This window comes from Sander lucioperca, chromosome 9 (genome assembly GCF_008315115.2).
Source record: "Sander lucioperca isolate FBNREF2018 chromosome 9, SLUC_FBN_1.2, whole genome shotgun sequence".
NCBI classification, from domain to species: Eukaryota; Metazoa; Chordata; class Actinopteri; order Perciformes; family Percidae; genus Sander; species Sander lucioperca.
Window position 1 is genome coordinate 23,758,170 of NC_050181.1, and position 144,179 is coordinate 23,902,348.

The 144,179-nt window shown below is 40.7% G+C and overlaps 1 protein-coding gene and 1 long non-coding RNA gene across 2 annotated transcripts; one reads left to right on the plus strand and one right to left on the minus strand.

Moving 5' to 3' along the window:
- Positions 1–4,654: 4,654 nt before the first annotated feature.
- LOC116043989 (cadherin-12-like) lies at positions 4,655–81,590 on the minus strand. Its single transcript, XM_036005475.1, has 13 exons — positions 81,407–81,590; positions 64,043–64,739; positions 57,336–57,460; positions 56,148–56,317; positions 51,577–51,696; positions 44,954–45,121; positions 43,935–44,122; positions 30,735–30,988; positions 28,607–28,743; positions 24,354–24,475; positions 23,473–23,587; positions 21,912–22,163; positions 4,655–5,578 (listed from the first exon to the last, which is right to left on the minus strand). Exons 2-13 carry the CDS (start codon positions 64,346–64,348, stop codon positions 4,968–4,970), a joined length of 2,568 nt encoding a protein of 855 aa, XP_035861368.1. The 5' UTR covers positions 64,349–64,739; positions 81,407–81,590; the 3' UTR covers positions 4,655–4,967.
- On the plus strand, positions 20,613–41,068 carry LOC118495920. Its single transcript, XR_004898375.1, has 3 exons — positions 20,613–20,624; positions 31,883–31,891; positions 40,919–41,068. It is a non-coding gene; the product is annotated as an uncharacterized LOC118495920 (long non-coding RNA).
- Positions 81,591–144,179: the final 62,589 nt, after the last annotated feature.

Here is a 144,179-nt window from a genome sequence, read left to right on the forward strand (position 1 = left end):
CAAGACGCGACACAGGAGACACAGAGACTACAAAATAAAACGAACTGAAGCATGAAAACATACACAAGAATGGTACTGGGAAAAACAAAACAGAATACTGCAAAACAGGGAACAAATGACAGGAAAACATAATGGTCTTAAAAAGGTCTTAAAAAGTCTTAAATTTGACTTTGATGAAACCTGTAGTAATCTTGGTGCTTATGGCGTGGACTTAACGCAAGACCATAAATTCGGCTTAACTCATTTGTCCTGCATTGTGTGTAGATTCAGTGGCAGTAATTAGGTGCGACTCCTCAGAGAGGGCTTCTGTGAAGTCTGCTGTCTGTTCAGTGCTGCTTGTATTTTGGAAGACTTGCTTTTAATGAAAAGCTGAGGCTATTTTTGTGTATCGGGAACCTCAGCATCTTCTCCCTTAATGAAAGACACTGTTCAATAAGCAGAATACCAAATGCTTGGGATTTTTTTTTTAGATATTTATTTTAGAAACAGAGAAATCAACATTTCTCAGCTCAGTTATATCTCAGATGCTTTGTCAGTAAACCCCGATACATCCCCCCATGCATTGACAACAGAGGTTTTGCTTTGTCCCCCGCCTTTTCATCAAAGTGCCTCATCTACTCCTCCGTTTATAAATAGATGTTCCATTTTTAATATGAATCAAAAGGAATTTCCCATCCCATATACGAGTTGTTTCCCTATACTGGCATGTTCTGATTGGAACGATCGTACCATGACTGTCGGTAGCCGAGTGTTGTCCATTGTCACAGCTGAGATCAAGTCTTGATAAAGTGAAGGTCATCCCCACTGTCTGAGGCTATCTGTTACGCCGAAGCAATCAACAAAATCTATTTTCCATCACAGCAGCCGCAAAGGAGAAGATGAATTTGATGCACGTGGACAGGTATTGATTTGCCAATTTCCAAAGGACAAACCAAATGGTCTCCCAACTGTTTAACTGTTTCTATTTGCCTCAGAGAATGTCTGGTTCTTGTTGGGAGTTTCATAAATTTTTTAAGCACAAATTAATTCTCCTGACAGGTTTTTCCCCACAGTTTTGAGATAGATGACAGCATCTAAATACTGTAAGCTGGTGTATAAGTGCAAGAAAGTAGAGGACATGTTTTTTTCTAGAATTACAAAAAATCATTTAGAGTAAACTTTATCTTTCAACCTGGCTCCTATTTTTCCATGTTTTAGTGTCTAACTAGTCTATATCTACGACGTTCCACTTCAGGGATTGCTCCGTTGTTACCGGAAATTCCGCCAGATGTCCCTCATTTTGGCCGGATGTCTGTTACCTTACACTTTCTCTTGATGGCATTTCTAAATTTTCTAAATAATTAACTGCTCCTCAGATGTGGCTCACCTGTTGGGGTAATGTTAATGTAATGTGGTATTCATAGTGTTATAACTTACCTGGGATAGACAGATTGCCATAGATGTCAGACTTATGTTAATTTCTTGACGTGATCCATGCACAGATCTTCTCTTAATCTTTTTTTCATTCATGTCCAGCGACCTGAAGTTCCTATGACTTTATTAATGGTTTATTTTGCCTTCATTGACATCCCCCTGGCCCTGCCACCTCTCCAATAATGTATGTATGTATAGGTCCTGTTTGGGCATGTGTGTGCATTTCTGGCCTGTGTGTAATCTGCAATACCAACAGAGTGACAAAATGTGTCAATAAATCAATCATCGTCTTCTTCTTCTGCAAACATAACACAGAACATTATCACCTTATAAAGCTGTTATGGTTGACATGTTAGCCAATAGTTACCTATTGACACATCCAGCTGACACAAAGCAACGTTAGCATTCATTTATCATGTCATGTTTATGTCCAACTGTTGAATGTAAGTCCAATACTCACTCTCCTTTTAGCTCTGCTTTTGGTCTCCACCATCTCCTGAGAAAAAGTATCTGGCTCATTAGCTGCTAATGCTTCACTATGTTCACACTTATAATCAGATCACTAAAAACAGCTGCTGAACGAAATTGCAGACAATAAATCTAAAACTGGTGTTAGTTCCGTGCTTTCACATTATGCCTTGGCTACACTGCACACGTAACGTATGCGGACTGTTCGCGGTGTGGAAGTGCCGCAGAATGTATCTTTTAACTGGCTACACCTGCTGCGCACACACCGCATAGGATTGTGTGAGTTACAGGCGAGACAGTGAGCTTTTGCTTTGAGATTGTTGTTGTTTCTTCAGTTTCTGGAGCCAGCACAGCGCTGTGAAATGTAAATCTACTGTAAGCTGCTATCAAAGGACGCAGGTGACAGGAAACAAGAATTAAAAACAGCAACTCTCAAATCGAAACTGGTAATAAGCTCACTGACAATCATTATGTAATTTCCTGTATATCAGTAGTTTAATTTAAGAGAAATATAGACATTTAATGAGCCATTTCTGTGTAAACGGGCCACACACACCTAGCGTAAAAAATATAAATAGAAAACTGTCCTATTTTTACGCTTGTAGAGCGTATCTACGCAGAGCATACGCACCACTTACTCGTGCCCCGTGTAGCCAGTTTCATTGATTAAAGTGGAAACATAGTGTTGGAATATTCGCTCCGAATACTTTACGTGTTCACATAGCACTTTACAAAAGTTAATATATGTCTGGCATGTATGTATGTCTTTTGTTTGCTTTTCTAATCATAAAGCCCCTGGTTTGGAAGTTGAACAGAGTGAATCTAAATTAATAAAAAACAGGTCTTTTTTCAACTCTGATCCGATCCAGACCAAAGAAAAATCCAGACATGAGTACAGCCTTAGACCGTGTAAAAGCTGGTGTAGAGAGGCTGAATATGTTCTTTTTATCAATACATGGCACGTGGACAGTAATGATGTTGATAACTCCTACAAGACACATGGGTTTTCTGAAAAGGCTAAGTCTGAGATTTATTGTTATCCTACACTTGGCTCAGCATCATGACTAATGTGCACAAACAGGAACAATTAGCGCACAGCCCACACTTCAGTGTCAACATGTGCCGTATGACTGAGCAAGAATTCTTTGCTTGTGTCCTCCTACCAAACTGAATTCATTTCCCATACTGATGACTCAAAGTTTATCAAATGAAGTCAAGTCCATCTGTTTTTATTTCTATTCTAGTTATTCTGTTTTGTCTAGCTTTATCTGGTGGTAGCCATTTTGAAAATATTTCAAAGCAACTGCAGAGCAAATAAAGTGTAAAAACAATGGATTACAGAAAAGGAGTGCCATAGTTTTCAGTGTATAAAAAAACCTGATATCAAATCGCATGCAAGAAAATGTATCTAAATAAAAAAAAAGCAATGTGAGCTAAATCAGAGTTCCCACTCTTTTTAAGAAATCATTTGTCAGTACCATGCTAGGAAATGTTCCAGAAGTTATAAACCAGACAACGAAACTATTGCTGCAAATTGAGAACAGGTCTGCTCCACGCCGCCATCTTGACGTGCACTGTTTTTTTTACCAGGCTGTTCTCATAAACCATTCGTTTGTATAGCTACGAAAAGTAATACATTGTAATTTGTATGTATTCCACATTATTTTTTGCCATATGCAACACAATGACTGCTGCTGTATAAGAACACTGAGGACAGCCTAGGGAAGAGGTCGGAATGGATGGGTGGGTTATAAAACACTGCGCTTTTAAGCCATGGAGCGACATTCGTTACCTGGGGAAAACAAAAGACTTTCAACCAGGAAACGCGTGTTCATTCCTGGGGAGTGTTTTAATCCAAACCACGATCTTTTTCCTCAAATTAACTAGTCGCTTTGGTGCCTAAACTTAACTGTTGTTGCAGCATGACGCTAACTTTTTGCCGGCTAAACTCAACTGCCACGGCCCCTGAAAGGTCCGTCATCTGGTGAGGCCTGTACCTGGCTCACAGTCACCTTTTGTCGGCTAGGCGCTGATACGATGGAGCTCTGTGGCCAGCGGCACATGACTTGTTCATACATTTTTGTATTAAATTATATTATGAACCCGTTCATGATAATGCATTGCTTTTTCACCGGTCAACCTAGCGCGAGCTGCGGTGGTGGGCGGGGCGAGGCCAAAATCCAGAATTTCTGAATGAGGAAGAAAGAGTAGATGTGCTTCCAGCCCCTATTTCAGACTTTTCTTTTACTTTTTATCATAGAACATCATTTTACATGATTTAAGATGTGTCTGGAGTAGGACTTTATCATTCTCACAATCAGTTGGTAGGACATTTGGTTCAACCGCAACTAGCAAACCGCCCCATACAACTCCTTTGGTTGTGTATTTTTAAACACCTTTAATGCCTGCTGCTCACAATGACAATGCTATCATGCTGATGTTTACCATGGTCACCACCTTAGTTTAGCGTATTAGCAAGCTAACATTTGCTAATAAACACTAAACACAAAGTACAGGGGATCACCAAAAGTATTGCAATTCCTCCTGTTGGGGACATGAATTTCTGTACCAAATTTAATAGCAGTAGCTGTTGAGACATTTCACTCTGAAACAAAAATGGCAACCTCATGGAGGCGCTAGAGGAAACGTCACAGGAAGTGATCACAAGTCAGTACGAGTCCTCCTCTGGGAACCAACTGACCGGCATTACAAAGAGAAAAGCATTTGATTTTCCGATTTAATCCCTATTAAGAAATGTTTTGATGAGACTAAAGGTTCTGATGTTGGAAATCACATCAGATGGAGATATTTTTTATTAAGTAACATAAATTAAAATACATGTAAACACATAATACCTCAGGCACTTTGAGGAGCTATCAAGTTGACCTTTGCCATGCACCTGTAGCTAGATTCTCTGCTCTCTCGCTAACCGGTCCACAACTCTACTTCACATGGACAGCTTTCTAAAAAAAACAATCCTTACATCATTCTAGCCAGTGCCTGTCACAGTAAAAAAAAACATGTCTAAAAAAGAAAGCCAATTCCGAGATGGCCTCCCAAAAGTCTCTCCGCTGTCCAGTTTCCTCTCAGCTCTCCTCAGTCAGAGTAGGCGGCTGTCTGTCCAGGATGCTAGCCAGTGTTTTGAACGGTTGTCCCCAGTCGCCGAGGGAGCTAAAATCCTCTGAATGGTCAATTACCCATGACTCTATGGAGCTGAGCGAGCCAGCCATCGAGCCTTCGCCCTCGTAGGCGTAGGTCGCCAGCGAATCGTAGGGTGGGGCAGCGTAACCCTGCTGACTCTCCTCCAGCCGATGCGCGATGAACTCCCTGATCAGTTTGGCGTCGCCATCAGTCACTTTGCCACGGGAAGGGGGCGGGGCCTTGTCGTTCGCGGCAGCGATGACACTGGCTGTTTGCCGATGGATGTCGGGTGACCTGACGTCGTCGCAGCGGCTGCTGAGATGCAGCAGAATCCCGTCTCCGTAGCCATTTTTTTCCTTCTTGGAGGTGCTGCTATGAGTGCTCGTGCGCTGGGAGTGCGTGTTGCGCAAAGTGCCCATGTCGAAGGCCCGAGTGTCCGCCTCGCCGCCGCCCTCATCGTCATAGTGAATGACATTATCGCGGATGTCCTCTTTTGATGTCATCAGAGTCTCTTTCTCTTTGTGGCGCCTCTGGCCCATGTATAATGCTGCCATGACTGCAAGACACAGACAGAATCAATTATGGGTTAGTCAGGTCCCCCTGGATGTTGATTAAAACCTGAAAGTGTACCGTTTTTAATCTTTCAAATGATTTGACCCAATCGACCCAAGAGTTCATCGACCCTTCTGGCATTCGCCAGAACAGCCAGATTGCCAGTCCGTCTATGACACATAAAATTCAACAAGTGTTGAACCCTTTAACTTTGTTAAAAGTTGTAATTGTAATTGCAATAAAAGAATCTATAAAAAGCATTCATTAGTGCAGCTTTAAATGGTAAGGAAACATGTTTCACCACAAATGAAAAGAACATGGATTGTAACTCCAGATCAATAGTGAGGTTAGTGAGGTCTAAAGCCATTGATATCCTGGCATACACTTATCTCTTGGATCAATTTAGTTCTTAAGTTATTGTATAAGGACACATTGGAGGGAGAAGGGTAAGCTTCTGAGATCTGGGGATTCATTTCTGATATAAGAACCTGCTGTGTGTTCAAATGATATTGACCCCATCTTTTTTATTACAAAAAATATTTGCTTGAATGGTCACTTACTCTAGCTGGAATGCTAATACTGCCCCTTTATTTTAAACCCTGGAGTTATTAAACATATTTGACTGACAAACTTCAGACAGGTACATTTGTGTTTCAATTTTTCATAATTTCTTTGTAACTAGGTCTCAGATTCATTGTTACCACACCAGATCGGTTGATCTTCTATATAGTCAGTTCTACAGAACTAATCTTGGCCACGTTTCAATCAGGTAAAGAGGCCCAGCTTTATGGAAAAAAAGCTTCATGGTTGTTTCTGCTTCCCTTCACAGTCACTCCTCATTTATGATTATATAAAAAAATAATCTTAAAATACTTCTAGTACAGCAGTATGTAAATTTAATTATGATACAATGTGTAGGCTAAACACAGTATACATATGTTTCTGTAACATTTGTTTTTCTTTTCTTCCTTGTTCTCTCTGTAGTACCCCTTTTCTGAAATGTTTATTCTTTTCTTTCCTTTAAATGTTCATTTGCAAATTGGTGTCAAGCATGTAGGCTACAGACTTTGAAAAGACTACAGTCTGACACCATCTCACATCTAAAGACAATCATCTCACATCTAACGTCAAAGACTGCCATAGTATGTGAAGACTGGAGACCTTGCAGGGTCACACATTGCTAGGCTACAACCAGATTTGTTTTGAAAAATTTAACCAAGCTAGCTAACTACCGCTAGCGTTGGATGGTAACTTAAGGGAAAGTTTGCAGATTTTCTGTTCTGCAGTACATGCAGATGAATGGCAGCAGTACCCGGAGGTCCACGTTTATCCGTCGGTAAAACTCCCGTTGGATGACTTGCTTCAGAAGTGTTGAAGATTGGCAACTTTCCCTCTTTAGCATTTAGCTTAGCGCAGCGCCATAGCAACTATGAACAACACTGGCCCTAGCCGGTTGCTGCTTCCTGTTTGGTGCTGGAGGGAGCGCACCCATTGGTTGTTGAAATTGTTAACATGATTTAACTTCACTACCAAGACTTAAAACTTACGATAATATCAAACACGTTAGATTTTGTCGAAACATCAAGACGGGAAAAAGACTGACTCGGACTGATTTTCATGACCACCTTACACCAAACGATTGAGATGACGGGAGCGCGCCCAACTCTCAGGATTTCATGCCAATATTAGAAATTTGTCTGCAACAGTGAAATCACTTGAAAAGTCGATTGGTGTCAGGTTGGCATTAGTTTCCTCATGTTTGCGACTGGATTTAATGCCCGTTTGTCTCCTGCACTTCTGGATCTCAGCCTGTCTGCTACCTCGGCCAATCTCCCCGCCTTGCGATCTGCATTCCACCTGCTGTCCCCGGCCATCTTTATTCATCTCATCTCCTCTCCTCCAATTACAATAAATCTTTTAAATATCATCTAGAGTCTCTGTTCTAAACAGAGACTCTAAACCTGACATAATCAGTTTCATGTTAGAGGGGAGGCTAGTTACTTGTCCTTGCTGCCACTTTTGATTCCTACTGGTTGGTTGGAGCGCCTGCACAGTGAGGGATAGAACCATATTATAGTACTGGTACTATTATTGTTCTCTGCCCTATGTTAGTATGTCAGTCATGTTGAGATAATCAAAGTAAAAAGGATAACTTGTTATAGTATGTTATCTTGCTACCGGAACTACATAGGTTGCAGTATAGTTCTAGTTCCGTTTTGTACATATTGCTGTTGTTGTGATTGCTCAGCTCTGGTGTGGATTCAAAAAGTTTGTCTGCATCGGGGTTAGAGCATTCTCCAGACAAATATTGCCATCCTCCACAGTAAAGGAAGATAAAACGTTATACTCTTGTCCCGAGTAATCCTTCCTCCTGCACATAAACATCTGAATATCCCTCTTTAGCTGAAGCTAACAGTACAGTATAACATGACTAATTGTGCTTTGGTTTGCACAGCTTTTTGTTTCCCTCACAGGACAACACAGACCAGTTTCTGTATGTTATGACTAGGGCTGTTTTTCAAGGCAGCCATTAAAGAAAAGGCCCAAACAGATTAGTGAGAACAGAATGCTACTTTAGAGTCTGTTAAGTCCGTCAGCTGCAGAGTACAAAGCAAGACTGTGCTGTGGATTTGTTTCTAAACTTGAAAAACATCAATGTCCATAAAGCCTGTACTGCATCAATTTAAAGTAATGTATTACAAAATAATAGACACCTCAGTAAATTGCAATTCAATTTAACAACACCCCAAACTACAGCCTCCAAAATGACCATTCAGTAAAATCAACACCTTTCTAAAACAGTTTCAACAAACACTTAACATAATAACCTTAATAAAGGTCAAATGTATTGCAGGATGTTGTATTAGGCTGCATTAGTTTTAGCTAGGCGTACCTAATAACTGGCAACTGAGTTTAAATGGGGGCAAGACAGATATTACAATGTATTATAAATTGTACATATATATATATATATATATATATATATATATATATATTGGATGGGCAACTCTCCTGGTCAACAAGTTCTCCAAACCATACGACGATATAGGTTGTGTTCCTCCCCTCAAATACAACCACAGGAGCATTTCATAAATTAGCGCCCTTAGCAGTGGCAGGAAATACAACCCTTAGGAGCATTTCCCTTCCTTACAGTATATCTAAACCGGTCACAGTTTGTTTAGTTTTAGCCAACCAAACTGCTACAATCAGTACATTTGTTATATTACTTCACTTACGCACGTGATGAAGAAGGCGACTTTGTTCTGTTTGTTACACAAAGTTAACCCCGTTCTCCTGGGTGAAAGTCCTTTGTTTGTTTGCCGCTCTTATACTTAAAGGGTAACTACCGTTTTTTTCAACCTGGACCCTGTTTTCCTATGTTTTTGTGTCTAAGTGACTGATGGGAATAACAATCTTTGACATTGTTCCAGTATTAAGCAAGATCGCTGCAGTCGGCAGCGGCGAAACAAGCTACAATGTAAGTTAATAATGCAATTGTCCAGCTTGTATTTTCCTTCACAAAAGTTCTTGTTTTGCCACTGACAGGCTCAGATTAATATTCTAAGTGTCTGACAACATTATGGAAAGGATTTCTAAGGAGGTTAACCTTTCTGTTGCAGAGTAAGATCCTTTTTTTAAACATAAAAGCAACCCGCGAAATCGCGTTCGCTAAACCCACCAGACTAAATAAACAGTAATTTTAGCATCGTGAAATACGCTTCATTCAAAGTCAACAGAACCAAAATAAAACTATGAAAAACAGTTTGGGGTCGTCTTTCCACTTTTCCAACCATCACAGCTCTAGTTTTGGTTGAAATAAACACATAGTTTACCGATTTACATGAGAACATTTGTTGGCTCTATACACGCTAAAAGTATTGCTTTTTTAAATGGAGTCTGGTGGGTTTAGCGCTAGCGACTTCAGAGCTGTTTCTGGTTAAACAGAAAGGTCTCAAAGAGGTTTTAAAGCTCTATCTCTGAAGGGATCCTTTTCATTATGTTGTCAGACACTTAATATTAATCGGAGCCTGTCAGCAGCAAAACGAGCACTTTTGTGAAGGTAAATACAAGCTGGACAATTGCCCTATTAACTGATATTGTAGCTTGTTTCGCCGCTGCCGACTGCAGCGATCTCGCTTAATACTGGACCAATGTCAAAGATTGTTGTTCTCATCAGTCACTTAGACACAAAAACATAAGAAAATAGGGTCCAGGTTGAAAAAAACGGTAGTTACCCTTTCATGTCTTTCTCTCATCATTATCATTACAGCCACTACAGGGAGCGCTGCCTAACAATAAAACATTGATATGGGTCATAATTGCTTATTGTACAAATTACTTATGAAGTCCTTTTTCTGGGAGAGTACAGTGTTCTCCTGGTTGAATCCTCAGTACAAAAAATGCTACTGCAAGGCTTGATGTACAATTAATCTTAAAATTATGCTCTGTGGTGTGCTAACAGCACGGTGAAGCTGTAGATTATGCTTTTCAGAGAATAATAATAGAATAACATCTGCATCCTAAAATGAATTGCCTTTCAGATTCTGTTCAGTCAAATTTGGATTATTTCAGCAACTACGGTATGGCGATGTCTTTTGTTCCCTTATTCAACAACGAAGCGTTTTGAATTTACTACAGCTCTGATTCAAACATGATTTGTCCGAATACAAGTTAAAACTAGAAGGGCAGAGCTCCACCAAGGCCAAATGCCTCTGTCAATGTGAACGAAAGTGAAAAAAATTATTTGTGTATCCGCTCTGTGAATTAGAGCCGCATGACGCTGAAAGCAACACATTGACTTTACCATATTTTAACAGCTTGTGGTATTTCTATGCAAATAAAAACGTAAACGTAAAATGTTACGATCACATAATTTCTACACATACAGGCTTTTAGAAGGTATGGTGTGCTTAAAATATTGTGTGGCTCTCTGCTCCTTCCTCTGTCCTGGTTATTTTCTTCACTTTTAATTTACTCATTCACTCATTCTCTTCTCTTCCACTTTTGATAACAGGCAACTTTATTTGTCCACTGTGTGTCCTGTCTACTGCTGTATAATCAATAGGCGCAGGAAAACAAAGGCAGCTGCTTTAACCAGGCAGTCAATAAAGATTAAAGTGCCCTGCGAGGCCTCCTCTTCCTGGCTAATGCCACCACTGCTGCTGCTAGCTGCAATACACTAAGGTCATATTAGATAGCTCAGCACACAGAAACCGCTGTCTTCTAAAAGATACAGATACTTGACTGAGTTTGAGATGTTATAATGCTGTGGTTGTGTTATGTGAAATGTCTCTCTGTTGTATATTAAAAATCCAGCACAAATTGCACTTTTTCTTTTTAATTATTATTTTTTTTTAAGATTATTTTTTTGGGCTTTTCCGCCTCTAATCGACAGGACAGTTAGGTGAGAAAGGGGAGAGAGAGGGGGAAGACATGCAGGAAATCGTCACAGGTCGGACCCAAACCCTAGGCCACTGCGTCGAGGCATAAACCTCGAAGTATATGTGCGCCTGCTCTACCCACTGAGCCAACCCGGCCACAAGTTGCGCATTTTTCAAATTATCATAATTTCAGTTGGTCACAGGTTGTTGTTTTTCTTAGCCATGCATACTTTATGTCCTCTTCCTGTCATTACAAACACAGCCAGCAGTGGTTTCTACAAAGAATGTTCTGTAAGCGTTTTTGGGTGCAGAAGTTCAACACTTACACTTAGTACACAAAACTAATGTACGTAATGTACGTAACTGTACACAGAGATCTTTGACTTTTGGTTTAATTCTGCTTCACGCTGTAGTTGTTTTGTACCAAACATCAACCGACCATCTTTCCTGATGCTCCAGTATTTAGATTGGTCAGTATATGATAGCACTGTTGAACCCAGATTAAAAGTAACTGCACTTCTGTCAGTAATGTACTATTCGTGTTCTATCCTGGTTTACTACTGTAGCCTCCAGCACCGTTCACACACAATATGATAACTGTAGATGTTTTTCATGCTCTTCAAGTAAGATTATGTCATCTGCATTCTGACTGGTAATTCTAAATAATGTATGAAAGTCTTTCTGCTGTGGACTGACTATTAAAGGTCCCATATTATGCTCATTTTCAGGTTCACACATGTATTTTGGGTTTCCACTAAAAATGTTCACATGCATTAATGTTCAACACATTCTTGTTCTCATACTGTCTGTCTGACTATACCTGTAGCACCCTCAGATTGAAACGCTCCGCTTTAGCTTCTGTCTCTTTAAGCCTCGCTCCCGAAAAAGCCCAGTCTGCTCTGATTGGTCAGTTGTGTGGGGTCTTCCGAATCTGCACTCTTAGAGTCTCTGCACAGTCATTGCAGCCGGGGAATGGATGTAACGGCACTGTAGCTGCACTTTCTACCTATATATAGTATAGTTGTGACATCACAACCATAAAGTCCTGACAGCTTGTTTAAAGGCACAGTTACTGAATTCGGGCTGTGTGCATTTCTCTGTGGATTGAGCGTTTTGGTACTTTCACAGTATTTATATAGCACTTTAAACTGCTTTAAAATCAAACAAGACAAGCCAAGAAATCTCACTTTTTACAATATGGGACCTTTATTTATTTTGGCTTCCATCTTAAGAAAGGACTGCTTATTGGACTGAAGTCAGAGGGCTAATAATCAAAGATCTAATCCATATGGTCTTTCCCTCCCATTTGCTGATGAAAGTCCTCACTGGAAGCCTTGCGGGCAGATGTGCTATGTCATCCTTATATAAAAACTGCTCTCCTCCACAGAAAACCAATCATCTGATCTGTGAAGCAGATCAGTGCACAGAAAAAAAGAAACTTAACAACATCCCCTTGGGGTATGTGCTATAGAAACTAAACAAGGTCATAGTGTAGACTAGGAGCTGGGTTAATGGAGGCTGCTGCTATGTACTTGAGTATATTGATGTTTCAGCGTGTTCAGCTCTTTGGGAGACCTAATAGAAAACCATCTTGTGTTGGCATCAGGGCTTTTTGTGAACTGCTTGCTGCTGGATGAACGAAAAGCGTACAGTATGGTACACCTGAGGATTGTAAAAAGAAATAAACATGGTTCCTGAGAAATAATAACAGTTGGTCAAAAGGGGAATTCAGATGAGAAGACACACAGTACGTATTCTGTCTGTGATAAACCCATCCACTGAAAGCCATGCGCTGTTTATTAGATTCCTTTGTGATTCAGGTCAAAGTCAATATTGTGTTTGTTGGAGCGTGTAACTAAATAGTTTTACAATTATAGAGAAATAAACAGTGCTGTACATTTAAAAGGTCAGAATAATGTAAAATCACATTTGTTTCTGTTTCAGCAGCAGTACTGTATCTTGCTGCAGGTTGGAGAATAACGCTGTGTTAGCAGTAGAGGAGGATTTATTTAGTGTATGGGAAGAGGAGTAGGAGGTGGGGTTGAATAATGTAGCAGGAAGCTACTTTCTAACATTACAGACAGATAAACCTTCTGAGCCAAACCCAAATGAGAAATAAGGCACTGTAAAACAGAACTGATCTAGCCACCAGCAGCTCACCATGAATGAAACCAGGGCTGCAATTAACAATTTTGTAATTATCGTTAAATCGGTAGATTATTTTTTACGATCAATTAGTGATTAGCTGTTAAGTCTATAAAATATCAGAATTTAATGAAAAATGCCTGTCAAAATCTCCCAAAGTGATGTGTTCAAATGCCTTGTTTCGTTCGACACAGTCTAAAACCAACAGAATTAAGACATATATATGCAGACCATTTACCATGGAGACCTGCTACAAGCTGACAGGCTGACAGGGAGTATAGGTAATACTCATTTACAATAACTCCTAGGACTGGCGCACCACAAGGATGCTGTCTGAGCCCCCTACTGTACAGTATATAAACAGTGCATAAAATCACACCGGTTTAAGCTCGTACACTGGACCGCCAAAACCGGGAATTGACCCAACTCTACTGAGGCGCCTCAAGACGAAAAAGCTCGAACTTACTCCTTACAAAATAATTAGAATAATATAAATAATAATATAATAATGAATATCCTTATTTTAGTCACTTAGTTTAATCTCTGAAATAGTATTGGCTTGTAATTGGAGCTTTGAATTTGAGTTGTTTAGTCATGTTACCTTCAGCTAATACAGACCTCCAACATTCAACTTTGCCTCTTCTTTGTTGATCTGGAAAAGGTCATGTATGCATCCGTTCTTTACGCTTGGCTTATCAGAACTCCAACAGCTGTCGCCCAGAGAACTGCAGCCCTTCTTTACCAAGACTAGGTGACAGAAACAGAGTTACCTATATTTGCCTCTTTTTAACTTTAGGATTGGTTTTAAGGTCATGCTAATAACCCTTGAGGGTTCAGCAAAGTCTGGCCCCAAAGTTTGGAAACCCCTTGAGCCTTTATACGTAAGCCTGAAAGTAGCCTCGGATTCTTAGAGATCACCTCTCTGGCTGTGTCACAATCCTGATAGAATATCAAAAGGTGAGTTAATCAGCTTTTACACTCGGAACTGCTGTGCTTTAACTCTCTGCTTCAGGAGTCTTTTTAAATCCTTGCTTAAAACATTCTTTTCAGTTCTTTTTATGTCATTTTTGTCCAAATTTTATATATTTTAGTGTGTTTAGTGCTGTGGCTTTTTTTTATAGTGTATATGTTTTCTTCTGTATCTCTGTTTCTTTATTCTTGACTTTACTTAGTTGTGCACAAGAAGCACCAGCGCTTCATAAATCCTAGTGCCAACACAGTAGTTTATTAATAGATTAATAATTGACAGAAAGTAAATTGACAAAAAGTTTGATAAATGATCAATCCTTTTATGGTCATTTTTTGGGCAAAAATGTCAAACTGTGTTAAGTTGCCAGCCTCCCAAATGGGATGAGGATTTGCTGCTTTTAACTGTTAGTTACACAAATCAAGACGTTTTAAGGCATTAGTGTGGGCTCTGTGGGAATTGTGATGGTCATTCTTTACTATTTTCTTATATTTTGTTGACTTAATGAATCAATCACTCAGAAAATACACTCAAGAAATATTGAGTCTGGTCTTGATGGCCTTCTATGTCTGGATTTTTTAAATGTTTTTTTTCTTTTGGTCTGGTTCTCCCCGATCCACCCACTTGTGTTTTTGCCCTGAAGGTAAAAAGCTAACAGGAAGTTGATAAAACAGAATAGGAGATGCCATTCCCTAGGGAAGACACAAAGCTTTTTAAAATCTCTCCCGTTGTTCTGTTATGTACCAGCACTGGCATTCCCATTGTACCTTTTCCAGAGAACGTTCTCTGGCAAAATAAACTATATTTAGATGTGCCATTTTAGGCACAAATGTTAAGATAGTAATACTTCAGTTATTAACACCATGCCAGGATTTCTTCTACCCTGCCTTCAAGACCCTTCTTCCTCTACAGCAAAGTGTCTCATTGCTATCCTGATGTACAGTAAATATATGAGGAAATTCTCATATGCATGAGAAAAGACAGAGAAAAGAGGTGGAGAGGAGAGAAAGAAGGAAAGAAAAGAGGTGGATGTTATGTATTAGCAGCTATTAGCCCATCCTCCCTTCTTCTTTATGTCCTCTTTTAGCTATCCTCTCTCTCTCTCTACAGAGGACACCAATAAAGAAGGCACACTGTCCTCGGTCCACATACACACACACACACACACACACACACACACACACACACACACACACACACACACACACACACACACACACACGCACCCACACGTTGTGAGAGCAGGATAAAGAACTGCTTTCACACTGCTTCATCTGTGTAAGACACACATATACGAGAAGCATGCACACACAAATTAAGACACCCAATGAGAGCTGTGTACATGTGGCCTTCTGTGTTTTCACTGTGGTTAAACAGGTAGTTATGTAACTACAATTCTCTGTAACAGAGGCAGCAATTACATGATATGATAAAAGGGAAAAAGAAGGAAATGAAAGATCCGCCTCCCAGAGTGTACTTCAACACCTTCCTGTGATAATTAGAGGTTTGTGATGGGTTATTGGCGCCCTCTAGTGTTACATCACATGCATTAATTGACTGGCCAAATGACTCCTCATCAGCTGCAAGCCAGAAACATTTCAAGTTAAAGCAGAAACTACAGAAATAATGTAAGGGTTATCACACTTAAAAGTATAATCTGGATAAAGGAAATGTTTTTATTTCCAGGTCACCAAGTTGTGACAGAAATGTGTAATGTTAAGGTGCAGTTAGTCATCCCGAAATTCCCTCATAAAAAAAATCACTGTAAAACCTATTAACAATGCACTAATGCAATAATGAGTTGGGAACACTTCAGGCTAAGTAACACATTTCACAGGGTTTTTTTGTGATTGTTGCGGGCAAAAATCCTTGATTATGCGGCACATTTTCTTAAAATATGCGATGGAATATGTGGGATATTTATGCAATTTTATGCGATGAAATTGCGGGAACTTGCAAAAATTGCGGGAACTTGCAAAAACTGTGGTTTCATCATGGCTTCATCGTGGGGTTTGCAGCTTTTCGATGATGTTCACGTCGCATAATTACGTCACTTCATAACATTCCCATGGCAACAGGGGAGAATGGCTGCTCTTGTGTGAAGTAAACGCAACATTTTTCAACTTTCTGCTAAGATATATATGTGACCTTTTTTGCAACGAAAATGCGGGGATTATGAAATCATGCAAGCCCCACATATTTTGCGTGGAAATCGGCAATTTATGCGCCGAATGTGCGGCGTATTTGAAAAAATGCGGCCCCTGCATAAATATGCGGACTTTGGCTGATTATGCACTGAATTATGCGATCGCATAATCGCGTTTTTCTCGAGGGACGGTTTTTCTCAACTGCTTAAAAATGGCTCGCCCACATTGCTGTAGGTTCTGCCTGGGCAAGCACAGCCCGCCCAGTGGGTTGTTTGAATTTGGTTGACCAATCAGAGCAGACTGGGTTTTTCAGGAAGACAGGCCAAGAACTCTGACAGAGTGTTTTAGGCAGAGGCACTGCAGCAACGAGCAGTATGAGAAACATAATATGTTTTTGAACATCAAAGCATAAACCTATTCTAGTAGACCCCAAGAGTCCAAATATGACGCCGAAAAGGTGTATAATAAGTGCTCTTTAAAGTGCTTACAGGCAGCTTTAATTTAAAGGTGCAAAACTGTTGTGGGAATTTAAAGCTATAGTGAGTAGTTTCTGTCGCCCCCATGAGGAATTCTAAGTAATGATAACACCACTGTTGTTGCATCCACATGACACAATCGTGCATGCGCCCCCCCACTCCTCCTCCACACAGTTGCTAGTAGCCAAGGAGGACACGGAGGATTAAAAAAACATGATGGACTCTTCAGTAGAGGTAATTATCTTCACTCGAGCTTCTTCGAGCAAAGTCGCCAGACGACAACAATACACAGCCATGCTGAGAAATCCAGAGAGTTGTGTGGAGCTGATAGTCTTAATTAGCTTTGTATCAACTCATTTGGCGATGGCTTTAATGTAACGGACGTTCATTGATATAAAAAAGAGGCAGAAGCCAACAGCAGGGAGGAAAAGTGAGGATTAAGTGGCACAAGAGTGGACAAAAACAGCTCTGTGTTTGACAATGACACAGATATGGTACTGGAAACAACTCTTGCTGGCTTGTAAAAGAGAAGTACGAGACAATCGTGTACAACTTGGGGCTTCAAAAAGTTGAGGCCTATATGAAAAAGGTGAAACATATTGTCCCTCATTTATCAACCGAACGTAGAAACCAGCGCAGATATGAATGCAGAAATCATCTTACGACAGGCTCCCCGTGTGATTCATTAAACGTTTGTATCACACCAATCAGAGCGTAAGAATGGTACATTGATAAATGCAGCGGCTGGAAACGATCGTAATTTAAATATCACGCCCCAATATATTCTCGGTTTTGAGGCCTCGCCCCTACAATTTACGACATGGCGAGACGTAATCCGGCTGAGAAGCGGCACTTTTCAGAGGTGGAGATTGAAACCCTGATATCTCAGGTTCATTTGCTCCGACGTGTGTACTATTTGGCAGCCTGAAAACTGGTATTAAAGGCTGTAGAAAGAATGCGGAATGGAAAGAGATCACTGATGCAGTCAACAGCGCTGCCGTAGTAAATCGGACTCCAGCTGAAGTTTATTTAATGTATACATCCTTGACATATGTATGCTATAGTCCTAATAGTAATACACATGCTTATATTGCAATCTCTTAGGCCTACACCTACCTATATTTAAATAAACACACAGTAGCGGAGTTTATGCAGTGTCTTTTATTTTACTCGTGTTTTTTTCATGAGTCAGAATCAGGCAACAGCTGTGAGGGAGAGCGCGCGTCCTCCGCCCCCCGTGCTGGACCACCACCACGACTAGAGGTTAGATTCCCTGCCCGAGCCCGAGCCCGAACTAGACCCAACCCGACCCACGGGCTGACATTTCCCGCCACTATCGTTGGGCCAGGCTGGGCCGGTGCCTTGATAAAGCATTTGTGTTTTTTTAAACATTATTTTATTAGCCTAATTGGGTGGGGGAAAGCTAAACCATAATCATGCGCAGCGTCTCCTCCACTCGCACGCATCACTCGCACCGGGCCTGCTGTGCTGTATGGTGTAGCTTAAGTGCAACATGGGGCTTGAAGATAAAAACAGGAGAATTAGCCTACCTTTGAACAAGTTTGGAGGAAAGTCAGAGGTATGTAACCATTTTAAACAAGTTGTGGGCAGTGACAACATATGTGTTGGCTTTGTCGAGTGCATTAAGTGCAGCACGCTGCTCTCCTATGACAGCAAAAAAACGGGGACGATGAACAGACAAATGAAGCAGGCTTGCCATGGCAAAGAAGATGATAGTCATCCTTGTCCATCCAATGTCCTCTTTTGTTACTTCTCCAAGCATACCCCTTCTAAACAGATTTCTGCAGTTCAAACAACTCGGAATTGAAGTTGACAACGTCAGTTATAAAGCCCACGTATTAAAAAAAATGTCGGGTTTAAATCGGGCTCGGGCTCATAATTACAGTTAATGTGTCGGGCCGGGCCGGGCTCGGACACAACGTGCACGGGCTCGGGTAGGGTCGGGCTTGATTTTTTGGGCCCGATCTAAGCTCTAACCCCGACCCTGTCTCCTGACAGCAGAGGGGCTGGAAAAACAAGCCGAAATAACTCGGTCAGTGGCAGAAATAAATCGTTCACTTGTGGCCATTAACAAAACTTTAAAAGAGAAACGAAAACCTGAAGAATAAATAAAAATGTTGTGCATCGTCATTTTTCCTGTATTGAATATCATTGCCCAACATAACACTATATCTTTTAATAGTGAGGAATAATATCCTGTCTCCTTGATATAGCCCCAGTTGGGGCTGTGCTGGACACTGCTCTCTGGGCATCGGGTCATCTGGCTCCATCACTACATTTATGGCACCCTGTTTTCCTGCACGATGTTGTGCAGAACCTCACAGGCTAAAACTATGTTGCAGACTTTTTCTGCCGTGTATGGGTGATATCACTGATGCAAGACAGAGCCATCTGCCTTTAATCAATCCGATGGAGCGCTCCACCGTGGCCTGTGCGCGTCCGTGTGCACTGTTACCGGCGCATAGAGGTCCTCTATAAGAGCCAGATCTGCCATTGCTGATAAATGATCAACTGATGACTTCTCCTTCTCCTGTTAAACTGATCATATGCTGCACCGCAAGTCCACACTGTCTCGAAAACTTGCGTACATGAGTTCAGACCAGACGTGAGATTTTATCGCAGCCTACGCTCACGTTGAAATTGAAAAATGCCTTGCTTTGCGTAGGAATCGGCATATGCCCGTCCTACGCCTGTTTTAGGTCGTATGCATGTTTCATAAATGAGGGCCATTCTGAAGGAACCAAGTTGACTGGAGAGGGAGATAGCAGCAGTATGGGTAGACCTGAGAATGTAAAAGAAAGAAGAGAGAACAAAGTTGCAAGCGTTGGGAGAAAGACTACTTCATGTGAGCACTGACAGGTGGAAGGTTTAGATAGAGGCGTGTTAGGGTCCTGACAGGAATACAACATCAGAGCTGGAGGAGGAAGCCAAGAAGATTAGGCCAAAACAGAAGGTACAACATTCATCCACTTTGTCAGAAGCAAGAGTGTGGCTGGTACCAACGATAGCGGCCTGCTGGGAGCAGCAACAGACTTGGGGGCTCAGAGCTGACCTCACAGGACACTTCATTTTACCTCAGAGGGATTACCGATACATCTCTCAAGCCAGATTTACTAATCTGGTCTGAAAGCACAAGGAATGTCATGTTGGAGATGACGGCCCCTTGGGAAGAGAGGATAGAGGAAGCTTTTGAGTGAAATACCAGACACTGGTGAAGGAACATATTGATAATGAATGAAATGTTAAGTGTGGAAGTTGAAGTTGAAGTTGGAAGTTTGCAAAGAGGTTTGCCAGGCCAGTCACTGAATCAGTGCACTTTCTGTGCACTTTCGGAGAGTGTAGTGAAAACTGCCAAAACGGGTATAGCTTACGTTTTTCTCCTTTGAGGTGCTTTTTCTCTGACCTTGTTTTGGGGAAATACAGACATATTCAATAGAAAGTCCTGTGCCCTTTATATAACCGTAATCATGTATTATTATGTAAAACATTCACACGAACAGATAACGTAGCGTTCTGCCAACCAAGCTAGCGAGCTACCGCTAGTAGCTGGTAAATTAGGGGAAAGTTTGCCCATTTTCTGTTCTGCCGTACATGCAGATGAATGGCGCCAGTAGTCGGAGGTCTGCGCTTACCCGCCAGTAAATCTCCACTGGATGACTCGCTTCAGAAGGGTTGATAATCAGCAACTTTCCCTCTTTAGCATTTAGCTTAGCTCAGCGCCATTGCAACCACGAACAACACCCTCATTAATAACAACATCCTCCATAGATCTGACCTCTCTTCAAAAATCGTCAAGTCTGATTTAAAAAAACAAACGAGATGGCGACGACCAAATTGCCAAACACAAGGCTTCTAAACGGCAGTCTACAAACCAATGGGTGACATCACTGATGCTACGTCCATTATTTGTACAGTTTATGGTGCATACACAGTGCTTAGTTTTAGGTGCGTGGCACTCAGCAAAAACAACGAAAATATTTGTCACAGTGAATAAGGGGTGGGAAAAAATTAATTTATTATTGTGACTTTATTTGTGACTTTTTTATACTATTTTTGATTTATTTATTTTTTTAGCAATGATTCACGTAAATACTTTCTTTTTATACGTTACCGCCGATGGCGACTACATTATATCTGTTTCCAGCAAAACCGACCGAAAGCAGAAAATACGTGTTAAATAAATGTCAGACTGACGCATTCTTCTTGGAAAACAATTTTAGTTTTTGTTAAAGGACAAGTAAATCGCAATACTCAATGTCGCAATAAAAATCGTGATAAAAAATCAAATCGGCACCCATGTATCATGAAAGAATCAAATGAGGACTAAAAGCATATTGTCCCAGCCCTACAGTGAATAGACCTAACAGAAATGCTAATACATCTTAACACCATGTGAGACTGAATCTGGGGCAGCCTTAAATGGTCAACTGTATGATATAATGGGCTGGTTTTAGTCCTATGAACAGTGTTTTGGTGTTTCATCTTCAGTGTTGGGACTAACGCGTTACAAAAGTAACGCAGTTGCAGTAATGTATTCCTTTTTGGCATGGTTTTATTTCAGTTAGCCTAATAGCTGGTTTGATTTGCATTGAGAGATGATTTTATGGAAAGTACCCCATGCCAATCGCTAGGTATGGTGAAGGGTAGGTGATGATGTGGGGCTATTTTAATTCCAAAGGCCAAGGGAACTTTATCAGGATGCATAGTATCCTGGATCCATGAAATAACTGGCCTTTAAAAATAAAAATCTGCCTGCCTCTATGGAAATTTAACATAGGGGTGTACTTACTTATGCCCCCTCTATTTTAAGAAAGAACATTTATTTATTTATGATACATTATTCATTCACAAAGAAAATTGGTGCCCTTAAAGATTGGATTTGTCCTCATTTTTTTAATTAAGGCATTAAGATCAATTTCAAAAGATGATTTTTTCATTCCTCTTTTTAGTCAACTTTAGCATGGGTGTCCTAATTTTTTCACATGACTGTACTTCCGCATTTATTTTAGTAAAAGTAACTCAAAAGTAAGGCTAAAGTAGTGGAAAGCATTACAATTCAGAGGCAGTAATATTGTAGTATGACTAATTACCCTAAAATGACAGTAACTAGTAATCTATAATGTATTACATTTTGGAAGTAACTTGCCCAACATCATGTTCATCTTATCGTTATGTTGTGACATAAGAAGGATTAGCTTACCAATCAGCAGAGCTACACATAGCAGAATAGCCATCAGAGCTCCAGTGCTGAGGCCGACGGGAAGGAAGATGGCCTCGGCCGAGCAGGTCAGCAGCGAGCCTCCAGCCTCGCAGGAACACACTCGGATGGTGAGGGTGGCTGTGCTGCTCTGGGCAGGGTAACCACTGTCTTCAACCACGACAGGAAGAACATAGACTTCCTGCAGCTGCCGCTGGAAGCCTGTGCGTCGAGTCACAATGCCAGCGGTGTTGTCTGGAAACCAACAGAGGGTGACGTTACAACAATGACATGTCCCAGATAGTAATTATTTTCACTGTCACACCAACCTCTGAGAAATCTCAATCAAACCTTGAAAGAGTATACCAAGAATTCAAACGCATGTGTGTTTAAGTTTATTTTGAATGTGTTAAAAAATCATAAATAAATAAAATAAAAAGATAAATAAGAACATGTATATGTACCAAATGCTCTGCAAACATATATTTCAAAATTATTGTAAATTATTCTAATAAGGATTTCAATGTTCAAAAAGGAGTAGGAAGAAGTAAAAAAACAAAATCTAGTCCTACCCCCCTTTTTCTACTTTTCTACTTTAGACAATTTAATGATTCACTTATGTATATATGTATACATACACATACATGCATATATACATACTTACAGGCACAGGCACATGAAGCTGAATGCATGCAGCATAAGGTTGGCTGAAGTGTTGGCCTTTCCACTTTTAACATTACTTTCAATGTACAACAAATTAAAGCAGTGGTTTCCAAACTGGGGTGCCCGCAATTATAACAGGAGGGGCAGGGCGAGGCTAAATATATCAGTTAGGTAAGTATCGGTTCAGGCACAGTTTGGCTCCCTTTTAAATGTATCACCTCATCACCGGTATGGAAAAAAACAAAACTATCCCCAACCCTATCTGTTACATAAAAGAACTTTGTTCATGGCAGTCATCATGTGGCACACTTTTTGTTCTCCTGGCTGTATGATGCCAAGAACATGGTGTTTAAAAAGATGATTCTATCTTCCAAACTACACTGTGTGTGTGTGTGTGTGTGTGTGTGTGTGTGTGTGTGTGTGTGTGTGTGTCAGAAAAGATCCATTTCCCCCCCACTGGACCGAGATGTAGCCTGACAAGGTAGAGAGGCGCCTTGTTCCTGTCTCTCTCTCTCTCACACACACACACACACACACACACACACACACACACACACACACACACACACACACACACACACACACACGCTCCAGTTCCCCTTGGTGGCTGAAGGCCAGTGTGTCAGACTCTATCAGACGTGATGCTGCTGTATACGTACAAACATACAAAAATATAACAATGCTTGTTGGTGAGGTGTTGCAGCTGAAAACAGGAAAATGTCAGATGAGGATTTGTAAAAGCTGACCATCCCAGAGCAACATTCAGAGGCAAGAGAGACAGACACATTCAGTGAGAGTGGGAATGGGTAGAGGACAAAATGAATAGAAGCAAGGGATTTCTGTTTTCACAAAACAGTTTGTGACCCACTTCTTCTTTCCTTATAATCCCCCTCTTACTTACTTCCAAAATCTCGAACAGTGAAGTTTCTGTTGCGAAGCTCTCTGGGGGACTTGAAGAAGAACCTCTGGCCGACAGGAGGAAGGTCCTTGTCCACAGCGCTGACCGTCTGGATCACCTGGTCAGGGAGCGAACACACTCGGCTTAGCACACTGAATCAGAGAGCCCACGCAGAACTTATGAATTAAATATTGCTGGTTCAAGTCTCTTGGCTGGCAGGAAAATATTATTTCTCCCCTCCCTCAAATCCAGTAGAGCATGTTGTTACGTTTTATTAGGCACAATTTACCAATTTACAATTTACCCCCCCCCCGCCCCAAATAATCAAAACTGTCCAGTGCAAACCCCCCCCCCCCCAAAAAAAAAAAAATATTATAATTCCTTTACATAAATAAAGACATTTGCACCACAGCTTGATGCAGAAAAAGCATAACTTGTGCAGAAACATTCACCAGAATGTAGGAAATTAAGTGTTTGATAGGCTCAAAATTTCAATATTGCTCAAAAGTGGAGAGCTCAACCCCCCCAGTGTTGAACCCAAAGTTATGCCCTTGCAGTTTTTTGTATCTGATTAAGGATATAGCGCTGTGGAGAAAGGTCTGGCAAAAGACTAAGGATATTTAAAGACTTTGAATTGATCATAGGAGAGTGTTGACTATAACATGAGGTAACTCAGATCTCAAAATAATACATCTCTGTTACCCAGAGAAGCCACTTAATACCAATAATAAACCAATAATAATATTGTCGTAATATAGTGTCTATATCTGTCTTTGTGCTACATTTGCTTGTATGAAAAGTGTCTGATTGATTGATTGATTGGTTAGTGTTTCTCCTTTTCATAACATACAATCAGCAGATCGTTTCATGCAGATAGAGTTTACCTGTCCCACTCTGGAGTTTTCACAGACAAAGGTATCTGAAGGAACCGCCAGCTCAGGAGGGAACTCATTTACATCCAGGACGGTGACTGTCACGGACACTTTGGCAGACAGCAGAGGTTTGTCTGTAAGGGGCAACATGGAGTCAAGTTATGACAATACACTCAGTGACACAGCAACACCTCAGCAGAAATTACGGCTACAGTGTGTACCTTATGAGAAACCAAGGTATCTCAGTATCATATCAGTCATACTAAAAAATTCAAAGCTAAGTTATGTATTGAGCTTTGAACAGTTAAAAACAGAGCTAATATGCTTCATCCTCAGGAGTTTGTGTGTGTGTGTGTGTGTGTGTGTGTGTGAATAATAATGGATAAAGCTTCCGGGTATCTAACTCCACTGGCTCCAAAAAGAAGTCTGTTTCTACAGATGTATATTAGAAAATGACCCAGACTTCTCACTTGATTTATTTTCATATTGAGTTCATGGTCTCAATCGCTAGTTTCAAGTCTTTTTCAATACAGCATGATGTTCATTTAGTAAATTATGGCCCAATTTATTTTAAAATAGACGATAAAGTGATGCTTTAGGGACGTGGCTATACGCTGCCCTCTCAATCATGACAGAGGCTTAGCAATGCTAACAATGAATGAACTTGTTTTTGAGCATTGTCTGTCTTTTCATCTTAAACTTAACCATCTCCCTGTGTGTTTTCACTTCATCAAAGTTAATTGGAACTTTTTGGCCGCCTACAAATGTATTTTTCAGCATTCTGCACCAAGCTAGCTAGCTACCACTAGCATTAGCTGGTAATTTAAGGGATTTGCACACTGCCAAAAGCCCTCGCCACACCATGCAAAACATTTGTACCTGCCTCAGTGTGTTTCACTCCTCTTAATCTGTGGGAATACAACCCATATTCAGCATCTGACACATTACTCTTCTTCAAGTAGTCGTTAAATTTAATTAAATTGAATTATTCTTCCATCCACTACAACCAGAGAAGCAGTTCATTTGTGCTGCAATGAAAATAATACAAGGTTATAAGAAGACCTGAAAGTCCGAACCAAGTCCTGTTTTTGTACATTGTATAGCCTAGACCTACTCTATCTGTAAAGTAGCTTGAGATAACTCTTCTTATGATTTGATGCTATAAATAAAATTGAATTGAATTGAATGAATGAATAAATGACCCATGGGCACATTGAATGCTTCAGCTGTATGTTTGTGCACGTCGTGTTGACTGAATAACCTTGACTGACTGCATGTTGTGGCCTGGTTTTCTCTCCATGTACTGCTTCTTTGTCACTTGTGTGACTTTTTCTTTCACATCACCACATCAAATACTCCTATATTACACAAGACATTTAGAATGCATGGAGTTGATCACCACCGAGCACATTCATTCTTGGGAACTCTGTCTTTCAAACAAGATAGTGGCATCTAGACTGATTTTAGCAACCTGGGGGAATTTTTGATTCTCTGATTAAAAGACATACTGTACATAAGAGTGGGTCTCTGGAATTAAACTTGAATGTTGTTAATACATTTTCTGAAAATATAATGAAATACTTTTACAAAAAAATCTTTACTCAAGGTCAACTTACTAGCTTTTCTGGACCTTCCAAAAGCATGTCATGGCATACAAGAGAGTATTATATTTTCAATGGAATTCCATTGCTAGGCAACAGCCTGGAACTTTGTTAACTTCTTGTCATATGATATCATTCACATAGACTGCAACAGGAAATCAATTTGGGGCTATTTCAAATGTGTATGTTTACAACAAGTCTTAGATAATTGAAGAAATATATTTAATTTTCCTAAGTTTTTTTTAGACATTGAGACCCAACTGAGCAAAAAATTAAATTAGTAGCTTACTGAACAAAATCTAAGAATTTATTTAGTGCTGGTTCCAGTTGTATCCAAATTATGTTTCAAAAGCATTTACATCACATTATCTTAGATGCCATCTTATTCAGCCAAACCCAAAATGCTGCGGCTGTGTTCTGGCCCATTGATGTTATTTGAAACATCGGTTTTGGCCACTAGATGGAGCCAGATACTAATCAGATGTTTACATGATCCAGCTGTGTTTAAACAACTTGTCAGTTACCCTTCTCCAATTACTCCGGATCATCTTACCATTAAACTCACACAATCTCTTGAGTCGGAGGATTTAAAATGATGCTCTATGAATGAAAAAGATTGGCAGATTTGTGACTTGCTGGCCTTTTGTCTCCTCAAGGAGCTTCCAGGAGGAAATCATATGGTGCGCACTGTCTGGATGAGTTAAGCTGCTTGCCCAAATATACTAAATTTTGTTTCCACTACAGACCCTACAGCTGCACTCCAACCAAACGTGCAGCGGACTGGAGGAGAGAGAGCAAACTGCAAACTAAAGTTAGATCATAGGACATTCAACGGAGGAGCACCTTCTCTAAGAGGCTCTGACGGCTTCGATGTCGCATGGACCGCTACAAAAAATCATTCCTGCCACATTCCATAAAACTGTACAACATCTCAGCTGTGTGTGAGATAACTCTCTCTCATCTTCGGATTGCTGCTTTTCAATTTTATTGATTGAAGGTCAGTGGCTGATAGAATAGTTTAATACTTGTGCTTGGCTGGAAAAGCCACTATGTGGGGATAGTGCGCTGAGTGTGGGAGAACAACAGTACACATGCCCAAAGCTTTTGGCAATAAAGAGAAGCAAGGGCACAAATTTGATGCAAAGAGGGGCTGGTCTGTTGGCCCAGTGCAATGTGATTGGCTATTTGCCAAGCAGTAAACATCTAAACCTGTAGTAGAGGAAATGATCAGGAAAACTGTGAAGTTTACATGATTTCTTGTTAGATGGCCTGAATTCATATAGTGCTTCTATCCAAAGAACTTTACAATTACACATTCACACAAACTTACACACCTATGGCAGAAAGCAAGGAACTGAACTGGCCTAACCATTGGGATCTACCAGCACGCTACTATCATTGTCAGACCATTAACTTGTTTCCAGTCTGACTTTTTATAAATATAGAGTAATAATTATAACCTTTCATATTAAGCTCAGTTCTCTTGCTTTGGTGCACAGAGTAGATATTAACATTTTCAGAACCCATGGGGATTTCACATTTTTTTAAGAGATCAGGCTGGTGCAAACAGCTGCTCTTACACCTTCTAATTTTGGAGGTGAAATTCTGTGGAGCTTCACACGTGGTTTGTCAATGCTAACTCTCATTTCACTCCATGAAAATAACTATGTACAAAGACAAATATTGAATTGCAATACATTGAATAGCTATTGCAACAACAACAAAAATCACAATGTGATATCACAAACACATTTGGCCCTATTTTAATGATCTAAGCGTACGGCGTGAAGTGCCTGGCGCAGGTGCATTTAGGGCGTGTATGAATCCACTTTTGCTAGTTTAACGGTGGAAAAAAAGGGTCCGTGCGCCAGGCGCATGGTTCAAGAGGGTGGTACTTATTAATCATAGGTGTGTTTTGGGCGTGCAATAAACCAATCACAGTGTCATCTCCCATTCCCTTTAAAAGCCAGGCACATTTGTATCTTGGCGCATTGCTGTTATGATGGAGGATTTGCTAAGCAGGAAGGAGAGATTTTCAGGAGAAGAAACTGATCTGCTCATGCATGCATGAAAGCGCGCAAGCAGATCATATAATATACTATTTCACATTGTAAAATATTTATTTTTAATCTTTTGCATGTTTTGGGCTGCTGCGCGTCTGTGTGTGTGTAACAGGCATAGTGGGCGCACCATGTGCACGAGCCTAGGCACATTTTACTAATGCGCTGTTAAAATAACAATGAAATGCTGCGTTATTGACTGTAGACCAGGTTTTTGTTGGTCAATGGCGCGATCACTTTCCGCTGCCTCATGATAGCAATTCGCCAAGAATTTCATTTTTCATTTCATTTATTTATTTGACAGGGACAATGCAAACAGACATAGTGACAAAAACAAAGCTTGTCACTAAAGTGCTGCATAAAAGGTTTATAGCAAATGCTAATTTTCAACTCCAGTCCCTGGTAATGTAACTGAACACACCTGGGCGCGCTGGTGCATTTGCTATTTCAACGACGTGGGCGCTGGATGGCCTTAAACTAGCAAAGACACTTGCGTTGGGCTTTGTGCTGCGCTGCGCCGGGTGCAAGATAGGGCCCATTGTTTTCTCTTGATGATCAGCTCTGGGCTCTACGCTTTGTTTCAGATGCAGGGTGTAATACTTACTGACTTTGGTTGCCACTACAGTGATATTGTGCTGAACAGCTGTCTCTCTGTCCAGGTATTCATGAGTGGAAATGGTTCCTTCAACAGTGTCAATGTCAAAACAGCTGTCAGACTCTGGTTGCCATTCCAAGGAATACCTGCAGCGACAAGAGCAGTCCACATGAGAGGGAAACCAGTTACAGTGATGGGCTGGGTGCTCCGTCATCAAAGGGCTCAGATTTGAGAAATGCTTTGCACTCCCACAGTGGGAAGTAGTGAGGAAAACTTTAGCCACAGGAGAACTCATTAAAAAACAGCAAAGTGCTAGTTTTGCTGTTTTAAAGCACCAAATTAGCATATCACTTTGGTATTTTGCGGTTCAGTTTGGGACTCCCATAACTATGACCCACACAAGAAGAGCTGTATTGTTTTCAAACCAAGACTCACATAACATTGCTAAAGCTTCAATGCACCAATGGTGTACATTAATGTTTCTGCCAACGGTTACAGGCCACCGACAAGTTCTAATACAATCAAAGAATTGATTGTTTGTCAGTGCCTTCCAAAATACCAATATGACCAAAAAACATTCATATGGATGTTTTCTGATAGGCCACCTCTACGGTCTTCTAAAAAATGATGTCCTCATACAGCTAATTAACTACAGCAAATACACTGTAAAAGACATATAATGCTACCTGGATTATGTTGTGTTGCTAATCAAAATATTTGTCAAGTCCCAAAATGATGATACTGAAAATTGTTCATTGACAACATATTTCTATTTTTTTTTGTCCTGCAATATCCAATCTTACAATACCTAAACTAAAATTAACACAGGATTGAAAGTAACTTCTGGTTGAGATAAGATAAAGATCTTGTTTTTTTGTTAAATACTGAAAAAGTCAAAAGCGAAACACGTCCTGCCTTGTCTTCCAGGTCACTTTTGAGTTTTTCAGTATATAAAGGTCCAATATGTAATATATTTACTGTAATTAATCCCAAAATGACCCCAATGCATCATCAGATATTAAGGAAACATGCTAAGTTGAAATACTATCTTTTCTGACAACAATGCTAATGCCAGTATTTTCTCCTTTTGAAATTTCCGTTCTGTGACGGAATTTCTGTTTGTGTTTTGGCCTGTGTGTTGATATCAACTACCCAGTTTGACAGCCAGGCCGGGTTGCCAGATATACCTGTAAAAACGTAAACTCAGCGGGCTACAGCTGTAACGTTAGTACAGCCATGAAAGCAGCAAACAAATGAACAGGATCAACGGAGATAGATTCTATCCATCCTAAAGAAAAAACGGCATGTTTCTAACAGTTGCGTTACCAGAGACGTAACAAACCCCGGGTAAATATTGGAGATGTATTTGAAAGATGGAGACAGCTTAGAGTCCAAAGGGACGCTGAGTTGGCTAATTTCCTCCTGAACAGGTAAGCATTAGCATCTAACGTTAGCTACTCCACTGTGCTGTGGAGTAATGTCCTATGTGAGACAAGCGTCTAGCAACATTGTTGTGGATGCTGCGGTTTCAGCCTGGCAACCTCCGTGAACTTCAAGTCTGGGGAGGAGGGGGCGGGGGAAACGACTCTCTTCAGTATTTTGAATTTGTACTGTTGTAACTATTTTATACACTAGATGTCAGTATTACATATTGCACCTTAAATGAACAATTTGCTGACATGTTGAGTATCAACATTTTGGGACTTGCAAAATACATTAAATAACAACAACAGTATTTTTATTAGAATACAGCACAGGAAATGTGCTTATAAATATAGTAAATATTGGATAGAAAAACACAATGCAATTCTGCTAAATAAAACATCACATTCATTATTAATTTCACTTGTTTTCATTTTAAACAAATTGTATATCCGAATACAATACCAACCGGACTATCAGTTAAAACGGACCAAACTGCTCAGCTGTGAACGTAACCTTAGTCTGATCTTGGGAAGTGCTGGTGCAGCTGGCTCCAGGACTGGAAATTAAATAATACTAAAATGGTAATACTAAATCTAAATCATACATCTCACTGAAACAATGTTCATGCCCCCTTGTGTACTTAGACAGTGGCTATGTGCGGTACAGGGTGCTGTAAAAATTGTTCCCATTGACTAATGCATTATACTGTTACCTGACAGCACTGCTGCTGGCATCCAGGTCCTGAGCCGTCACGGAGCCGATGATGGTTCCTGGGGGAGTGTCCTCGTACACGTCCATGGTGTAGGATGCCTTGGTGAAGACAGGAGGCTCATCCGTGTCCAGGACATTTACCTTGACTGTCGCTGAGTCCTTGAAGGGCCCCAGGTGGAGGAAACGGGGGTCCAGGTGTGCGTTGGACGCCTCCACCTTGAAGGTGTATGACTTCTTGGTCTCATAGTCAAGAGTCTGCAGAAACACAAGAAGAAAGTAATGGAGAGTAGCCTGACGTCGTCATACTCTTCTAGTCAGAATATGAGTCTGATACCGCTCCATTGGGCTGTGATTATTTTCAAGTTTCAACCGAACCAGGAAAGAAAATGCCTCTGCACTCAATTGGATAGACCTACAACCAATCACAGCAACGGAGACAGACGTCACAGAAACTACAAGTCAAAGGCAGGCTTCGACAGCACTAAGGCAGAGGCGGAAGTTTCTGTGTCGTGCGGACGGGTGTGGCGATGTGTATACATACGTGATCGCGGTTCTCTGTTCCTCTTTTAAAATTGCGTTATCGATATCTTCTATAACAGACGCGATGGAAGCCATTTTTGTTGTAAACAAATTCAACCCAAGCGCTCTTTGGTGACGTGGTTGATTATGTTACTGTTGCTCATCTGTCCATCATCGTATAAAGCCCGCCCTGACAATTTGATTGGTCCGAACAGCTCTGGTTTGAGCATAGTTGCTCCACAACGGATCGAGCCCAGACCGAACTTCCCGACCTCAAATGATGTGGGCGGGGCTAAGTTCAGCTGGCATCCAGGCTAAATGAAGAGACATGGAGGGATGAAAACCATAGACAGTATATAAAATGAACCAACAGATCACGTTGCTCTGGACGGAGACCAGTGAAGGATACTAGAAGCACTTTTCCGGTGAGCGCTGAGCGTTACTGAGCAGCCTCCAACTGAGAGAGACGACGTAAATGTGACGTGAGCAACCTGTCTGAAAGTTGGAAGTCTTCTGGTAGCTGTGCCAAGAGAAATCTCAATCATTCCCAATCTTGCAGAGACGGAGAGCGTAGGTATATGTCAGGAGATAACATAGGCACGGGCTAATTATTACTAACTAAAATGCTAGTTAACATTAGTAATTAAACTTAAACAGCTAATGTAAGTCAAAACTGCCTGCGAGCTTCTCCTGTACTATACCTTAATTCCTCTACTGTAAGTCGCGTGGTTATGACACAATCGTTAGCCTATTTTTATAAAAACGTCTGCTACAGAGCCATAACGTGAGATACAAGGTAATGGAGCCTTTTATACATTGTCGTGTTGCTTTAGAAATAAACAAACGCTTCAGATGTAAAGTTATTCACTGTCAAAGTGACGTCAAATTGAATGGCAGTCAATGGAATGCTAACGTCGGGTGATCGCTTTGTAGCATCAAAATGGCGCCATAGGAGGTTCGAGCTCTGAAGCGAAGCTTACCCCCTTGATGAAAACTATAAGAGAACGGCGCTGCACAAATAGCATGAGAAAATGATCTTGTAGTTATCAGATTCAGATGTCGTAATTTAAAAGGTATCCTTATTGTTTCAGCGAATGAAATGTGCTTCCATATGTAACACACCAGTTAAAGATAACTAAAGTTAACTATCTGTAATGAAATAAATGAAAAAAGGATGCCAAACAGTTTGAAACCATACCAAAAAGAAAACTCTTGTGGTCACCAACAGCGAAGAAGACACACTGCACAATCACACACAGAGTTCAATATTTTACTTGCTGCATTTCAAACATGATGCCAGGATAACCTAGTCTTATTGTTACATAGCAAACATGCATCTTGATAAATGAATTCCTCACAGTAGAGACTTCAAAGGGAAGCATATTTGGTTATTGATGTCCAATCAAGTCTGAAGAATGCACCATTGATTGATTTGGACACAGAGGAGGTGGATTTCCATTCCTTTGCATGGTTATGCAGAGGAATTCTGTGAATGCACTGGAGAAAGATGCAGGAGACTTTGAGTCACTTTGATATGGAAATGTAGCCGCAAACTGTACCGAGACACAGTCACATACATATCAAACTCTGTCTCAAGACGCTGAATCCAATTCACATTCCTGAGATTTGACTGTCGCTCTGTATACAGTATATCAGAAATAAGACCGCGTGGATGTTTCGGCTTCCCTGAAGCTTCTACCTTCCATTGTATCACAAGGAATACAAACCGGAAAGGTTTGGAAAGCTGAGCGAAAAGGAATCATTACCCGCATAATCTCCAGCCCACACAAGCACACGTATGGCTCGGCCTTTCATCCACTTCCGAGTCACCTTGTGGGAAAGACACATATTGTCGTTTCCCACAAACACCCCTCTGTCAAGCAGCTGTATTGAGAGATAATGTAATGCCTGTGCATTCAAGCCAACACACGTGTGGAATAAATGGATCTTAGAGCAGAAAGTATCATTATATTGTATAGTAACAAGATCATTCATTTTATTTTATTAGGTTTTTGAATACCTTGAGGGAGTAATTTAAAGTGACTATATGTAACTTTTTAGTGTTTCTGATACTCATTTTTCATATAATGATCTTAAATGACCTGTAACAGCAAATGAGACAAACAGTGAGAAGAACCCTATTTTTACGTAGTTTTTCTTAGTGCCGTTGCTCGGGTCAGGACTCATTCTGATGGGCCACAGATTTTGGCTGAACACCGGAAAAGCCTGTGTTAGCGTATCCAGCCAGGAAGGTAGCAGGAGATGTATTTATATAGGCCTAATTGTATTTTAATGTTATTTTAAAAGTTATCTGCTGTAGCTTTAGCTGATACTGGGGCAGGGCCATCACAGAAAAGATGGAAATTAAACGAAGAAAAACTAAAAGGGAATGTGAAAGACGACAACTTTGGTCAGGCTTTCAACAGATGGAAACAACTAGGGAATTGTAAATGATTCAAAAACGTCCCTGAATTGACCCTCAGGTATGTAATATGTCTATTTCATTCATAAAATAACTTTAGATTGCGCGATGTGGTTGTACATCAGTAGCCGACATTAAATTACGTCCCCCTTCCATTTATTGAGGACATTTTATTCCTTTTAGTCCGTGTTTGTGTTGGCCTACTATTTTCTTTTCTCTTGTCCCCCTGTAACGTTACTTGTGTAAAGTGTCTGTGGGTTTCATGAAATGTGCTATATGAATCAAAGTTATTATTACGTTGGTTGCTACAACAATCTCTTAAAGTAGTCATATTATGCTTTTTGGCTGTTTCCCTTTCCTTTATTGTGGTATATATCTTTTTGTGCATGTAATAGGTTTACAAAGTGAAAAAACCAAAGTCCACCCCAAAGGGACTTACCATCTCCAACAGAAAACACTGTTCACAAACTGCTCCAAACAGCTCTATTGTAGTCCAGCCTTTACTTCAGAGACGAACGTGTTCACTTTGTAATGCTCACACGTTATAATGCTCACCTAGCTGCTAGCATGGCACGCCCTCATACTCTGCTCTGACTGGCTAGTAGTCGTTACCTAGATATTGTCAGGACATGCCCTCATACTCTGCTTCTGACTGGCTAGTAGTCCTTACCTAGCTACTGTGCAAGTGCGACTCCCAACAAAGATGGAACAGAAGTGAGATGTCTCACTCTGTAGCTAAAACAGAGAGCTCAACACACAGGGTGAAAAGAGGAGCTGCAGCAATGTGCAGTACAACAAAAATATGGTGTTTTTGGAAAATTAAACCATGTAAAACTATTCTGATATAACCTCTAAATACAATTATGAACCTGAAAATGAGCATAATATGAGCACTTTAATGCTTTGGCTTGTAACACAGTTACAGTGATACCCGGTTTATCTCACGATGCATCCAAAGTAGGCTAAGTTACCGTATGCAACACTTCAAATGCAACGATCCGGTAACGCCACCTTAGTAATAGACTGTGGGTAATAAAGCACCGTAAAGAGAAGACCTGTACGACAGCAGGTGTGGTATAAACACTACCGCTTTGTCCAGAGCGGCCGCTAGAATCAACACAAACTCTTTAAATACACATAAAATTTGAAAAAAGGGCGAGTCCATTATTTTTTATTTTTAAGGTTTTTATATCATTCTTGCTTTCATGTGTCACATTTCATTTCATTGTCTTTTTTTAAATGCCCTTCATGTTTTTTTTTATTTTATTGCAAATATTTATATTTATATGCTTATGTTGTCCTTGCTCTACTTTGTTTTGTGTCTTTTGTCCTCTTGTTTTAATTTACCCAATTTTTTTCTTGCTAATGTTTGGCCCCACCATTTAGCTCTCTTGACCTCTATTGACTCTGGGTACCTTGCTTTTGCCTTGCTTTGTCTGTTTGTATTATTATTATTATTATTATTATTATTATTATTATTATTATTATTATTATGTAGTTTTTTTTCTGTAGTGTTCCTTATGTATTCAAATCCAAACATTCACATTTTGGTCGAAGTACGTATGTTTAAGCACCAAAATGCTGTTTTTCCAAGCCCTTCTTGAAACTTTTCCCATGTGACCTTAACCTAGGTTTCTGTATGATGACGTTGCTTCACAACATCAGTACCATACAGCGCAGTTTAGTACAGTACTCTCTTCAAATCCATCAGACTCCATTGACAAAAACAGTCATTTCACCTCGCAGAACACATGAGAACTCGCAGAACTCGCAGAACTCGCTGGTTTAGCGTTACCACCATAGATATAGTTCTATATCTATGGTTACCACTGCCTCACGTGGCGTCCAAAGCAGTAACATTGCTTAGCTTTTGTGCCACCTCTGCATATTACAATAAGATAATCCAAGCCAAACATTATGCCCACTACCTTTTTTGTGCTCTTTTATTTTTTGTTTTGGTTGTTTGTTTGGCTTTTAGTCTAGTTTCCCCTTTTGTCTTGTACAGTGTCGTATGTGTCTTCATTTTGATCACTCTTTAGTTATTTTCATCTTGCAGGAATGAGATAGTTGATTAAAATGTAGAGTTGTGTTTAGCAGTTTGGCATTTCTGAGCACATAAAGCCAGCAGCGACATGCAGTGCAATTTACAGACCCTTCACCTGTCTCTCATTAATAATCTTTCATTTTGTTCATTGTGTTTATCCCTCTGAACTCATTACTCTAAGCAAATCCTCTTAGACTGGCGACGTCTACAGGAAGACAGACAGAAAGGACAGGACACTGTCTGACCCTGTCTGAACCGCTGCCGTCCACACACGCACACGCACACACACACACACACACACACACACACACACACACACACACACACACACACACACACACACACACACCAAGGACTGTGCCTGTAACTAGTGCTTTTTATTTATTGATTTATTTTTAAAGTTGTACTTACACAAGCATCACTTCTGGCACAGCTTTTATTTATTAATTAGTTATATTTTAACTACATATAGTTAAGTAGCTGCGCTACAGAGGAAAGTGTCTCCTGCCTGACCTGAACTTGTAGACTAGTAAAAACCTCTCCTGGATCAATAGAATTCACTCTGCGTTTGACTCGGCTGACACATGGACTTGTAGGGTTAAGTGAGGGGAAGGGAAAGGGAAGAGAGGGCTGATTGGCAATGAGGGAGCCTGGGAGGATTAACTGATTGGCATCTTTCCCCAGACAGCAGAGAGGAACAGGAGCCTGGAGAGAGGAGAGTAGTTGTAGTGTAGTGAGTGTCCGATAGAGCGGCAATATGCTACTACACTATACAACTGTTGACATGTCACATGGACCATTTTGACATGGACAATGCACAGCTCCTTAGCAGTACCAGAGTTAGCTATAAGCAAATTTCCATCCGTAGTAAAGTGAGAGTAAGAGTGAGAGAGTAAGGCTTCATGGAGGATTAACTAAGTCAAAGAGGCTTTAAAGGTATAATTTGCAGTGCTTTCCTCAAAAACAATGTAAAGACTAATACAAAAGTAATCCATCTCAATTATCACTTATGACCCACTAGAAGTGTGTGGTTGTGTCTGTATCTGCAGAGACCCTGCCCTCTGCCCTGGGTGTTCTTGTTTCTTCTTACTTTGCTGTGTGCGGGACGTTTCTGGGTGTGGTCAAAGAGCCTTTGGGCCCCACGTGGGTGTGTAACCCCCAGCCAATAACAGCCTGCAGGGTGTGCAGCCCATTGTCATTTGCCAACCGCCATTTTGCCCCTCAGTGTCTCGTATTGACACATCATTAGCTGTGCTGGCTATCCTAACAATGAGTAAGGAAAGTGGTCAGAGAAGAAAAGTGCAAAGCTAGACATTTAAAATAAAACTCACCCTAGCATTACTTTTTATTAATAGATTTGCTGTGGCTGTCGTCTGGCTCTGAACACCTGAGGTGGCTTTATGGATGCTGGCTACTGTCCCTCACTGCAGTTATGTTCTAAAGCACAAATAAACACCCACACACCTCCGCGGAAAGTTGCCATATTGCTGGATTTGGAGTGAATGCAGAGCTTTATCCTGTCTAATTCTGTGTGTGTCTGTCAGTTAGACCTGAGCGTCGATATGAGACCCTAATATATACTGTAAAAAGAGCTTGATGGAGTTTTAAGCCCCCAACATCGACTTCAAGGCAGCCCTGCGACCGTTGACTTCAAGGCACCTAACCCTAACCTTAACCCTAACCCTAACCAGTGCCTAATCCTAGTGCCTTCCAGGCAGCGCTGCCTGGAAGACGACGTTGGGGGCTTAAAACACGAAACACCGTAAAAAAACTACTACTGTTGGAGGCCTTTCACTATTTTCCACTGTAGCTACAGTTCAGTGATTTGCATGATCCACTAATTTAGATGTGATGATGGGCTCTTTACAACATGTTGGAAAGCAATAGTAAAGGCTGTATTTTGTGGGGAATATGACTTTCAGAATTATGAAAAAGAAATGTGGGAGATGTTTGGTGGTTCTTAAAATCCCATTGACAGGACTACTGCTGTAAACAGATAACAAAAAATCTGACAGGCTGCTTCAGTCATATCAGAGACATCAGAAGACTTTGCTGCATAAATAGGCCTGAACATCAGTCCAACGTTTGGCCACACTCTTTTATCACAGTCTGATGTATCCTAAATATATTCCAAAATGCTATCATCCTGTCACTCACTTCCGGAATTTGGGAGACTTGTTAAACAAACATGTGATTAAAAAGGTCAGACAGATAATTTCACTCTGCAGCAGGGGCGGAGCGAAGGGGTGGCTTCTGGGGCCCCATCCCCGAATGTTTTCTCAAAAGACCAGAATCTTTTTAGGGATTTAAAATAACTTCAACTTTTCCTGATTTCCCCTCAGTCCCTCTGATGTTGTTTACGTCAAATTCTCTACCCTACGTACTGTACATTATTAAATAGTAACATCATATCTCTAGGTGGCAGGAGTGAACATAAGTTATCCTCAGCATTTGTTGTGTTCTGGTTTCAGAATGATGTAGAGATCAATAGATACCAAACTGGACGTAGGCTATACCGGATGATTCTTTCCTTGTCAACTATCATGTTATTCCCAAATGATATACAGATGTTTAGGCATTCTTATATCAAATTTCTTGAAAAATAGTGCATATAGTTGCCGTAAATGGAACATGCTCCCGGACCCCCTGTAGATTGGGCTGCGCCCCAAATGTTTACAACATCTGGCTCTGCCCCTGCTCTGCAGCCTAAGGGCCCAATTTTAACGAACTAAGCGCACAGCGTGAAGCGCCTGGCACAGGTGCGTTTAGGGCGTATACAAATCCACTTTTGGTAGTTTAACGGTGGAAAAAAGGGTCCGTGTGCCAGGGGCATGGTTCAAAAGGGTTGTACTTAATTAATCATAGGTGTGTTTTGGGCGTAACATGCAATAAACCAATCAGTTTGTGTCATCTCCCATTCCCTTTAAAAGCCAGGCGCGTTTGGACCTTGGCACATTGCTATTATGATGGTAGATTTGCTGAGCAGGAAGGAGAGATTTTCAGGAGAAGAAACTGATCTGCTCGTGCGTGAAGTGAATGCACCGAGCAGATCATATCTTAATACTATTTCACATAGTAATATTTTTATTTGTAATCTTTTGCATGTTTGTGTGCTGCTGCGTGTCCCTGTGTGTGTAACAGGCATAGTGTGCGTGCGCTGTGCACGAGTCTAGCCGCATTTTACCAATGCGCTGTTAAAATAACAATGAAATGCTGCGCTGTTGACTTTAGACCAGGATTTTGTTGGTCAATGGCACGATCACTTTCCGCTGCCTCAAGATAGCAATACGCCAAGAATGCACCTGAACACACCTCCCTGTAAGACCCGCATGCCCATGGGCGCACAGATGGGCACAGGTGCATTTGCTATTTAAACGACGTAGGTGCTGGACGGGAAGTTGACAACTGCGTCGGTCTTAAACTAGCAAAGACACTTTGCTAGTTTCGCTTTGCGCCACGCTGCGCAGAGTGCAAGATAGGGCCCTCTCAGTCTGTGCTGTTCTGTGCCGTTTTATACTTTAATGATTCAGAAGTTATCTTAAATGAGGGACAATTATGATTAAAACTAAAGGAGGACTCATCTAAACATGTAAGATTCACAAAACAAGGTTTACGTTTATTCCCAAGTCAAACTTTCAGCCTGTAAATCACAAACGTGGCACGTCTACCTGAGCAGTCCACCCACTCACTAAATCTCTTTCAACAGTGGCGGAACCTTTTCCTTTTGAACAATGACAAGTTCCTTAGGTGTTCAGTGCACATGAAAAAGTGTCATGTCCTCAGTTTGTAACCCTGTTGCGTGTCATTTCCCTTTTCTATAATAAAGCACACTGGGGGACAATGCATCAGGTATCTCGTCAGAGCTCTGGGTCTACCTGTATGCTCTGGCTCATTTGTGTCTTTTGCCATTGAAATGTCATTTGTTTATACCTCTTAAACAATACTTTAAATACTGACATACACAAACACTAAGACTTCCACCCAGAGCAGGTAGAAACACACCCGGGGCATGTTGTATGGAATCATAAAATATTACCATGGAATCTTCATAAAATATTACCATGGAATCTTCATAACCTTCATGACCGATTGCCGACCCTCGTTAACCGATCACTAACCGTTAACCCTTGTGTTGTCTTCCCATCAACCATCAGCTCTTGGCGCTTTTTCCGATGTTTTTTTTAACGCTTTTTTTTTTTTTTTTAAATTCATGGCCAGTAAACCTAATTATACAAAAAAAATGTAATAAAAAAAAAAATAATAATTAGCGCTTTTGTCGATATTTTTTTAGTTTCTTCCGAGGTTTTTGTCACTTTTTTAAACAACATTTTTCACGTGTTTTTAATAGTTAAGATCAGAGGATGTGGATGGATAATTACAGACATATCAAAGTTTAGTCAGGATACTGTCTTGAAACCATTTAAACAACATTTTTAAATGCCATACAATTGAATAAAACAACCAAAATTCTATGAAAGTAATCATTCATTTTATCTGAAGAACATTGTATGGCATCCATGTTATTTTTAGGCAATTAGGTTGAAAGAAACCCAAGTTCCTGATATATTGACCCGAGGAAAACACAAGGGTTAAAAGACAAGCTGGCAATTTCACCAGTTCACCTTTCCGAGAGGCTCAGACATACTTTTCGTGTTCCGTGGACAGCTGCGGACTTGTACCGGTCGCACAACCACGATGTTGCGGGCATTGTCGTGGACTCAAGCAGCCACTTTCCTAGAAACGATTGCATTTCCACGCAACCAACACAAGTCCACAGCAGTCCACGGAGCCTGAGCCCATCTCCACTGCATCCACCTGCGCGGTTATCAGCTGTGTGTCTGCCTGGCATACTTTGTGTGTAGGACTGGCAATTTAACCCGCCAGCCCTCATTGATATAGTGGCATGTGTCACCCTTTCAGCAGAGAGCCACGAACGAAATGTAGCAGTTAGAGCAGTTAAAACTAGCAGAAGAGCTATAGCCTATTTTTATTTTTGTTTTAATGATATTGTTTTTAACTGTTTAACTGAGTATTAATCGGTCAAAATTCTAATTGGTAGTTAACGGTTAAACAGTTAATCATTAACACAAGCTGTTGTTGTAGCAATATTGAGTCAATATATGAACATTCCTGTCCATATACTGTACTATTTTCTAGATATTTTTGTAATTGTAATTTTAATTTATTTATTTAAACAGAGACAGAAGGCAGAAAAACATTAATAGATGTCTTGTGCCAGATTGTAGCAAATTGCTAATTTCCGCCCGTAGTCCCTGGGCAGGTAAATGGCACATTAAAATACAGACAAAGTATTTACAGTACAACATATAAAATACAGATACATAAAGTCATAAAAATCTACAGACATTATTGTCCCTCTACCCCACCCCAAAAACACACAGTAATGTAGCACATCAATTTTCTGGTGGGAGCAAGTCTGCTCAGTTAACAACCAATGCTTTGCTAAGCGTGAAAATGAGTGCAAGTTAGTGCATGAAATTAGCTCTGTAGGAAGAGTATTCCACTGATTTATAGCCACATAGGAGAATGATGTCCTCCCAAATGCAGTTTTGCGTTGTGGAAGACTACATTCACCCCTTGTGGCTGATCTAGTTACCCATAAAAGGATACTTGAAGGACCAAGGGTAAAGTATGCTTTTTCTTTGACAGTACAGATGTGTCCCATTTTTCACAATAATCCCATCCTACCTGTTTACCCTTGCTCATCCCTGTCAGTGATGCTATCCTGCATCCAGAGAAACACTATCTTATCCAATTTCAAGGACTGCCTTTAAACATTGCCTCTCAGTTTGCACATGCACACGCTACATGATACTGAATGCAGAGGAGGCACCAGCTAACAGCTATTGAGCCAAAACCAAAGTCTGAACTGACTGTTTTAATACACTGCTACTATACTTGTCTAAAAGGCAACATGTATTATTAATAGATTTATGACTTCCCTCATATCAAAAAACGAGAAACGAAAAAGAGACGCAGCTGGCAAGTTATGGTGCTCAGAAAGTAGCTGTCGTGTCTGTACTGATTTAGAGGACAGTCTGAAATAAAAGCCTCCGCAGCCCTCTGATGTTAAACTGCCTGATGTGATGTGACGTGTGCGCTGTGTGTGTTCCAGTGTGTGTGTGTGTATGTGAGTGTGGAGGTGGTATCCCTTTAGACAGAGCATTTAACCATGATGAAGTCTTCCCAGGTCCCCAGATGACTCCTTTTGGAAGAGCTCTACTCTGAGATCTGATTTCCTGTTAAACCTTTATGAGGACTTAAAACCAGTTAAACTAGATGCTGTGGTCCTCCAGGAGCAAGTGGCATATGTTTAAGTTTATTCTTGTCCCCCCCTTCTGTTTTGTTCCTTTTACTTCCCTCTAGTCCTTCCCTTCTTTCTTTTCTCTTCCCCTTTCTTCAAATATCTACCACAGATCTTAAATCATCAGGGGAATCCAATGGCTGACGCTGCAAAATAAAATCCGTTTGGTGTGCATGAGAGCGTGTGTTTGCATGCGTGAGTGAGTGTATCAAGCATTATCTGGCCTAATAGCTCGGTTCGATGGAAGGTTAAGAGGAAGAATGATTGGGATCACAGCCAGATCAGCACATTCCTCCCACTCTTAGATCACTAACACAATGCTGGGGTTTGCAAAATTAGGCCTTTAGTTCTAATTTATTCAGGTTTTTCTTTTTCTTTTTTTTTTATCATGGAATACTATAGCCAGATTTACATGTATCTGATTTGAAATAATTGCATTTTTTCCACAGAAACCTATTTCTCAGTCCGAATGGCCCTTTAAACCATGGCTCCGCAATGAGAAGTAAGCTAATATCCAGAATAATAGGTTGTCTTTATGCTTCAACACTGTCTACACAGTATACCTTATGCACATTCGACTTAGAAACAACCTCTAAATGGCCCAGCATACAAAAATCTGATACAGTATATGAGAAAATATGGAAACTCCATATATAGTGTATGGAAGTAGCTGCGCAGTGAGATATCTCTCTTTCCTTCTTATCTGTGTTTAGAGTTGCACATGTGTGGTACGGATCCGGCAGGATGTACAAATTGGGTGGCAACACCGCCAATGATCTTTTACGTGTTGTACGTTTTCTCATGTGACACAGTTCTGACCACGTTTCGGTGTTAGGGTTAGGGTTAGGGTTGGAAAATCGACTTAAATATCTAATCAAAAACATAAATAAATTATACAATAATCAGATATAGACCTACTTAGGTGTTTAATGATATGATATGTGATATCTGTAACATTATGATCCAACTGTTTGTTGAACTGTTTATCGACCGACTGACTGGGGGAGTGGGTGTGGTCCTGCTTGGGTCAAAGGGCATAAAAGCAGGAAATGGAAGAAGAAGAAGGTCCCGGTGTGGACTGTCATGGCAGATGCCACTGGCAACACTCTGTTTTCCTGAATTGATTAACGGTTTTCTTTTGCTCCACATATGTTAAGTTTGATCGACGTGTTTCAATGGAAACTAAATGAACTCTTATCAAGTGACAGGACAGAAGAAGAGCGAGCCGATTCAGTTGAGAGGAGCAGCAGCAGCGGCGGAGCTAGCCGGGCCCGGCCGAAAACAACAACAGGTACGCACACTCACATGTCCCCGTCGGCGGTCAATCATTTAGTTTATGAAAATAATGTACGATGTTATCAATCTCTTGGGGGTAATATCCTAGACAACAGGAGCAAACAATCACAGGCTTGGTTCATAGCATCACATATCAAACGTCAATCTAATTACCACAAGTTTGCACATAATGGTGATATTGGTCCCATCTAGAGCGTAATTTCCACTGAGGACAGGGGGGACATGCCCCCCCCCCACTTTTTAAAATGCAGTTTGTGTCCCCCCTACTTTCAAATTCGTTACAAGTCTCAGTGATCAGCCCCTATTTTAAACAATGAAGAAAGTAAGACATATTTTTCTTATATATTGTTAAGAACTATTCTTTCTGGAAGAATGTATTATCATACTTTGTATCACAATAGTTCCTAAATGTATGTAGTAAAGCAGGAAATGGGATTCAAATTAAAAAACATTTTTGGCAAAGGACCCCGGCCCAGACACACACACACACACACTTTTCAAACTAAAGTTACACCCTTGCAGTCCCAATATGGTCCCAGATATTATTTGAGACCTGTATATCAGATAATGAGCAGCTGATGATGAGTGAATGTACCTTTTTCAGGACTACAACTCCCTCTTGACTTTGGCCATTAGAGATGATGTCAAACATGTTGCCCTCATCTCCTGGAACAATGGCATAATCCACCTGTGCATTGCTGCCAGCATCCAGATCGTGAGCTCGAATCCGGCCTACTGCTGAGCCAACTGCCGCCGACTCTGGCACCCGCAGATGGTAAATACCTGAGAGAATGACAGAGAGCGAAAAAGCAATTAAGTGCAATTTAAGAAATAGATGTAGAGACTGATTTCATTCATTCATCTTAAAGCTTTAGCGCATAACTTTTTGATATTAATGTCCGTTACATTCAAGCCATTGCCAAATGAGCTCCACACAACTCTCTCTATATTTCTCAATATGACTATGTTCAGAAGATTGTGGCATCCGGTGACTTTCGCAAGCAGAAATTTAAGCAAAGATAATTACCTCTTCTGAAGAGTCCATCATGTTTTTTTAATCTTCTGTGTCCTACTAGCTACTAGCAACTGTGTGAAGGAGGGATGGGGGCAGTACGCGGTCACGGAAGGCTTGTATCATGTGGACGAGCTGACTTAGAATTCCTCATGGGGGGAGACAGAAACTATGCACTATAGCTTTAAAGGGATTGTTCGGAGTAATTTCACCCTAGGGTCCTTTGCACCATGACCTCAAGCCAAACACCCCCCCAGAAGCTTTTTTCCCTTGGTCTAACATTGGTCGAGTTAGCGCTATCAGCCGAATGGCTTAGTGCAGGCACTAATGGAGCCAAAGGTGTATCTCATGAATTACCCCACTAATAATGCCCGGAATGGTACCAAACTTCTGCAGTAGTACAAATATGTTATGTACTCATAAAACGAGGCATTGGAAAGTTTGTAAGTACACCAGGAGTTTATTTAAATAACACTTGCCTGATGGCTTCTACTCTCTGCTGCTACCGCTACCGCTGCGTCAACATCACTTTAATAGACAAACCAACCAACCAACCAACCAACCAATCAACCAATCATACATGATTATTGAGATGTTCTTACTCTTTGCGAAGCGCGGTGGGTTGTCGTTGACGTCGCTGAGGCTTATGTTGACGTTAGTGGTGGAGGCTAGCCCCCCCAGCTGACCGCCCATGTCCTTGGCCTGGAGAAGAACCTGGTATTCCCCTTTGACCTCACGGTCCATGTTGGCTAGAGCTGTCCGGATCACTCCTGGAGAAGAATAGGGGTTTGAGAAGGGGTTGTTTTGTCTGTGCCCTTCTCAGTGATTTCAAGTAGGCGGGACTCGGTTGGGAAAAGATACATGTCATGTATTTCTGTGCACCAGCCTAAGCAGGGCCACTAACATCAACCGTGACCCGACCCACCCTGCCCACCACCTTTTAGTTTAGCTTATTGATTTACACATATACAATTACTTCAGATTAAAATACACATCATCAATAAAAGATGTGATGGAGAGATGCAAAACAAATAAAACTCAGAGGGGCTTAATCTGGGCACTCTCCAATGCATACTTCAATTAAAATAGAAAGTAACTAAAATACTGAAAAGAAAAGAAGGCTCTAACCATCTTGTAGGAGATTCAGGACCATACAAGCCCAGACTACTAGACTGAAGAACAGTTTCTTCCCCCTAGCAGTAAAACTGTTAAATGGTTCCTAGTCTCATAGGCAGTGGTGTCCTAGAGGTAAAAGAAGCAAGCTTGTGACAGGGAGGTCCTTGGTTCAATCTCCAGACTGATAAAATCTGGGTGGGGAAAGTGAAAGAGCAGTGCTTGTCCCTCCCTCATTACCACCACTGAGGTGCCCTTGAACAAGGCCCTTAACCCCAACCGCTCCAGTGGAGCTGCTCAGTGGCCAGCAGATCAGACTGTGGTTGTACCGGGCAGCTTCCAGGTATGAATGTGTAACTGCGTGAATGTGACAGGTCGTCGTTGCAAATGAGAATTTGTTCTCAATCGACTTACCTGGATAAATAAAGGTTGAAAATAAATATCCCAAATTATCAGACCAATGTTTACACCTAAAAACTTTAAAGTTATTTATTTATCTATTTATTATCGACGCTGCTAACTAATCAGGAATGTGCAATACCTTATCTGTTATCTATTATCTGTAATGTGCATTATCTACTGCTGGGACTTTTTCACTTCTTATTCAACTTCCTTTTCTTTTTCTTTTTTACATGTTTAGTGTTTTTGTTGTGATGTTTTTTTTTTCATCACGATACTGTCGGACAGTGACAATAAAGTATCAGGACAATAAAAGTAAAGTCAGGATTTACCAACATTTGAATCACATCTGATGACAGTTGTGGGGTTGTTGTGCCAGGCCACTCTCAATGAAATCTGATCAAACCACACCCTCACAGTCCTCATGAGTTTTGACTGTGAAATGCATAATAAATAAATACCTAAGGATGTTTCTTTCCCCTCTATTTGTTGCACATTTCATAACGACCACACTGAAAGTTAAGTATTGACATTCTGTTGAAAATATCACAGATTCATGCCCCCCAGGTATTGATCCTAATGGCACTTTACAAGTGAATGAATCTGAAAATGTTTTCTGCAGGATAACATGTAGTACTAGTACTATTCCAGTTATAATCAACAATAGACCATACAAAGTGTTGAATCCCCTAAGTAATAAGAAGTTAACTGCAAACATAGTCAATTTAGCATCCAGTTCACGTCAGCCACAACCTGCCCCAAAAAACGAGACAGTGTCTGTAACTCGACTCAGATCAGTTAAATCACAGGTAACCAAAAGAGGGGCAATACTTAACAACCTAATTGGAATTACAACTACCACTGCAATGATAGAACAGGATAGGAAAATTAGATGCGGTCTACTAAATATCAGATCTCTGTCTTCTAAAGCAATACTAGTAAACAAATTGATATCCGATAATCAAATTGATCTATTCTGTCTAACTGAAACATGGCTGGGCCATGAAGAGTATGTCAGTCTAAATGAAGCCACTCCTCCCACTCATATTAATACTCAAATTTCTAGAGGCTCAGGCCGAGGAGGGGGAGTTGCAGCCATATTTGACTCAAACCTGTTAATTAATCCTAAACCTAAACTAAATTATAACTCTTTTGAAAATCTCGTTCTTAATCTTCAGCATCCAACATGGAAAACAGTACAGCCTATTATATTTGTTGTTGTCTACCGAGCACCAGGTCCATATTGTGAATTTTTATCGGAATTCTCAGAATTTTTATCATGTGTAGTCCTAAAATCAGACAAAGTACTTATTGTAGGTGATTTTAATATCCATGTGGACGTTGACAGCAATAGCCTTAGTACTGCTTTCAACTCACTACTAGATTCAATTGGTTTCAGTCAGAGTGTGCACGAGGCCACGCACTGTTTTAACCACACCCTTGACCTTGTGCTGGCATATGGCATCAAAATTGAAGACGTAATAGTATTCCTGCAAAATCCTTTATTATCAGACCACTTCTTAATAACTTTCAAATTCTTACTACCCAATTATACGAAATTAGATAAAAGCTTCTACGCTAGAAGCCTATCTGACAGTGCTATAGCTAAATTCAAGGAAGATATTCCAACAGCACTAAACTCATTACCGTGCCGTAATATAACAGAGGATCTTTATGTAAACTTTAGTCCCTCTCAAATTGATAATTTCGTAGACGGTGCTACGGCCTGCCTACGGACTAATTTAGACTCTGTTGCTCCCCTTAAAAAGAAGACGATGAAGCAAAGGAAACTAGCACCTTGGTATAACTCCCAAACTCGTAAATTAAAGCAAATCTCGCGCAAACTTGAAAGTAAATGGCGTTCCACCAAACTGGAAGAATCTCGTTTAGACTGGCAAGACAGTCTGAAAACCTATAGGAAGACCCTAAGAAAGGCCAGATCAGACTATTACTCATCACTAATAGAAGAAAATAAGAACAACCCAAGGTTTCTTTTCAGCACTGTAGCCAGGCTGACAGATAGCCACAGCTCTATTGAGCCATCTATCCCTATAGCACTGAGTAGTGATGACTTCATGACTTGCTAGATATGATAAATATGTCTTTATTGACAGGTTATGTACCGCAGTCATTTAAAGTAGCTGTGATAAAACCTCTACTGAAAAAACCCACCCTCGATCCTGAGGTCTTAGCCAAGTATAGACCTATATCTAACCTTCCCTTTCTCTCCAAGATCCTTGAGAAAGTAGTCGCTAATCAGTTATGTGATTTTCTACATAGCAATAGTTTATTTAAGGACTTTCAGTCAGGATTTAGAAAGCATCATAGCACAGAGACGGCACTGGTGAAAATTACTAACGACCTTCTAACTGCATCAGACAAAGGACTTGTCTCCGTACTTGTCTTATTAGATCTTAGTGCTGCATTCGATACTATTGACCATACCATCCTCTTACAGAGACTGGAACATTTAGTTGGCATTAAAGGAATCGCACTAAACTGGTTTAAGTCCTACTTCTCTGATCAATCGCAATTTGTTAATGTTAACAATAAACCCTCCAATTACGCTAAAATTAACCATGGCGTTCCTCAAGGCTCAGTGCTTGGACCAATTCTATTCTCCTTATATATGCTTCCTCTAAGCAATATTATTAGGAAACACTCAATTAACTTTCACTGTTATGCGGATGACACCCAATTATATCTGTCAATCAAGCCAGACGAAACCAGCCAGCTAGCTAAACTTCAAGCTTGCATTAAAGATATAAAATCATGGATGGCCTACAATTTCCTGATGTTAAACTCAAACAAAACCGAAGTTATTGTGCTGGGCCCGAAACACCTACGAACCTCATTAGCCGAAGATATAATTACTCTGGATGGCATTGCCCTGGCCTCCAGTACTACTGTCAGAAATCTAGGAGTTATTTTTGATCAGGATCTATCCTTTAACGCCGATCTAAAACAAACCTCTAGAACAGCCTTTTTTCACCTTCGTAACATTGCTAAAATTAGGAACATCCTATCTCAAAACGATGCAGAAAAACTAGTCCATGCATTCGTTACTTCCAGGCTGGACTACTGTAATTCCTTATTATCAGGATGCTCAAATAAGTCCCTTAAGACTCTCCAGCTGATCCAGAATGCTGCAGCGCGTGTTCTGACAAGAACTAAGAAAAGAGATCATATTTCTCCTATATTAGCTTCTCTCCATTGGCTTCCTGTAAAATCCAGGATTGAATTTAAAATCCTTCTTCTGACCTATAAAGCTCTAAATGGTCAAGCTCCTTCATATCTTGAGGACCTCTTAGTACCTTATTGTCCCACTAGAGCACTACGCTCCCAGAATGCAGAGTTACTTGTGGTTCCTAGAGTCTCTAAAAGTAGAATGGGAGGCAGAGCCTTCAGCTATCAGGCTCCTCTCCTGTGGAACCAGCTCCCAATCTGGGTTCGGGGGGCAGACACCGTCGCTACATTTAAGACTAAACTGAAAACTCTCCTCTTTGATAAAGCTTATAGTTAGGGAGTGAGGAGTTGCAGTGAACGCCTAGACCGGCGGGGCAAGGTGCATAGCTGCAGACACAGCACCCCTGCTTTTCTCTGCTTCTCTTTACAGTCATCAGATTTACCTATCGTATAATCAATAATATAGTGCCTCTCCTAGTTATGCTGTTATAATTCTAGACTGCCGAGGAAGTTCCTTCTTATGACACGCTCTTTTCTTTTGTTTCATTTTATGCACATCCTGTCTCAGAAGTGCTTGTTACTCACCTAGCTCTGGGGAGTTTACTCCCCGGAGTCCTTATGTTTCTTCTTCGCCCAGAACATCGCCTCGGATTAGGGTGACACCAAGACCTGGGTCTTGGGTGCAGCTGTGGCTATGGACCTGCTACACCCTGCTACGCTCTGCGATTCCCTGCAATGCCCGGCTATGTCCTGCTGAGTCCACCGCGTCCACCCATGCTCTACTGTGCCATGCTACATCCTGTACTGTCATATTCCCAACCGTCAGACACCGCCCACCAAGAGTCTGGGTCTGCCGAGGTTTCTTCCTAAAAGGGAGTTTTTCCTCGCCACTGTCGCAATAGCCACTGCTAATGCTTGCTCTTGGGGGAACTATTGGAATTGTTGGGGCTTTATAGAGTGTGGTCTAGACCTACTCTATCTGTAAAGTGTCTCGAGATAACTCTTGTTATGATTTGATACTATAAATAAAATTGAATTGAATTGAATTGAATTGAATTTAGTATATGCCAAATTAATGACATAGAGAAATGATTAAAAATGTAATTGAAGACAAAGACACCGTTCATACGTTACTAATCAAGCACTTCTCGCTTATAATAAATGTGTTGTGAAGGCAGTGGTAGGCCTTTACCGTAAAACCACTGCAGGAAGTGGTGGTAACGCTACTAAGGTTAGCTAACAAACACTTGACTCTTCAATCTATAAGGTTTGAAAAAATAAATAATAATAATTAAGCAATAAGGGACCATTGGTACCCCCTGGTACTTTCGTGCTCGGGCCCTAATGATTAGACATTTCTTTACACTTTTTGACAGTTGTATAATACTGGTTTATGGTAAATGTGCATCAATGATCTGTGATTCTCAGACTCCAAAATTAGATGAAGAAATTTAAGACCTATATCACAACATAAAAAAAAAAATCACTTTTTGCATGAGAGCCCATTGCATGTACAATCAACATTCCCAGTTGAATTGCTTTCTTTAGAGAACTAGAAGAATTGCTAGAACACAATAATTCAGCGAATTTAGGACATTTTAAGGCCTAAAATTTTGATTTTGAAATGTACAAATGTTTATTTAGTCTTGCATTGCCCTACCTACCTCCACAGCGCTGCGGAGGAAGGTCTGGCTAGTCCACACAGCATTCCGGGATGGTTTATTGCCATTTCTAAAAACCATCTGCGAAATAGCCTCGGGAAGGAACTTGTTTTGGTGGAACATGTGTACGTTCAAAAGTTGTTTTAGTCGTGCAACAGAAAACTCAGATTGGACAGATAGTCTAGCTAGCTGTCTGGATTTACCCTGCAGAGATTTCAGGAGCAGTTAACCATAGTCCTCAGAAATCCACTGGAGTTTAGAACGGCAACACAAAGAAAGTGGAATGTAACGGATATCCGGCTGAAATGAGGGACATCCGTCGGAATTTCCGTCGGAACCTGAACAATCCTGGAAGTGGAACGTCGTTCATATAGACTAGACTTTTTTAGACTTCTTAAGACCTTGCGGAAACCCTGATGGTTTCCAACATTCTGCTGCCGTTTTCACCAGCTAAACCACCTTTGTTTCATACCTTGATCTTTGATGTGGTCTATACTTCTAAAGAGGCAGGTTGGTGACGCGTGCTACTCCTCAGGGGGAAAATGAAACATGACTCTCCATGTTCAGAGGCATAACCGCTCGGTTGAGATGTCCTTTAAAGGACTGAAAACCTTTGAGTCCCTTTTTAGTGCTGGTTTTAGCATTCAGGTGCAGGCCTGAGGAGAAACTCACTCTGAGAACCCTGTTGCTGTGTGTCATGACCGGTTGAATTTCATGTTTTTCTAGACAGCTGGCACTGTGAGCTGTAGGGTTCACGCAAAAGTCACAGAACTGTTATACAACTGGGGATGAATATGAATAACTCATGGTCTGGAAGATGTAATGGAAGAGGGCATTACATTACGTAAATGTTGCGATCCTCTCACCTGTCTTGGGGTCCACGGAGAAGTATGGCTGGCCGTGTAGGATGCTGTAGACGATGCGTGCGCTGTTGCCATATGTGGGGTCATCTGCATCTGTGGCGGTCACCTGTGTGACGTAGGTTCCTACACACACACAAACACACACACACATACACAAGTTGATTGATTGATTGAAAGTGTTTATTTTGAATATGTAAAGAACAAAAACAGCAGACAAGAAATAAAAAACAAACGAATGAATTTAAACAAATAACAAGACAATAAATAAATACTAATAATCAAATACTGGCGCTTGTTGAGTGGCTCTCAGCATCGGATACTGATGCAAAAACCACCCTTTAGCATCTGTATGGAATGCACCCATGGATGTATTATAAGACCGGACTCAACCGGGGAAAGCAGCAGCTTGACCGCGGCGCAGTAAGATGCAGAGTATTAAGAGCGACAACGGTAGCGAGTAGTATGAAAGAAAACCGAAAATCCATGTAAGGAGGTAGGTTGGGATGGTGGATGGGTCAAACAACCCAGGAGACCGGGGTTCGTGTCCCGTTCTTGTCCCGCGTGTCACTGAAACGTACATTTTGTATCCCCACCCACCATCTTTTTCTAAACCTAACTGTCTCGTTCTTGTGCTACATGTCAGTTAAACGTACATTTTTTAAATGGCGCCAAATTGGTCCTGACCTAGAGCGTCGAAAAGCAACGCTAAAGGAGATTTTTTCACGTCAGTAACAAACGCCAAAGGTACCTGACCAAGCGTCGCTATTTGACGCACTGGGAGTGAGAATGTGTTGCATACACACAGCTGAATCCACAACTCCAACTCCAACACAATTGACTACATCTTTACGGTAATTATCGTAGCCTACGAAAGCATTGTTTTAACTGCAAATGTGGTTACTGTGTGGCTCATTGCATATGGTATCGTGCACTATTGTGCACAAAACACAGCAGACTGATAGACTTTGTGTTGCATAAACTGATGACGTTTTCACCAGGGTTATATCTCAGTGAAACTGGCTTTAAGATATGTGTTACATGGTATTTTAGGCGTCAGCATGGTTTAATGCCATCACAGTGAGCTTTAGAGAAAATTTGATTATCTTCCATATGTGTTGCAGATCAGACAATGCCAGGATGAACGAACAATACAGTCAATATCAAATTTGGACTCTTAAAATGATGAATCTCACTCTCTGAACGTGTAAGTATCTACGGAGGACACATTTACGACACACAGATTACACGTGAAAAATTCAGTTTAAACTTATAATTCTGATTTTAAAGTCAGAATTCTGAGAAAAAAGTCTGAATTCTGACTTCAAACTTGATTGCAGAACTCAAATACATTTTTCCCATGTTGCAGTAATCCTCTTCTGTAAGTACCCAACTTTTGTTTGCCACAGAGCATATTTTTGATTATATTTTTGATGATTATTTTTGCTTATGATTATACCATTATGTAACTAATAGTAACTAGTTAGTTTATCAGCAAGTTCAGTAGTCATCTCCACATGACGGGTAAACGTTTTAGAAAAAGTACCAGCCCTTGACACAAACAAAATGAGTGAACCTGTGTAGTTTGAGGCTCATATTCAAAGCATATCAAAAACTCTCTTTGAGAAGTCAGAAAACAGTGCAAACAGGAGCTTTTCTATTCTTAGAAGTTGACTTCTCATAGATAGGATTATGTTTTATGTTTTTATCACATGGACACGTGTGCTGTTTCCTACCATAGCTAATCCGCTATACAGTTTGCTGCTGTATTTCACTGCAACCGAGACATACTGGGGTCACACTTGTGTTCTATTAGAGCACTTTGGACCTCAGCTGAAGCATTAACAGCTTAAAGCCTAAAGACCTTGACTGTTAAATTACCTCTTAGTAAAGGCATTTAACAGACAGATGGGCCACTAAGTCTGGCTTAGCATGTGTGTGTGTGTGTGTGTGTGTGTTGTGAGCAGCAGATACAACTTGATAAATTCAAGCTGAACCCAGAACTGAGCCGAACCAAAAGCCTTGGAAAATAAAATTCTGTATATGAATTTCAGTTGTTTAGTTTAGTCCAACAAACCATAAGCACATGACAAATCATTTCAGCTCCTTTCACTTTTACATTACATTAAATTTAGCTGATGCTTTTATCCAAAGCGAATTCCAATAAGTGCATTTAACCATGCAGGTACAAACTCAGAACAGCAAGAAATGTACATGTAAGAGCCATTTTTTAATATCATTTTATATCTTCTTAGCCAAGGTGCAGTCGGAAGAGATGTGTTTTTAGCCTGCAGCGGAAAATGTATAGACTTTCAGCTTTTAAAAAATCACTATGAAGACAACATTTATTTACAAATACACAATGATATAATTTAAAGCTTCTAAAATGAATAATGTCTGGTTTCCAAATTGTGTGCAGTTTGACATTTGTTTTTTTTATGATCACTGTTTTCTTCCCCCTAGTGTTGATACCTAAGGATGATGATGTCATCTCCTCCTCACATATATGGCAAATAAATCAATTCTGTTATTAGTTTATAAAGGTTACAAAGGGTTAAAATGCTTAAAATTAGTTATACGTTTGATCATGCCCGTCAATGAATTAGGTATTATAAGCAATGATTTAAGCCCCAGTCAAATGTTCTGTGGCTTGTGACTCCCGACCTCCTTCTGGATTACCTTTAAGTTTAATGAAAATGCTCAGTTTTAGTTTAGTTTTTATTAGTTGTAGTGTTAGTTTTAGAAAAAAAAAAACTAAATATCCAATAGACTAAAGAAGACATACATGAACAGGTGTTTTGAACTTTAGTTCGAGTAAAGTGCCGAACTTTTTGAAGTCAATCGACTCACACAGTTGTGTAGACATCCCAGTATCAATTCACATATTAACCCACGTTTCTAACCTGCAGTTATCGGGTCGCCGGTGAAAGCCCTCCTATAGTGTTCTCTGTCCTGCTGTTGTCTCTGTCATGCTGCCTGGCCCTGTATCCATACATCCATGCCCTGTATCCATACATCCATGCCCTGTATCCATACATCCATGCCCTGTATCCATACATCCATGCCCTGTATCCATACATCCATGCCCTGTATCCATACATCCATGCCCTGTACTGGGGTTAGCTTCTGTTTTGGGGAAAGGGGGCTTTGTGTTCTCCTTTACCTTGTAAGCTAGGTTAGCCTCCTAGCTTGTGTGCGCTTCTCAAATGTACTTTCAAATTAGTGGGATTTTTCCCTTTAATAAATTGTCCACATATTTTACCACCTTCCACTGCAAGGCACGCTTTTATCTGACACAGTCATAATCAAATAGATCGGAATTTCTGGGTTCCCAGTCGGAAACTATATATGTCTATGGCATAGACTGTATAAAACAGGTCTATGGTCGGAAATGTCAACTCTGAAAGATATCATGTTATTTGCTCAAGACATTGACAAAGACGAAAACTAAGGACATTTACTCGATAATTTTATTTTATTTTAGTTAGTTTTGCAGACAGACATTACAGTTTTAGTTATCGTTTTTTTTGTAATGCCTCGTTTTTATATTTATTTCAGTTTACGACGATGTTTTTTCCCACCTAGTTTTTGTTATTTTGTTCGTTTTCATTAACGATTATAACCTTCGTGCCTGTCCAGACTACAAAGCAACCCTGGAGTTTTCAAACCAAAAATGGAGGCAGCAGTGTTTTCAAATATCTCTGTTTTAATGGCTCGGAAATGCCGGCGTAGTGTGAACATAAGGAGTAAACAAAAGATATTCATTTTCAAACCAAACCATAGCAGTGTAGATGTAGCCTTTTGCCTCCCACACACTAGAAGTCTTTCAACCGACTTTTAAAAGACTAAAGTCTGATGTCTCACATCTAAAGACAATTATCTCATATCTAACGTTAAAGACTTTCATAATGTGTAAGGACTGGAGAGCTTGCAGGGTCACACATTGCCAGACTATAACTAGATTTGTTTTAAAAAACGTAATCAAGCTAGCTAGCAACCGCTAGCATTAGTTGGTAATTTAAGGGAAAGTTTGCAGATTTTCTGTTCTGCCGTACATGCAGATGAATGGCGGCAGTACTCAGAGGTCCATGTTTATCCGGCGGTAAAACTCCCATTGGATGATGCGCTTCAGAGGGGTTGAAAATCAGCAACTTTCCGTCTTTAGCGTTTAGCTTAGCGGCATGTCTCATATAGCCTTTTCACTTACAATTTGGTCCACATAAAGCGCTAAAAAGTCAGCAAAAAGATTCCATAGCCATGATGCAATATTCAAAAAAATCAAGCAAAACAATGCATTCTAATTACATTTTTAAAGTAGGCTACCACACAAATTCTGCTTGTAGTGTTGTGTAATTGCAGTTTTAAAACAGTTTCCCGTCATTTTGGTTTGGCGCACCACTAGGCGGTTAAAATTTATCGTGAACCTGAATTGATATGCGGGCTGGATAAAAATTTGCGAGGGGCTGGATTTGGCCAGCGAGCCTTCAGTTTGAAACGTGGTATAGAAGATAAAGTTATATATATTGAGAGAGGCTTCATGTAAGCTTAGTCCTCGTCTCAACCTCTGGCAGTCCTACCTGTTGGAGACATTTCGGGGACACTGGCGCTGTACGGACCATCGGGGAATCGTGGTTCATTGTCGTTGATGTCCTGCACCTTGATGATGAACTCAGACTGGGGCTCCAGAGGCACGCCTGTGTGGATGTCAACAGCCTGGGCCTTCAGCGTGTAGTAGGACTTTTCCTCCCTGTAAAATATCCCAGATTACATATTCTCATATGTGCACGGATGCTAATAATATGTCTAATCAACAGAGACTACATGATGATTATGAAGTGAGGCTTAAGATATATGTTAGATGGTACTTAGGTGCCCACATGGTTTTGGTGTCAGCTTGTGCAAATGCCCACACTGTGGGTTTCACAGATATTCTTTTTATTTTCCATGTGTTCAGATCAGACAATATAATACTTTTTTCTAACCATAGTGTGACTGTGATCTATCCATAAATCATAACCAGTTTTTTTTTTCATCTAAATTTAACTAATCTTTACCAATAGAGGTTTCAGGACAGAAAAAAAGGTTTTGGAACAATAATAAAAGTCCTTTTGGAAGATACTGACAGAACTGTCTCCCCCCGCCTCTACTACTCATTTGTGACATCTTGTCACCTGCCCTCACCTGTTTCCCATTAGCTCACTGTTGTAGCCTATTAGTTTGTCATTCTGTAAAACATACAGTAGCTGCCTCACATGCGGGATGTGTGGCTACTCCAACCTGGCAACATGGACGCCAGAAAGAAAAAAAAAAATGGTTCGGCCAGGCACACACGCTGTTGACACCCCGGAATAATAGCCAAAGTGGTTTCATCCAACCTAGTACAGAATTTTTCATCTTTGAACAGTTATGTCAGCGACAATCGCAACAATCAAACTGTATGCCTTTACATTACAATACATAAAGTAATCTACCAGGAAAGTGTGCTTGCTCATATTTGATTGATTTTTTACAAATAGGCCGATTTATTTTTGCTATAATATGCTGAAATCCTATTATAGTATATTTTCAGACATTTAAATTTAAAAAAAAAAAAAAACATAACATAATTTGGCAGCCCCCATGAACTAACGATGAGGACCCCCTAGGGGGTCATGGACCCCCTCTTGAATATCTCTGGTGTATTAGATGCAAGTTGTTGTTTTTTTATTTGAAGCTCAGCATTGCACCTTATTACTGTATTGTTATAATTATTGATGAGTACTGACCTGTCAAGCCCCACCAGTGCATGTATATCGCCTGTGATGTGATCGATGGTAAATATGGAGCCGGCTCCTTCTCCTGACAGAGTGTACTTGACTGCACTGTCTCCATGGTCCATGTCTGTGTGGAGCTGCAGGCGGAGAGGCACACAACATTCAATCATGCAGCTCCTGAACGTTCCAACACCAGCAGCAATCAGTTACAATACAACTTGATTTCTATGTCATTAGCAACAATGTGTAAACTACTGTGTAAATCAGAACATGTGCCGTTTACTAAAAGCTTTCATCAGCTAAAAATGAATTACCTGTGCCGTCCTTTTCAGCGTTTGTTGTTGATAATAAAGCTTCTTAAAGCATCGCAGAGGCCGAAAATGAATAAACACGTGTCCAAAACACAGCAAAGCATTGCAAAGGAGATTTTATATGGCGATAATATAAACAAAGATGAATGAGAGATCTGTGCAAGAAAAGAGGAGTACAGTATGTAGAGCTCTTTTGCTATTGATGTCTTAATCAACACATTCTCGCTCCCATCGCGTCCAAAAGTGACGCTTGGTCAGGTGCCTTTGGCCTTTGTTATGGACGCAAAAAGTCTTGTTTAGCGTCATATTTAGACACGCTTGGTCGGGACTCTTGGCGTCACTATTTGACGCTCTCAGGAGTCGCGTCTAGCCCTTTGGCGTGATGTGTACAGTAGACAGGCTTGATCGGGACAAATGGCGCCACTAGTTGACACTCTGGGTTGGGACGTACGTTTCACTGACATGCATCACAAGAACGGGGCTGTTGGTATAGGAAAATATCGTGGGTGGGGGTTACAAAATGTACGTTTCAGTGATATGACACGCGGGACAAGAACGGGACACAAACTCCAGTCTCCTGGGTGAAAGTCCTGTGTTGTTTGACCCACCCAACCAACCTCCTTAAGCGGCTTTTCGGTCTTTCATACGACGCGCTACCGTTGTCGCTCTTAATACTATGTCATGCTACAGCTCCGTGGTCGAGCTACTGCTATGCCCGGTGCGTTCTATACAGAAGCTAAAGGGTGAATTTTAAGTCGGTATTCGAAGCTGAGAGCTACAGACCAAGCGTCAGTATTATATAAGAGTTGGGAGTGAGCACGGGTTGTCTTACTCAACATGTGAATTCAAATTTGATGACAGTTGTGGATGCTTATGTTGTCAGCACTGTTAATCTGATCAAATCTGATCAAACCACATGCACACAGTCCTGGCGTAGCAGATTAGATGAGTTTTCTGACTGTTGAACTCTTGTGAAATAATACCTAAGTCGGTTGTCTACTATTGTCAAAATAATGGACGTGTTTCAAAGTGTGATCTAGCAACAGCGTTTTGGATTGACGACCAAAGATTTCAGTGCAAGGTTTTTCTACTTTCATCTGGTACAGACCAAGGCCCCGTTTCCCAAAATAACCTTGATCCAAAATCATCAAAAAAAATCACACACACACACACACACACACACACACACACACACACACACACACACACACTCACTCACACACATAAATAAATTATAACCAACTTCACACAGGTCTCAAACCAGTATCATCCTTGCAACAATTTACATCACTTAATCTCAATCTTTAATCACTCTGCTATATTTGTTATATGATGATATATTACAGTTAGTCAGATTTGAAGCTTGTGTGGAAATAAAATGTTTAATTTTGCTGAAAATAGGACATTCATTTGTCTCTAGATCCATTAGCTACCCAGGTTTAGATTGATGCATCCCTTTTGTTTCCTGATTCCTGATTGGGTTGTGTGTTCTGAATGCAAATATTGCAAACTTGGCTTTAGGACTCATGCCTGCGTCTGATGAATGCCGATGACCTCACAATATGCTCTGGAGTGGTCGTTTTGTTAAGCAGTCATGACCGACAAACACAGATGGAAGCGCCACTGCAAAGGTCGGGCAGACATGTGTAATGAGGTGATATATATCTAAGAGCTGCACACGCATCCTGCTGGGAGACAAACAAACATCAGAGGTCTACACAGTGACTGCAGCAATACAACCAACTCTACAGTGTTATGATATGAAGTCATGGTGTAACCTGGATTTATTGTGACTTAATTTTCCAATGCATTTCTGTTTTATGCTATGTCTTCACACATATTGTCCATTAAACATAATTTTAAATATATAAAGAGAGTGGGGGAGACAATCAACATACAGTTTCTGTATGCATGTGTTAGGGTTAGTGCATACTATGGGATGTATACTGTAATAAGACCTGGATACAGAGTTTGAGGCAGAGCCCAGTTCATTGCTTTATGGGTTGCTGAGTGCTGCACAAATCCAAAAAAGTTCAACTTCCGGGGTGTGAAATTACCCGGATGATCGGTGCTGCTTCCGCACTATGCGGCCTAGAGCAGGTGCAATACAGACCTCCGCAACCCGAGCCGGCTACTTTTGGTTTTGCACTCCGCTTACTTAAATGGGGATTAAATGATTTAATCGTGCATCTTTCCTAAACTTTCCAAATGTTATTGGACCAAATGGATTATGTTCTGGTAGTGACGTGAGTCATTTTGCGGGGTTGTGATGCTCAAAAAAATGTATCCACTGATTTACAGACGTTTCTTTTGCCATGTAAGCCTATGAGGAAACGTCTTTTTGGCCCATGGCATCATGTGACGGACACAGAAGTTGTAATTCCACTGTTTGGCTGGTATGTCATATTGGCTTCAAAGGTCCTATCTGCACAAATATTAAGAAGGTTGCTAGTCCAGGTCAGACCTCAGTTCATTCTATATTTAGTTGCTAGTTAACTGTAGATTTCACTCACGCACATCCCAGCATGCAACGAGTACGTCTTATAGTTGGGTCGGATCGGGGTCAGATCACGTTCTCACCACAAACGAAGTGCTCCAGAACTCACTTGGGAAGGACTTCCTTTAAAGGGTCTTGGTGCAGTTATGTGGTCCACACCCACAAGTACCATCAGTTTTCAGATCTGCCCAAACGAATTGTAGCAAGGGGCAAGGGGTTTTAATCATACCAACTAAACATTTCGGTCACCTCCCCCTGACTTTTGGAGTCACCAGCATGTGGGGTTGACTAGTGTAGCTTTACCAACTTTACAGACTTCACTATCTGAAAATAGTCAGAACAGTCATATTGATGAGTGATGTGATGAAAAGCCACAAACACCACAACACAGACACTCACAAGTTTCCTTGCAACCTTTCTCAGAAGTGCAGAAATAAAGCCTTATATTTTCACAACATTGACTTGACAGGGTGAGAAATACACACACACACACACACACACACACACACACACACACACACACACACACACACACAGTTTGTGGCACTATCTTTGTGGGGACCCATCATTGACATAATGCATTCCCTAGCCCCTTACCCTAACCCCTACCCTTTAACCTTGTGGGGTCCAGCATTTTGGCTCCACAAAAGTTGTCGGGACCCCACAAGTATACTGGACTCCCAGTTTTTGGACCCCACGAATATAGTTAAACAAGCCCCCCCCCCCACACACACATACACACACACACACACACACACACACACACACATACACTGTCCTGCTGGGCTTGCATTCTGAAAAACACAACCTTATTTGTCACAGACCAGTGAGGTGAGAAATCCAGGGAGCATTTACCTCAACCTTTTCTCAGGATATGTATTCCAGCTGTGTGTGTGTGTGTGTGTGTGTGTGCGTGCGCAGCAACCTCCTGACAAACTTTAAACACGCAAGACTTTATATAACTTCCTCATCTGCTGTCTTAGCCAGACATGTGGCCTGTCGACATTCTGTGCTTGATGCTGTTCAGTGTATTCTTCTAAACCTGCCTGCCTGCCTCTACAGATCCAACCAGCGGTTTTAGCACTTAAAGCTCTGACTCAAACTCAAAGTGGCATAAGGTCATCTGATTCCCTCTTCCACCCTCCTTCCACGCAGCCCTGCCTCCTGTGGTGATAATCAATCCTGCTATTAGCACCAACAGCAGAGATTAATCAGGGACCCGGGTGGAGCCCAGCTTACTCAGTCTGACAGCCTCTTCAGGCCTTGCACGTGTTCTCCTCCCTGTTTTTAGTTGGAACAACAGAGAACTATAGAGCTGAGAGACGTCTGCTTGTAAAAGTACTCTCTCCATTCCCAACTAACTACTATTGTATCCTTAAGCAAAAGTGCAAATAGTGCTAAACTCTTGCACACTTTTTTTTAACAATGTTACAAATAAGCCACAAGTAATGTTGACATGTTTTGACACAGATCCGGGTTATTTGGTTGGTCTCTACCCCTCTCTCACACATACTCTGACTGCCAGCTGGAGGTCTCAGGCCCCCTGCAGAGAAAAAGCGGCTGCCAGTCGGGGTAGGCAGGCTAGTTGAGAGTCTGCCAACCTGATCACATCTACAGTACCATCCTGAGCTCCTCTTAATACTTTTGCCGAATGTCATTGTAGTTGGTTTGGGAAAGTGCTTCTCACCACTCACGCCTCTCCGGTTAGAAATGACAGAGCTGAGAAAGTTCTATACCTAACGCTGTACTGATACTGTATATATATATATATATATATATATATATATATATATATATATATATATATATATATAATTTATTTATTTATTTATTTTTCTAAGTGGGTTTCTGCCACGCTGTACTGATATATATATATTTTTTTTTTTTCTAAGTGGGTTTCTGCCAAAAGCTGGAAAAGTATTTGATTTCATATACATTAGTTACCCGAAGCCAACTCTAGCTATCTAATGCTGTACACGACTGGGTTTCTGGCAAATTATTCAATTACTAAACAATGTTTACAATTATTTCAAATTTTTCAATTCAGTACTTTTGAGTATAATAGATTGAGTCTATTTCCAGCTACAGTATATTGTCCTAGTATTCATGACCATGTATTAAGAGCAAAGCCATTATTTTCAAAGAAAAGTGTGTCAGCACTCTACTGAGCAGGGTTTGGACTTTTCTCTCCTTTTTCATTTTTCACTCAACTACTTCTGACATCATTCAGGATGCAGCTTTGCAGGATGTGTAATACGTTACATGTGCTTCATGCTGCACTACTACAAACTAAGCACACTTGCCTGTTTAGTGTTTGAAGACAGGTGAGCTCCATGAGCTGTGGGAGCTGCGTTTTGCACGAAGCAAGAAGCAACATAGCTTGATTGACAAGTCACTAAGCTTTGATATCTTTGGATAATAAAAAGCTGAGCCAATGGGCTCTAAAACTGGGGTCTACATGCTCAGGCAGAAAGTACTTCAATTTCTAATATATAGAGGCTGGAGGGTGTCATTAGAATATTATTATTATTATTATTATATTCTGTTTTGTCCTGTCTGATGTAAAGCTGTCCGGCCAATGTGCCACACAAAAAATAGAGGTTGAGCCAACAGAGCAGTTATTTGGATCTTATCCATTAGTTGAACCAATGATGTGTGTTATTGGTATCCCTATGCATCTGGTGGCTTTGTCGATATTATTGAAGAGCCCGGCTGGATGTACGGTTGTAAGTTGTCTAAAGCTTGCCCTGAGTAAGTCCTTTGGGTCATTATTTTATCTCCTACACTTTCTTACCTTACTTCCTCCATTTGGATGCTGTCTTTAATTACCGAGCAGTGAGGCTATTGATCTTCACAGAGGAGACTCAGACAACAAAGACAAGGAAAAGGCTTCAGTGTAGATGCTGCTTGTGACCAAGAGGTTACACAATAACTTAAATGGGCAAAGATCATAGGGTGCATGGAACTATTTGCAGCATGAATTGGTAGGCATTCTCTAATTAGTCTAAATGTACGTAAGTTTGCTTTTGCAACCTTGCTCACCATTTTAACATGCTTTTCAAATTTTAAATGGCAATCTAATATAAGGCCGAGATATTGAGGACTGAGCCCTGGAAGAAAAGCAAACTGACAGATTTCTTAACATTGAGTGTAAGACATGAGTTTTCAAACCATGCTGCTATGGACTGTGAATGACCTAACAGCTGTGTGGAATTCTACCAGATACATATTTAACTGTATCATCTGCATTCATCTGAAAACCTACTCCAAGACATCATTGTAGTAGGTCATTTATATATTAACTAAAAAGAAGTGGACCAAGAACAGAACCCTGTGGGCCTCCTGTTTTAGTCTTTAAACAAGATCATTTTTAATTATTAATAATAACACTTTGTTCACGGTTGGAAAGGTAAGATTTAAAGTCGTGATGTCCAAATGAAGATTCATCAACCATTGGTTGTATTTGTTGAATCCAATAGATGGCACTATTGGTTTAAAGAAAAAGGTCTCAAGTAATAGCAATTCAGTGAGCTTTAAACCCAGTTACCCCCACAGTTTCTGTGTAATAAACATTGTTTCTACATACTTCCTTAACTGGTAAGCAATCCAAACAATCAATGTTAAAATCCCCAAAACCTAAAACTTAAGATTCATGGGAGGATGTTTTTGTTGTTCTCTAAATTTCACAAAGAAATCACAATCACAAGGATTATATAAAGTACATTGGAGGGGATAGAAAAACCTTAAGACGGAGATACTCAATATGCGCATAATAATCCAACACAAGTTCTGGACATTTAATTTAATTTAAATGAGTCATTGAGTTTTAAAGTTGCACTTAAATGGAAGCTGGTAGAAAAACTAACAAATTTAAAAACTTTAAACCTCAGATGTTAACAATATTTACTTACTTTTCCAACATACTGTGGTTCAGATCCCATGTACTCCTCCAGGACAAAGAACTGGTTCCACACCCATCCTCTTTTAATACGCTGGACCCTCGTTCTCCCATGTCTCCTTAGCCTTGTCCTGCCCTCTAAGGATGTCCATTCCCCGAAAGATGCTCTTACAGTCTTACCTCCAGTCCCTCCCCTGGCTGACATCACTCCAGCCTTAGTTCTGCTCGGGAGCAGAGACTGCAGGGGGATTTGGGTGCTGTAGTCCAACAGGAAACAGGAGCCCACCAGAAACATGATGACATATTCCCTTGTGATCATCAGGGAGTGTCGCTGCTAAAAAAGCTAGTGAAAAGTTACAAAAGCTGGCTATTTCCAGGTTGGAAATGGACATGCATCCAAAACTGGATTTGTCCTGAAGGTAAGCATCGGACAAAGTGTTTAAATTCCAATATAATCCAAGATGATGAGAGGAATCTATTAATGTGCTATCCTTGCTGAAGTGTTAGAGTTACTGAAGATCATAATGTTGGAAAAGCATTCTGTGAAAACTTTGGTTTGATGTTGACTGAGGTTACGTCAAAGGGCTTGTGTTCAGAGTAAAACCTCTTTGGTCTGTTTTTGTGATATCCAGGTGATGTTGGAGTTTGACTGCAGAGGAACCAAGATGGCCCGCTTGTCTTCTCTTCACTTCAGTCCTCAGCTTAAACCCCTGAAGGAAAAGATGAAGATAACAATGTTGAGCATAAAAGTTCATTCTTGACTTTTGGAAACAGTAGAAACCCTATCTATATGCAATATACTACCACCTGTTATCACATGAACAAAGTTTCATACTTACGTCCCATGACAGGTGAGCAATTCTTTATCACAAAAAATATCAGTTTGACTTCATTATATGTAATTTGACAACAGCGTGAAGCTTTGCTTGCAATTAGGACCTCTTTCCTTTTTGTTGACATTTTGATGCACTAGGCTAGACATCCCCATGGCACATTGTCCTAGTTTTAAGTTTAAGATATGCTACAGAACCTGACTTTCATTTATGAATGTCCAATAACATTTAGTGATCCAATATTCACTTCAAATATATGTATGAATATTTGTTAATTTGACTGCTGAATAGCTTTGCATTAAAAATTAAGTAAAAATCCTGCTGGTTCCCAATAATATTTTGTATAGTGTGGGTTGTGGGTCACCGGTAAAATGTAACTGAAATAGTTGCAAAAGATCTTTTTTTAAAACCCTAAGCAGATCTGCTTACATCTCTCACTAAGATCCTGATTATTACACATAAGGCACTACATGACCTATCCCCCAGTCACATTTCTTATGTTCTTGTCCCTCATTGTACTTCTCGACCACTGTAATCATCAAATCTCAGCGTGTTAGCCCCCGCTCCAACAGCAGAACAAAAGGTGACCGTGCATTTGCTGTTTTAGCCCCAACCATCTGGAATCATTTTCCCCAATCTATCAGATTTGCAAAATCTTTGGACTGTTTTAAGCGGCTTTTAAAACCCATCTTTAGAGGCAAGCCTTTTGTAGATCTCCATCGCTGTCTTGTGTTCTGGGTTGTTTTAATTTGGTCTGTCTCTCATTGTGCTGTTTTTATTCTAATATATTTAAGCTTTATACTGTGTGTGTGTGTGTGTGTGTGTGTGTGTGTGTGTGTGTGCGTGCGTGCGTGCGTGCGTGCGTGTGTGTAAAGCATTTTGTAACTGTGTTTTAAAATGTGCTATATAAATAAAGCTTTACTTACTTAATGCTAACTGTCATATAGTTAACTGTAGCTGCTGTCCACTGTCACTGTATTTTTCGGCTGAATAAAATTAATCTTAACATTCTTAGATTGGTCCTTGTCTCAATCCTGTGATGTTGGAGCCCCAGCATGATGACAACAATGTCATCACAATTTCTCCAATGTGTGCCAAAGCTTGATTTGGTACAATTAACATGTAAATCAGTACTTTACTCTCATAATAGTTGGAAACAAGCACATGCTTCATGAAAGACGACTTGAACAAGTCAAGAACACTTGACGCAACACCTACCCTTTCACATTGTAATTTATGCAAGACATCTGAAAGGTGATGTGTTTACTTGTGTATTACTGCTATCATTGGTGCAGTCACCAGCACATAAGGCCACGGACTACATCAGATCACAGGGCTCTAATTAGAAAAAGGCTTTAGCGTGCAAGGCTGGCAGCCTGTGTGAATTAGTCTGACAGCTGATGCATGGTACTTGCACGTGCAGAGGTTGATGAAGAGGGTTTGCTTACGCAGGGCACTTAAAATCAGATGAGATAAAGTATACTGGTTCTGTCCCCTTGGGAAAACCTTTTTTGAGCTGAGCTTCGCTGCACTACAGAATATTAATCCCCAGACATTTGAGCAGCATCCTTGCGATCATTCATATATTAAAATACATAACCTCTAACCCTAACCCCTAACCCAATGTTCATAAATTAAAAAAACTAAACCCAATACACCAATAAATCAATACACAAATGATAACACCAGTAAAATCTAAATATTGCACGCAAGTATTACACATTGCACCAGAATATTGTACCTTCAATAGTAAACTGACAAGTAGAGTATTGGACATGCCGATGTAAACCCTATTATAAAGGGCTCTGTGATCATGTAAAGTAACCTACGTAGGCCAAACTAGCTATTACAGTTCCTCTTTGCAATGTACCCACAGATAAACAGACAACTATCACTGGATTACTTTGATACTGAAGAAAACGTGATAATCCTGACACAAGTTAAGAAGTTATAAGGAGCGTCTTTATTTTTATCCACGTTTATTTAGGATGGACATCGAAGATAATGATATCTTTCGGAAAGTGTTAAGTCACACTGAATCTACAAACGTGTGCCATGTCTGTGTTTTTGAAATTGGATTTTGAAAATATTTAACTGTATTAGGCCTCACATTCAAACTCCACTCTTTCATCCGCTGTTTCTTCTCCACACTACTGGGAAGAACTGCCCCTCATGTTTACCACAAAATAGAATAATACTGACATGCTATCATTCACCTAATAAGGGCAGAATGATTCCTCTCACATGTCAACCTACTCTGAACTCTATACTTAGTTTTTTATACAGTGTGTACGTGATTCTCCTGAAGCCATATTTAACAAATATCTCAGAATAACTCCTAGACATCGTGCAGTGTGAGTCCATGTAGATTACGCTTTTAGGCCTTGGCCACAAAAACATATTCAGGCAATGCTTTTTGTTTTCATGGTCAGCGCATACCTGTGTTTTGTGTTTGTTGACGAGTTGACCCTGAAGTCAAGGATTCTGCATCCGTAACCAATTACATGTGTTGTGTCGACACTGTGGTATTGATTTATTCGCAAATTACTTCTTTCCTTCCCACTACAGTCAAGCACACAGTGATGGAACAGTCCCCCAAGAGTTTGTATCTGAAAAGCTTGTCCAAATAAACTCCTGTGTCTGGACTGAAACCCAACTGATACATCTGTCTATCCGTAGCATTTTCAAATTAGTTCGTTAGGACAGTTGAAACAAGTTACCATGTGTAGCCTGTGGCCTTTCCGTAATGATTTCAAGAATTCAAGGAATTTGTCATTTGTAATAAAATGCATATATATATATATATATATATATATATATATATATATATATATATATATATATATATATATCTATAAAGTGCATAGCCTGGGAACCAGACGAATGTGTGAGCTCATGTTTTATTTGCTCTGGCAGATACGTCCGGTCCCCCTCCCGCTCCCCCTCCCGCTCCCCCTCCCGCTCCCCGATCCTGGTCGGGCCAATCACAACCGTTTCTTATATTGGGCAGGTTTCAGATCATGACTAGTCTTGCATTGCCAGACCTTCCTCAACAGCGCTGCAAAGGAAGGTCTGGCTAGTACACACAGCATTCCGGGATGGGAGAAAAACATTGGCATTTATTTAAACCAAACCGAGAAACAGTGCATCTGCAAAATAGCCTCGAGAAGGAACTTGTTTTGATGGAATGTGTACGTTCATAAAGATGTTTTAGTCGTGCAACAGAAACCTCAGACTGGACAGATAGTCTAGCCAGCTGTCTGGATTTACCCTGCAGAGATCTGAGGAGCAGTTAACCATAGTCCTCATAAATCCACCGGAGTTTAGAATTCAAACACAAAGAAAGTAGAAGGTGACGGACAGACGGCCGAAAATGAGGGACATCCAGCGGAATTTGAATTTGACTTGACAAAGGAAAATCAGGTGTTTGGTGTTTTAAGCCCCCAACGTCGTCTTCCAGGCAGCGTTGCATGGAAGGCACTGGGGTTAGGCAATGGTTAGGGTTAAGGTTAGGTGCCTTGAAGTCGACGGTCGCAGCGCTGCCTTGAAGTTGTCGTTGGGGGCTTAAAACACCATCGAGCGGAAAATCAAATATGAAAACAGAAAAACAGTTAGAGAGCTGCCATGAAGAATAATGCAATGTTTTCCGAAAATCCACATTCCTCTTCAGGTCATGAAAAAAATGTCTGTGCTCTGCTGCCCCTTACACCATCACACATGACCAGGCAACCATGGATCAGTGCTCCCTGAAACAAGAGAAGTTAAAAATGCCTCTCGGGAATGGCTTCTGTGTGAGTGAGTGTGTGTGTGTGTGTGTGTGTGTGTGTGTGTGTGTGTGTGTGTGTGTGTGTTCTCCAGAGAGCCTTTAGCCCAGTCAGGCACATAACCTTACAGAGTATTAAAACCATTGTTAAAGGAAAATGCATGTGGAGTAGTACTACAGAGTGGATAACCTACTTGCAGACCTCTATGCCCTACAACTTTTCTTTACTACTAGTAGCACTAGTGGTGGCTAGTACACCACGATTATGGCTGTCACAGCAAATATTTTGTATTATGACATACTCAAAATATAAAGTGTATCTTGTATATTCTCACAGAAGATCTGTATTGATATGGTAAGTTGTAGCATCCTAACATGTAAAAAGTGTGTTGATAAGTTCAAATGTGCTGTGTTTTGCTTGTTTTGACTGATGCCTCCATGTCATTGACTGGCACCACCAATGCCTATGTTGCTATTATATGTGCCCCAGTGTGTGCTATATTGACTGAGAAAGCAAGTATTCCTGCTCGCGGAGCAGTGGCAGCTGTGCCTACATGTACCAGGATGCATTGCGCACGCGAAGCCACTTCACTTATCTCTCTTAGCTTTTTTAGTAAACAAAATGAACTCACAAAATGTCAAGACGGAAAATATTTTTAAACCTAAACAGAAAAATACGACTCTACACCTTCTGAATTCAAGTTTGTCTCATTTACCGAACCAAGACGAGATTAATATCCTGTTAACTCATAACTTAATTCAAACGGGACAAAAACTAAATTAACTCACCAAATCCGCCTTCGTTAGTCTTTCCACTGTTCCAACAATCACAAACTGTGGTTTGGTTCGAAATAAATCATTAATTCAAGAAACAACCGTTATATGTTCACGTCAAGGCCACCAGACTCCATTGACAAAAACAGTAATTTTACTAGCTATTCTCATTTAAGTGACAAGCTGCTCCTCTCAGTTTTGCTAAATACCATCTAAGTCCCCCTTAAGGCTAACTCGAGTTGGGCTGACCTTAAGGTGGACCAGTTATTCTCATTTTAGAGACAAGCTGCTCAACTGAACTTAGTGTGAGCTGTTCTGAAAACCAGATAAAAGTAATTTTGTATTGCTTAAAGTTGTTAGACCAGACATTTGTAGCAATTGACCCAAAGCAAAGTGTGTTGCTGTTTCCTGAAGCAAACAGTAATTTATTTGAACATGTAAAAAAAAAAATATATATATATATATTTAAAAAAAAAAAATTAAAATGACAGATAAATAAGGACATGTACTTCTCAGCACAATCTACCAAAATTATTATAAGTAACCCTCACTCATTATATTGTATATACAAGAAACAAGAATCTTTTCATTCCTTTTTGTACGAAATAAAAGATAGTAGCATCGATAAGAGAATCGATAAGTATCTGTATTGACAAGCAGTATCGTTATCAATTAAATCCTATCGATACCTATCCCTATTTGTATACCACTTTTTAAAACGCTTTTAACATAAGGATTACACAATGCACAGTTTAGCCTGGCTTCTGACCACATTCCTAACTGGCAGTGATGTTTCTATAATGTAAATGAAATTAAAAGACCACGTAAATACTGCAAATGACCTCAATACCTCACGCAAACGTGAAGCACTTGATCAGTCAGTCAGAAGCTGATGAAGATACTGCAGAGCAGCCTGATGGACACTTTGGACACTTTGTCCGCTGAAGGGTGCTGATGGAGCGTGCATGTACGTGAGAAATGCCACTTGGAATAAGCGGCTTGGAACATTTTACGGTAAAACCTCTCAGCCAAATGGACAGGTGTCTCCTGTAATAATCCACGCACCACTTAACACTAACTAGCTAATTAATGACCCTGTCAATCACACATCAGAGGCGACAGCCGGGGAAGAGCAGAGCAGTATTTTGGAAACTTTCCCTTATACTGAGTGTTTAAACCAGGAAACTATGATGAAACAGTTGACCATGACATCTCTCAGAAATAGTGGCATTTCCACCAACATAAACACAAAATAAACACAGTTCTTTACCAGTACTTTAAATGACAACATAAAATGAGCTGATATCAAATAGAAAATACTTTACCAAGGTTTATAACTGTATTCAATAATTTGCAATGGAAAGGTACAAACAGCCGTAGCTTTCTATTTATTGTATAACTTTCTATTTTGTTTCAAATTCCCAATTGTGAGTTTACTATAGTGTTAATGTAGTAAAACGTTATCTGACCATGCTATAGATACACTGTAAGAAAGAAATCCATAGAAAAACGGATAATATCCTGGCAGAAAATTACCAGTACCTTTTCTGTTAGGGCCCTGACACACCAACCAGACGAGCCGACCGTCGTCAGAAAAGCCAGTCGGACTGATCAGTCGGGTCCCGAGGTCCAAAAAATGCCTCAGAACACACTGAGGCGAAGCCGACTTGAGCGTACGCTCTGCGCATGCGCGAAACGTAATACGTCTCCATAGCAGCAGGCGGCGCTGCTCTGTATTGTTTCCATTAGCAGTCTGATTATTTACCAGAAAATGAAGACCGGCAGCTGATTGGACGAACGCGTCACGTGGTTCTTTTTTCCTCCGGAAATTCACAGCCAGACTGTCATGGCGGCTTGTTCAGAATACGATCTCATATTGTACTAAAATAGTTCACCGAAACGTGTTTCTGAAAACATTTTAAGCGAGAAATAGGCCGTGCAGTTGCTGAATCTGTCTTCATTTCAGATTGACAAAGGTCAGTTTAAAAGATTTTGAGAGGCTCATCCGCTCCCCATTTCCGGGTGAGTCCCGACTGCCCTGTCTCCGAATGAACATGTTGGGTCGGCCCAAATGAATGCCGACGGCTCCTCGGACGGCCGACGGCACGGGACACACAGAACAGACTCGAGTCACGGACCTCGCCAGACGGCCCGACGCCCAATTATCGGGCTGGTGTGTCTTCTCTCTTAAAGGTGCTGTAGGTAGGATTGTGAAGATCCAGGACTTAGCCAAGGAATTTGAACATCGACAACTTCTCAGTCCCTCCCCCCTTTCTGCTAGAGGCCAAATGGTCTCCTAAGCCCCTCCCCCCACAAGGGAGAATTAATGTGTGTGCATGAGCAGTGATTGACACACAGTTAGACACCCCCCCTGGCCCTGATTGGTGCATCTGAACAGGGAGCGGTGGATTTTTGCAAATCGCACTCCAGGCTGTAGGTGGTGCCAGAGGAAGGCAGGTAATTTTTTAATTACCTGCTTCATGTAGTTCTACTGGGCCATAGGGTCAGTTTCAGCAAATATGACAGAAAGTTAGTTTTATAAGTCTTACCTACTGCATCTTTAAGTTTACGGACACTTCTGTTAATCCAAATACAGGAAATTCTCTAAATTTAAAGTAAATCCAAAAAATCTAAATACGGAAAAACACCTGTGAAAAATCATTACAGAAAATTCCTTCATATTAACACAGTATATTAGCCAATATTTCTACGAACCTTTCTGACAGTGTAGGACCAGCGATTTACAAGGTCTGGAAACACTCTCATGAAACGATTAAAACTTTAAAAAGGCAACTAAAAACATTGCCTGTTTTACATTTTTTTTTAAATTCTGTATTAACGTACATACATATTACATTTTATTTATTTTATTGTAACACATTGCAAATCCCTGTATGTGCCAGCAGACATGAGTGAGTGAGTGTGTGTGTGTGTGTGTGTGTGTGTGTGTGTGTGTGTGTGTGTGTGTGTGTGTGTATTGTGTACCGTGCGCGTGTAGTGTCGTAGTAGCAGGGGTATCGAGGCCCATTTCCACTGCACTGATATTTAAAGACCCAGACAGCGTCACAGTGATTCAGGCTCAGCATCCACAGAGGCAAATTAAAACTTTTAACTAAGACTGTGTGTGTGTGTGTGTGTGTGTGTGTGTGTGTGTGTGTGTGTGCGTGCGTGTGTGAGAAAAGACATACTGTGCAGTCTTCCCAGAATTTGCAGATGATTTTTGTTCGATTTTCATTCTGTTCTATATTTAGATTCTGCCCACATTTCAGCGCAACATCACATATTGTACGTTCCTACAACAGTGTTTTCCAGCAAAAATAGATTTCATCACTTATAGGTTAGTAATGGCTGTTCCTATGTCTAGATTTAGATTTAGATGATGCATGGTAATTTTCCAAAACACACTCTTTTCTTCAGATTTTATTCATTTACTTTTTACAGAACTTAACTTTCGGTAGCTGTACTGCATTTCCTTAATCCATTATTTTGGGCTTCAATAAGAAACATGGCTACAAAGCCCTATCTAAGGGTTGCTGATACAAGGAGGTAAAAGGTTGTATCAGATCAGATCTTTATAAGAATGGTATCCTACATATGCCAGCAATCACATATGGTCCAGTTCAAACATTTATTGATGAGATAGATCAGTAAACGCATCGACTTCCATGACATTAAAGTGCTCATATTATGCTTTTTGGCTTTTTCCCTTACCTTTATTGTGTTATAAAAAAGCCCAAAGTCCACCCCAAAGGGACTTACCATCTCCAACAGTTCACAAACTGCTCCAAACCGCTCTATTGTAGTCCAGTCACTTCCGTGACGAACGTGCATCACTTTGTAACACACGTTATAATGCTTGCCTAGCTGCTAGCGTGGCACACCCTCATACTCTGCTTCTGACTGGCTAGTAGTCCTTACCTAGGTACTGTCAGGGCACACCCTCATACTCTGCTTCTGACTGGCTAGTAGTCCTTACCTAGGTACTGTCAGGGCATGCCCTCATACTCTGCTTCTGACTGGCTAGTAGTCCTTACCTAGCTACTGCGCATGTGCGACTCCCAACAAAGATGGAACAGCAGTGAGAGGTCTCACTCTGTAGCTAAAACAGAGAGCTCAACACACAGGGTGAAAAGAGGAGCTGCAGCAATGTGTAGTACAACAAAAATATGGTGTTTTTTTTAAATTAAACCATGTAAACCTATTCTGATATAACCTCTAAATACAATTATGAACCTGAAGATGAGCATAATATGAGCACTTTAAAGCTTCTCTGTGTGAGCTCGTTGCAGTGAAGCTTTGGGGACTTTGGATAAGGATTGTTGTTTTTTCTACAATCACCACAAATCAGGGCAGCTTGAGTGAGGTTTATGTCTAGAAAGCAGCAGTACAATGGGAAGCCCAACTCTACGAGTCTGAAGTGCCAACAGGGAGAAGTGATGGATGGGAAGAGCCAAGGCGTAGACTGAGACACCATTGCAGGAATCTGTGCCACTGTACTTCCAGTGCTGCTAACACACTGTCACTCAGAGTGGAGATTACTCGCTAACTCCTAGGCTCGTGAAATATGTGATCAGTAGAGGGTCTTTTTTTGTTTGTTGAAGAAATCAAATGACTTATTCATGCATACCATAACATTAGAGAGACCTTATAAAGTATCACTGTCTTACAATTAACTGATCATTACTCAAAGCTGAGCAAATGTCATTGTTTGCAAAATAATTCATCCAAAGGCCAAAAAAACTAATTTAAACAGGGTGTAGTTGAAGTTTACTGAGTTAAAACGGATTGTAGTTGACAGTGATTGTGTCCAAAGACAGGTTAGTCATTGTCATAAAGCGCATTGTGTGTGTGTGTGTGTGTGTGTGTGTGTGTGTGTGTGTGTGTGTGTGTGAGTGAGTGAGACTGGGGACAGGTGTCTAATTGGGCATCAAAAAGCCATTGTGTTTTCACTGCCATTGCATTCAACACAAGTAAACTGCTCTACACTAGCATTACGGACTACAAAAAGAAATCGGTAAAAGTGTTTATAAAATAAAATGACATAAGCCAGCGTGTGCTTTGACATTTTCATACTCACTACTCTCTATCAGGGACTGATGAAAGCTTCTGCATTTCTACCTTTCAACACCAAGTGTCGGTTGTCTTTTTTTGTTTCGTTTGTTTTTCTACAGACGACCACAGAATGCTCCTCAATATGAATGTGACATTTTCAGCACTTGAAACTACAAACATAAAATGAATCCTCATGGCACCTCTGCTGACGGAACTGATGTGATCCCTGAAGGCACAGGGATGCTGATTCTCTACATGATTTTGATGTTCATGTAAAATATTGGAGCCAATATTTATAAGGTGCATACATTGACCATGCCTATGCCTAATGTAAATATGATGAAATGGGAAAAAAACAACTTTGCATAACAGCCATCCAGGTACTTCAATTGGGTGAAGATATAATGGAAAGTAGCCTGCATAGATCCACATCTTAGACAGTGTATCAGGTGCATGGCAGCGACAACGATCAAAGAAAACAAAAACTCCAGCACTCACAGATAAGTAATATTCTTATTAATGTGGGCAAAAGAACAAACGTGCTTTAGCTAGCCATCAGCGTAATCAAAACCAGCAGACAAGGCAATGAATATACACAGGTGAGGTTCAAACATCAATCAGCATGGAGGATACATAATTGAAATAACAGGATCCATACGTGGATGTACCGCCCAGAAATAGCCTCTCCTACTAAAGGAGGAGTAGGGTTGGGTATCCTTTGGGTTTTTTTTCCGATAGCGGTGGAAAAACAATACTTTAAAATCGGTGCCGGCGCCTAAACGTGCCTGAACCGATACTTAAAAAAAAGGCTAGTCTGGTTTTCTGTACAACAACCGTAGCAACACACAGAGCTGACAGTGAGCCGTAAACAGGCAAGAGGTCAAAAACAGGCAAGGGGGCGTAGACTGTCGCAAACTTCGGTGAAAACCCTGATTAAGATGCATATTTCGAATGCGCTGTATATATGTTTAAAGAATGATTTTAAAACCTGAATAATACCGGCAAAATGCTATATTAACAAAAAAGGCCTTATTCAGAATATTCAAACGTAATATGCTGATTGAATATTGTCAAATTGGGAATACTAGTGGAATATTAGTGTGCATGTACACTGTTCATATGGGCACCTGACGCTGTAAACCTTCTTTTAATATACCAATACATAACATTGTCATACATTGTCAATCCATGTCAGTCATGTGCAATAGCCCTGCTGGAGAAACTTGTTGAAGCTATATGTGTTCATTCTGTGTTCAACTGGAAAATTCAATTTTGATACATTACATTGATATTATAATTTCATTAATATTTAATAATGACAATAAAACAACTAGGCAAAAGGAGAGAGAGAGAGAGAGAGCAGAGCATGTAGAGGGAAGGACGGGGGGGTTCGAAAGGGAGACGGCGGGGAAAACAGGTGCAAATCCCAGAACCCAGAAGTCATCAATCTTCCACTGAGGTGGAACAAGGCGAGCTGCCCCAGTTGGAGCTCCACAGAAACTCTCCACGTTGCCAATTTAATTTTTTATTACTCTCGTTGATTTCCATTTATCACCGGCATTTCCTTCACCATGGCAAGAGAAATTTGACAGGAAACGTAGATGGAATTTTGTTTTATTTTATTTAGTTATTCATGGTCTGCTTTTTTTCCCACATTCATTGAGTGGCTCATCACATTTGGAAAGGCCAAAACACCTCTTGTATACATACTTTAGTATGTTTTTTCGACTCTTTGGTATGACCCTCGGTTTATTTCAATAAAGAATCTCTTCAGAACCAATTGAAGTTCATCTGAGGCAGTTTATATTAACTTTTAATGTCCTCATGAACCATTTGCACATTTGAAAAGTAATGCACTTATTTATTATTATTCGTATGTATTCCACATATTTTTTGCTTTATGCACCACATTGAGTACTGCAGTATAAGACCACTCTGGTCCGTGTAGGGAGGTGGTCGGGGTGGATGGATGGGTCATAAAATACAAGGCTTTTAAAGGTGCAGTAGGTACACCTTATAAAACTAACTTTCTGTCATATATGCTGAAACTGACCCTGGGCCCTATTTTAACGATCTGAAATGCAAGTATCAAACGCCAAACGCAAGCAGCTTTGTGGGCAGATCTCGGGCGCTGTTGCTATTATACCAGCGGGAAAAATGACTCTTGCGCCCAATGCAAATCTAAAATGGTTTGGTCTGAAGTAGCTACATTACTCATAGGTGTGGTTTGGGCGTAACGTGCAATAAACCAATCAGAGCGCTATCTCACATTCCCTTTAAAAGGGCGTGCTTGTTCCATGGCGGATTGCTATTATAATGGTGGATTTGCTAGGTGCACGCTCTCAATACATCTATGGGCGCACGCCAGGAGCGGTTCACAGCCAAGGAAACCTGTATAACTGCGTGTCAATCACTGCTCATGCGCACACATTCGTTCTCCCTTGTAGGAGGGATGGGCTTAGGAGACCGTTTTGGGCTTTAGCGGAAAGGGGGAAGGGACTGAGAAATTGTTGATGTTCAAATTTTTTGGCTAAGTCCTGGATCTTCGCAATCCTACCTTCTGCAACTTTAAGCAGGGGAGCAGAGTTTGTGTACCGGGAAAAACACAACGTTTTTCACCCAGGAAATGGGTGTTCGTCCCTGGAAGTACTACTTTAGGGGAACGTGTGTTTTAATTAACCTAAACCACAATCTTTTTCCTAATCTTCTAGTCGGTCGCCTTTTGTCGGCTTAACTGCAAATGCCTCTGAAACAACCGGCACCTCATGGTGCTCTCTACCAAGCTCACAGAAACCTTTCTTTATGTTCTAGTAGAAACACAAAATACAATACAAATATAAAAATAAAATACAAAACCTGATACCATGATTTTTACATTGTTGTATTTGTACTTTTTCTGTATTGGTACTTTTACTGTACTTTATCTGAATATTTCTACCACCGCTGCGGACATGGAATCTGCTGCTACCACGTGACACAGTCAGTGACCCTAATCAGACCCTTAATCAGTTTTTTTACGATGTGGTCCAGAATTGTCAAAGTAAGGACTTTACTGGTTATTTCACATGAAACATTTCTGTATTTTGTGCTTAAGTTGTGTTTGTTTGTGCTTGGCTTTAACTTTCAATAATGTGTGTGTTATAATTAGAAGTGTGCTCTCTGTGCTGTCTTGTTTTCTGGAGTCATGGCTGGAGCCCGATTCAACCAGCAGAGCTTCAGAAGATACATATAAGATTTGACTGTGTGTCCTCTGACAGAGGAACAACATTAATTCCATTATGAATGACCACATCTGTGTTCCTCTGTTGCTGCGGGCAAACACTACTGAATTAGCAGCAACATCACTGCTGTTTACATCTGCCTGGTCCATTGGGGCCATGAAGTCAGCAGTGACCAGGATCTTTACATGAAAAGTGTATAATGTAGATGTCAAAATAAACAGTGTATTGCACTTTCTTACTATGTACGTTATGGAAGAAGTGTCATATTTCCTCCCACTGTCTCATTTTTTTTCAGTGGAAAGGTCATTAGCACCATTCAGCTTATGTTTACACCTTCATATGATTGAGTAATTTGTTTTAGCACAAATCTTATTCCATATACGTGATAATGAGCATGGAAATAGGGTAAAACTGCAGGGAGTTAGACATTTTCAGAGCAGTTTTGAGCCACAGATGAGAGGTTTCTGGTCATTGCACCATGAATTTCTCACCAGGATCCACACAACCCTGAGGTTGCAGTTGCAGCAATCTTGAAGCACAGAGTAAAACCAGGGCTCCTATCTTTCGTCTTCACCTTTTTAATGTGATTCATCCATTGCAGGCTTCTAAATGTGACTCCTAACTACAATAGCTTAAATTATTATTTTGTTTGCATTTGTGCACGTGCTGCAGCCACCACCCTTAAAACACTGGATGCCATTCACCACTGTAACAATTGATTCGTTACTCAAGACAGCTATCGTGCTCCCAAAAATCACTCCTGATTGGTTGGCAGTGATTTTTCTTGTTTAAAAGTAGTGGCTTCAGCCAATACTGAGTCTGAAAGACTGGGAAATTCAAGCCAGGCCAGACATTCTCTGGACAGGCGTGGTGCTATTCATATGCTTATTAGAGCCATTAGCACCTCCGCGGGAGCTCTCCACATACGTCGTGGTTTGTTTCCGACAATATGTGGCACAGACGAACGCGACGTTCACAGCCTGTAAATTGTCGTTAACTGCCGAAAATTAGGGAGATTTACTGGTGTTTACGGGGACGAAAATCCCACTTTTCATGCGAAGCGAGCGTGTGTCAGCTCAAAGTTAAGTGCCTTTGTGACCTTGGTAATAGTAGTTTGACGATTTACCAGCTTTTTACATTTCTTCCAATCATTTTTTTTAAACTAACATGTACAAGAAGTCCTACAAGTGCAAGGGACTAAAGCATTACAGCTATTTAGCTCATATGTCAACAGATCTACCTCCATCACAACTGAGCAAACTCCATTTTGCTGGAGTTGGAATTGCTTTGTGGAGAGTGGAGGCTGTTACAGCATTGGGCTGATATAATGCCCATGGTTTTGAAATAACATGGTCAACAATCACTAATGGCTGTAATGTTTGGGGCACTCATACTGTACATAGTGATAGAAAGTAGTATGCATTTGGTATTCCATTTTAGAACACCATCATCTATACTAGAGGTGTAGAAATTAATCAAATAATCGATGCATCGAATCGTGGACATGGACGATGCTGCATCGATAATCGGCTGGGCCGTAATCAATTATTTCTGTTTACAATTTAATGTATGCCTAACAACCTTTCTGTTTACATATTCTGTTATGTTTTGCACATTCAGGAAGTGCCATGTGCTCAGTGCTGTAGTTTTATGTATCCAATTTATTTAGTATTAGAGCACTGCAGAATGTTTTGTTTTTGAAGCTTGAAAAGCCTTGAATTAAATATCCTATATGGCTTTAATAGAAAAATGTATTTGACGCATCATGATGCATTGTGATGCATCGAGATATCGAATTGAATCGAAGACATGATAATCTTAATCGAATCAAAACGGGAGATCAGTGAAGATTTATACCGCTAATCTATACTGGGACCAGAATCTTCAATTCTAACAGGTTCTAATCTAATGTAGGAGGTTAGTTTGAGGTAAATCCTCAGATACTAAAATCCTCTACCTAAGGCTAAGACCCATGTGCTATTGGAAATCAGGGCAGAGCCACTTGATATATTCTACACCATACAGGGAGACGGAGTTTATATCTATCTATCTAAGAGGAAAATCATTTATGCATCTTTTCCATGTAACACCACTCTCCAGTTCTGTTATTTTATTCAGCACAAGTAGACTGTTCAGGCAAGACGCTTTTCTTCAGTGTGCAACAGTCAACCCTGTTTGTCACAAGTGTACGCAGGGCTGTCGTACTTGAGTCCGGACTCGAGTCTGAGTCCGGACTCAAGTACTACAGTACTAGAGCCCTGCGAGACGCTTTTCTGTTGTCTCGGACTCGTCTCTGACTCGTTGGTATTTGGACTCTGACTTGTCTCGGACTCGCCAAATATTGTAGTTGGTCTCGACCGAGTCCAGCACTACATGCTTTTATTCTGAAGTAACTTCCTCCTTCAAAACAAAACCATTGATGAAGCGCGCTGTTCAGAAACAGGTGTTAGTTCAATACAGGTGACTTTGACACCCGTTCCTGTACGATACTTTTTTCGATACCAATTTTATAAAATCCATTTGAACCAAAAAAAGAGATAACAACATTACACTACTACTACATGAGCCCTGTCTCTGTGCGTAACGTAGATGTTGTCCTGCCTCTACAATGTGTAACCCTAACCTTAACCCTCCAAACCTGCCTCCAACTCATTCACTGTGTCCCTTGTTGTATCATCCAATTTATACTTCTCCCCATCCTTTTCATTGAGCCATATCCATAACGACAGACTCCACTCCTCTACATTAACATCCAAAACAGATCACAGGAATATTTTCCTCTTCTCAGACACAATGTGAATGTTACAATGACTCTAAAAGTTACAATGTTTCTGTGAGGAGAATACAATTCCTCATTTGAAAAAGGTGAGATGCAACCATTAGAGTAACATAATGTACACAAATAATTACATAATCAGGTATCAATATATTGATGATAACATTGCAATCAGATAAGCTTCACCCTTCATTTTTCCAGAGTACGATGACTACAGATAAAGTAATAATGTAAATTAAAAAAGAAAAGGGTTATTCCATTCTTGTAAAGAAATTTGTATTATATCACTGGGAAATGTAAATGATGCATTTAAAAAAATATATGCTAAAATGTAAATGACCTACTGTACAAGCTTAGATATGTATCCGGAATTTTGTGAGTGCTACATTTCCCCCTCACAGCTCACAGTCAAGTAGTAAAAAAAACAACAGTCAATTTCAAGCAATTGTTGTTTTAAGGGGCCAATATAACTTACTATGTAAATGTATCTTTCATGTGTTCAACCAATATACCACACTAAATTCCTAACTTCTCCTGTCCACTAACCCTATTAACAAGCCCTGCTGCCAGCTAAACGAATGCTGAACTTCCTGAAGCTTCAAGCTTCACATCACAAAATCATGAACTGATCAAAGGGCTTAAACCACAGACATGGTCCTGCTTAGGGATGCACAACATGTCCTGATTGCAGCTCCTCTTCTTTAGCTGTCACTTCTTTAATTGATTTAAGAGAGCCTACAGAGGCTCCCCAACCCCCACTGGCTTACTGTCCCACCTCTCCCGTTAAATACTTTAGAAATAACCTTGATACTTGGCAACATATGAAATTATAAACCATTATTAAGAGATGGGCAAGTACCTCAGAGACTTCATTTGAAAACTCGAGTGTAGAGTCGGTGCTCTTGTGTTCATTTTCTGATCAACAAGCGGTGTTAGGAGTGAAAAGCAGAGCAGTTACCTCACACAAGCCTCTCAGTGTCCCTCCGAGCTGCTGCTGAGTAGACTAAGTCCACATATTTCCTGTAACTCTCCGTGGCGATTTCTCTCTCCATTAGTTCACCCTGTTGAACTAAAAGCACGCTCCATCTGCCCTTTTCCCTCTCTTCGACTATCTTCTCTGTGTCTCCTCTCAGCTCGCTTTATCTTTCTCCCTCTAAGTCCCTCCCTCTCTCATCCTCTTGCTCTCTCTCATACATCTCTTGACCCCCCCCCCCCTCTCTCTCTCTCTCTCTCTCTCTCTCTCTCTCTCTCTCTCATAGTACTTTCATCCAATCCTCTCACCATTCTCTCTACTTGTCATTCACTCTCTAGGTTCGTCTCTAAATAAAAATTTGCTTAATTGGGAGAACTTTAATTAAGTACTGTGTTGCCAAATCAGGTTGAATGCAATATACAATGATTTAGAATGTTTAAGGAAGTCAGAATCAGATTCAGAAAAGGATTTATTGCCAAGTAACAATTACAAGGAATTTGCCCTGGTGGATGGTGCATACATAGACATATGAAAAGGAAATAAATAATAAATGCATAAGAAACAATTACATAAACAAAAATGTACAGTATACCTGCTTAACAATAATAAAATAAGGCTGTATGATTCAGTGCATGATGAGCAAAGATGATGAAGCATGTGCAAAAGTTGTTTATCTGTGTTTTAAGCCCCCAACGTCTCCTTCCAGGCACTGATGCCTGGAAGGCACTAGGATTAGGCAATGGTTAAGGTTAGGGTTAGGTGCCTTGAAGTCAACGGTCGCAGCGCTGCCTTGAAGTCGATTAGGCAATGGTTATGGTTATGGTTATGGTTAGGGTTAGGTGCTTTGAAGTCAACGGTCGCAGCGCTGCCTGGAAGGAGACGTTGGGGGGCTTAGAACACCATCGAGTGCAAAAGTTCAGTATATATAGTATGTGCAATGGACAGGTTATAGTCCAGGATGTTCGTTGTATTATGTATAATGTGTAGTGTCTAGGGATGGGTGGGGATAATGTCATCAGAATGGGATGAACTGAAAAAACCTCCCATTATTCCAATTTAAGAGTGCCCATGCATTACTAGAAGATATTTACCCCTACAGCTAGCCTTGTAGCCACACCATTTAATAGCATGAAAGAGCTACTTTTGGTGCTGTTCTTTAACAAGAGAAACCAGATACAAACAGTGTGTAGGGCATTTTAGCTCAATTGATTTAATTAGTGTTCATTTTGGATTTTATTTTGATGTACTTTTGTCACTGACTTGTTGACAATTCTGTAGTTTTCATATTTTCAAGTGTGAGGTAACATAGCTGTCACCAATTCCTATATTACCAGACGGCAGTTAAAACTAGGAGGCTGACTCGTAATCACGGTCTGTATGACTATATACACACAGTACAGAGCTGCAGTCAGGACATGTTTGGTTTAGCACATAGACTGTAAAAATAGTGGACGTAGCATCAGTGATGTTACCCATTGGTTTGTGAACTGCCCGTTTTGAAGCTGGGAGTTAGCATTTGCCATCGCCATCTTGGTATTTTGGAGCCAGAAGTGACCATATTTGGACAAAAGCGTGGAGCTGGGGTGGATGACACGGCTAGTGTTTCAATGGTGCTGCGCTAGGCTAAACGCTAATGAAAGAAAGTTGTCGATTTTCAACCCTTCTGAAGCGAGTCATCCAGCAGAATTTTGCCGGCAGGTAAACGCGGACCTGTGGGTACTGGCGCTGTTCATCTGAATGTACGGCAGTACACAGAGCCGGTTTAAAATCTGCAAAATATTCCTTCAAGTTACCAGCTAACACTAGCGCTAGCTAGCTAGCTTGGTTGGAAGAACACTGAACAAAACTTTTTTTTTTTTTTTTTAAAGTTCTAATTAACTTTCATGTAGTTAAAACACACAGTGAGAGGGTCAACGTTTAAGATGAAAACATGGAACCCAAAACATGTTCACAGGGTTTTTACGTTTTTAATGTAATGTATTCTCTGTGTGTGTTGCTGTTTCTCATTCTGCACAGACTGTTGTTGAAAATGTCACTAAACTTGTATATCTCCCTTGCTTCCTCTCTCTTGCAGCAGCCTCTCCCTCTGCCTCTTCTTCTCTTTTCATTTTTTTTATTCCCTTGCCCCTCCCCTCCCAGCCACCCCCACCCCCTCCCTCATCCCTCCTAGTAAAGATAGTTCAGAGTTGTTGACAGAGTATCAGTCATGAAGATTCCAGGCAAACGATCTGTTTCTCTGCCGGCTGTGTTTTTTTTTTTGCTGTATTGTATCTGACTGCATCTCCCCTGAGCTTCTCAAGCAGGTTTCTCTCCCAGCACTTAATCACACACACACACACACACACACACACACACACACACACACACACACACACACACACACACACACACACACAGACAAGTATGCCTCTGCTATGACAACCGAGCGTACAGCGATTCCTGCATAAATATGAGCAGAGGATGACTTTACCTGTAAGTGTGGTTGTGTATGAAAAAAAAAATGACGTCTCAATCTCATGTATACACACAAATAAACAAACACCCTCTCACACACACACACAAAGTAACCCAAACATTTGATATGCATGACATGTACTGTGCTGACATACTGAAAACACCTCTGATGTGACATGCCACACTTGCAGCAGGTCAACACACAAACACACATACACAAAGACTAAATTGTGGATTAGTGTCACCCCCTCCCCCGTCTTAAAGCTTGACGCTGCAGGGGTCACACATGGCGCTTTTCCATTACATGGTACCTGCTCAACTCGCCTCGATTCTACTCGCCTTTTTTGGTTTTCCATTACGAAAAAAAGTAGCCGAAAAAACGTGAAAGCGACAGACGGGGGTGTCCTGAACAAACCCGCTATTTTTAAACAGTTTAACCAGCTGTGTTTTTTTTGCTGCCTCCACCTTCATTTGAAACAAAATGTGTCTTCTGGCAACAACAACACACCTTCGGCGTTCTGTGTGTGTGTGTCGCGTTAGGTCACGGCAGTTTACTGCGGCGCCGCTTGTTTTACAGTTCTGCGGAGGCTCCAGGCAGAGCTTTTGCCGTAGCCTACGTACACACACACACATGCTGGCTCGACGCACACACCAGCGCACAAGTATAAACATCAGGCCCCTTTACATAGGCTACGGCGAAAGCTCTGCGTGGAGCCTCCACAGAACTGTAAAACAAGCTCAAGTGGCCTGATGTTTATACTTGTGCGCTGTGTGTGCTTCGAGCCGGCATATAAGACGACCAGCCACGCTGAGGCGGTACTAAAATCTGCAGTGGAAAACGGATGCACAGTGTGTTGAGTCGAGTCGAGGCGAATCGAGCAGGTACCATGTAATGGAAAAACGCCAAAAGACCCTCATCCTAGCTCTCATCTTAACCAATTACAGACTTAGCATGAGATAAGATAAGACTATTGTTTATTGTCTAACTTTGTCTGTTCACACATTATTTTTTCGTGCATCGTCAGCTCCAACAATCAACAGAATACCCAAAAACACAAAAGTATTAACAAATCTGTAAGGTAACCCTCCAATAACATGTGATGCTGTGTGTGTTCACAGCTAATACATTTTTATAAATGTGTGTGTACTGTGGCCAATCACATGTAGCCTCATTACCCAGCAGCACAGTGCTCGGTCTCCCTGAATGAGTAGTTTGACAGATGTTCAGAGCTGTTCTATATGTCTTTAATTTAACTGCTAATCAGAAAAGAGCTGCAGTTGTTGCATTTTCGATAAAGCCTTGATGGATGAATGTCCCTCACTGCTGATTGACCTATATACAACCTCGCTCTTGTATTGCTCCCTCTATTTTTCTGTCTGACTTTTTCTCCTGCCTGCTTTTATCTCATTGACAGACTACCGTGGTGACCCACCCTCTCTGCCCGTGTTACCTCCACTTTGTCTCTCTCTTATCTCCTTCGCCCCTTGCTTTTTTCCCCAAATCCAAAGCAGAGACAAAAACAGGTGAGAGGGACCAATGTACATTTTAACTGGTATTATTGATCTTAACAGTCCCTCCACCCAGTGATCTTACAATTCCGAGAATGATCAAAGATCTTGAAATTGTGTTCGATCTAAATTACTATAAATGATAGGCAGCAGGCGATTTGAGGGTGCATGCCATCTTACCTTGCACGGGAGCTGAATTCTTGCAATATCACGTCATCCCGCATCACATATGACACAAAATCCATCTTGTAAGGCTTCAAGAAATGTGTTTGTGTCCACCAGTTACCAGCCTACCGAACCAATCAGCGTCTGGTGAGGAGCTACTGGCAGCTCCGGGCGTGGTTTAGGTGTGTGTGACTCCCGCAAGACTGTTGTTTTGAACAAACAGTTGCGGCCTTCACATACACACACACACACACACACACACACACACACACACACACACACACACACACACAAATCCTAGCAGCAGAGAGAGTGCCGGGGCAGAGGGGTTGTTTAGTTGAATAATTTAGTCTAGTTTGTTCGTTATCTGACTGAGGTTTGTGGGAGTTAGAACCTATGGCCCCGACCATGGCTCTGAAATAACACTAGCCTAGTCTCGCTTTGCCAGACCCTCCTCCAAAGTGCGCTGAAGGAGGGTCTGGCTACTCCACATAGCATTTGGGGATGGGAGTAAAACGTGCTCTGGTTTAATGGCATTTCTTTAAACCAATCAGAATCATCATGGGCGGTGCTAAACTTCGCACAGCCGCTGCAAAATAGTTGTGTGAGAGAAAACTCAGATTGGACAGATAGTCTAGTTAGCTGTCTCAATTTACCCTGCAAGAGATCTGAGGAGTAGTCAAAATAGTCCTCATAAATCCACCAAATTTAAAATTCCAACACAAAGAAAGCGGAAGGAAACGCAAAATACATGAATCCGGCAGAATTTCCTGCAGCACCGGAGCAACCCCAGAAGTGGAACATCAAGGATATAGACTAACGCTGGCCTAACTGTGCTGTGTATTTATAAATCCATGCCGCTGTCTGTGGTGCTGAAGTAGCAAACGGATTTGTAATTGTAACTTTTCCCGAGTCCTGCCCTTCAGTCAGTATCTTAACACACATTTTCTAAACTGTGTGTAAGAGAAAAATGATTGTGTATGCTGATGATACGGTACTATAGTCGCTCAAAAACTGACCAGAGAGATGAAGAAAGTCTCGTTGTGGCTGAAAAACTCATGCCTCACCTTAAATCTAGATAAGACTGTTTCAATTTGAATGAGTTTTTTACAAATCATTATAAAACACAAAATTGCCCTAAGATCTTAATTGATGGACAAATCATTTCAAATCCAGAACAGGTAAAATATTTAGGTGTCATATTGGAACCAAATTTAGGTTTTAAAAAACACATAAAGTTATCAAATACAATTAGATTTAATATGGCACAGTTTAGATACATTTGAAATTCCCTTACAATTGAGGCCTCAGGGGCCTATCTAAATGCACTGATTGTTTCACATTTTCGTTATTGTATGACAAGTTGGTCACAGGCTACTAAAACTGCCCTCAGGCCACTTGAGTCATTATATAAAAGCTCTCTAAAGATTCATGATAAGAAAGGCAGACGATTCCATCACTGTCATATTCTTGTAAAATACAAATTTCTTAGCTTTGAAAATCTGATAATCCACACAAATCTGTGTTTAATGTATAAAATCCTCCATGACACCGCTGCTCCCCCACTAAAAGAATTCATATTTTGGGCTCTGAATTAACGGCTCGAGCAACTAGATCTACAGTGCGAGGTGAATGCAGGATCCCTAAACGCAGGACAACATTTGGAATAAATGCTTTTTCTTGTGTGGCTGCTCGTCAGTGGAATATGTTGCCTACAGAGCTGATAAGAAGCACCAACTCTTACACGTTTGCAAGACAGGCAAAGACATGGCTTTTGTCAAATCAAATTTGTACCCACATGTGACCGGATACATGTATGTGTGTGTATGTGTATGTGTAAGTGTGTGTTCTGAGATCTAAATGAGTAGATTTGAGTACATGAAAAGGTTTGAATATGACCTTTTTTATATTATTTATTTGGTCAATGTAAAACTCACTATTCATGTATGTATGATGTATTATGTATTTTAGCTACGATCAGCCTGCCCAGGGACTACGGGTGAAAATTAGCTCTTGAGCTAAAACCTGGTACTATGCATCTCTCCTCTTGAGGTTAATGTTTATTGTAGGCTGTCCCTGTTTCTCTAAATAAATAAATAAATAAAAAATAAATAAATAAAAGCTAGAGCTGTGTCCAAAATACGTCCAAACTAATGGAAAGCAAGTTTTCAATTTGTGATGTGCTCACACTGTGAAACTGTCACAATTGAATACCTCAAGCAAGACTAACAGCCACGCTAAATGCTAACTAATGATAACATGCTCACCATCAAGTAAAGGTACACTGAATAATATTCTATACCATACCTTCAAGACTGCATTATCCTCGAATGCTTTTATTTTTTTTAAAAATAGTAAAAATAGCTTGTACAAAGAAGAGTCAAACTCCTAATCACTGAGTGATGGCCATTTAAATGTGTCATGCTGTGAAGCCACCTACAGATGAAATGCTTTCAAATTGTGTAGGATTGCTCAGAAATGTGCATGTGTAGAGGTGCTGTTTTCAAACGAAATCAACAGACACATACAAAGCTGGCTTTCAAACTTTGAAAGACTGAACAACACACTGTTTGAAGGAGATGCAGCCCTAGTCATTAATGGCTGATATGATAAACATCCACGCTCTCTCATGGCCAGAAATAGAGTGTTACATAAATGTAAGCATTGCGTTTAGGGCAATGGTTTGGTGCAAAATTCACACAATAAATGAATAGCATGCAAATGGGGAGGTCAGAGGTTAGATTCGAAAAGTCTGTGTTGTCCTAGTTTTTAGTCTCGCTATCATATTTTGCAACGTTTTTGTTTTTTTAACTACGAGTAATCCTTCCTCTTAATTAGGTCCAGACTCAGTGGGAAATGTACTAACATACAGTAGCTGTCTAGGAAATATATACTGGCTTTTCTTTCAGACAGCCAAATTAACTTCACACACGCAGTGTTGCCAACTCCTTTCGAATGAAAGTAGCTAGCACTAGCTCTAAAAGTCGCCAAATGACGTCATAAGCTCATTTCCGTATTGGTGACGTTGTCACGTATTATTTGCATAAAGTTTAGTGGCTATGTTGGCTAACTTCCTGCTGCTCTCACGGCCAAAGGGGAGAGGTGGAAGAAGAAGACAGCCGTGGACTGTGATTACTCTTAACAGCATACGTGGGAATGAATTACAATATAACAGCAGAGTTATCATACATCTCTGAAAGGCATTAGTAAATCAAATGCACAATCTCCTCCATCAGCACAAAGGAATTTAAAACAGCCTTTAGATCGCACTGCACACACCGCCATACTGCATAATCCCTGCTGCTTCTGTGTGTAAGTGTGTGTGTGTGTACATTTGTGAGCACTTTTCCTCTACATGTGCATGTACAGTAACGTAGATGTTGAGCATTTAGCATGCAATCTTGACCAAACCATGTATGCTACTGTTGTTTAGTCTTCTCTGCAAAGTCAATTAAGGTGGTCTATGATCAAGTGATTATGAGTAGACTCAAGAGTGCAAATGTGTGTGTGTGTGTGTGTGTGTTCGTTCTTTGGTCAGCTCCAGCACAGATGGTATGGCGTGCCCCTTTAGAGATGCACAACTTAATCCCTCAAACACATGGTGGGCTTAATCGGAGCTTGTGTGTGTGTGTGTGTGTGTGTGTGTGTGTGTGTGTGTGTGTGTGTGTGTGTGTGTGTGTGTGTGTGTGTGTGTGTGTGTGTGTGTGTGTGTGCCTCCGTGCGTGCGTGTGTTTGTGTGGTGGTTAAGTGGACAGCATGCTGCACCCAATAAAGTGGTAATGGCTGTGAAAATGAAATGTTAGTGTTGGCATTCTGTGTGTGACATTAGTTCACACAAACTTTAATTAACAAAGAAACTTTCTGCATTAAAGTGTGCTCTTTGGGTTTTCATTAGATTGATGAACTAAGATTGGTCCATTTGCTCCTGTGCTCCCCACACACAAACACATACACATGCAGACCAGACAAACAGCTTTCCACAGGGAAAGATAATAAATTGGTTTTTCAGTAATACAATATATAAAAGCCTCCAACTTGGCAAATATCTGGAGGAACAGCGCCTCCCCAACACAGCCAAAAGGTCCCAAGTTCCCCACCTCGGGTCTCAGGATTCGGGTCGGCCATTGTGCAAACCGAGCGGACGGCTAATGTCATGACTTGGCCCTTAGCCGATTACAAATGAGAATGTGATGCAGGCATTTCTTAACAAAGACCTGTAAGGGGAAAAAAAACTGAAAAAGTGGGCTGGGATTGCCCCCACATGGCTCACAAAGACCGTTTTCTTACTCTTGAAATAGCAACGTTTTGTCACGGCCCGCAGTGACTTATACCGACTGTAAAGGAGGTCCTTTCAGTCTCCGTTTCGTTTCTGTAGAGCTTTCCGTATTGGAGAAGCATATGTGCACATTAAAGCAGATTAAGTATGTTTGCACAGTAAAATAATTGCACGTTATTAAAGTAATGATGAGACAAACAATTTAATTTAAAAAACATTATTGGATGGTCTGTCAATCGTTTGTACATCCTGCGTTTAATCTGTTTGTTTTAGATGCTGGGTGGTCAGATGGCCACGCCGCCCGTGGAAGATAATTATACTCTGATTAGCGGAGCGCAGAACAACTATTCCGTGGCTCAGAAAATTGAATGAATGAATCAAATCCATAGTTATTGTACAGTCCGAAACCAGACCACCACATAGGATTCTGTTAGGGGTGGGTAATATACTTCAGGTGTATATTTGCTATTTTTGTAGTTAACTTTAAAGGGGTTAATGGATGTAATGTACATATTTTGCTGTTGTATATATTTAATCAAGTTGTATCAAATCGATCAGCGATTACTTTCCAGCCGTTCTCTCTGGATTTGTGGACTGCAGGAGTATTCCCTTTTTTGTTCCTCATTCGTTTTTAATACTAAACGCTGCTCAGTCTCTGTGAAGGATTGTGAGGAAGCTGAATGTAACCCGGTAACTTAAATGCATGTAAACACACTGAGAGGCATATTCCCAAAGAATGGATTGCGGCAGCTGATCCACCATGAATTGCGCATCACTTGCGAATACTATCTGCGCTCAATGGTGTTTTAAGCCCCCAACGTCAACTTCAAGGCAGTGCTGCGACCGTCGACTTCAAAGCACCTAACCCTAACCTTAACCCAAACCTAACCGTTACCTAATGTTAGTGCCTTCCAGGCAGCGTTGCCTGGAAGACGGCGTTGGGGGCTTAAAACACCAAACACCGCTATCTGCATCGTCTCAAGGTCTGATTCACAAAAGATAGTGTGCTAATAATAAGTGCATACACATGAAGTTAGGCAGCTTTGCAGTCATAAAGTTTTGCAGCTGAGTGCAATTATCCATGTGGCAAAGTATAAATGTTGCACCAAGAACACAGTCGGCAGAACAATGGCAGAGAGAAAAAGAAAAATGATTTTTCATAGCACAAGCTACAGCTCCTGACCGACAAGGTGCGGAGGCATTCCTCAAAACTTCAGCCAAGGAACTTTAAAGGTGACAGAGAGATTTATTATCCCAGTCCGTCAGTTGCTGTTACTGTTTTCAAACGCACACCTTCAGACTGTAAAAGAAGATGGCCGGATTTGGAGCAGAGGACACTCCTTATAAATGTGCTTCATTACCACAAACTCTCTGAAGACGCTAATATTTTAACTGTAACTCCATGTGGCTATTTCAGTCAGGAAAAACTTCATTTAAAAGTGAAAATAAGTTTAATTGAGATGGTGCACAATAGGTTGAAATTTGAGAGTCTTTGGCAATTATAATCCATTGCTAAGTCCCTCAGGAACTCCCTACCCATACACATCTGGGACTATAACGACCTGGACACTTTAAATCACTCATCAAAACACACCTCTTCAGATTAGGCTCCCATATTATCAACTGTTAGTTAGTTCAGATTAGGCTTACATATAACTGTTAGTTACTGGTTTTATTGTTTCAATTGCTTTTTTACCCGTGTGTTGTCTTCCCATCGACCATGCAACTTTTTGTTTTCCTGGGTCAAAATTGTAAATTAAAACTTTTCAAAATGTTGTTCTTTTTAGACATGTGTCATTTTTCCCCAACCTTTTTGTTGAAGGTTGTTGAAAGGATTTCTGTCACTTTTTTCAAGTTTTTTGTCACTTTTTCCAATGTTTTTGTCAGTTTCTTTACAAAGTTTTTGTCCCTTTTTTGGATATATATATATATATATATATCCAAAAAAAAAGAAAGAAAAAGATTTATATATATATAAAAATTTCTTTTTTTTTCTTTTTTTTAAAATGCTCTTGTTGATTTTTTACCCTGCATTTTTTAAGCTTCATCTGACATTTTTGTCATTTTCTTTTCAAATGCTATAAAATTTAACAAAACACCCAAATTCAATGAACGTAGTGAACTGATCATTTATTTTACTTGTGTAGAATAATGTTCTTACTAGTTGCAGATAAATATACTAAGAATGTAAAAGGTTTCCATAAGCGACCAAGTGTGTTTTGGTGTATGCTTATTGCACAGAGTTGTGTGCTGTCATAGAGACGGTGGTTCCCCAAACAAAGGAAACTCTGATGCACAGATGGTTTAGCTTAAGCGGTAAATATAAGATAGTTAGGGTCACAGTGGCCTCGAGCAAAGTACATTGAGTAATAATAACAAGTGAAACAGGAGCAGATGTACTGCTTTGCGTGAGAGCAAATGAGGACAAGACACAGCACAGTGGCCTCGACCCTGGCGTGTGTTGTGTGAAGATAACATTCCCTATGCTGGAGAAAAGAGACCCAAGAAAGAAAGTATAAGACATGAGGGGAAGTATAGATCGGGGCTCACAAGGTCTGACAGTCTAGAGATACGTGGACCGGCTCTGGCTTTATGTCTGTTACTAGGGAAACTAACTGGCAATTTCCACTGGATGCGGAACGTCTGCGGAACGTCTCCGGAACGTCGACGGAGTCATTAGGTTTCCATTAAAGTCAATGTGTGTATTTCCACTGACTGCAGAACGTCTGCGTCCCTACTCCGTCCCAGTTCCGTCAGTCCGCAGCCCTCCGGAGCAGATACGCAGAGCTTCTATTTTTGACGGACGACGGAGAGCTCCGCAGCAAATCAGCACAATTCAGATTGTGTGGGACAGGAAGTTGAGCACAGAAACAAAATAAAACATCCGGATACTTTTCAAAATAAAATACACCGTGCTCACGGCAGGTCATATTTCCCTGCACTACACCTTGAAAACACAGCACAGAGTTGTTTCCCCTCTACTCCTCTGGATGGAAACAAACTGTTGTTGGTTTTGTGGTTCTGTTTATAGAAACTACATCCTGTTATATCGCACGAACATACGTGAATTTGCGAGATCTCGTGGTCGGCTGGCTGCAGCCGTTACGCAACAAATCCGGACCTGGTGGGTATTGACGGCCGTGGAGCACGCAGCCGTTCCGCAGCGGAGCCGGTCCGCGGACGGTCCGCATCCTGTGGAAATCCACGGTAACTGGCAATTTCCACTGGATGCGGAACGTCTGCGGAACGTCTCCGGAACATCAACGGAGTCATTAGGTTTCCATTAAAGTCAATGTGTGTATTTCCACTGACTGCAGAATGTCTGCGTCCCTACTCCGTCCTAGTTCCGTCAGTCCGCAGCCCTCCGGAGCAGATACGCAGAGCTTCTATTTTTGACGGACGACGGAGAGCTCCGCAGCAATTCAGCACAATTCAGATTGTGCGGGACAGGAAGTCGAGCACAGAAACAAAATAAAACACCCGGTTACTTTTCAAAATAAAATACACCGTGCTCACGGCAGGTCATATTTCCCTGCACTACACCTTGAAAACACAGCACAGAGTTGTTTCCCCTCTACTCCTCTGGATGGAAACAAACTGTTGTTGGTTTTGTGGTTCTGTTTATAGAAACTACATCCTGTTATATCGCATGAACATACGTGAATTTGCGAGATCTCGTGGTCGGCTGGCTGCAGCCGATACGCAACAAATCCGGACCTGGTGGGTATTGACGGACAGCGGAGCACGCAGCCGTTCCGCAGCGGAGCCGGTCCGCGGACGGTCCGCATCCTGTGGAAATCCACGGTAACTGGCAATTTCCACTGGATGCGGAACGTCTGCGGAACGTCTCCGGAACATCAACGGAGTCATTAGGTTTCCATTAAAGTCAATGTGTGTATTTCCACTGACTGCAGAATGTCTGCGTCCCTACTCCGTCCTAGTTCCGTCAGTCCGCAGCCCTCCGGAGCAGATACGCAGAGCTTCTATTTTTGACGGACGACGGAGAGCTCCGCAGCAATTCAGCACAATTCAGATTGTGCGGGACAGGAAGTCGAGCACAGAAACAAAATAAAACACCCGGTTACTTTTCAAAATAAAATACACCGTGCTCACGGCAGGTCATATTTCCCTGCACTACACCTTGAAAACACAGCACAGAGTTGTTTCCCCTCTACTCCTCTGGATTGAAACAAACTGTTGTTGGTTTTGTGGTTCTGTTTATAGAAACTACATCCTGTTATATCGCGCGAACATACATGAATTCGCGAGATGTTGTGGTCGGCTGGCCGCAGCCGTTACGCAACAAATCCGGACCTGGTGGGTATTGACGGACGGCGGAGCATGCAGCCGTTCCGCAGTGGAGCCGGTCCGCAGACGTTTCGCATCCTGTGGAAATCCACGGTTAGTATCTGGGTGCTTTGTGATCCCACAGATCTGTGTATTGAAACTCTAATGCTTGACTGATTAAATTAATGTATTTGACTTCATCTTATAGTCTTATTTGGCTCTTGCTTAGGATCAATGTAATTCCAATATAACAAATGAACGGGGATATATATGTCTTTTATTTAGAGTCAGACACATTGTCCCAAAAGGGGGGACACAGAGGAGGAAATCCCCAACACCATCCACGTTATTTTCTTTGACAATTTCTTTGAAAGAAACCCAAATTTCTGATATAGAAACATTTTGAAAACAGGAGGGTTTAAATGCTTGTTTTATGTGTTGGTTTTATTAAGCCACAGTGTTTTGAGTGCTACATAGAACTCAGAGAGTAGAGAAAACACTGCTCTTTTTGAGGCTGGAACACAATCTTTATCTTCTTCGCTTTCATGTCCGGTAAATCCTCAAGAGCACCATCATTTCTTGTTTTCTGCTCTGTCTGTCTGTCTGTTTCCTTCCTCTCACCACGTCTTGCTCTTTGTTTGTATGTCTCTGCTTCTTGACCTGAAGTGGCCTGCCTCCATCGCAGCAGACACAGTGACATCCTGACGGAAGAGTTCTCTCCACTCAGTTATTGGGTTTTGTGGTACAGACACACCTGGAATGGAAGCAGACACACCCTTTAAGCTGATTCAGTTGTTCATCACATCAGAGTTATGTCTTATTTTCTTGTACTCCCCCACATCATCAGTCTTGCTTGTTTCCAAACGTCTTTTCAAGTAGATGAAAAGTTGGTTGACTTTTTACTTTTGATGCCTGTGCATTTTTGTGCAGTGTCTTTTTATATGGAAAACGTCTGGAAAGAGAGAGAGAATTGTTGTTTTATCTAAAGTGCTGTGGGACAAGAACACTGATGCAGCGCATTGGTTGCCCTTGCTGTCCTAACATTAGCATGGTGTAACATTTTTGCAAGCTCTGGACATGGGTTAGCTTGTACCTATGATTGACTTGGAAAACCAGATCACTACAGTTTAGAACAGTGGTTCCCAACCTTTTTTCCTTGGCGCCCCCCCACTTATGTCTAAGAAAAGCTGAGCCCCCCCTCCGAAACCAAAGTCGAGGTAACTTTTCCTTACTGTCTTTTTTGATACAGAGGAGTTATCAGCACTTTTACGTTTCTCCGCCATGTTTCGTTCATAAAATAGTGATGCCGTGGCAGCAGGAAAAACGAGGATGCTAGCAGCTAGCAGCTGACCTGATGACAGCAGGTCCCAGGTTAAGAGGTCCCGGAGGTTTGGCCTACTAAGTAGCCTGCCTACAAGTTTAAGCGAGAACAAAAATATATAGTTTTTATAAAGACTTTTGTATACATTATATATTCTAGTGTATTATCATAATTTGTTTAACATTAACATTGCAGATATTTTCTTTTTTTACCTCAACCTCAAACGAGATAAAGACTTGCGCCCCCCCTGTGATCTTTGCCGCCCCCCTTAGGGGTCCCCGGACCCCAGGTTGGGAACCACTGGTTTAGAATACAGATTTGATGAGCACATCGTTAGCATCTCCAAGTCATTCTCAGCTACATGATACTGTCTCAAAATCTCTTTATGGCAGAGAGTCCTTACAGTCCTTTATTTCCTTATAGAGCTGAAGTGAAGCAAATTCCTGGTTTTCTACATACACTCTGCAACATTGTTACCGTTTGGTTTCGCTTAGTCTCGCTTTACCAGACCCTCCTCCAAAGCGCGCCGAAGGAGGGTCTACAGGTTTAGGACAGATGGCTGGAATGCAAGGCATGAAGGAAATTTGACAATCTTGCAACTGACTGGAAATAAGGGGGTTGGTAGGCTTCTGCCATGTCTAGATCCCGCTCATAAGCTCATGTTTTTTTTCTTGTTCATTTCTGTATGTTTTTGCCACTTCCTGTTTCATTTTTATACTCACCGTCACTCGTCTAAGGTAACTTCACTTCATGGTCTTTGTCTGCCTTTCTGCCATATGTGATTACTGCCCCTCCCATAATGGGCTGCACCTGTGCCTGATGTGGTCCCCTGTGTCTGTGGCTATACACCTGCCCCTTTTCCTGTGCCATTTCGTTTTGTACCGTTTGTTTAGCGTTCCAGCCTGTTTTCCCCGTGTGCTTCTAGTGAATGTTATGACCCTGCTTCGTCTTCTGGTTTTTGATCCCTGCCCCTGTGTTTTTGGTACTCTCGCCTATGTATTCTGATACAATTTGTGTATAAACTGTTTGGACTTTGACACCTAAAAAAAGAGTTGTGCATTTGTGAATCCATTACCCTGTGTGAGCTGTCTGTCAGGTTAGCCTGGTCTCACAGAATTCTGTGAAATGATCACAAACTGTTAACACCGCATTACGTGGTGGTGGCACAGAATGTGTGAAAATTCTGTGTGGACACCACGGAAAATAATGCCAATGTAAAGTCAATGAGAAGATGACGTAGCATTAGAAGCGACTATGGTAGCAAGTAGTATGAAAGCCCGAAAATCTGCGTAGGGAGGTTGGTTGGGGTGGTGGATGGGTCAAACACAGGACTTTCCCCCAGGAGACCGGGAATCGTGTCCCGCGTGTCACGTTTCCTAAACCCAACCATAATGGTCCTGTTCTTCTTTTCCTAAACCCAACCATCCTGTTCTTCTTTTCCTAAACCCAACCGTCCCGTTGTTGTCCCGTGTGTCATGGAAATGTAAGCCCACCCACGACCTTTTCCTTAACTTAAGGGGCCGTGTTCATTTCACGGAATTTTTCCGTGGGCCCATCACAGAATTTTCGGCGATCCATTTTCATTTCACGGAATTTTTCCATGGGCCCATCACAGAATTTTTTGCGATTCCGTGAAACTGCCACAGATTTTGAGTTAAGGGGCCGCGTTCATTTCACGGAATTCTGTGAGATCAGGTTGGTCAGGTACATGTATTGAGACTGATGAGGGAAAGGGAGAGGAGAACAAGTGAGTAGGTGGGCGGTGAAGGTCAGGTGATGGGCCATGAAAAGAAAGCCTTGTTCCATGATTTTGGCAGGACCAAAACAACAACTGCAACATAAGAATGATCTGGGTGCCAGAAGGAAAAATTAAGAAGAGGAAGACCAAAAAATACCTGGCGGCACACAGCCAACCCTTTCCAATAACTCGTCAGTACTGACATGGGCTGCGGTCTAATAGTAACAAAATTGCATCCTATGTCTTTTCTGAACCACTTTCCTGTACACAGATGCATGTTTTTACCATTTGTGCAAGTATGAATACTGTGTGAGAATGCATGCGTGTGTTTATGTGTCTGGTAAGCTGTGTGTGGTGTATTTGGCCTGCTGTATTAGCCTACTCTTCTGCAAATATGAGCTACTGTATGAAAGCTGCATTAATGATTGTGTAAACCCGGCGTGTTGGCTGGTATTTGAAATATGTTTGGTGGGATAATCAGAGTTTTATGGTGCTGTTGTATTGGTAACTTGCATAAAAACCATAAAGGCGATGAGTGTCAAGGGAAACTCTAAATTTCAGCGCACCCTCGCTGAAACGTCAAGCAACCCCATAGCACCAGCAAAAGTCTCTGGCGCCGCCACTGCACAGATGGTAAACATCATGAGGTCAAGGAAAGATGTTAGGGAGAATTCATGAGATCTTTCATGAGGACAACGTGTATGCACTAACACTTGGCTACGTAATCATGCGACGGCGGATGTTATGAATGTGGGTAAAATGCTAAATGCGGGACAACCATTGAAAACGCATTTCATTAACTCCATGTGGAAATCATTAATTACCTGATATCAGCCTCATAGTCAATAATGGACTGCCTCTCCTCCTGCAGTAACACACTACCTTGAACACTGACTGTCAGACTTGTGTGAACATGTGGGATCGAGCAGAGTGCAGCTGTCAAACACCTGAACAGACTTGAACACTGTTCTTTCTTGTTGTTCACTCTGTTGACCACAGCGGAAGCGGCCCTCTCTCTTCACAGCAGCGGTTATTGTGCACTGTGCTGTGGACGGAGAGCAGTGAGCAAATACACTCCGTTTGGCTCAAGACATTTGCATTTCTTTACTTGACTTGTTGATGCACTGAAGGGGCAGACGTAAACTCGTTGCAACAAAAAAAACTATGTTACAACAATGTAACACAGTGACAGGAAAGATTTATTAACACTATGATACGTTCCCCTTGGCTCTGATTGGCTGGCATTCATACATTCAAATCGTGTCTGTGGATAGCTCAAACATCCATCCATCCAAAGTTTGAATGTATTGTATCTGCCAAGTTGCTAAATGTCAACACTGAACATATCTGCAAAACAATTCATCCCTGTTATTTATTTTTTTCTACTCAAGCAAATTAAATGTGGGGCATATACTGGCAACTCCAAACACTTGTTAAGATTAAGGAAACATTGTTGACTTTTTCAATATTTAACCAAGATGACAGTCATTTTTTCAATATGTATTTTATCTATATTTTAATACAATAATATATTATAATTTTATATTTTTCAGTGACATTTTCTTTTTCAATATCTAACCAAAACCATGATCTTTCCATACCATCAATCAAAGTTCTTTTGACCAAGTTGGACGCAGGACTCAAACTACAATCTCTGAACCTGTCAAACTTTTAATCTCATCCTTTCTCTGCTGCTGTCAGCTGTCAATTCAGTGTTAGATCAATCTGACCACCTCCAGTTTTTATCCAACCAAGAAGCCAACGGGTCCTTTCACTGAGTTCTAACTTTCATTCTTCAATTCTTCCTGTTGTAGCAAACTATATGAATTTAATTAATTTAAACCCTGTATGCCCTTCTTTCTATTAGTCTCTCCTAAACATCAGCATGTTAGCATTATCACTGTTAGCATGCTGATGTTGACTTTTAAAAGCAGTTGTACAAACTCACAGAGGGTTGATGCTAGAATGGATGGTCCAGAGGGATCGGCGAAGAAATGACCCACCTCTGATTGTAAAAATCTCAGGGTAAGCCAATCAGAGGCAGAGTAGGGTGGGTCAAGCCTTCTCCTGTCCCTCCGGACCATCCATTTCAGCATCAACTCTCACAGAGCCATTACCATGACATTGACATGACATTATTTATAGAGAACAGGCTAAAGCTTGATCTATAGTTGTGCGGAGGCTCCACGCAGAGCTTTCACCATAGCCTACATAAGTGGCATGAAGTATATACTTGTGCGCTGGTGTGTGCGTCTATCTCTAAGAGAATAGCAGTGTGTGTGTGGGTGGGGAGTGTGTGGTAGCCTTGGCGCGTGTACCGACTCTAGAGTCATAGTGAGAGAAACAAAGTGTCTCCCCTGAGATTTCTGACCACGGTGGAAAATCTGTAGCAGGAAAAGTTAACCCTCTCATTGATTTCATGTTGTTTATGGAGAAGGAGAACCCGGAAATAAGTTGGGGAAATGCAATGCTACCAAGCCACGGTCGTGCAATGTGAGTCGCCGCGATGTGTAGTTACATTTTTTGCGAGGTGCACATCAGGCTACGGCATAGGGGCCGTATCTCTATGTACCTACGTACAAAGCCACGGCATCGATTTAACGCAGAAGCATAAATCTGCCTTTAGTTTGTTTAGAATTTGAAGTTGCTTTGCAAAAGAAACTAAATGTGAGGACATCAATGACGATTTCATTGGACTTTTTTTAAGCGTAGAAAATGTAGAAACAAGATAAGTTTGTCAGAATTATTGATGCAAATTTATTATGTCTTATTGGCCAACAATAAATCATGCAGCTTTACAGTGGTACGTTAAGGCCCTGCACACCCACATAGGTGATTCAACTTATTCTGGCTGATTAAACATCTGCTCAGTTCAACCTGAGTGCCTGCAGTTGTGTTAAATAAATCAAAACCAGAGTTTCAGACTGATGCCAATCAGAGTGTTCATGCCCATGCCCACACAGTCCTTGGAAGACATCTAACCAGGCAAATAGTTCACAGGCTTAGTTGCATAATTATACTTTCTTATTATAGTGTATGGAATTGTACACTTTATTTGTTCTATCACTCCTGTGCTTTCCAGCAGCAATATACAGGACTGGACTTTAAGTCCCCAAGCCTAATTGAAATACGTAATATAGGTTTTTGCTCCCGTTTGCTAATTTGCTGAATGTGTCCTATCACATTAAAAAATAGAAGAGAGCAGACTAATGCATCATGTAGTAGGTTAGATGAACACAGGTGCAAAAGTGCACATCCAATATCTCCTTCACACACAAGCACATACTCCATCAGTTCCCTGGTGCCAAAAGAAGCCTTAAAATACAGAAGGGGTATGTATGCCTGAGGGAAGAACATTTCATTAAATCTAATTGTTTCTTTGGGGTCCACCTGACACTGGCCAAGGTACATTGTGAAATATCTTCCCAACTGGCAAAGAGATCAGTGAATATACATATATGTTTTCATCATTGTGGGCGGAGCTACAAAACATGTATAGAAGATCAGTACATTATAGTAAAAATAAATCAGTGGTGGAAGAAGGATTCAAATCCTTTACTTAAGTCAAAGTCCTAATACCACACTGTGAAAATACTCTGCTACAAGTAAAAGTCCTGCATTGAAAATGTTACTTACGTAAAAGTGTGTAAGTATCATCACGGAAATGTACTTAAAGTATTAAAAGTAAAAGTACTCAATGCAGAAAAGTCCTCATACTTTAGAAACTGGAAACGATAGAAACAGATCTGTCAATCAACTAAGTGTTTAATTGGCTAATCTTTTGGGCTGTAATTGTAGGTCTATATATTGTTGGGTAGTTCAATTTATAACAAAACATCGTATTTTATAAAATCTTAATTTGTAAAGTAACTTGTAACTAAAGCTGTCAGATAAATGTAATGGAGTAAAAAGTACAATATTTCTCTCTGAAATGTAGTGCAGTAGAAGTAGAAAGTGGCATGAAATGAAAAGACTCAAGTAAAGTACAAGTACCTCAAATTTGTACTTAAGTACAGTACTTGAGTAAATATACTTAGTTACAGTCCATCGCTGAAATAGATCTTGCTATTGATCCATCACTAAATCCACAACCAGCAGGCTTTGCTCTAGCTTGTGAAGGATTACTCAAACTTAATCTGACAGTTTGACTGACCTAAGTAGCTTGTTTGTAGAGTTTAGATTCTCGGCCCAAGCCCGAGCCCGCCGTTATTTTCTGCCACATCCTCGGGCCGGGCCCAGGCCGGACCGCGCCTGGGCCGGACCCTTTTTTTTTTTTTTTATCCATTACCTTATTAACCTATTTGGGTGGGGAGATAGCTATGCCATAATCAGAAATATTATAAATATATATATATATATAGGCTATATAAAAGTAACAAATGTGTACAAAAGTTAGGCTGCAGTTACAAAATGCAGCACGTGTCATGCGCGGAGTCTCCTCTCGCACGCATCACACCGGCTTGAAGATGTAAAGAAAAAAGAAAAACAGGAGAATTAACTTTGAGCAAGTGTGGAGAAAATTCGGAGGTATGGAAGCAGTTTAAACAAGTCGTGGGCAGTGACCACATTAATTTGTTCATCATTGTTTCTTTTTTTTTTTACGTTTCTTCACTCGGATCCACTTGCGATCCGTTCCATTCTAAACAAACAGCGCAGTTTACATGCTTCGTCCTTGTTGTATTATTCTAAACAGATTTCTGCAGTTCAAATAACTCTGAATTGTAGTTGAGAACGTCAGTTATAACGGCCCACGTATTAAAAAATTGTCGGGTTTAAATCGGGCTCGGGCTCATAATTACAGTTAATGTTTCGGGCCGGGCCGGGCTCGGACACAACGTGCTCGGGCAGGTTCGGGCTTGATTTTTTGGGCCGATCTAAGCTCTACTTGTTTGTAATATAGCCCGTGTGCCAGTTGACAGAAGCAAATATAACCATAAATCAGAAAAAAAAATAAAGTATATTTATTCAGTGGCAGCTTCATAGATAATGAATAATGTAGTAACCTTGTTAAGGCATAAGAATATAGACTTAACACTAAAATAAAATTTTGCATTGGTAAGAGGAATGAGTCTTATGGTAATTTGTTTTTCAGTGCAATAATTTTGCAAAATAAAAGAACATAGGTTAAAGGATGATTCCTAGGGAAGAGGATTAGGGCAACATTTGAAAAATGTTATTCCAGTTTTGAGTTTAAAGTCAGAATTCTGAGAAAAAAAGTCAGGTTGCATCCAAAATTGTATACTATGCACTACATACTCAATATGTATACTATCGATCAACATACTTTTGTGTAAATAAACAGCAGTGTGCATCTTTTCCGGAGTTGTAATTTTCAACGTCACTTCCTGAGAGCCTCCTTGTCAGTTCGAGACACATAACCATGGTAACTCCTGCCGACCTCCGCTCTAGCGGCATCGCCAGATAATGCTTAAATTCTATCGATGTAGAAATGTAAATCAAAGCGTTTTTGACATTAAAGAGCTGCCTTGGTTGTTGTTTGTTTCTCGGTTTCAAGCGTTGTTGTTACTACCGTGTTGCATTGTGGGATACTTATGCCGACGTAGTGTCCAGTGTTTGCATACCGTAATATTTCACTAGAAATAGTATAGCAATTCATGTACTTTGTTTCATACTAAGATTTCGGACATAGAAAAAAAAATCTCACACACTGTTTCAGCCTACTAAATAGCACGTTAGTATGGAACGCAAAAACAGAATTTGATCATCTCAGAATTCTGAGAATTATAATTTGAAAGTCATTAACTATCAAGCCCAGTTCGCGACGAGAACGACTCTTTGTACTTCCGTTCTAACTTACGACTTTTTCTTTTTTTTTTTGTAGATAGATATCATTTGTTTCGTCTAAATATGAATGTGGATAACGTTAGTGATAGTGAGATGCTTGCTACAGTTGCATTTCCAGTGATGAATGGGCGAAAACACGTTTTATTTCTCTGATTCACGGCTTTGTTCTAACGTCGCTGGGCGCTCCCTCTCTTCAGTCTCTCTCTGTCTTGCTTGACCATATAACATTACCGTGCTTTCGGGCGGTTGTTGAGGCTCCGTCTAAAACTCTGCCATTTTGACATTTCCATGAATTATGGATCATTTTATTTCTATAGTTTATAGCTGACTTTACCATCTGTCTTTGCTATTGACTGTTGAAACAGGTGACGTCTCTTACATTCTTAAACCAGCCTCTGCGACTTGAACAGCTGAGTCGATGCGACGCCATCAGCTGGCTTGGCCGGTTCAGACCGCTAAAACTTTTCCGTGTGACGTTCTAAAACGGTTTAGTCTCATCGCGAATCTTTGGTCTGAACTGGGCTTTACAGTTAATAAAACCATAACGTATTTTGTTTCTACACTTAAATATAAAAGGTGTGATTTATGGGTGTGGAAGGTTCGAAGTCGCTGAGAGACACCTTTGATGGAGATGTGCTAAATAACGGAATGTAATGTCATGATTAATGTAGCTTAATTACTTTTGCTGTTGAGTAATTGTACTCGATCAATGCCAAATATGTAATGAGTAATTGATTACATTTTTCAAATAACTTGCCCAACACTGCAAATGGGCACATCCTTCAAACTCCATGCCCCCAGGGATTTATTGACGCACAAATTAAGTTAGTGACCTTATTCAGGCTTGTCAATAAATGAATAATGCACAAATTGGAGTGTGTTGATATTTTTCCAATCATTACACATTGAATCTGATCTCCTCACCTCCAAGAATCCTTTATTTTATGAGCAGTGATGTATATGTTGTATATCAGACTCTACAAAGAGCCATATAGGACATGTTTCAACTGTTTTCAAAGGCTGACTAGAACTCCTCGTGAATCCGAATCTTGATGTCAAAATAGGTGGATCTCAAATTAAAATTTGTTCAGTAAGCATTTTAATGATAAACGCCAGTCAATTAGATAGCCTCCTCCTTTTCTTTTAAAAGTGTTGCACTCCCTGTTGTGGTGTTTTGACAGTTTTGTAATGGATGAGGAGACCAGGCAGGCTGCGACGAAAAAGCATTCCCCAAGAGGGAACTGATGTCCTTGGATGCAGATGGCGTGTCGCCAAGGGCATACGATGTTCTTTTTTAGTTGAATTCATATTTCCGCAGGCACTGAATTTCCTGTCGTGTTTCGCCTTTTTTGTCATTTCCCTCCAATTTGTTTCACTTCAGTGATTAAAACGGTTACATTCACTTAATCCCTGGCAACATAAACAGACAATAAAGGCACATCAGCCAATAATATAAGGAAAGCCTATAGCCTGTTTAAACTACTTACACAATTTCATTTATTTAAAGATCCCACTTCATGACCACAGTGTTGCATGATGAGGACATAATGAGAGAATGATGGGATCTAAGGGTCCAGATGATCAGTGATGCAGATTGAAGAGCAAACTGTGAAATGTCCTGAACTCCAACCCCAACTGGAGCTGTCTGATATTTTGTGTCCAGTTCTTCCCTAGATCAACGACGAAGTTCATTTACTGGATAATTGCTGGAACCAGTGCTTGAAGTGGAAAAAAAAAGGTGCCGGTACTCTCATCATTATGACATTTGAGATTTCTACAGTGAAAAACAAAACTTGAAGATATTGCTGGTACAACAACACTTTGTTATTTATTAACAACATAAATGTATGTATGTATTTAAACAAGTCGTGTGTGTGTGTGTGTGTGTGTGTGTGTGTGTGTGTGTGTGTGTGTGTGTCAATCTCTTGACAGCTGTTGTAAAATGGTGCTGCGGCTCCTTTAAGAGAGCTCCGTGCATGAGTGTGTGTGTGTGTTGTACACAGTGTGTGCGGTGTCTGAAACAAACTCGACATACTTCTTTTTAGTTTCTGGGTTTTCAGCAGTGATAAATCTGTTACGGTCAGGCTGCAGGCATCAGACAGCTTTTCCGAACTAGCGTCCGTGGCTAAGCGAACTTCTGACAGGGTGGGCCGACTGCTTGCCTTTACGTAATTTGTCAAGATCCGAGGTAAATCACGTAGTGCCCTCTGGGTAGTGTAGTTTATGTAATGTTAGGGTCAATCTCTCTGACACTGACGCAAGAAAAAGTGCAGCTATGCTTAAGAGTAAAATGTAGAAGTACCGATACTGCGTACCGATGAGTACCGGCCCACTTCGAGCACTGGCTGGAACCTCTGGCGCCGGATGTTCCGCTGTAAGTCCCTCGCCTTGTAGTCTATATCCACGACGTTCCACTTCCGGGATTGCTCTCGTTCTGCCAGAAATTCCGCCAGATGTCACTCTTTTCCGATGTCCAATTTCGGATGACCCTGTTACCTTAAGCTTTCTTTGTGTTGTAATTCTAAACTCCGGTGGGTTTATGAGGACTATGGTTAACTGCTCCTCAGATCTCTGCACGGTAAATCCAGACAGCTAGCTAGACTATCCGTCCAATCTTGAGTTTTCTGTTGCACGACTAAAACAACTTTTGAACGTACACGTTCCCGAGGCTACTTTGCTGCAGCACCGAGGCTCCGTCCGGCGCTCAGCTCCGCCCAAGACGATTGTGATTGGTTTAAAGAAATGCCAATAAACCAGAGCACGTTTTTCTCTCATCACGGAATGCCGTGTGGACTAACCAGACCCTCCTAAGCAGCGCTGTGGAGGAAGGTCTGGCAATACGAGACTCCTCGTCTTGTAAAACTCTTGTTTGTTTTGGGAAACAACAACAAACATTGAGCTAGCAAGCTACACACTGAAAATGGCAAGTTTTGAAGAAAATTTGGATTGTGCAACAAGGCAGGCCTGCTTGGTTTTTTCGTGGTATGATTGTAAAGATTAACAAAGAATTTGTTTACGGCATCTGCTATCTAACCGGGACATTTTTGGACTGATTGGCAGGGATTTGTAATAGTCGAGAGACACTACAGGTGAATACGGTAACATTTTAACTAATAGATATCACCATGAAACTTTCCCAGTTGATTACTCACATTGAGGCAATTTATTTTATTACAAGTTTTTTGAAATGTTTATGCAAATGAGAAATTATCTACTGCCATCTTTTGGTTATTTACAGAGAGATTTACAGGTGCAAATAGACAAAGTGTAGTAAAATATACACATAAATGTGTATTTTGAATGTTTGTTTTTTTTTCCATTAGAGAAGACAAGAAGACAAGTTATGGAAGCAAAATACCCCTGTCTCCCCTTCAGGCTATTCCAACTTTGACATCATATTCAAACCTTAGTTTGGCTTACTCCTCAAAGTTTCCATCTCTGTTATATTCCTGTTTGTTCTGACATCATTTTTTTCTTCCATTTCCTGCACTGTTGAGTTTCTTGCATTGTTTCTTACATCTTTGTCTCTGAGCGACAGGCTGTTCAGTATGTTGTGAGTGCTCTCCCACTTCACTATCAACCTAATCCACCGCTTCCCTTTGATCATCCAGCACTTTGTTCTTATGAGAGAAATTTACACCAAATTTAGGTACCCATTGTTCCCTTTTCTTTCTTGCACTGAAGCAGACATACATGTGTGATGTGTGTTATAAAAAAAATACAAGGCATCTTTTAGTTTTATGAGAATGCAGCTTTTATGTAAGACAGCAGTTTCATTCTGTGTCTCGTCGTTGCATATCAATTGTTCTAGCTCTTCCATTCAGCGGACATATTGTCCTTATGTCTCAAACCTTGTTCTTCTGTTAAAGATAGGAAACTTTGCCTCTCTTCCTTCCTTATTTCAATGACAGAATATGCTCCTTTCTCCCAGTCACTGATGCCCAATTAGGCGTTGTTTACAAGATCCACAGGGTCTTCTAACGGAGAGGCGGTATCATAGCCCAGAGCCATTTGAATTTGTCACAACATAGCAAGGTCCGTTTGTGATGACACCTCCTCTCCACAATCAGTTTGTTTCCTAGTGTCTCTTTCCTCCTAGTCTATATCCACGACGTTTCACTTCTGGGATTGTTCAGGTGCTGCCGAAAATTCCGCCGGATGTCTTTCATTTCAGCCGGATGTCTGTTACCTTCTGCTTTCTTAGTGTTGGCATTCTAAACTCCAGTGGATTTCTGAGGACTATGGTTAACTGCTCCTCAGATATCTGCAGGGTAAATCCAGACAGCTAGCTAGACTATCTGTCCAATCTGAGTTTTCTGTTGCACGACTAAAACAACTTTTGAACGTACACATGTTCCACCAAAACAAGTTCCCCGAGGCTATTTTGCAGCGGCACTGTGGCTCCGCTCGCCGCTTAGCACCGACCATTTCTTCCATTCTCTAGCTGTGGGCAGCCATGTCAAAACATCACAACTTGGAAAATGTATGTTACATCTAGAATCCCTATTTACCAGACTTGTTTATAATACTTGTTAGGGCATTCTAGTGCATTTTCTGCTGAAACACATAAACGGAACATTATCCAAGCCCGGTGAGCCAAAAGTTGCCAAAAATCATCTCCACAATATTACAATCCAGTCTGTAAATGTATTTCAGTAAGACAACTCACGTTTAAAATGTTTATTATAACAGCAGAATATTGTGTTTTGGTGGCCAGACTCCGACCTCATCCCTCCCTGCACATTGGGTTTACATGAGATATTGGGGAGTGATGATATATTAGCTTCCCCCCTGACCAGAGCCTGCAGGTGGATGCTGGGGTGGTGGTGGGGTTTAAAGAGCAGGCAGCAATACGGGTGAAGGGCAGCAGCAGCATTGACAAGCGAAGATGAGACATTTTGCATCCTAAATAGACCGCCAAATTGATATACCCAACCCGTTCTCACTCCCAGCTCCTCAAATACTGACGCTTGGTTAGTGGCTCTCAGCGTGTGTATGGAACGCACTGGGCATAGCAGCAGCTTGACCACAGTGCTGTTAGATGACGTAGTATGTAAAAGTAGCGAGTAGTATGAAAGACTGAAAATCCGCGTATGCAGGTTGGTTGGGGTGGTGGATGAGTCAAACAACACAAGACTTTCACCCAGTAGACCTGGATTTGTGTCCTGTTCTTGTCCCACGTGTCACTGAAATGTCCATTTTGTAACCCCACCAACGATCTTTTCCTAAACCTAACTGTCCCGTTCTTGTGCCGCATGTCAGTTAAACATATGTCCCGACCCAGAGCATCAAAAAGTGACGCCAAGAGTCCCGACCAAGCGCGTCTAAATATGACCCCAAAGGGCTAGAGGCGAGTCCAGAGAGCGTTAAATAGTGACGCCAAGAGACTTTTTGCGTCAGTAACAAACGCAAAAGGCACCTGATCAAACGTCGCTTTTTGATGCAATGGGAGTGAAAATGTGTTGATATACCTAATTGTGATTTCTTGATTCAGCATCTTCCTGAAGAGCCAGGGTTTGTTCCTGATCAGTGCGTTTTGCAAATGAGTTTTAAATGGGAAAGTACATTTCCTAGAATATTTCTGTAAAATGATATTAATATGAATTTGCCTTACCGTTCTATTACTGCTTTTATGTCAAACAGCTGTTGAAAAAGCTGTACTGGAAGCCCAGAGTAAATAACAGCTCCAGCATCTAACAGCCATGGTCCAAACCCTACTGGCAGGAAGGGTAAGGAGGCTGCACTTCCCACCTGAGGAGGAGGACATGGAATTTCAGCTTTCTCTTCAGTCACTAAAGACTTGGATGAGCTTGAGGAGAAGCTAAGAAACACCTCCACAAAAAATAAGCTGGTGACTGATTCAGTATATAGAGAGCAACAGCCTATTACATAACCTCTCTCATGTGTATATCACAGATCATATTTCTGTATACTAAATTAAATAAACCCGTAATTCACCCATGCACATGTGAAAATATGCTGGCTCTTATTTCTATCTTATTTAAATGAAGTCTGGTGAGTTTAATGATGGCGATTTCAGAGCTATTTCTGGCTAAACAAAAAGGATATTACTTTTTAACAAAAATGTCTATCTCTGTAGGGATTCTTTTCATAATGTTGTCAGACAACAATCTGAGCCTGTCGGTGGCAAAAACCTAACTTTTAGTGGACATAAATTGAAAATGCTCAATACTGGACCAATTTCATAGATTTTTGTTTTTAAGACACCAATGTATGGGAAAAATACCCTGAAATGACCCTTTAAGAGAGAAGTTAAGGATTCCAGGGTCAAAGACAGTTTAAAGATAAAGATAAAGATTAATTCAATGTACAATTCTGCTCTCTAGTGGGTATTTGATCAAATGGCTGCTAAACTGGAAATAGCTTGTGTTTGATGCTGTTATAATTGGTATTAAACCAATAATTCCAAATATTCTTAAATAAAATTATAAATGTGCATGGGTAACCAGAAATGTTGGCAATATGCTGCCAGCTGTAGTGCCAACCCTGGAAAGAAAACTTAATAAAAATTGAAAAAAATAACACATACAATGGAATGATGCAATATAGATTCAGTATTCTGTACTGCCAGTATCACAGAAGTGAAGGGAGTCAATGTTGGAATTTCCTCTGAAAAGTGGAATGTTACAAAAGTGTTATACTTGTAAAGTGTGAATGCACTAAGTCACTTTGAGTAGAAGCAAATAAGAAGAAGATAAATGTAGTGTAGTCTTGGGTGTTCACACACTACATGTTGTTGGCCAAATGGCTTGCATTTGAGACCATGCTGTGTAGACCATGCCATGTGTGGTTTCTGCTGCAATTGTTTCCCCTTTTGCAGCGGAACATGTTTGTCTTTGCACTCTCTACGGAACAAGGTGTGTTTAAGATGAGTCTTTATGATTATGATAAAAGGATTATTTAAAATATGTCCACCAGTTATCAGCAGTTATAACAGCCTAACATCAATTTGGACTGAGAAAGAGCTATAAGACATAAAATGGCCTTTCCAAACTGTTGCCACAATGTTGGAAGTATACTGTTTTCTAAAATATAATTGTATGCTGTAGCAAAAAGGTCCCCCTTCAGTGGACACCAGTTTGTGGGGTGACCTTGTGGAATGGTCCAAACAATGAAATCAAACAGAGCATTATACAGTTCAAAAATAGATTCAAGAAAACAATACTTGACAAGTACAGAAAGGTGATCTGAAGATATGAATGGGAAAGTACACAGTGTATAGTTATAGTGTGAGATATATGTGTGTATGTGTTTGTTGTGTTATGGTTGTCTAAGCTACTGGATGCCTAAAATTTCCCTTGGGATGAATAAAGTATCTATCTATCTATCTATCTATCTATCTATCTAGTTGTATGTTGTATTATTGTATGACTTACAATTGTTGTATGCTGTATATGCATAGTCATTTTTTTTTTTTCCTGTAATAATATGATATTGTAAAGTAGGGGCAGGACATTATTAGCATTATGGTTCTGCCTGCTGCTTCTCGAACTCATCCTTTTTTGTTCTTGGATGGAATTGGATTGATTTGTATACGATTGTGTTTCACCTTTTAGTTTTATTCGATTTTTTGATTTTTTTGATTTTTTAAAGTTGATTGTTCGAGATAAATAAAAAAAAAAAAAAATCTAACTAAACCAAACCAAGCAGCCTAAACCAAACCATATAGAAAAACAGACCAAGACCAAAAGTACACAAAGGTGGACACCCCTGTCCACATACTTTTGGTTGTAGTGGATTTTACAGCTGTATTATCTTACTGTGACAACTAGAGGGCACTCAAACTCTTTACCAGCAGCATGTCTGAACGTAACTGCTTCTATTCAGCCCAGGACGCAGTCAGTTACCAACAATACAAACACCACCCATGGTCGGCTGATTGCTGTTATGACGGTGATGATGATGTTAAATGTCTCAGCTTTGAATATGTCAAAATATCCTGGATGTACAAGCACAGTTGATAGAGTTGGGGGATGGGGGACAGCAGCCTGAGTACTAATCAACTCTGTTGTGCGGGGCCAGGCGTGTTTGCATGGTCAGAATGCTTATGGGGGTGCGGTATTAAGAAAACAGTCCCGTGCAGGGCTCTACTGGGAAGGGACAATCGAGTGAGATTAAGATTCAACTCTTCTTTGCTTGGGATGGGAGAGAGAGAGACACGTCTGGCAGAGATCTGCACTCTGAGTGCACTTTTCTAATTTTGAAATTGGGTTGTTCAGTGTTGAGCGTAGCATGGCAATGTTACTTCTGACCGGGAAAAAACAACAACCATAACATCTTAGAACCTTTTTTTCACTTTGGGTGTTGTTAAGGAAAAACTCAGGAGCAGTACAACTCATTTCACATACGCAAAGAAGGTTCGGGAGACTTATGACCGATGTGTTATTGTGCAGTGCCGGTGTCCCAACTCTCTGAAGTTCCTGTCTTCCTGAAGGTGTATTTAAACTCAGTAAACGAAGATATAGCAGTCACCTAAACACAGATAAGCCTATCTTTCTCTCTGGGAAGTATGCTAAAGTGTGGCTGGCCAACCCGGTCTCACGGCAGTTTGTAAATAGTTACGTTATTTTGATTTATTAATTTGTGTACAGGTCACGATTTTTGCGTTTATTTCGTGTACAGGTCACGATTTTCGAATGTTACCATTTCACGAACTGCCATGACACTGGGCTGCTCTGGGGGACGCAACAACAGGGAAATTAAACGCCACAACAGGGAAATTCAATGACACACGCCGGCGAAAATAACAGGATGGACCGCCACACGCGGCCACAACGGGGAAATGAAATGCCACACGCCGGCGACAACAACGGGACGGACTGCCACACGGGGACACGATCCCCAGGCGCAGGGACATGATCCACGGTCTCTGTGGCACGCAACAACGGGGACATGAAACGCCACAACGATACAGTTGAGGTTAGGAAAAGAAGAACTGGGAAAGGTACCGTCACACGCATGACACACCGACAACAACGGGACGGTTGTGGTTAGGAAGAGAATAACGCTGAAAGGAACTGCAACACACCGGACGCGATCCCCGGTCTCCGGGGTTAAAGTCCTGTATTGTTTGACCTATCCACCACCCCGACCAACCTCCCTGTGCGGATTTTCTGCTTTTCATCCTACTCCCTACCGTTGTCGTGCTGCGATTACGAAACATGCTTCCCATTTAACATTAAATTAAAATCCGTAATCACCACACGAAAAAAAACGACATAATCGTGTCCTGTTCACGAATCAAGAGATTCAATAACGTAACAATTTCACAAACTGCCATGAGACTGGGCTGGGCTGGCCCACTAGTCGGTGCCGTAGCAAAATAGCCTCGGGAAGGAACTTGTTTTGGTGGAACATGTGTACGTTCAAAAGTTGTTTTAAACAGTACATGTAAACAGTTTAGTCGGAATATCATCTTTTTTGAAATTCGGGCAAAAACCAGAATATTGTGTGCATGTAAACGTAGTCAGTGTATCTTCCAGAGACAGTTCACAAATAGTTTAATTACCATAGCTCTCCTGATGGCAGCTATTTGCGCTTCATTAAAAAGGTGTGTGGGATGTGTAGGATTGCTTTGGCCCACCTCTAATGCTTTGGTCCATCTCTCACATTTAGTTTAGTTTATTGGTTTACACATACAAATACCACAGAATAATAAAAATCAATAAAAGATGTGATGGAGAGATGCAACTAAACCTCAGAGGGGCTTAATGTGGGCACTCTCCAATGCATACTCCAATACGCTTTGAAAAATCTGATGGCAAGGCATTCCATATCACTAAAAATTCTGTAATTTAAACCAAATTGTAGTTGAGATGTTCGACAGATAGGAGGCCTGAATTTGTAGTTATTTCGAGTGACATGACTATGAAGTTAACAGTAAAAAAAAATTAATTATAAAATGAATAAACAAAATATAACATATTGCTCTATCTAGCATACTTTTGTCCACCTGTTAGATTTGACCAGGTGGAACATTTTTTAATTTACTGTAATAAATTAATTGACGTAATTTAATGAACGTCCGTTACATTCAAGCCATTGCCAAATGAGTTGCTACAAAGCTAATTAAGACTATCATCTCCACACAACCCTCTCTCTGTGTTTCTCAGTACGGCTGTGTTTAGAAATTGGTGTCTTCTGGCAATTTTCACACGCAGAAACTCGAGTAAAGATAATGACCTCTTCTGAAGAGTCCATCATGTTTTCTTTTCATCCTCCGTGTCCTCCTTGGCTACTAGCAACTGTGTGGAGGAGGGTGGGGGTGAAGCGCGATCATGGATGGTTTGTATCATGCGGACGCACTGACAGAATTGTTGTCATTACTTAGAATTCCTCATGGGGGCGACAGAAACTACTCACTTATAGCTTTAATGGTGGCATCACATTTAAACATCAATTTATTTCCCATGTCATTTTTTTGTCAACCTTGAACTCTTTGTTCCACCTGCCTATTATATAGATGAGAAATATAATTTGGCCAACATTGTGTTTCCTACAAAACATATTTGCTTATGCAAATAAGTTGCACATAAATAATATTTTAAGGAAACATGGGCGCCTATCTGGGTTGAGGTAATACAGACAGACAGCCAAATGAAAGAGAAACAAATTAAAAAAGCCAACAGGTAAATTGGTATCCTGGAATCCAACCCTACAGACATGTGAGGAAATACATATCCAGGCACACAGACACACAGGTACTTAAATAAACATAGACGGATTCTGGCTATCAGACTGACAGGTGAGTAAAAAGAAAGATAGGGAGAAAGAAAGGTGGGTAAACAGGCATTCGGGCGATCAGACGGATGTTGAGCTGATCAGGCTGCAGAAATATTGGTATTGATTTCCTCTCTTTGATCCACCCTGTAAAAAGCATCAAAGGTTCAGCCCAAGCCAGAGAGGACAGAATACAGAAACGCAATATTTGTTTGGACTTTTTCTCCTCTTTTACTTTGTCGGGGCCTGCCTTTTCCCCATCCCACTCTCTAAAAACACCCCAAGTTCCTCCATGACAACACGCAGCATGTCATTGCATCAGCCTATTTCTGGATTTTGTCTGCTAGGAAATACATGCAGTGGAAGAGAGCGTAAACACAGCTGTGAGCCAATTAACTGGTGTTTGAGCTTTTCATTTGATGTAAGCATTCAAAAGATGGTGGTCTAAGTCAAATCTTTATTTTTTTGTAAGTTTTAGTTTAGTTTAAAGTAGGGCCGGGACTCGATTAAAAAAATTAATCTAATTAATTAGAGGCTTTGTAATTAATTAATTGAAATTAATTGCATTTTAATTGCATCGGTCGGGCTAACGTCCACGCTAACTCCTATGTGTTTTGCGTTGAGGTGATATTTGAGGCTCGATGTGCTGCGGTGATACGCAAATTCCTTGTTGCATAGCTTGCACACAACCATGCTCTTGTCGACGCTTCCATCCGTTTTTTAAAACAAAATTTCCCATCCACGGGGCCAAGCAAAGCGGTCTCGTCAGCTTCTTCGTTCATGTTCACTGTGGTTTGTTGTTGTCGGAAGTCAAGAACGCTAGTTGGTGCTCCAGTATAATCGGTCCGTCGAAACTCATTCATTGAAAAACGTTCCGCGGTGCAAAAATAAGTGTGGTTAAAATTATGTTATTTATTTTTTGCGTAATTAATTAACGCGTTAAAGTCCCGTAATTAATTAATCTTAATTAACGCGTTAAAGTCCCGGCCCTAGTTTAAAGTAAACACTGACTGGCTAGTCCACACAGCATTCCGGGAAGGAAAAAAAAAAAAAATGCTTTTTTTCCAGCACAAAAGGAACATCCGGTGCCTTAGAAGAATAACATACAAATGACAGGCTATTTCTACCAAGAGGTCGGGTGTTGCAGTTCCTCCACTTTAACATCCTGAATGTCAAAAAACCAAAAAGTCTTCCCATCACAGAGCCAGGCAGGAGACCAAAGACATTGATGAGGTAAGAGATCGGAGGCAGGCAGATGGATCAATGGTAGGAAGGTTTTGTAGCCGGCAACTCTCCGCTCTCCTTACTCCTTTTCATCTCGTCCTCCTCACTCGGGCTGTCAGCTTCACTTCCCTGCACTGCTCCTTCTAATCTGAGTAGGAAGCAGGTGATACAGGCTGCTGACACATCTGACTGCATGAGAGGATGAAGAGAGGGAGGGGTGAGGGAGAGGGAGAACGGAGGCAACCAGACAGAAAGTGAGATGCAGTTCAAGACCAGTACACCAGACTTCTATTGAAATTGTAAGTTACAATTGGTGTGAAGGATTAACACGTAATTGAATCCCCACACCATTCTAATGTCACCAGTAGTGAAATGATACAATGCAAAAATCTTACTTATTAAGTCATTTTATTATGAAGTCATTTTTTTGTCTTGAGTCCTGAGACAGATATCAATCTTCTCATCTAACTCGGCAAGAAAGTGAATAAGTGTCGACCTTTAACACGGTCTCGATTTTTTTGTATATTATATGTAAAGTCACTTTATTATTATTACTATCAACTGATTATGGTCCCAGTCTATAGTGGTAATTGCAATGACAGTTCATTGCCTAATCCTAATTGAGTAATTTGGTCGTCAAGGCCAAAGAAATTAGTCTGTGGATTTGTCTTGTACTCCACGACCCTCCAAAGTATATGACTATAGCTAGGTTTCCATCCACTTCTCAATTGAATTATCTGAAGTTCGCTAAAACATCCATGCAGTAAAGCCGGTGAAAGTGTGTTTCCATCCAACGGCTTTAAAGCAAATAAAAACCTGTGCGTATTGACGTCACATGCTGTTTTGCGATCAAATTGGTATATCGAATTGATTTGAGACATTTTAAGGTGTTTCCATTCATTTTCACACTGAATCGCTCAACATTCAAGCAAACATCTGCTTGCCAAAATAGATCGAGCTGTCTACCTACAAATGATTGATATTGGACAAGTTGTAATGGAGCTCAGCGTAAATTCTTGCAGGAAGACTTCTAAACTTAATCACTTTTCTCTCTCTTCTAAACTGAACAGCTGTTAGAGGCGTTCACTTTTATTTTAACCAATCAGAAGCGGCCTTGAATTTCACGAGCCAATCACAGCAAGACAATCCCTGTTTTAAACCTGTCTCTCTCTGCTGCTCAGTTGTCATTTCAGGCTAAGAGCACAACCCATCCTCCTCCCCTTGCTCCTCCGGTCTTCATCATGCATGGCTCCTGGTTCCTCCATCAGTGTCTAGACTCCATCGGGGGATCATCTTTTGGCTTTCTACCCCTCTAAAAAAAATATCATATCATAACGATGGAGTCTAATCTCCAAAGACTGTGCATGTCATATCATGCATACGTACAATAAATCTTTGCATATCTGCAACAAAGTCTCTCCTGGTTGAAATAGTGCTTACGTGCCAGCTGATAACATATCTGCAACATATCAAGCTACAATAAGACAACAACGCTATCAAAACAGCGCTATGATGATGCAGATGCACGTAAATGCCAGACGATTTTTGCTATCTAAAATAGACGTTGTATTTTGCTCGTAAATTAAATTTTAAAAAGTCTCTCGTCTCCTCTTTCGTCCACATATCTGTCTTTGTTGACACCCACCATGTCTGCAAAGAAAGCAGACATACGTGGCAGAAATGAATAAAACTTCTTCATTTTATGGTGGGTTGCAACCATAAAATGACCTAAAACGTAATCGCAATTCATTATTTATTTGGCAAATAACGTTTCCATCAGCGTTTGGTCCATAAGCCAATCGAATTTTACTGTTTCCGTAAGGCATTTGTCATTCTATATTAAGGGACCGTTCGGTATTTATGGAATGGACCACTGGAGGAAAATAGGGGAGGGTCATGTCTTTTTATTTTTTGCTGAGGGGAGGGTCATCCAACATTTTTCACACTGTCACCCAACTTTTGTATTCATGAAACAGCAAAATTTCAAAGTGGCTTGTTTGGTGCATATTTTTCCATGTAGCTCCATGTAGCTCTCAGTCTTGGCCCTCCTTCGCTACCAGATGGTCTGACCCATGAGTTTGCTGGGGGGCAGAGGGAGCTGCCCTCCTGGTGGCTGAAATGGATAACTGCATTGTTTAAAAAATGAGTGGAATTATAATGTCTGGCATGACCAGATATTTTATAAATATCTTATATAACACAAAACAACTAAATGGTTGTAGGTAATACATCAGATTTCATATACTGCTTTAGTAAAAAAAAAATATTACCTGGCTGATGATGGGAGCAGCAGGATGCAAAAAACGAAAATGACTGTTACACTATCTGGACATCTTGCCGTGCCAATCTTGCAATAAAGGTTTCCTAAATGCCACATTTGATGTCAGCTTACTAATTGATTGCGGGTTTTGTGTAGATTTGGACTTTTATATGTTTATTCTACTTTGTTTAAACGGCGAAGTGGAGAAAGCCTAGTGACGAGTCCATAGCAACCAGTTTGTGTGTTGAATGTTAGGCTACCCAGAGTGCCTTGCTAAATGGTCTCAATGTTTTATTGTTTTATTTCATGTGAATACTAGTTTACTAGAGGAGTAACTTATATTTGAAGTAATGCAGGAAGTGTGCATTTAGTTTCCATGTTTATCGTGTTTCCACAACTATGTAAATCTACTGAAATGGCCACCACACCATAATAGTGTGATGGGTCAGATGAGAATGCAGAGGTTTAGTCACATATGTTATGGCTGTAAAAAAAAACAAAAACAATGGGAATCTGTATATATTTGCCAAGTGCAAACCAGTACAGAAGGTATCTGTGAATTGTTGGGGGAGGGTCATTCCTTTTTTCAAAATCGTTTTGGGGGGGTCATAGAATTTTTTTTTCACTGGCAAGGGGAGGGTCATGTCTTTTTTGGCTAAAGGTCCCAAAACTCCTCCGGTGGCCCCTTAAATAAATAATGAACAATCCCTAATTAATTTGCATAAAAACATGTGGATGGGATGCCTGGATAGCTCAGTTGGTAGCGCGAGCGCCCATATATAGAGATTTGCTCCTCGACGTGGCTGTCCCGGGTTCGATTCCAGCCTGCGGCCCTTTGCTGCGTGTCGTTCCCCCTCTCTTTCCCTTTTCATGTCTTCTGCTGTCCTGTAAAATAAAGGCCTAAAATGCCCCCCAAAAAAAATAATCTTTAAAAAAAAAAAAATGTGTGGATGGAAACATGGCTACAGTTATGTCCACTCACATCACGTAACGATCTGAACAGCAATGGTAATTAGGCATAACTACGAAAACCAACTGTGTGATTTTTCCTGACTGACATAGTTGACGCTGGAAATAAAAGATATTTCATACAATTCCTGGCAGCCATCCAAAACTCATAAAAACATATTTATATACACCAGCCTTGTTTTTTAGTGACACCACCAGTGTAGACAGCTGTATTGAATAAAACTGAGACAAACAAATTGAAAAATATGAACCACATCCAGTGTAAATTGATCTTTAAAGAGAAATGAAACAAGCATTCAGCTTTTCCCGCCTTCTACACAAATTGGAAAATCAACCAAAGTAGCAACCCAGCACGTTGCTATCTCAGAGAGAAGTTACTAACAATATAGAGAATGACTTCTCCTCAGACAAAAAGTAAAAGATAAAATAAGACACACCTAGACTAACAAACAACCCCATGACATTCTTTCACTAAGCAGACAGTTTACTGCCATTTCTGTCTGGATGATAAGTTGCATCCAATATTTTGGCTTTGACAGTTTAATTTACCAACGGGGTTGTTTTTTTCCCCAAGATTATTCCGTCCTCTGTGTGATAGTCAAAACACTGCTCTCTGAATGATTGCCCTGTGAAAAGCCTCAGTATAAATCTCCCTGAAAGAAGCCTCTCTGAGCGATTCATTGTGTAGCTGAGGATATGAGCTAGAAATGTACTGTCTCTGAGTCTGATGATGGATTTCTATTAAAAAAAGGCTGTTACGGAGGAGGCTGCACTCTTATTGATTATCCATATCACTATGAAGTCTTCTGCTGGGGTTAGAAAGGTTACGGATTAAGTAAAAAAAAACACATGCTATGTTGCCAATACAAGGTGAAATGGTCCTCTCATGAATGTACTTTTCAGATTATTCTCTCTCATTTCTGCCATTCCTCTGATGTTTCCACAGAAACGGTTCTTTGCCTGCAAAGATTAAAAAAAGTAAACAGATTAAGTCTTTAAAACCTCACCATTTCCAGAAACATGGGTGGCTGGGCTATTCCAGGTGTGTATTATTTATCTTACAGTTATCAACACATTGTCATGGGTAGATAAACGGCAATGTTGTGTATTGTTTTGTGGGGAGCCTGCCTATGTTCCCACAGACCTATGTTCCTACATTTTTAAGATTTCTTTTCCGAAATTAGGCCCTATGTTCCCACATTTCCTTTTTCATGAATTTGTATCAGATTTTATCCCTTTTTCTCCCAATTTGGTAGCCAATTACACGCAACCTATTATCCAGTAGCAATGGACTACAGATGGAATGTAACCCTAAACCCAACACAGGGCCTAATTTTGGAAAGAAATCTTAGAAATGTGGGAACATAGGGCCTAATTTTCAGTGAAAAGAAATTTCTTAGAAATGTGGTAACATAGGGCTGACCCCATTTTGTGTATGTCATAAAGTATTCTTTGTCGTTAAAAAAAGAATAGGCCATACAGACACAAAGTAGAAACATATTTATTTTTTTAAATAATGAATTCAGAACTTTACAAAAAGTCAGTAAAGTTAGTTATGCAGTAACTTACAACCAGGTAATTTCAAACAATGTTTAGTCTTTTAAACAAGCAAAGAAAACGTTCTTTTTCTCACATTCTTGCAGCGCACTCAGCAAAAGTTAGTAAATCCTGCAGTTAGTAATACCTCATTAAATCGGCTGTTTTGGAATGCACCCTGTTGACATCCAAATTAGAATGTCAATTAGCTCAAAGTGTTTCTGGCTGAAGCAGATATGTGGGCTGACATTTCTTAGTCCAGTGAGACCAATCCATGCTGGCCACGTCTGCACCATCTGCAGCCAAAAAAGCACCATGGTGATCTGGCCGGAACCGGGCAACCAGTTTTGCCTCAGAAATGTGAAAGAAGCCAGCATTTTATTGTCTGTTTATTAGGAATTAAAAAAGACAAATACATCTGTTTACACAAAAAAAAGTTGGTACACTTTTCAAAGTAGAGGCTGAAGTTAAACAGCAATGCAGATGAGATTTGAGAGATAAACAGAAAACCAGATGATGAGTAATGAGATGATCTGGTAACTTGGCTATAAAGCGGGAGAAAAACTGAGTTGTCCCAGTTGGGACCATAGACATTAGCTAAAACAATTTGTGAACCAAAATGTTTACCAGCAACAAATTTGTATCCTGGATGTCACAACACACGCTCCAAAGCCTCGGCACAGAACGTAACATCACTACTAGTTGTCCGTGCCTGCTCCATATGTAGGCCCCCTAATCTAGTTCCTGCTAATGTCTTTTCACTTTTTTTTAGATGTGCTTGTGTGTGTTTCACACTGGTGGTTGTGACGCCCTCAGATTTTATGATTCTTAGCATATCAGCTTCCCTCATTGCATTGTAATAGTCTATATCCACGATGTTCCACTTCCGGGATTGCTCCAGTGCCGCCGGAAATTCCACTGGATGTCCCTCTTTTCGGATGGATGTCCGTTACCTTCAGCTTTCTTTGTGTTAGCATTCTAAACTGGTGGATTTATGAGGACTATGGTTAACTGCTCCTCAGATCTCTGCAGGGTAAATCCAGACAGCTAGCTAGACTATCTGTCCAATCTGAGTTTTCTGTTGCATGACTAAAAGAAATTTTGAACGTACACGTCCCACTAAAATAAGTTCCTTCCCGATGCTATTTTGCAGCGGCGCTGTGGCTCTGTGTGGAAGTTAGCACCACCCACGACGATTGTGATTGGTTTAAAGAAATGCCAATAAACCAGAGCACGTTTTTCTCCCATCCCGGAATGCTGTGTGGACTAGCCAGACCCTCCTCCGAAGCGCTGTGGAGGAAGGCCTGTCATTGCAAGACTATTAGTTTACCAACTAGTTACCTAACGTTAAGTTAGTTAATCATATTAATTGCGATTGGTTTGAAGAAAGAGCAACCCAGAGCGTTTTTTTTTCCTCTTATACAAGAATGTATCTGTGGTGTAGCCAGACCTTAACTCCGCAGCGCTGTGGAGACAGTTCTGGCAATGCTAGACTAATGGCTGTTGGACTATCGAAATAAAAGTTAACCGAAACTGACATCACTATCCTGATCAGTCACTTAAGACACAAAAACATGGGAAAATAGGGTCCAGGTTGAAAAATACCAAAGTGTCCATTTAAGATAGTAAGTCTTTTGTTTTAATTAAATTAAAACTATATATACATATACATATACATATATATATATATATATATATATATATATATATATATATGTATATTTCAATCAGGAGAGCCTTCGTTGCAGATACGCAAGGTTTATTTGTAAGTTCCGTATGCAAAATATGAATTGTACATAGTCGACTCCATCGTATAAAATGTATATATGGTTTAAAGGGTTAAAAAAAAACAACAGACATATCCCCCGATGCAGTCTAGACACTGGTGGTGGCGATGAAGGGGCACGAAGACCAGATCGAAGGAGTCGACGGAAGCGGTCAGCTGGAAGAAGACCGAGAGTGCCGTGGGTAAAGATGCCTGGAGGTGGAAGTGGAGGAGGAGGATCGCACTCTTTCCTGAAATGATAACTGACAGCTGCAGAGGAGAGAACTGATTTAAAACATGGATGTCATGCTGTGATTGGCTTGTGAAATACATGGCCGATTCTGATTGGTTTAACTGAAAGGTGACTCTCTCGAAAACAGCTGATCAGTTTAGGAGAGAAGTGATAAAGTTATTGAAGTCTCCCTGAAAGAATGTACACTGAGCTACATTTGTGAACTGTTGTTCAAGATGAATGTCTTTAGTAGGAACCAAGAGCCACAGACAGAGTAGGGAAGTGAAAAAGTTGGTTTGGGTTTTTTTTAATGGCATTTGTTGACAGTAGGAAAAGTATTTTCTGTTATGATACCCTATATTCCACAGTCAAGCTTTGCTTACTGGCTTTTTTAACATTCTATTCTCCGATCACGTGATGACACCTGAGAAACTTTCATTAGCTGAAGAGGGCGATGGGACATGGTTGAAAGCTCCTCATTACAGATGACTGTATATAAGGGGAGATTGCAACCTCTGTCTCTATATGGTTTATATAATAAAGCTGCCATGTGAAGTCTGCTGTGTGCAGTGTGCTTAACAGGCCTGCTAAAAAAATACAAGATATCTTAACCTACTGTATAATGAAAATATTGTTTTTGTACAGAAGGCCATGCAAATTACCATTTAGCACGATCCAAAAAACTATTTCCATTCCAGGATCTCCCATCGCTCCAATTATAAAGTGACTGTAGGGCACGAGGTGCTGCCTTGCTGGATTATATCTGCAGCTGAAGCAGGTGGTGTTTGTAAGCAGGCATAGGGAGGCTATTTGCCCACACAGACTCCTTTTAAAAAAGGTTTGCATGTGCTTCATTTGCATACATTTGCTGGCATTTGTCTCTAAACCCCCTGAGACATAAGCCATTTTTTCCCAATATTTTGGTCAATTAAGTTATAGACATCATTTCTTCCAGGACAATTAGGGCCATGTATAAATTGGCATATGACTATAAAGACCAAAGAAAAGAAATGTATTGAAATCACACAGAACAATGATAAACAAGACTTTTGGCTTTTATAAAATTGTTCTCCCAAGTCTCGGGCTTCATGCTAATGAAACAATAATCACATTGTGACCACATCTCACTGGGTTAGGGGGTTAGGGTTAGGGTAACCCTAACCCTAACCCATCTCTGAAAGCAACTAGCAGATGCTAAAGTTATGGTAAAAAAAAATAACATGGCAAGTTCCTAGTGTCTGTAATTGTGGTAGGGGTTTAGAGAAACCTGATCTCCTCAGTTAGACTTCTCTTGGCCATGTGTAAGCCAGTTTTTATTCTGCTTTTTCCGTGTCTGTCTGTGTCCGTATGTCTGTCTGTCAAAATGATAGGAAAGACTTCACACATTACTATAGCTTGTTTGTTTTTGTCATGTTGGCGCTGTCAGTCAAAATGCTCCCACAAGTCACCATTTTGCATCACTATTACACAATAAGCTATGGTTTCAAAATGAGAGAGAAGCCTGATTATAACGACCTTCTGCATGTATATGCACATTTACAATAACCATACTGCAGTGCGTGTAAAGTTGTCAGATTCCTTATGTAAGCGGATTTCTTGTGACGTTACTGGTATTGGGGTGTTTGAAAAGTGTCCATGGAGTGATTTCATCACCTGTTCTCGCTCTGTGCTGAGTGCTCAGTTTGGTGCTCAGCTGTACAGACAAACATCTGTGGAACGGCTGTAGATAGTCAAATGTTCAACATATTGATCAGAAGAAAAAAACTTGCTACACAGTCATCAGCTGGGAATTCATTGAGCCTGTGCTTTATAGGACATATTATATTCTGCATTTGAAATAATCGTTGGCATTGGACTTGGATTGTGAGGTGCAGAATTTGTTATGGGGCAGCTGTTCTTCCCCGTCCTGTATGTGTGTTCTGTCCCTTTTCCCTTGTGTGTCTGTCTTGTGCTGTGTCTACATGAATATAGGTCAAGGGGCGTGGCCGTTCTATCCATTCTACCTGCACAGCTGCGGCTTATTCCACGAGTCACCTCTGCAGTACATATACCCGGGCTGATCTCCCCATCAGTGCCAGATCGTTACATCCACCAGTGTGGTAACTTGACTACGTTTACTTTGTTCGTGGCTAGTTTTCCTGTGTTCCTAGTGCTCCTGTTAATTGCCTGTTTCTCTGTTCAGACCCCGCTCAAGACCTGCTGCCTTCTCTGCCGATTTCTGCTGTTCTGCCAGCTCCTCACCACTCTGTCCTTGCCACCTCCACTGTCGGATTCTACAGAGAGACATTGTGGATTCTCCAGTGCCTGGCCGCCTCGAGTCTCGGTCCAGTCCTGGATTCTCCACTGCCTGCCCGCCTCGAGCCTCGGTCCAGTCCTGGAGCTATCTAGCCCTGTCTCAGCTATCCTTGATGTCTCTAAGTACAGACTATTATTAAAACACAAATTGTTACTCTGTGTCTTGTATGGTATCTCTGTGTTCTGGGTCGGAACCACAAGCGTAACAGAATTGTCCAGTATTGATGGTATTGCTATGACACGTGTGTGTGTGTGTGTGTGTGTGTGTGTGTGTGTGTGTGTGTGTGTGTGTGTGTGTGTGTGTGTGTGTGTGTAAAAAATAATTATTTGGTTGTGTCTTGCTGGTAGGCTAATAAAGACAAAAGTCATAACCAAAATAGATCTTCATTTCTACACTTAAGTGAAGCTTCCACAGCTGAAAAGTGCTAATTATCTGAGTAACTAGGGTCACCCCTGGCAGCATTTATACCAAAATTACCCTGTAGACTCTTTAAATTAAGAAAACAAAATATTGTTATGGCTTTTGTTAATGTTTTCTTACAGTGTTCACATAGAACAATGTTATGAATCCCCTTTAAATGCTTCTCAGTGCAGTCATGGTGCTCCCTGTTTTTAATTGTAATAAATAAACCTGCTCTTTGAACATACAGTAGCTCTACAGGTAAAATATTACTCAAGGCTCAAAATTGACCGGACAAAAAAAAAAGAAAAGAAAATCACATTCTCACCTTGGGTCCCTTGCTTTTGAGTCTCCATAGCAACAAACATTACTGCACAGAATCATCGGTCAGTGCATCAACACAGGTTATATGGCAAGCATGCTGTGTGTGCACATGTACATCTTTGCATATTATGTGTAAGGTATGGTTTGTGTGCTGGTTTTGCGTAATGATGACTGGGTGAATAGGTCTGGATGTTGCTTCTGACTGGCCTGGCAGAACGAAGAGTGATTGGGATCAGTCGTCCTGCATCTTTCAGTGGGGCATCAGGTGAGGAGAACAGGCTTTAATAGACAGGGTGAGATGAGAAGGGAGTCCAAAAGCTGAGGCTCTGCTATCAAATCTGACAGGTGGCGATGGTCATTGAGTCAGAACAAGTTCAACGGAAAGGTCGTGATTCAACCTCTAGATATCAAGAGTTGTCTAAATTTCTGTCTTCATTTTAATTCGTGAATATGTTCTCATGCAAGCACTTGCTGGATAGACACAGACGTCTGTTCAGTTAGAAATCACATTACATTTAGCTCATGCTTTTGTCCAACACGACTTAGACAGTAAAAATAGTGGACTTAGCATCCGTGACGTCACCTATTGATTAGTGGACTGCTGTTTGGAAGCCACGAGTGCAAAGGCACTGCACTAAGCTAAACACCGAAGAGGGAAAGTTGTCAATTTTCAAGCCTTCTGAAGAGAGTCATCCAGTGGAGATTTACCGGCTGGTAAACACAGACCTCCGGGTACTCCCACCATTCATCTGCATGTATGGCAGTACAAAAAAAATAAAAAAAAAAAAAAAAAAAACTTTACCTTAAAAAGGTGCTGTAAGTATGATTGTGAAGATCCAGGACTTACCTAAATTCATTTAAAAAAAAAAAAAAAATGTATTAAAAGACATTGGGTTTCGTGTGGGACTAACTTTATTTTTCCTTTCAAAACACACACGGTGGATGCAGGAAAAACTGGAGATGAGACGACACAATGACATAAATTGAGGACAGCTCCCGCAAAATCAGGCATTTTGGGCCGCAACAATCTCAAAAAAAGACATGAAATCCTGGAGGGACTAGTTAAAACGAGACAGATAAGAGGCATTGCGACAATGTTTACAAATATACATTGTAACGCTGGCTGCACAGATTATGCAGATCTCTCTCTCTCTCTCTCTCTCTCTCTCTCTCTCTCTCTCTCTCTCTCTCTCTCTCTCTCTCTCTCTCTCTCTCTCTCTCTCTCGTTGGCTATGTAATCGCTGACAACCGGGACAATTTCATAGTGGTTGGTGTAAACCGGAACATTTCAGGCTGTAGGTGGTGCCAGAGGAACCAGACCTTTTTTTATTAATTACCTGCTTCAAGTAGTTCTACTGGAACTATAGTTTCAACACATGACAGAAAGTTAGTTTTATAAGTCTTACCTACTGCATCTTTAAGTTACCAGCTAACGCTAGCGGTAGCTAGCTAGCTTGGTTGGCAGAATGCTGAACAAGACATATGTATGCGCCCAAATGCTCCAATTAACTTTGATTAAGTGAAAACATACAGTGAGAGGGTCAAAAGTTTAAGGATGAAAGCATGGACAACACCCAAAAACAAGTTCAACTAGTTTAATGTACACAGGGCCACGGTTAGCATTGCTAAGCCTCTGTCCTGATCGACAGGTCAGTGTGTAGCCACGTCCTAAAGCATCCCCTGCTTTATCGTCCATATTAAAATAAATGGGACCGGGGCGCCTGGTTAGCTTAACGGGTTGAGCGTGCACCCCATGTACACAGGCTGCGTCCTTCGGTTCCGACCTGCGGCCCTTTGCTGCATGTCATTCACTCTCACTTCCCTGTCTAAATCTGTCCTATAAATAAAGGCAATAAAACTCTAAAAAATACATGAATGGGACCATAATTTACAAAATCGGAATATAACACTACATGGTAATTTTGTACTTTTGGTGACAACAGAAAAAGAGCTTCATTCTGAGGAAGGAGGCGTTTGAGGGACTGAAAAAGCAGCTACAGGTGTACACGACCAGAGCTGGGGAACGGGAAGGCACTCCTACATTTCCCCGTCCCTCACTATTATCGGCCCTATCACAGGAAACTCTATTCCTATTCTCTTTGTCTTCACCGCCAGTAACCCTAACTGGCTACGAACGGCCCCCACCCATCTCCTGTGAGTGCTATAACGGGCAGACCAGTCCCGACAACATGCATCAAGACCCACTGCCACTCGCTCAGCTTTATCAGTTCAGCATCTCAGCAATCAAGTCCAGCTGAGAATTATCAGCTACCAAAGTCTCTAAGCCAGGTGGACCTCATCAGTCTTTGATTAGTTTTCACAGTCCTCACAACCCAAGTTAACTACAATACTCCTATAGTGCCTGAACTTGACCAAAGAAGTGCCAGTACCCTAATTTAGCCATTGCATGATATGATCATCACCTGTGTCTTGTATATATTTATATTTATTTGCATATCTTGGTAATATATTACCTGCATTATTATATGCATTGCATTACTTACATTCAGGACTCAGCATTAACTGTTTTGCTTACTCTACCAGCCATACAGAATTTCCACTATCTACTATTTTTTGAGAAGTTACATTTTATTTGATCAAAGTTGGTGTCATACAATGTACTTGAAGAGATAAATTTACAAGCCTTTTACATATAAATGACATGAGCCTTCACAGTCAAGGTGCATTTTTCTCAAAAAATATATATATATCATTTGTGATTAACGGACTGTTTTTATTTTTCTATGGGGAAGAAATAAGACTTAACTTGGATATGGATTGGTTTTCATTTATTGGACTTAAACGTACAATATGTAACTTTCTGCCGCTAGCGGTCTCAACCAAAACAATGGATTGTAAATACAGACGTTTGATGACGTAGGGAAGTTGCGTGGAATTTTGGGAGTTTTTATTGCTAAACACTATTGTTGATTAGAATGCATCTGTTCACGGGCAAGTTTACGCATTCAAGTTTATTCACGTTACGTTTAGTAACGTTTATTCATGTCATGCTAATAAAATAGCTGCAGTTTCCCCCAACATAATTAAGTTTTTCTTGATTCAATCTGTATTGGTAGCTGGCTGACCAGTTAGCTAGTGAGCCAGCAAGCTAACATTAGCGGCTAACGTTAGCAGGTTTTACCACACTATCACAGTATATTTCACATGCCAATGTCACCTTTTGGATTTTACCGGGCGGACGGGGTTTGTTGTAACGCTAGCTAGCTACTCAACGAGGCTGAGAGACGGGTGTGGGTGGGGATTGCAGGGGGAATCTCCGCGATGGTGATGATGTTCGATGCCTGTTGTGCAGCAGCAGAACATCTCCCAGCTGCCCGATCTCCCCCTTCTTTTTTTCTGTTATCTTAACTATTCGTTTTGGTGCTTAACCCACCTGTTTTCGGGTTAATTTAGCTAGCTAACTGTAAAGACAGCTAAACACGAAGGGGGGAGAAATTCGGCAGGGAAGAGATTTTCAGTATAAACACCGTTAGCGTTTACAGAGACGTAGCTAGCTAGCTAACATTATCGATGGCCGATGTTGTGACTAGGATGCCTGGGTCTGATATTCTCTGTTTCCCGACGCTTCATTAAACTGCCGTTAGCGTCGAAGGCACCTGGCACTGGCTGGGGCTAACGGTAAGTAGCTATTGCTACATGTCCCGGCTGTGTTGTCAGCTATCATCCCGAATGATGTCTCTTTGTGCCGGGGGAATGAGGCAGGCAGACCGGAGTGTGCTAGCTGGCTAAATTAGCATTAGATTAATCGTCTATCTATACAGCTAACGTTAACATTACTAGTGAACTTATTCGTGGGTTAGTAGGTTGTAACCCTATGATGTTATCCACCAAGCATTAGCTAGCATTAATGTTAACTACTTGTCAACCAGCACATACATTGTAGTAACATTAAGCTGGATTAATATTGATATGTATCAATAAATTAGGTTTCTGCTGTATTACTGTGTTGCATAGTGGCATGTAATTAATCACAAAATGATGCATTTTGGCAGAAAAAGCAGTGTTAGTAGTATTTTTTTCTGTGACATTATATGATTTACAATTACTCTCGAACGTAGCATCTGGGTGCCCGTGTTTTGACGGAAGTTACGAGTAGCTGTAGATGGTGAAAGGTTATATGACGCCACTGACGGGCGACTAAATGAAACGTGACGTGTCTGAAAATAAAATAGCAGATTTCTCTGGGTTTGCCATTTGATGGAAACATTTGGGATAGTGTAACTACACAACTAAAACAACAGCAGATATGGTCGTTTTTAGACATTTTAAAGCAGAAAAGTTACATATTGTACCTTTAAATATATTTCAAAGGGAGGTCAAATATGTTGCCTTAATTTTAACTTTGGACAAATGCAAGCACTTGATGTGTGTTTTTATCTAAAGAAATTGATAAATAAAATAGAATAACTATTAATAACGCTGGTTTCTTTTAGGCAAGTAGCAAATAGCCTGGATTGCTTTCAAATGCTATCCATCCATCTTCGTCTGTCTCTCAGAGGCATAGATTGAAATCATTTTTTCATTTTGTTTAATTTTCCTAGGTTATCTTATCTATGAGGAAAAAATACTTAGACTTATTTTGGATATGAATTGGTTTACATTTATTAGACTAAAAGATTTTCACAGGGAGGTCAAACATGTTAGCTTAAAAAAGCCTACTTTTTTTTTTTTTTTTTTTTTAAATAGATAAATAAAATAGAAATACCTCTTTACAGCTGGTTTCTTTTAGGCATATAGCACATACCACGGATTGCGTTTTAAATGCTATCTATGCATCAATCCTCAGCTGTCTCTCCCTAGAGGCATGGATTGAAATCATCTTTCCACTTTTCATGTGTTTCCTAGGTAATAGTACCCTGAGCACATATCAGTGGTCTGAGCTGTTTTTGTAATTACTCATCTTCACATTGCCTGAGTCTCTCCTCCAAAGTCCTTGGAGAGTCGTGCCGAGGGCACTTCATGACACTCTCTGCCACCATGTTGCTCCTGCTTGCATCACATTCCTGATTTACTACACTTTTTTTTCCCTTAAAAACTGAATTAAGTGAAAATGGTTAGGAGAAAAAGATATTATTTGTTTCTGATGGATATTGCCTCATATCAAAGGCCAGCGCGGCATGCCAGAAGAGCTGCCGTATGTGGCCATGAGGCGAGTGGGTGGAAGCACAAAAATGGTTTGGACAGACATAAAAAGACTGGGAGCACGTAGTCCTATTTTGTTGACTAAGTTATTTGACTGTTGCTCTTTACAAATGATACAGTCATTAAACACTCTTAAACACTTCCAAATGAAAAGATCCATCTGTAGAAATGAATTGACTGCTTATAAAACTAAGTAACAGATGTTTAAAAGACAGAGTTTAACAAAAACATGCATTGATTTTGAATCTGGAATAATCTATTTTTCTGTCTCTGAATTCATGGAGCGCTTACTGTGGGTCCCTGGTTGTTTGGATGTATAGAAGCACAAAAGACAATGCTTTCCCACTGACAGCTAATGCAAAAGAAATGTCCTTAAATCAAAAACATCGTCTTTAAAACTCATGCATAACAAGGTTATTATGATGCCTGTCTTACGCATCAAGGTTTTGTGAAAACCACATAATCCTTTTAATCCCCGCAGTAGGCCAGAACCTTGTTAATCTTAACACCAAGGGAAGAAAGGTTTCTTTGAATAAGCAAAAATATTTGGGTGCCAAAAAATGTGGGCTGCAAAACCTTTATTCTATAACTGAAGTGTAGTAGCTATTCAAACATGAATGTGATGTCATATTTAGAGATGAAACTGGACTGTATTGTCCGTAACATGAAAGCGCTAGAATTTTTATAGCGCTTTTCAAGGGACCCAAGGACACTTTTAAATCAATGAGGCCAGAAACACACTGTAACAAATTGCTGTAAAAATACTGGATATTTTGCACAGTAGTCTACCGTTTTCCATTAATACAGTTGAATACTGTAAATTCTGATGTCTTTGAGGAACAAAATATTAACGACAAGCTCCTGTAAAATCTTACGGTAAAAAGCAGTATTTATTTATTTTTTACAGCAAGCTACCTATAATCTTACGGTATAATATAGTATTTTTTTTTCTTTTTCAGTTAATTTTAAATCAGACTTGATCTTCAGTCTGTTTAATAGTTCATCTGAGCAAAATAAAAAATTAAATGAAATTAAAAATAGGCCTACACATCAGTGTTTTTATTTGAGATTGAGGACACAATAACAAGAAGATGAAGAATTAGTTTTCATCCGGACTCTTAAACTGACAGCACCAAACTGGATGGAGCACTTGAGGCATCACCTGCTGCTTTCCTCACTGTTCTCTCGTCAACTGCGCAGCGCACCCTCATCCATCCTGTCCACGTGGCTTTCTTAAGAAGATAAATATAATCTTGCAAAAGTCAGCATAATGCTGATGTGATTTTGTGTTGGATTAACATTTTATTGACTTTTTTTGCCGAAAAGATTGAGTCAAAAGTATGTGCCGCACGCTAGGATACGTTACTCTCATTTAGCAACTATGTGGACAAAAGTTTAGCTTTCTGTTGAAGCACATTACTTAAATTAGCATAAGTTGGCTTGGGCATTTGATTTGTTGTCAGATATAATTAAGGTGGGCTACAAGGTTCTATTTTACCATTTGTTGTTTTACTTTTTCAAGTGAAATGGTTTATGATAGTTTATAGGGAGAAGCTTGTTATACAGGTTGATGCAAAAAGCTAAAAAGTAGCTTCAAATATGCACTAATGTAATATACAGTAGCTAAAAGTTAGTTGACTAGTTGTTGATGTAATGATTTAACAGAAAAAGAGCAGATGAAGGGGAATTTGTCAGACATTTGGCCTTGTTTTATTTGAAATTACAAGCTAAATTGCTCCTTCCATCCTCCACCATTCAAACAATAATTGAACATTATCAGGAAATACATGACATCAATCAGTCTCACCTACTTTCCAAGCTTAATGAGAAGTTGACATCACTTGGACTTTCTTCACTAACTGCTCTTCTTAAGTTGACAATAGACACCATAGCTGAGGAGCCTGAAATACAGTCTTCAAAAAGTATCTATATGTTGAACTTTGCCAAAGATAAAGTTTCGCAAAGATAATGTTTCCTAATGCCGCCCTCAAATCAAAGTTTAATAGATACTGTAATAATGGCAACAGCTGATCTGTTGTAATCTTGAATCATAAATGTTTTGTTTCTCATAAATAGTTTATCAGAATGAGATCATTCTCTCATAATTATGAGACACAGCGGTCATTATCATAAACAAAGTATTTTTTATTAAATTACTGTGATAGGGTTCCATATTAAATGCAAATGATCTTTACTTACCATACCTAATATCTTATATACTTTCTCTATTATTACATTTTAGGCGCCTTATTGGGATTAATCCTGAGAGGGGAAGAAAGACCAGCCAGGGGAAGGTGGCGTCAAAGAAGACGGGGAAGCTGGTCCACAAAAAGGCAACAACAGTGAATCACCATGTGGCCACTCTACTAAAAAATGTGATGGACTTTGAGTGGGGCTTTATTTAGCCAGTATAGTTCAGTCCATCTGTCTCAGATGTCCAGGTTCATTTTTGGACCCACCATTGTTGAGAGCCAGTTTGATATGTTTAATTGTTATTGTTAATGGCATGTGTGTAATTTAGTTAGCTTTTACTTAGTTTTCTTAGCTGCTATGCATTTGATGCAGTGACTTTAACCCAACTGTTGTCTTTGGGTGAAGGGAGGAAGGAGGAAGGAAAAAAACTAGCAGTAATGTTAAATGAAGTTGAATTGGCTGATAATTTGTACTCTATGCAGTACCACCACTATGACAAGTGATGTTAGCCATCACTTGTCATAGTTCAAGAAAAAATTCTGACAACCACATAGTAATGGTGTTTTTATGGATTTTGTAGATACTGAAAATGTTCAGCTTTAATAAATGCCTAATGTTGTAAGGCCATCCCTTGTCTGAGCCATTTCTGTGACAACTATTTTCATTTATTATTATTATTATTATTATTATTATTATTATTATTATTATTATTATTATTATTATTATTATTTCAGGGGTTTTCATTTTTAAATGTAAAAGTTTTAAATCATTAGTTTATATCACTGTGAAGATCCCATTCTACAGTTTTACAGTAAGAAGTTGTTAATGGAGAATACTGTAGGAACTGTAAAATAACAGTATAATTGCAACCAAAGAGCTGACAGTATAATACTGTAATGTTTATTTTCCATACAGCACATACTGTAATATTTTTACTAATAATATTTGTTGTTGTAGATCACAGTAGGTACACTGTAGAATAACAATTTCAAGCTGGCAACTGTAGCTGCCAGTAGTTTACTGTAATTTAACAGGAAATTTTGTTACAGTGCAGGAACAAAAATACTAGTTTCATCCTGCTTGAGGCAGTTAAAGGGTAACATTCAACGTTCATTTTTTATTTGTTTTTAACCTGGACCCTATGTTCCTATGTTTTTATGTCTAAGGGCATACTCACACTTGGCCCAAGCACGTTTGACCCCAAAGTCTGGCTCATTTGACTGGTGTGATCATTCCATACCGGGCCTGGCTTGCTTGAAAGGGTTGGGACAGGGCACGGTTTGGTTGGTCTCGGGCACGGTACCCATCAGTGTGATCGCTAAACGTGTCCGGGTCTGATTCTTTACCTTACAGATGAACGGGAATTGTAGTTGGCGAGTCCCGCAATGTAATGATGTAAGCGTGCTCTTGCCCTGATTGTTTTTTTACAGTGTGAGTGCAGGCCAATAAGGGATAATGTAGAGCCAGCTGGTTATCATTGCGAATAAGAATCCTGACAGGGTGATACAAATTCAATCAGCTTCGCTCTACATTATCCTGCTTATTACGCAGCTTTTTACGCAGCTACTCATACATAGGTTACCCGCTGATGACGTCTGCGTCCCAGTCGGGACGGTAAACTTTACCGCTAGTCTCGCGATGCCAGACCTTCCTGGCTAGTCCACGCAGTATTCCGGGATGGGAGAAAAACGTGGTCTCGTTTATTGGCATTTCTTTAACCCAATCACAAACGTCTTGAGTGGCACTAGGTGCTGGACGAAGCTACGGTGCCTCTGCAAAATAGCCTTGTGTAGGAAGTTGTTTTGGTGGAACATGAGCTTTTTGAAAATTTGATTTAGTGGTGCAACAGAAAACTCAGATTGGACAGATAGTCTAGCTAGCTGTCTGGATTTACCCTGCAGAGATTGGAGGAGCAGTTAACCATATTCCTCATAGTCCCCAGTTTAAGGTGAAGGGGACGGAAGGTGAGGGACATTAGGCCAAAAATTAGGGACATCTGGCAGATCTTCCGGCGGCAACGTACCAATCTTCTAAATGAATCCTCCTCGATATAGACTACTTTCCAGCTGATGAGCACTGCTCTCCGGTAAAAGCCAGGTTGCCCCGGTGAGTGAGCTAACCATGGAGACAACTAATTATCTGTTTGCACTGTAGCAGTTGGCGCTGTTAGCGAGCCCTGTTTCCTCCTCCCTGTCTCTCCCTTTGTGATCCGCTGATAAGCGGTATGAGCCCCGTATGAGGACAAATATTGATTCAGAAACGATTTGATTGATTTAAAAATGGTCCGCCGATACACATACAGGTCTACGTGTGGTCATTAATAAATCATTGATTGATTGAGTGAATGATTTAATACCTTTTAATGCCCTTTGGACACCCCATGTCTCTATAATTTCCAAATACAAATGCAATATTTTAATTTTCTATGACCCAGGTGCTCAAGGGTCGCTGCTGCACCAGATTCAGTTTCCCATGTCTGTGTCCAATCCCCATATGACTGATTATTTTGGGAAATGTGTCTGTGCAGCACACCGGGGCGAGGATTAGGATTAAAGCGTAGCTGCACAGTGATTGAAGTGTGTCTGCGGATGTCTCACCACGCTACAGCTATATGCTAAATAACGTACAGCTCCAGTCCCAGAATAGCTCGGGCCTCGAGCGTTTATGGAGTCGAGGCGTGGGACCTTTCCGTTGCCTGCCAGTGACACTTTGTGATATGTTGCACTCCCTTCAGCGCAGAAAAATGTTAAGCTTCTCCTCAAAATATGTAGTTTTTTCATTGTATATCTTGACATTGTATATGTAAATGCATCAGTACCGTGCAGGGATTTGATTTGTCATGATTTTGTTGAACGTAAGTTGGAAGAGGAGTTCTTGCAGAGAGCTACACTGCCAAACTTCATCCTTTTGATTAAAGAAAACAGAAGGGGATGTGACATGTTCATTTGTTCTGCTCTGAATGTAGTACAGCATCTCCTCAAATGGAGTCATGAATCTATGATACCAGGCTTTCAAAACCATTTCATTTGCTTTGAAGTAAACATAATGTATTGACACATTTCCGTTGGAGAAGGAATTTGGTGCCCTAACACGGGTTAAACCGTTTTATGACTCACAGGAAGTCTACGTTCCCTGAGGGGAGGGCACAGCGAACTGTAGTCTACCTGAGAATAAAGTTCCAGCTCTTTGTTCATTAAAAAGTTTCTAGTGAAAGGACAAGGTTTTTTTTTCCCCAGAGGGGACAGCGAGAGCCTCCAGATCTATGTGACACTACAGCTCATTAAAAACGCTGACAGTCCCACTGCTGTTTTATTACTGGACATTTTCTTTCTCCGACTGCACCAGCCTGCCATGTTAAGGTAGTAAGAATGTGTGTAAATGTGTTTTTGTGAGAGTAATGAGGGATGGGGGAGAGGGAGAATGAGTAACAGTGAACGATAGCTACAGAGATGGTCTAACGGAACCTTTGTGAACTCTGATTAATTCAATCTTAGCTTCATTTGTTTCCCGTTCTGCCACCTATCAGAGCGTGACTGCCCTTAAAAAACGTGAAGCCCCAAGGCAATGAGTCCCACCCACATGGGATTAATTTGAACAAGAAAGGTAACCTTTCTTGTTCCTGAAATGACATCATATTTTTTCACATTTGCGTTTTTAAAGTGCAATTTATTTTCAGTGTTTAATTGTTGCAGTGTCACCATCACTGGACTTCTTCTAGTCAGTGAATAAGTTGTGCAGTATCCTTCTTACCAAGAGTAAATACCCAAAGCCTTGCCATAAACAGGATCAGCTATCTGTGTAAAATACACACACACACACACACACACACAGTTGATGCTTTTGTGCATGGTAGTGAAACATCTACATCTACACGCTGCTCTGGTGCTGTTGGAGAACCTTACCACAATGAGATTTATAGAAAAGAACCAAATGTAGGCACACCTTTATAAATCTGACAAAAAGTATGCATATGTATATGTATTTCTCAATGTATGTACACACAGTTTTATGCATCTGGCCACTCATGTGTCATACAGAAGAAGTGGTCAAGTCACAGTAGCCAGGATGTAGCCTACCAATCCAGGGAGTTAAGTGATAACAGCTCTTTTGTGTTGAGTGGGCATGTGTGGGAAACAGGACAATGGCTTCCATCATGCGTCATATGCCACAGGTGTGTGTTGTGCTAAAAGCAGTATTATGTTTATTGATTTTTTTTTTTGGCCCCTTGGTGGTGGTGGTGGAAAAAGCTGAAAACGCAACATTGACCACACTGAACATTTGTCCAACTTATGAAGTGCAAATGGACTGCATTTGTATACCACTTTCAACGTCTACTCAAAGAGCTTTAACATAGTACAGGAACCATTCATCTGTCACACACATTCATATCACTGGTGACTGAGGCTGCCATTAAAGGTGCCACTTGCTCATCAGATAAACATTCACACACCGATGGCGTAGCATCTGGAGCAATTCAGGGTTTCGTTTTTTTGGGTTTAGTACACTTTGACATGGTCTTCTACCACTCTATCACCTGAGCCACAGCTGCCCCTGATGAATCCTGAACGCAAGTCTAATGATCTCTTCTTTTAGTTGTGATTTTAGAACCACCAGCTCCTGGAAATATGTGGCTGCTTAATGCTCCACTATGTTCCCCAGCATGTCTAACTGTGTCTGTCTGAGCAGGTAGTGTTCACGCGAAAAACTGGATTGATTAGAGCGGAGAGGCTTTACCACACAGTTAAGCTGTTGCAAGTTGTAAATCCAAAACAAGAAGCTTAAAGATGCTTAAACTCTCCATAGTAGCATGTAGTCTATATGGACGATGTTTCACTTGGCGGGATTGTTCAAATTCTGCCGGATGTCCATCACCTTCCGCTTTCTTTGTGTTGGCGTTCTAAACTCTGGTGGATTTATGAGGACTATGGTTAACTGCTCCTCAGATCTCTGCAGGGTAAATCCAGACAGCTATAGCTAGACTATCCAGTCTGAGTTTTCTGTAGCTAAAACAACTTTTGAACGTACACGTTACACCAAAACAAGTTACTTCCCGAGGCTATTTTGCAGAGGCACCGTTGCTCCGTCCGGCGCTTATCACTGCCCAAGACGATTGTGATTGGTTTAGAGAAAAGCCAATAAACCAGAGAACGTTTTTCTCCCATCCCAGAATGCTGTGTGGACTAGCCAGACCTTCCTCTGCAGCACTGTGGAGGAAGGTCTGGCAATACAAGACTAGTGGGCTTGTAACCGCGAGCGACACTTTGGGCTGCGTTCAGACTGAATGCGTCGGCCGTCAGATGGTCCGGCAAAATCGCAGGTCTTTCCATTCATTCTGAATCCGGGTAGTGCGTTTAGGCTGCGGCGGCGTTTGCCACAGGGGGGAGATGCGAAAAAATGCAGCGGGCCTGCGGCGAAAAGTTGAGACCGAGTCAACTTTTGGAAAAACGCAACCTCACGTCACTCTGTGGTGGCCAATCATGTAACCCGCGATCAGACTTGTCAGTCGGTTTTGAGGCGGTGTGAGAATCCATTAAAACAGGAAACATCACTGCCTCTATGGCTGCCACAAGAACGTTTTAAAACAGAAGCACTGAACTGCCCGGGAGTTTGCATAACAGCTGACTGTTTGTCAAACAACAAAGCACAGTCGATCTGGCTCGCTCATCTCTTTTCTTTCTCTCTTTCTCTCTTTCTCTGTGAAATGAAGCTGTCTTCAACGGTCGGGAACCTTGAGATTTAGAAATGATCTGACGGAAAACAGTAACTGTGAAATATAAAGTCTACTTGTGTTACATTGGGGTGGGGTTAAAGCTATAGTGCGTAGTTTCTGTCGCCCCCATGAGGAATTCTAAGTAATGACAACAACACTGTCGGCGCGTCCACAAGCCTTCTGTGATCACGCACCCCTCCCCCCACCCCTCATCCACGCAGTTGCTAGTAGCCAGGGAGGACACGCAGGATTAAAAAAAAACATGATGGACTCTTCAGAAGAGGTAATTATCTTCACTGGAGTTTCTGCGCGTGAAAGTCACTGGACTCCTCAATCTTCTGAACATAGCCATACTGAGAAATTCAGAGAGAGTTGTGTGTAGCTGATAGTTTTAATTAGCTTTGTAGCAACTCATTTGGCGATGGCTTGAATGTAACGGACAATAAAATATCTATTGGTGCATCATGTGCCCATGCGTGTGCCTTAATAGCTAACTGACTTCCCTTCACATGAATTAAGAAGCTACGTGTATAAAAACACAGACTTATAGCATGGAGTCACCTCCAGCATACATCTGCAGGAACCAATTTGTCCTTTATCCTTGGCAGGTGAAAAGGGGTGCTTTGGCAGCGCTCCGTGATAGCGCTTAGAGAGGTGAGCCTTGACAAGGATCCCCATCTGCTTCCTATCCAGATCCACTTTGCAAACTCTCATCAAACAAGATAAATTGCTGCGGAGGGAGAAGGTCAGAGAGGAAAGAGTGGGGAAGTTTGAGTTGCTTAACACGGGAGGGGGAGGGAGAGTGAGAGCGAGACAGAGAGAGAAAAGAGCATTTTTAAGAATGGAGTATGAAATTGAAACGTGAAGGGAAAGAACGGAGGGAACATTCTAAAGACTTGACAGATAGTAAAGAAGTGCGGCTGTCTATTAAGCCCTGTCCTGGAGCGCTGCAGAGAACAGTGTGCAACAGCTCATTAACTTCCATCATGCCTGGCTGTTTTCTGCTTATGAGAGGAGACCATGCAAGTCAGTAACTGCTTCCAAGGCACTCTTCTTTCCCTTGCTGGATGTTCCTGTTATTTTGAGATGTGAGTGAGAGAATCTGACTGATGTAATAACAGACACAGATACAGATACAGGGAGACACAGATGAAGAGAGAGATGCATTGTTATCTTAGCACCAAACTAAGGACTCAGTAATTTCTTCAACCTTCTACTGAGCACTCAGAATAAAAAAGTCCAACACATTCTCACTCCCAGCGCGTCAAAAAGCGACGTTGGTCAGGTGCCTTTAGATAGATAAACCGTACAGCTCATCAGATAGACAGACAGACAGCAGACCACAGACAACAACAGGACCACTAAACCCTCCCTCCCCCCCGCACAACAATACACAACACCAAGTATCTATATCTAGTATTCAGGATAAGTTTAAAATCCTATGACTTGCCCGTGAAAAAGAAGAACTTAAGTACAATGACAAACGTGTCCATATCTTCCCAGATTTCAGTACCAGTCTTCTCCAAAAGCGTCGGGAGTTTGATGATATCAAAAAGAAACTCTGTGAACTGGACGTTAAATACTCCTTGCACTATCCTGCTATGCTCAAGATTACCTCTGATGGTAAATCGGTACTGTGCAAAACCTCAGTGGAAGCTGAAAAGTTTCTTCAGGAATTACAACCTGAATGATGGACTGCTCCGGTCTATTGATTGGCTGTTGCTGATGTTTGTTAGTTCGCAGTAGCGTAATCTGGATGTATTTGCTTACCTCTTGAAGGTTTACATGATATGGAAATGATTTATAATTTCCTCCCAGACCAGAATATTGAGACGTTTTCTTTTTTTTTTCTTTTGTTTCTCTTATTTTCTTTAGCCTATAGGGCTGGCTATATATACAAAATAAAAATTAATTCAGTGGCTGATAAATATTATTTTTTTTTTATTTGCATATGCAGCTTCTCACTGAGTTCTATTACTACTAGGCTATTTATTAATTTTTTTTAATTTTTTTTTCATTTTGCTACAGCCTATGGGCTGTCTCATAATGAGGTCTGAGCCTGCATTCTTGTTTGTTTTCTATTTTTTTCTTTGTTTCTTGCTTTAAATTAATTCTAGGCTATGCCTTGGTTTGACCAGTTTCTGTGTTCTTGTGTGTGTATCATGGTGTGCGTATGTTTGTTTGTGTGTAAATGTTTGTAAATATGTGTGTGATATGCTCTCCCCTCCCCTTCACCCTTTTCTCCCCAACCCTCCTATCTATTTATTTCTGAAGCATCAGTATAGGTAAAGGTAGGTAAAATTGACTTGCTAAGAGCCTGGCTTTCTTACACCCTGGATTCGCACATCAGCGTTTAGAAACCACCCCAACCTACCTCCTTACGTGATCTTCCATACTACCGCTGATTCTCTTAATACTACTTCATCTTACAGACGGTCAAGCTGCTGCTAACCGGTGGTTCCATACAGACGCTAAAGGGGGATTTTTGCGTCGGTATCTGACGCTGAGAGTTACGGTGGCCGACGTGGGTAAATGCACTGCAACTCAAAAACAACACAAGCAAATTAAGAAAACGCGCATTTGACGACACATGTGCAGCATTTAGCAAACACGCTGCAAATAAACACAACCAAATACACAAATGCGCCGCAAATACACAAACGATGCAAAATGAAAAGCACACAAACCCCGAAAACAAATGCAACAGAAAAGTGCTGCATCCAGTTTACACAACGGAAGTTGTCCAGGCCTCTAGGGGGAGCAGCTAGTGGAACAGCTTGATTCTCGACCCCACAGAGAGAGAGAGAGAGAGAGAGAGAGAGAGAGAGAGAGAGAAAGAAAGAGAGAGACAGAGAGCAGATGAGAGGTTTGTTTTGGAAACGGGAAGTGTAGTAAAGAGGCGACATCAAACAGTGCATATTCATTTTTAGGTTTGGCCCTAGTCTTTTACAGTAATATAAAAGAGCAGGTTTCTGTAGCTACCGTGTTAGAGACTGACTTTTACAAGAGCTTGCTAGCCAACACTGGTTAGCCCATATTAAAAATCTAATAAAAAAATGAGGCAAACAAAATATATCCACTCTGTCTGACATAACCTACCTCGCCTTCCGTTGTGTAATCTGGATGCAGCGTTTTTCTGTTGCATTTGTTTTTGGGGTTTGTGTGCCTTTCATTTTGCATCGTTACTGGATTTGCGGCGCGTTTGTGTATTTGGTTGTGTATTTGTATTTGCAGCGTGTTTGCTAAATATGAGGACTGGACTGGAAATTGTGTACAGCAGGAGTAAACTAAATGCTCTGTTACTGTTTCCATCACACTGTGCAGATAGATGCTCAGTTAGACTGTGAATGAACAGCTGTAGGACTTAACAGAGAGCCAGCCCGGGAGATCTGGACTGTGACAGCTGGTCATTCAGGCTTAGTGCTGGAGGGGGTTGGGAGTACAGGGGCCTTAGAATTAATGGCAGTTTAATGTTTTTTCTCTGCATAAAGTGGTGTCATCTTGCTGTTTGTACAAAGGCTGTAAAAAAAATTAAAAAAACAATAAAAAATCAGATCCCTTCTCTAAATTAAGAGCATGGTGTGGCCGGGTTGGTCAGTGGGTAGAGCAGGCTCACGTGTACTTAGATGTTTATGCCTCGACGCAGAGGTCCAGGGTTCGAATCTGACGTATGACATTTTCCTGCATGTCTTCCCCCCCTCTCTCTCCCCTTTCTCACCTAGCTGTCCTGTCAAATAAAGGCGGAAAAGCCCAACAAATAATCTTTAAATTAAGAGCATGGCTGTAATAGAGGAGAATGAGAATAACAATAGTGACATAATTATCTGTGTGCTTGATTCTCTTGGTGTTTGTGCACTGATAATGTGAGGTTGTGAATCAAGAAATGTACATGTATGTGTAGGTATGTGTCTAGTCTGGATCAGCGACATTACATTTCCAGGATAAAGCCTGACATCTTTGAGCTAGCAAACCACACGCTGAATGGCAAGTTTTTAAGAAAATTTGGATCGTGCAACAAGCCAGGCAAGCTTGGTTCTTTCGGGGAATGATTGTAAAGATTTACAAAGAATATGTTTACGGCATTTCTATGGGACCCATTGGCAGGATTGCTGTGGACGAAGTACAAATGGCGATACACTGGTAGGAGCTAATATATACTTATCCAGCTAATTTAAATAGCTCACTGCTAACTTTATTGTGTGAACAGTTAACTTCATGTAATATTGTATGTGGCGTTTTCTTTTCCACCTAAACAAGTTCCATCTCGAGAATATTTTGCAAAGCGCTGCATCCACAGCTTAGCACCGCCCCTTGTGATTGGTTTAAAGAAATGCAAACAACCCAGAGCGTTTTTTTTCCTCCTATTTCCAAATGTACAGTATGTGTGTGGTGCTGCCAGACCTTACTCCACGGTGCTATGGAGATAAGTCTGGCAATGCGAGACTAGTGTGTGTCTATTTCAGAAGTGAACCATAACCATTGGACTAATGGTGTTATGAGGTGTCGTATGACAACATCTAAAGGCAAACATGTTAATACCTGTATAGAATGGCCATTCCTGTCACCATAGAGTGTGGCGAGATTGTGATGACAAATGGGGATAAAAGCATACCTACCTCAGTTGGTAGAGTGGGCGCACATATGTAGATGTTTACTCCTCGATGCAGCGGCCGGGGGTTCAACTCCAACCTGCGGCCCTTTGCTGCATGTCATTCCCCCTCTCTCTCCCCTTTCATGTCTTCAGCTGTCCTGTGAAAATAAAGGCCTAAAAATGCCCCCAAAAAAGATCTTTAAAAGCACACCTTTTTAGACGTTCTCTCCACAAATGCAGTCATTGTGTTGCACTCAGTTGCACCTTAGAAAAGTGACGGAATCAGTTGTGTGTATGAAAAAGGAGAGCAGTGTATGCTGGAATGTCTGTCACAAAAATTGCTGGACACAGCCCCGCTGATTCCACTATTATAAAGGACGTTTTACACGCCATTAGACCATCTGACACACACTTCCTTTGAAGCATGCTGAAGTCTAGAGGCCCTCTGTCCACCTTCCACAAGCAAAAAAGAAGAAAAAAAACACTATAGGGCACAGTTTATGGCCACGAATAAACACCTATGAACACTGTATATTACAGAAGACTGGGTCCACTACATTTTTGTCATTTCAACCTCACAACCTCACAAAGCTCTGTTGAACCTAGACTGTAACACTATCTTCTGGCCCAGATAGAACCTTACTTTCTAAAGGTTGCTGCAGATATTATTGCGGAGCCTATTACTTCTGTCTTTAAACGGAGTTGATCCTCCAACAGCATACCCAGTACCTGGACATCAGCAATGGTTCTCCCTTTATTAAAGGGTGGAGACCCCTCTCACTTGATTTTGAATTACTGTCCCCTATCCAGACTGTCTCTAATGGCTTATCTGATAATAATATTCTCTGTGAATCTCAGTCAGGTTTTAGATCAGGCCATAGCACTATAACAGTGGCTAGTCGAGTTACTAATGATGTCATCAAATCTTTATATGTAAACAGCATTGTCGTGCAACAAGGCAGGCCTGATTGATTCTTTCATTGAATGAAGATTTACAAAGAATATGTTTACGGCATTTACTCTCTAACTGGGACGTTTTGGGAGCGATTGGTGGGGTTGCTGTGGACGAAGTCATTTAAATAGCTCACGTTACTGTATTGTGTGAACAGTTAACTTTATTTAATATAATATGTGGCATTTTCTTTCACGGGGTGCAAAAGTTCTACTGAAACAAATTCCTTCCTGAGACTATTTTGCAGAGCCATTGTCTCCGCGACTGGAGCTTAGAGCCGCCCAAGACGATTGTGATTGGTTTAAAGAAAAGCATTTTATCAGAACACGGCATAGAAAATCTGCTTAGAAATATAGAAAATATTAGATATTGGATAGAACAACACAATGTAATTCTGCTAAATAAAACATCACATACATTATTAATTTGACTAGTTTTCGTTTTAAACAAATTGAATATCCGAATACAATACACATTTTCTATAGGCTCATTCTGACACTTTTTAAGAAAACAATTCCAGTGCTGGTTCCATGGTATCAGGATTTTGGATAGTCGTCATGGAAACATTAATTGGTCACGTGACAAGGGCTGGGAAGATTGGCAGAACAGGAAACCAAGTTACAGTACTCTGATCCAATGGAAATCACAATTGGGTGGAGGGGGGCGGTGCCACCCTGTGCCCCCCTTCTAGCCCCGCCCCTGGGTGTAGATCGGATTTCTGTATCTCTAATCTCTCCTCTCTTTCCCTTCACTTAGCCTTCATTCTTCTCCCCCCCTCCTTTAACTTCCTCCTCCTCTACTCCCTCCACTCACTTATTTTCTCCTAACTGCATCATCGCTTTTGATCTC

Excerpts from the sequence above, each read along its gene's own strand:
- LOC116043989 (XM_036005475.1), bottom strand. The coding sequence starts at position 64,348 with ATGATCACAAGGGAATATGTCATCATGTTTCTGGTGGGCTCCTGTTTC. Across the intron at positions 56,318-57,335 it reads GCACTGGTGGGGCTTGACAG|GGAGGAAAAGTCCTACTACA; the intron begins GTCAGTACTCAT and ends GATATTTTACAG. Across the intron at positions 23,588-24,353 it reads AAAACTCCAGAGTGGGACAG|GTGATCCAGACGGTCAGCGC; the intron begins GTAAACTCTATC and ends CTCCCTGACCAG.